The sequence below is a fragment of the Euleptes europaea genome, chromosome 9, assembly GCF_029931775.1.
Source record: "Euleptes europaea isolate rEulEur1 chromosome 9, rEulEur1.hap1, whole genome shotgun sequence".
NCBI classification, from domain to species: domain Eukaryota; kingdom Metazoa; phylum Chordata; class Lepidosauria; order Squamata; family Sphaerodactylidae; genus Euleptes; species Euleptes europaea.
In genome coordinates this window covers 24,036,275-24,180,453 of record NC_079320.1, presented here as the reverse complement: position 1 = coordinate 24,180,453, position 144,179 = coordinate 24,036,275, and the positions used below count along the sequence as shown (strand labels likewise).

General features: G+C 44.7%; 1 protein-coding gene and 1 non-coding gene across 2 annotated transcripts; one reads left to right on the top strand and one right to left on the bottom strand.

Moving 5' to 3' along the window:
- The first annotated feature begins 51,864 nt into the window (after positions 1-51,864).
- Positions 51,865-103,776, top strand: CXXC4 (CXXC finger protein 4). The gene is made up of 2 exons (XM_056855365.1): positions 51,865-53,164; positions 103,451-103,776. Exons 1-2 carry the CDS (start codon positions 52,001-52,003, stop codon positions 103,493-103,495), a joined length of 1,209 nt encoding a protein of 402 aa, XP_056711343.1. The 5' UTR covers positions 51,865-52,000; the 3' UTR covers positions 103,496-103,776.
- On the bottom strand, positions 88,030-88,104 carry TRNAG-GCC (transfer RNA glycine (anticodon GCC)). Its single transcript has one exon. It is a non-coding gene; the product is annotated as a tRNA-Gly (tRNA).
- Positions 103,777-144,179: the final 40,403 nt, after the last annotated feature.

The following is a 144,179-nucleotide window of genomic DNA, read 5'->3' as shown; positions in this document are numbered from 1 at the left end:
AATGGGCATTTGTTGCACTATAAATCAATGGTCTCAAAAAGCCCGAAGAAGGCTAAAGTCAATCTACAGATCAGGGAGATACGTGTCTCTCCAGATGGAACTTGCCAATATATATACTTACTGAGTAGCTATTGATAAAAATCTTTATAGAACTGTGGGTGCACCAGATAAGAGCAGAAAAACAGACTCCAGACTGATCTTCAAAGAAGAATATTCCTCATGGCAATTAATGCTCAGGCAGTCTAACTTCTGTCTCAGCTGAAATAAACAACCAGCAAGGGGGGGGGGAATTCTCCAAGAACAGAAGGAGTAGCAGGCCCATTAGCAAAAGCAGTATGTGGCTTACAAAGTGGATACCTTCGCAAGCACACGTGAGCAGCGGTAATGCTTTGACAAGAGTTTTGAAATTAATAAAGAAGGGAAGTCTGAGAGGTTAGGAATCTAATAATGGAGGGTTTGTTTTGGTTAAAGTGTTGCAAAGTGGCTGTCCCCTGTTGTTTGCCCCTATCATCTGGTAATGCATGCCTCTTCACGTTGGAAGTGTACATTTTCCATTCCCGACTCTTCTCTAGACAGGGCCAGCTTCAGGAGAAACAAAATACCACCTTCACAAGCTGCCCTGGCCTGTCCTCCTCCTCATTCAACCCCTCGGAAGAGGGAGATTTCACAAGGGAAGAAGAGTCTCCTGTGGTGCCCAATATACCTCAGGCTCTTTGTCTCCCAAGATATCCCAGAGAAGGCAGGCTGCCATCTTGGTCACAAGCAGTTCCCATTTAAGAGCCAGAGGTTCAGGTGGATCAAAAGCCATCTCCCAGCCAAGGTTAGAGTCGCAGGCAGATCAGGAGCCCCTGAGTTGTGCCTTCCTTTCAGGAGTGAAGGGCAGGTAAAGAGCCAGGAACGATGCATGGACCAAGTGGAGAAACACATGTCTGGCACCCCAGGGCTTTAGATGGACACAGGGGGAAGATGTCACTCCTTGAGTCTTTGCAGGATTGGGGACCCAACTCTGGCAACAGGAATAGGTGGGGTTATCATCTCCCTGTATAAGCCTTCAGTTGAGCCTTTAGTAGTTCAAGAGTTCTCCAACCTAACTCATACTAAACCCTGGACAGCTCCTTCTAGCAAGGCGCCTGCTGTCCACCTCTCAAGTTCTAGCACTCCAGCTTGGCCTTAGCCTGGCAGCTTGTCAAAGACCCTGTGCCTTGAACTCCAGTGGACCAGGCAGTGAATGGGACACAAACAAAGGAGAGGGACAGAGTGAGAAGTGCAACCTGAGGAGCTTCCCAGAGTCCTTTACCTGAAGTTATTCATGCTAAGAACTGTCTGTTAGGAAGTGGAACAGGCTTTGTTGGGAAGTGGTGGGCTATTCTTCTTTGGATGTTTTTAAGCAGAGGCCAGATGGCCATCTGACAACAATGCTGATTCTGTGAACTTAGGCAGACCATGAGAGAGAGAGGGCAGGAAGGGATGCCTTTCTTACATGCCCAGGGTAATGCCAATTGCCACTTTGGGGTCAAGAAGCAATTTTCCTCCAGATTGGCCAGGGATCCTGGAGGTTTTTTGCCATCTTCTGGGCATAGAGTAGGGGTCACTGGGGTGTACGGGGGAGGTAGTTGTGAGTTTTCTGCATTGTGCAGCAGGTTGGACAAGATGACCCTGAAGGTCCTATCCAATTCTATGTTTCTATGATTCTATGATTTACCTGGGCCTGGACTCCAGAACACCGCAAGCCACCTCAGATGATGTTCAAATGCCCAAAAAAATAGGTAATACATCCCTGCTGTCTCTTCCCTTTTTCCCCCCTCCTTAATATATTTTTTCTCTCTGCACACAATGGATAAATATTGTGTGGGTGCTAGAATTGGGGACAAAGTATCCGTGTGCTTTTAGCATTGTTGCATATTATCCAATACTTGAATATTACTCTGCATGCTTGTTTGTCCCTTGGTTCGTGTCAATAAATTTTCTCTGATGGTTATGCTAAATTCCTGTCTTTGTCTTCATTCCACCCTTGCACTTTGTCAAAAAGATCCTAAATTAGAGTGTGGTGGTCTAAGTCCAGGCATTTGGACACATTCCCTTCTAGCTAGGTGTTAGAACCAAAGCCAGCAACTTTAGCCAGCATAGGAAGTGAGTGATGGATTAGGAGAGGTTATTCTTCTACATGTGACTACTTTATGTGCATCTACCTGTACTCTGAACAAGAAGCCACAGTTAGGACAGAATATGGAGAGACAGAATGGTTTCCAACTGGCAAAGGCGATAACAAGGATGTATTTTATCTCCCTATCACTTCAATCTGTATGCAGAACATATCATTAGGAAAGCTGGATTAGATTTAGATGAAGGTGGAGTGAAAATTCGGGGGAGGAACATTAATAATTTGAGATATGCCGATGATACTACATTACTGGCAGAAAACAGCAAAGACTTGAAATGACCACTACTGAAAGTTAAAAGAGAAAGTGCCAAAGCAGGACTACAGGCTCATTCACACAAGACACATGCCTGTCACATGTACAGTTCACACATGGTAACACCACCCAACAGTAGGGTTACCAGGCCATTGCCTGGCACCTCTGGAGGCTTTGGAGGCAAAAATGATGTTGTGTGACAGGTTCACATCACATCTGAGTGGTGTCAGTTTTCACCAAGAGGTGACATTGACAAGTCCTGCAACATCATTTCCACCCCTCGCTTTTCTCCCACTGGCCTGGATTCAAGGGCAGGCAGCAGGGTTGGACCTCTGGGAGGTTGCCTGCCCAAAGTGGGGAAATGGTAAGCCCACCCAGCAGGCATATCAAGCAGAGATCACTGGATATCCCAAATCAGACTGGAAAGCAAAGTACGTACAGTACACCAGTAGTTCTGTTTTGATGCTCATTCCTAGATTCAGCTGCAATTTTATGGCACTTTACACACACATGGGTCCTCCAGGGAGGGAAGGCAGCATGGTGTAGCCTGATCTCGTCAGATCTCAGAAGCTAAGCAGGGTTGGTACTTGGAAGGGAGACCTCCAAGGAAGGCTGTGCAGAGGAAGGCAATGGCAAGCCACCCCTGCTTAATCATTTGCCATGAAACCCTCTTGCTGGGGTCGCCATAGGTTGGCTGTGACTTGATGACGCTTTACACATAAATATGGGTCTTTCATCATCCTCAAGGCCTAGCAACAGTCCACATGTTCCAGATGTCCCTATTAGTCCCTATATCCTGGTCCCTGACCCTGATAAATCACTGCCCTTACTTTGCCTCTATTTTTGCCTTTGGGGATTCCTTGTTAAAACGTTGTTCTTGTGAACTGATTGAGTTATTTTACATGGTTCTGCTTCTCAACCCCTTCCCTGAGTCTCTAGAAGTTAAGACTGTGAATGAAGAATGGATGTGTCACCTCTAGTGTCAATGGATGTGCATAACTACTAAGGCACGGTGCTCTGCTTGCCATTTAACACACTGCAAATACCAAGATATATATTGAGCTTTTGCTAACCCATTAGAGGACTGTTATGCTTTTCTAATATAATTTAAACTGAAGAAGGAACCCCCTCCTGACTTTTAAATTAGTAGGTGGTTGCAAAGTAAATTAATACGCACGTGTATGTGGATTAGACCCATAAGTAATGTGACATAGTGGGAAGTCAGGAGCTGGCCCATGATCCTTGATATGAGAACCGGAGCATTAACAACAGTATCTCTATTATCATGTTGGAGGATATGATTGTCCCAGGTATCTTCAGAGTCATCTATGCCCCCCATATTTTCACCTCTATGGTTCTTCCCTTCCTGTCATTGCAACAGGAATTTCCTAATGGTCTATTCATTCTGTATTCACTTTTGCACTCACCATTTTAGGGGGAGATATGACAACTGGTCAGTTTAGAACATAGATGTTAACAGCCCACAGAGGGCATATTTCTAGATGCTGTCAGTTGTCTAGATGCTGTCACTTTCTAGATGTTGTCAGTTTTCTTAGTAACCCAGAATCTGAACCAGCCATCCCCATTATGGTGTCTGTGGGTCCCAATGGCGCTCACTGATGTATTTCCTGGCAACTGTTTACTTCTTGAGCTCTGGGGATGAAATCTAAATGGTTTTGAATCGAACAGGGGAAACTTGGGGATCTTCTGCTATTACTGTTGATCTCCAGAAGACTAAGATCAGTTCCCCTGGAGGAAATGGCTGCTTTGGAGGGCGAACTCTATGGCATTTTACACCACTGAACTCTCCCCCCCCAAACCCTGCCCCCCAGGCTCCACCCCCAAAATCTCCAGATATTTCCCAACCCAGAACTCGCGACACTACATGGAAGCCATTTGTGGCAAAACCCACTATAGGGTTGTCAACTTCCAGAGGGAGCCTGAGGTTCTCCCAGAATTACAACTGATGTCCAGATTACACAGATCAGTTCCCATGGAGAAAATGGCAGTTTTGTAGGTGGATTCTGTGGCATCATATCTTCACTGAGACCCCCACAAATGCTTCCTCCCCCCCCCTCCCACACCAGTTCCAAATATCCAGGAATTTTCCAAGACAAAGTTACCAAGCCTAACTCCCTATGCTTTTTTAGAGTTACTAAAGCAGCTACAGCTTAAGGCTCAAAGGTTGAAGACCCCTGATCTAAACAGTACAGGCGGTGAGATAAAACATTTTGATACATCTTGCATTGGAGTGTGCTTTTTGAAAAGCAGAGGCCTACACATCCCTCTCCATAAATTTCACCCTTCTTTTTAGTCCCATGTGCTTGTCTAAGCAGGCATGCTGTAATTTTTTTTCCTGCATGAGCAATGCTAAAAGGGAATGCCTGGGAGTTTTACTTAAATACTAATGGCACTGGAGATCTGATGCCAGTTGAAATGGACAGCACTGGGCTCAGTCGACTGATGGTGGACCACTAGGGTTGCCAACCTCCAGGTGGTTAGAATTCAAAATATGGCACTTAAACAAAAATATCCAAATCAGGACAGTCACAATGCAAAACTTGCAGTTAAAGCAATGCATTAGAACATTAGAAACAAAGCCACTTCTAACACAACAAATACAGTTAGAGCAGAGTTCCAAAACAATTACTAATATAATTTCTAAGGATATGCCGGCAACGCTCGGCGAGATTCAGTTCGTAATCTGTAGTGTGCTAAACAGTCACTTCATGCAGCACCAGGAACCAAGAGTAGAGTAGCAATGGATATCCGGTAAAATTCCATTTCGTATAGACTTTCTCAAGCCTTTTGAAAGTTCCGTGCAATATTCATTCAGAATTTGAAGGAGTGTGCCTTTTCTTCTTTCTTGGGACGACAAAAGTAAGACGCGTCTTACTTTTGTCGTCCCAAGAAAGAAGAAAAGGCACACTCCTTCAAATTCTGAATGAATATTGCACGGAACTTTCAAAAGGCTTGAGAAAGTCTATACGAAATGGAATTTTACCAGATATCCATTGCTACTCTACTCTTGGTTCCTGGTGCTGCATGAAGTGACTGTTTAGCACACTACAGATTACGAACTGAATCTCGCCGAGCGTTGCCGGCATATCCTTAGAAATTATATTAGTAATTGTTTTGGAACTCTGCTCTAACTGTATTTGTTGTGTTAGAAGTGGCTTTGTTTCTAATGTTCTAATGCATTGCTTTAACTGCAAGTTTTGCATTGTGACTGTCCTGATTTGGATATTTTTGTTTAAGTGCCATATTTTGAATTCTAACCTCCTGTAAGCAGTTAATAGCTGTTTTTGAATACAACCTCCAGGTGGTGGCTGGAGATCTCCCACTGTTACAACTGATCTCCAGGTGATAGAGATCCGTTCACCTGAAGAAAATGGATGCTTTGGAAGGTGGACTCTATGGCATAATACCCTATTGAAGTCTCTCCTTCCCCAAATCCTGCCCTCCCCAGGCTCTACCCCCAAAATATCCAGGTATTTCCCAACAAGGAGCTGGCAACCCTATGGACCACAGGTCCAATCCAGCAAGGGTTTTCTTATGTTCTTTATGTCTGGCAGATAAAAGGTCTTCTGTGGCTGGGTACTAATGAAGAGGTCTTCCTGCCTTAAAAACTACACACCTTCCTCTCTAATGAGTTATTAAGCATCCTCACTAAAGCCTTCCTCGTTTTTCTTGATATTTCCTTTTACAATTCTAAAATGCAGTTAATCTGGGGCTTGCGCCCTGCTGGTGTTTAATAGTTCTAATAAATAGTTCTAATTGCTTGACCATCTGCCCTTGTGAGATCATAAACATTTCACTTTTCCCTTCCTAAATAAATTGATCCCAATTTCCAGGATGAGACCTCAAGCTTCTTTCATAAAAACTTGGGCAAGAATATTCTGTCACCTTCTACGAAATACTGGCTTCATTTGTCAATGACTTCCCACTCCTATCCCTTAATGGCCCCATAGATTCCTCATCTACTGGTGTGCTTTTAATACTTGGAAAAAAGCTTTCACTTGGCTGTCTTCATTTCCGTTCATTGTTTTTTTTTTAGAAAAGGCATTTCCTTCTTCAGCGTTTCCTGCCAATCTTTCTAAGTATTTAATTTTGAATGGAATGTCATCATTTTTCTTTGCCAACAAGTTATAGATAACTTATGGCAATGCTGTAGGGTTTTCAAGGCAAGCAACATTCAGAGGTGGTTTGCCATTGCCTGCCTCTGTGTAGCAACCCTGGACTCCTTTAGTGGTCTCCTATACAAATACGAACCAGGGCTGATCCTGCCTAGCTTCTGACATCTGACTAGATTAGGCTAGCCTGGCCTATCCAGGTCAGGGCAATTCATCATTGTGTGTGTGTGTTAAGTGCCGTCAAGTCGATTCCAACTCATCGAGAATCTGAGAATCAACATCCTCCAAAACATCCTATCTTTAACAGCCTTGCTCAGATCTTGCAAACTGAGGGCTGTGGCTTTCTTTATAGAGTCAATCCATCTCTTGTTGGGTCTTCCTCTTTTCCTGCTGCCTTCAACTTTTCCTAGCATGACTGTCTTTTCTAGTGACTCTTGTCTTCTCATAATATGACCAAAATACAACAGCCTAAGTTTAGTCATTTTAGCTTCTAGGATCAGTTCAAGTTTGATTTGATCTATAACTTACTGATTTGTTGTTGTTGTTTTTTGGCAGGCCACGGTATCCGTAACATTCTCCTTCAACACCACATTTCAAAGGAATCTACTTTCTTCCTATCAGCTTTCTTAATTGTCCAGATTTCACACCCATACATAGCAATAAGGAATTTGATGGCATGAATTAACTTGATCTTGGTTGCCAGTGACACATACTTACACTTAAGAATCTTTTCTAGCTCTTTCATGGCTTCCTTTCCCAGTCTTAATCTCCTTCTGATTTCTTGGCTGCAGTCTCCCTTTTGGTTGATGAAATTAATCATTAGACCTGTTAAACAGAATAAGGCAACAAATGGAGCTGAAATACCATATCCCAAAAAATTGTTGCAGTATGGTGGATTGTGAGAATCAGCGTGGTATAGTGGTTAAGAGCAGCGGATTCTAATCTGGAGAACTGGGTTCCATTCCCCACTCTTCCACATGAAGCCTGCTGTTTGACTTGGGCCAGTCACAGTTCTCTCAGAACTCTCTCAGCCCACACAGAGGCAGGCAATGGCAAACCACCTCCAAATGTCTCTTGCCTTGAAAATCCTATGGGGTCACCACAAGTCAGCTGTGACTTGATGGTGATTTCCACCACCATGGTGGATTGAAATGACAACAAAAATATTTTATTAACAACAAGGACATTATATTTTTAACTCTGGGGAATTTATTTCAGTGGAAGTGGATTCAGACTTCCACATAGCATGGCAATTGTAAGTATATAAGAAGAGCCACACTGGATCAGACCAAAGTCCCATCTAGTCCAGCATTCTGTTCACGCATTGGCCAATCAGCTGCCTCTAAGGAGCCCTTGAGCAGGATGACTCCTACAGCATCCTCCCTACACAGCAGCAACTGATACCAAAAGGCATACTGCATTTGGTATGGAGGGAATGGATATCTATCATGACTAGTAAATTGTCTTCAAATGTATGGCCCAGTGGAAATAGCTGTGCTTACTGCTTTTCCTTTAAGCATCAGAGATCATGAAACTCACCACAACAAAGTTGACTATCAGTGCATTAAACTCACAGATTAATAAAACAATAGGTGTGAAACAAAAAGCATACTTCTGTTGGTTTTAAATGATTCACACATATGTTGGTTTTAAACCATTCACACTTTCTTAAAGACACTTCTTGGGAGTAACTAGGGTTGTACAAAACAAATTCGGTAAATTTCGGGTTTGGGTTTACTGGGCCCGATTTTTTTCTTGTAAATCCGGAATAAGCTGAATACCCATACTGGTAACTTTGTATGTTAGCTTTATTTCCGGGTTTACTGAAAAATTTGGGCCCATTATAGTCTATGGAGATGTTTTCAAAGCTCCTGTGGGCGCATTTGGGGGTATAGTCTCCATATTTGCAGTGAGGCTGCAAGGGACGCTCCTTAGATGGACACCGAAGTTTGGTGAATGTTGGGACAGGGGGTTCAATTTTATGGGCCCACAAAGGGTTTGCCCCCACCCTCCAGGCATTTGCGAGCCAAGCTGTCCATCGGTTTTCAGGTTCAGAATGTCACTTCCCTAACATATACTGACACACATTCATATATATCATAGTTCTTACTAATATAATGCTTTTGTTTGGTTGTTAAAGGCTAGAACTGGCATAAGAACAAATCATCGTAAACGTTTACAGCGTGCCTAAAGGTTATCTTAGAATTCATACTTTATCTCTGTTCCTCAGAAAAGCTGCTTGTATCAGGACACCTGATGAGTCTGCCCAGCAAAACCAGGCCACCCAACTCAGGCTGATAAAGAGAAAATTAATATTTTTAACTAGATCTATAGGAATATTTCCATAGCTGTCTATTCAAGTAAGATAGCCGTAGCTGGTCACAAGTGATGTTCTACAGAAGGTGAGAAAGGAATGCAAAAGGACAACATAGCTTGGAAACTGTAAAACTATTAATTTATTTAATAAGGTTTATATTCAGTCCTTAGGGTTGCCAGCTCCAGGTATGGAAATACCTGGTGATTTGGGTGGTGGAGCCTGGGGAGGGTGGGGTTTGGGGAGGGGTTTCAGTGGGTTATAATGCCATAGAGACCACCTTCCAGAGCGGCCATTTTCTCCAGGAGAACTGATCTCTGTTCCCTGGAAATCAGAAGAAGAAGTAGAAGTAGAAGAAGAAGAAGAAGAAGAGTTGGTTTTTATATGCTGACTTTCTCTACCACTTAAGGGAGACTCAAACCGGCTTATAATCACCTTCCCCTCACCACAACAGACACCCTGTGAGGTAGGTGGGGCTGAGAGAATGTGACTTGCTCAAGGTCACCCATCTGGCTTTGTGTGTAGGAGTGGGGAAACAAATCCAGTTCACCAGATCAGCCTCCGCCGCTCATGTGGAGGAGTGGGGAATCAAATCCGGTTCTCCAGATCAGACTCCACCGCTCCAAACAACCGCTCTTAACAACTGCACCACGCTGGCTCACTGTAATGTAATGTAATGGTGGGACATCTGCAGCCCCCACCTGGAAGTTGGCAACCCTGATCCTTCTACTTAAAAAAACCACCCAGTGAGGTACTTTGAACTCATATTTTGCAGGCCAAGGGGGATAACTGTAGTTTTGTGTGGGTATTTTACCATCAAGGTGACCAAAATATTGCTATAGAATACCAGTCACTGTTTCAACAGGTTTTCAAATTGGCTTTAAGTGGCCTGTCCTTTATTTCTTGCTAGGCAATGTAAAATAAATACCCTATCAAAATTAACACTTGCAAAGCAATATTTTATTCTTAAATAAGGATGAGAAAATCATGTATTTGATGTCTGATGGGGATAAATATTTAATGCACAAGGTTATTCTGTTAGCCCTAGTCCAAAGAAGTCTATCCATTTGTCTCACAAAATGTGCTGAGAATCAGCTATTGTAATAGTATAATCTTTTTAGCATGGTCACTCATCACCTGAACTGAGTACAAAATTAGGATTTGCTCCTAAGTTTGTAAAGAGCTGGTGTTTTTTTTAAAGATTTACTCAACTTGAAAACACCTATAGAAGAAGAAGAGTTGGTTTTTATATGCCGACTTTCTCTACCATTTAAGGGAGGCTCAAACCGGCTTACAATCACCTTCCCTTCCCCTCCCCACAACAGACACCCTGTGAGGTAGGTGGGGCTGAGAGAGCTTTGAGAGAACTCTAAGAGAGCTGTGACTAGCCCAAGGTCACCCAGCTGGCTTTGTGTGTAGGAGGGGGAAACAAATCTAGTTTATCAGATTAGCCTCCGCCGCTCATGTGGAGGAGTGGGGAATCAAACCTGGTTCTCCACATCAGACTCCACTAGGGCTGTCAATTCGGTTCGGCCTGAACTGAAAATCAGCCGAATTTCCCCTGATTCGGTGGTTTTTAGTTCGGGAGGAACCGAACTCAAAACTGGCGGGCAACCGGGGGGGGGGGGGCGAATTCAGCGAGTTCGGGAGTTCGTGAATAAATTCGGCAAATTCGGCCGTCAGTAAGCAGCATAACCGTCAGTAAGCAGCATTCTCCTCCCCCGGCCAATCGGTGGGCAAGCTGGGTCTTCTTCTGGCCAATCAGTCAAGATTGAGTACTGGAGGAATCAGCTGATGTGCGGCCCAGCCAGGGAGAGAGAGAGAGAGAGAGCGAAATCCTCGTGTGTGTGTGTGGGGTGCTTGTGCACATTCGCTCCTTTCTGTGGCTGCAGGGGGCGTATTTTTTGGGGTACAGACACAAAACTTTCACTGGAGTTTCAGACCAGTGTTCTTAAGATACCCCCCAAGTTTTGTAAACATTGGGTCAGGGGGTCCCGAGATATGGGCTCCCCCCTTTTTTCTTTCCATGGCTGCAGGGGGCGCATTTTTGGGGGTACAGATCCCAAACTTTGAGCGGAGTTTCAGACCAGTGTTCTTAAGATACCCCCCAAGTTTTGTAAACATTGGGTCAGGGGGTCCCAAGATATGGGCTTTCCCCTTTCCCCTTTCCCCTTTTCCCTATTGGGATGAATCGATCCGATCCTGTGCATCTTCTCCAGAGCAAAACGTTCCGTGCCTAATTGGAATCATCTTGGATTATTTACAAGTCCTCTCTTCAGCCCCTCTTGATGGAACAGAAGACAGCCACAGTAAGACCCCTTTGGGGGCTTTAATCTATAATTTTTCTCCTGTGTATGTGTGTGTGTGTGTGTGGGAAAGCAGAGTCTGTGTGCGTGTGGGGAGGGAGCAGTTTCTGTGGGGGGGGGAAGCCAAAGGGGGCTTTCGTCGGTTCTGCCTGGGGTGTGTGTTCCCCCTCGAGTCTCTCGCTCCCTGGTTTGAGGGGGGAGGTTTCAGTTGTGTGTTGCAAAGGTGTTGTTTAACAAGGTTGTGTTGTTTTGCAAACTTGTCAGCTGTTGTCGGGGCTGGAGCTTTGTGCGTGGACGGCAAGCTCTGCTGAGAGATGCACATTAAGGGTGGGGGGGACCCCTTTCAGGGCCCATATCTCAGCCCCCCCTGACCCAATCTTTACAAAACTTGGGGAGTCTTTCAATAAACGTCCTTTGAAGCTCTGCCAAAAGTTTGGGACCTCTAACCCCAAAAATGCCCCCCCAGAGCCGCGGAAAGGCGCGATTGTGTTTTTAATGGCTTTATTTGGCCGAATTTTTTTCTGAACTTTGAATTCCCGCCGAATTGAACGGATCCGAAGTGGGGGAGTTCGGACTTCGGCACGTACCGAACCCACAAGGGCCAAATTCGGCCGAATCCAAACTGTACCGAATTTTTTTTTTTTTGACAGCCCTGGACTCCACTGCTCCAAACCACCACTCTTAATTACTACAGAGAAGTAATGGTCAGTAATACCCTTTTGTGGTGTAGCTGACAAACTTTTTTTGCAGGTATGGCATTGACTGCTCTGAAATAACTCCTCCTATGCTCTTTTCCCTTCCGCAAAACTGTGCTTTTCATCTCCTCCCATGGATTTTAACAGAGTTTTGTTAAATAACCAAGGAGCAAAGTTTTCAGGAGGCATGGCATTTGCAAGGTCTAAAGTCAGACACTATTATTCCAAGGCACACATTTTTCTGAAGCAGTCATAAAAATGGTTGCCTTTTTAAAGCAATACCTAAAGAAAGTGCTCAAACCTTGGTGATATAAAATACATTAAAACATTAGCCATTCACCTATGGAGAGCTGCCTCATCATCATTTTTAAATCACAGCAAGTGGTAGTTACATGCTATACAGACAATTGTCCCAACAGCACAATTTGATGTAATTTGTTATGATCGCCAGTCTCTGCATAGATGAAACTGCCTCTGAGGAAGTGGAGAGAATATTGCAGAGTTAAAAGGGATCGCCATAACTCGGCTGCAACTTCACGGCACTTTACACACACACCCAAGTGCAGCCTAATTTGAATACATGCTAAAGTTAAGGCTGTGGTTAAAAAAAAAAATGTGAATTCCATAATTCCACAAATGTCACCCAAATGAAAATAAGGCCTGTGCAGTTTTACAGGCTCCTTTCTCTAAATGCTTTTCAGTTCAAACAAGATTGCTAGCTGATAGTTTCAGAATCACAGAACCGGCAAGGAGATGCTGAATCCATATATGCTGGCAAAAGAAAATGCAAACTTGAAAGAGACTGATCATTCAGCTGCCTACAGTATACAGATGGAATGGAAAGATAGGTGTTTCTCATTTATATATTTGATCCAGGATATTTAAAGATGCAAACTGCAGTTTCTGCAACCCTCAAGTCCCAACAGATATGGCAGTAGATGTCCCTGCAAAGCCATCATTATTGAGATAAAAATACGTGAAGTGCTTTGAACACTTGAAATCAGTGGATCTAATTCTGAAATTCTGGTCCCTGAGAGGATATCAAAATCCATGCATTGAGGCCAGGTGTTGAGGGGGAAGAAGAGCTTTGCACAACTGGGGGAGGGGAAAAGGGGATGGGGAGGGAGAATGAGAAGAGGAGGAGGATCATTTAACATTCTTTGAGTCAGCCCCCTGCCTGCTTCATCGATATTAAGCATGGTTATCATCATCATTATGAAAGTTGTTTGTCTTAAAAAATGCCGCCTCCTCCACATTCTTCCCTGCCTTCTCAAATCAGAAGGATAGGGTTGCCAACCTCCAGATACTAGCTGGAGATCTCCTGCTATTACAACTGATCTCCAGCCGATAGAGATCAATTCACCTGAAGAAAATGGCTGCTTTGACAATTGGATTCTATGGCACTGAAGTCCCTCCCCTCCCCTCGCTCCACCCTAAAAACCTCCCGCTGGTGGTGAAGAGGGACCTGGCAACCCTACAGAAGGAGAGGCCTTGCTCCATATTCCCTTCTCTGAGATTATTTGGAATGTGACCTTTTCTAGTGACAACCAACCTTTGCAGCTCCTGATCAGAGAGACTGGAACACAAGAATAAAGAGAAACAAGTGGGGTGGAGATAGAGTTGCTGACCCCCAGGTGTGGCTGGAGTTCTCTCAGATTTAAAAATATTCTCTAGACTACAGAGATCAATACCCCTGGAGAAAATGGCAGCCTCAGAGGGTACATGTTGTGGTATACCATACATGCTAAATGAACCCCCCCCCCCATTTCTCCCTCCACAGGTACCACATTCAAATCTCCAGGAATTTCCCAGGCTGGAGTTGGCAATCCTAGCTGGAGACAGAATGCAAGAAAATAATGAACCAGACAGACAAGACCTAACTAGTTTACCAGTCCCCCTTGGGGGGGGGGGGGTAGGACTCCCTGCCTTGTTTTGCACTGCTGCTTGCAGCAATACTTGGAGAACTCTCTTTTTAAAATGGCCATTGGCCCAATGGCATGATGTCGCTTCTGGGAAAAACCTGGAAGGTAAAACCATAGTGTTTCCAGCAATTCCTATAGAAGTGTGACATCACTTCTGGGTTCTCCTGGAAGTGAAACCACAATGGTGCTGATGGGCAAGCCCTCATGTTCTCTTCCTGGTCATCAGCTGGTTGCAACCCTAAGCCTAACCTAGATCACTACACAGGAAAAAGATCTGGGATAATGGAAGCTTTTATATCCAGGTCAGGTCAGGGCAGAGAAGCCAATGGGCCACCTGGAGGTGGAGCCATCCTTATGACTGAAGAAAATAGTACCTGCCTTTTCCCCATTCACTTGGTGCAGCCCAGAGTGAGGGGTGATAGGACTCAGCCCAAAACCATCAAGTAGTAATTGGTCCTGATAATAACAAGTGTAAATAAAACCATTACTCCATATTTTGACTTGAGCAAAACACATCAAAAAACGGGGCACATGAACCCATGAAGCTGCCTTATACTGAATCAGACCCTTGGTCCATCAAAGTGAGTATTGTCTACTCAGACCAGCAGCGGCTCTCCAGGGTCTCAGGCAGAGGTCTTTCACATCACCTACTTGCCTAGTCCCTTTAACTGGAGGTGCCCGAGATTGAACCTGGGACCTTCTGCATGCCAAGCAGATGCTCTACCACTGAGCCACAGCCCCTTCCCACAGACCTTCAAATTATCACAAATAAGGGGAAATGCCAGGAAATTAGCTACCGCTAGGCCATCTTCACAGTTTCCTTCAGTACAAAGGATGTACATAAGACATCAGCATCCATTTCTACAATTTCCCTTTTACGGTTGTTTCCTTGAGGAACACATACTATTGGCTTGCCACATCAAAAAACAAAAAGAGACCCTTAAGTCTAAAATAAGGCGGTCGTAGATGACTGTGGGACTGGGAGTCTGTCAAAAATATGAAGCGGTAAGATAGAGAAACAGCTCTAGGGCCATACAAAACACAGTCTTTTTGTTCTCTTTTTTAAAAAGTATCTTCACAGGCTTGTGATTGAACAAAAGATGAAAAGGCGGTTGCCTTGAGATTTGTGGGGAAAGAAATGATTTACATTTCCACTCCTACCCCGGAAAGTTCTCCATCGGGTAAAATGTACCATATTGTGAACGTCCTTATCTAGTGGTGGTTCAGATTTTTTGTTGGGAAGAAAATGGATTTTTCTCCCCCAAACATTTGTAGAAAGATATTGATTGTTGCTGCAGATGGGCAGTAATACAGTCGCCCTGTGGTTCCTGTTCTGACATCTTTTGACGCTCCAATAATTTTTGACGTTGTACTTGAAGCGAATGTGTGATGGTGGCATGTAGGGGGTCTCAGAAGATGGAGCCTGTACACACACATCCCAGAGGTATTGGTGAGCTGTTCATTTCTCCAGCATTTGTATAGTATTAGAACTGACCTCTGCCTAATTAAAGTTCTGGCAGAGTCAATACAGTGCTAGCCACTTGGAAATCCTCAGCATTTTCTCACTACGCAGGTATGCCGACACTAGAGTTGCCAACCTCCAGGTACTAGCTGGAGATCTCCTGCTATTCTAACTGATCTCCAGCCAAAGAGGTTGGCAACCCTACAGAAGGAGGAGGAAGAGAGATCTTTCCTGGTGATCCTCCTCCTCATGGTGTCAATTCTTGCACGGCTTTTTGCTGGCAAGGATTCTTCATTGCCTTGCGGGGGCGGGGGCAGAAGACCAGTGGAAGACAGAGAAAACAAAGATGTACGTTCCCAACCCTTTGAATTTTTTTTTAAAAGAACAGTTAGTGCCCCTCCCCGAACAGAGCATATATTCTTATTATCTAAAGGGTTAAAATCATCTGGCGCCGTTGAAAAATGAGGATTCTTGCGGTGGAGCTGTAAATAAAGCAATTGGAAAATGTAAATGCTTGAAAAAAGCTAGCACAATTCAGCTAAGAAAGCAGGGACCAGAAATTTATATCCTCGTTACCGGTAATTACAGTCAGATTCTTTACCGCATGCTATTCCCAGCTAACGCATAAAAGTGTCCATGCACATTACCCACTTAAAAGTAAGTCACCCTCAACACATGTGCCACCAGGAGAGTGTGGCTGTATACTAGGAGACCAGGCGAGAAAGCACAGAGCTCTGCCTCCGCCGCTGTAAATGTATCTGTCTACCTTTTTAAGCAAAGTAGCTGAAAGCCCCTCAGGGTTTTCTTACGAAATGTAAATTCACTGACTTGGAGACCTCAACATAAAATCACTGCTTTTACTGGATGTCAGTTTAACACTATCCTCTCCTCAAGGAACAGAGGGGAAGAGAAACACGGCCCTCTAGCTGGTCTTGAGGAACTGCTTGCTATTTGCAAAGGGTTGTGCTTTAACAATAGATCCTTACTGTAATTAAAGGCATCCTTTCAACAATGTAATTAAAGGCATCCTTTCAACAATGCTGGTTCTGTGAACTTAAGCAGTTCGTGAGGGGAGGGCAGAATGGGTTGCATCAGTGTTTGGCTCTCGGGTCAGGAAGCAATTTTCCTCCAGACCAGATTGGCCAGGGATCCTGGGGGATTTTTTTTTAACCATCTTCTGGTCATGGAGTGAGGGTCACTGTGTGTGTGGGGGAGATAGTTGGTTATTTTCTGCATTGTGCTGGGGGTTGCACTAGATGACCCTGATGATCCAACTCTATGATTCTATGATTCTAATAGAAGCTAGTTTTGCTTTCTGTGCACAGCAAAAATGTTAGGAGAACCTGCACCCCCTGTTTGATTAGAGACAGTGGGAAGGTCATATATGTATGTGTATTCATTATTAGGGGACTGCAACATCAAGTTGTAATTTCAATACGTGAACAGGCCTCCATAGCTGTAACACTACATACAGAGGATTCATCCAACCTCAAGCACAATAGGGTGTATCCAACTATCTGTGGACTTTGTAGAGTAGGACTTTCCCACTTTCCTCTCCTGATGCAGTCCCTCCAAATTTTGTTCACTGGTGTCAGTGGGCCCTCAGGAACAGTAAAGCTGCCCTTTTCTCCAAGGGAACTGATCTCTGTAGACCGGAGATCAGTTTTAATTCTGGGAGAGCTCCAGGCCCCACCTGGAGGCTGGTGACTCTAAACTCACCTCTTTGTTCCTTGCCCACTCCAAACAGTATGGCTTTGCATTCTAAACTGTTGTTTTTCTCGATCACACTTAGCAAATGGATTCCTGATGCTCTTGGGGTCCTTTTCCCACGTACATTCTATAGATCGGTTTTCAAAGGCCATTTCTAAATATGTTGTTATCATGACAGATTTTTTTTTAAGCCGTAAGTTAGAACTGGCTGTGAGATAAAATCTAGGCTAGAAAGTTTGAATGCCATGAAATATTACTATCATATATAAAATTAATGTGGTGTCCCTTTCTTATAGGATTCCTGTTTAAAAAGTTAGAGTGAAGGACACTCAATGATTTATGCAGCAGTTCAGAGGTTTGGCTCAACACCTGTAAAAAGTGGAATTGATGTGTGCCAAAGTGAATGTGAAGAAAAGATGCTTGATCATAGCATTTTGAAACGTTGATTTGTTAAATCCCATAGTGCATAATTTCCAGATGTTTTGCTAAGTCAAATTGCTTAGATGGTCTTTGAGCCCTTTTTCTCCATCCCCTGCTGTGCAGTGGCAGCAGTAGAGGAAAAAAGTATTGGAGGGTCACACAACTGCAAAGTATATTTTGGAAAGGGGGGGCTTGTTAGGTTTCTGAAAGAGAAATGAATGTATATTCCCCTTTAGCACTCTTATCCTAAAGATATTTTCTCTGAAGGAGAACAAACAGACAAAACATGTGCACAGATGTTTAGAGGTTGAATCTGCCAATTCTTACACTGCTCTGCAAAATAGTTAACAGCCCCAGTTTAGAATTTCAGAACAGTTTCATTTTAAGACCCAAGCTTAGATAAACAAGCATCATATTTTAAAAAAGACCCCCATTCTCTTATGTGGGAAGAAGAAGAACGTGCCACTGAGTCGCAACCAACTCATGATGACCCCATCCATGGGGAGTTCTAGGCAAGAGATGAGCAGAGGTAGTTTGTAATTGCTGTCCCTGCAAAGCAACCCCAGTCTTCCTTTATGGTCTTCCATCAAGGTACTGACCATAGCCAAGCCTGCTTAGCTCTCAAACTCTGACAAACCTGGGTGAAGCATGAATTAGGGGATGGGCTGTGATTCAGTGGTAGAGTATCTGCTTGGCATGCACACTGCAGATCCTTGTGGGGTGATGGCAGCTACCATCAAAGCAACATTTTAAAAAATCTGCACAGCCAATCAAATCTCTAATAATCAGAAGCCTTGCTGGGCAAAAGCCTTATGTGAGCCCACCCACTTCCTAAAATCACTTGACAGGGGCCTTGATCAGGTCTCTGGAGAGGTAGGTATAAATTCCCTAAACAGATAGATAAGTAGGCAGGTAGAGTAACGCTGTATAGAATGACACTGTAACTATTGTTCAACAGTTCTTCTCCATGAAGATCCCAGGATAAGCTTCCACTGGTATGGTATATAGAAAGCCATTAGAATATCATAGTTGACATTATTTGCCAGGCCTTTATCATTCTATAGCATTTGTATGTTACATTTTCACCTTATAGCATTTGATAGGAAGCATGCAATTCTAACCAGTTTTTGACAGCTAACATCTTGAATTCTACTTTGACAGTTTTCATTGCAAAATGCTAACACCTATTTTTTTAAAATGCCCTTTGAATATTCATTCCACCTGTACTTGTGACTAACTTGAGCCTCATTGATTTTAGCAGGCTGAGATTTAAGCATAACTCGGGTCTGAGTTAAATGTGAAGTGGGCAGGACAGAAGAATTTACCCATGCAATGAGGGATACGTCCAGCATCTTATTTAAACCAGACCATCAGCAAGTATGTATTCAGTGTTAGCATGCCAGAAATCAGAAGCTGGGTGGATGTTATGTGGGTGTAATAGCATTGCATGTGCAGTGACATAGTATTTGGGGTGATGCAGTTACATGGGACATTGTGTATGTTCAAAGACACACAGATAAGCTCTTTTCCCCCCGCATTGGTTTTATCAGTGTGGGCACCAAAGACAGCTAGGTCATTCCAGAAATAGGAGGAATTGATCTCTATAATACCTAATGCAATGATGGTCTGATATGTGACTGTTTCCCTGGTGATGTTATATTCAATAATAACAAGAACTGACAGCAAAGTAGGACAGTTTCTGAGGCAATCCGTGCTGAATTCCTGAACAAGCAGATCAATATATGCAAGACCTAGAAATGTCATGTGGCCCTACCACACTGACTGGCCAAACACCCCGTGAGTCAGATGGGCTCAGCTACACATCGACCCCCCCTCCTCCACAGAGAAGCATTGTAAACTGCTTCTCTATGGAGAAGGGGGTGACCCCTTCAGGACCCCATAAAATTGGACCCCCTGACCCAATCGTCACCAAACTCTGCGGTTCATGCAAGGGCAGGCCCTTGAAGGTACCCTGAAAATTTGGGAACTTTACCTCCAAAAATGCCCCACCAAGAGCTCATTAAAAAAAATCCCATAGGGAAAAGCCAAAGCTGAAAAAAACCAAATACCTATTTGGCTGATTCGGTGATCGCCTATTTGGCTTCCTGGACATCCCCAGGTTTGGGTATTCAGTAAAACCAAAACCCGAATATTGCCAAAACAGCTAATTTCAGGTTTATTTTTGGTTTGGGTTTATCGATATGCACAACCCGACACTCCAGTTTAAAGGTTCAAGAGGACCTGATGCAGTTTCGCAGGGTCTGTAAGACCGAGGTGTTCTGCTATGCCTGTAGTTGATGACAGCAACAGTTTTCCATCTTGCTGGCCTCCTTTCCCCACCCTTTCCCCCCCCTACCATACCTTTTTAGGTATTATTGTTTAAATATACTTATCCCCAATCCTTATCCCTTTCTTTGGCTTTTTATGCAGGGATGTTTCCCCATGGTCACCCCCACCGACTGTTTCGGGGATTCCTTTTGATTATGCATGCCTTTTCATACCGTCAGAGGTCGCCTCACTCTCCCTGCACGTTTTGCCCACACTTTCCAGATTCTGGCTAAAACAGCATCCAGAAAACATGGGCAAAATGCGCGGGGAGAGCAAGGTGACCTCTGACAGTCAGGAAAGGCATACATAATCAAAAAGAAACCCCAAAGACCACAGGGAAATGTCCCTGCATAAAAGGCCTACAATGAGATTGTTCTCTCCTTATCCCTCACTTTGGTTATCCCCACTACTGAAATGACTGAACCTGGATGGCCCAGGCTAGCCTGATCTCATCAGATCTCAGAAGCTAAGCAGGGTCAGCCCTGGTTAGTATTTGGATGGGAGACCACCAAGGAATACCAGGATTGCTGTGCAGAGGAAGGCACTGGCAAACCACCTCTGTTAGTCTCTTGCCATGAAACCCCCCAAAAAGGGGTCACCATAAGTCGGCTGCGACTTGACGGCACTTTACACACACACACAGCACGTGGACATTTTTAATTTAGGGTTGCCAACCTCCAGGTACTAGCTGGAGATCTCCTGCTATTACAACTGATCTCCAGACGATAGGGATCAAGTTCACCTGGAGAAAATGGCCACTTTGGCAATTGGACTCTATGGCATTGAAGTCCCTCCCCTCCCCAAACCCTGCCCTCCTTAGGCTCCATCCCATAAACCTTCCGCCAGTGGTGAAGAGGAACCTGGCAACCCTATTTTTATTGGAATTGTTATGCTTTAATTGTTATAACGTGTTGTGAGCCGTCCCGAGTCGTTGGGGAGAGGCGGGATATAAAACAAACAGATGAATAAACAAACAAACAAACAAATAAATAGTAGGTGATGGGAAAGATCCCTCTACTTAACACCCTGGAGAGTTGCTGCCAGTCAGACATTGATAGACCAAGACTCAGTGTAAGGCAGCGTTATGTGTTTATTGTGCTGTGTACATGTACTTCATATTCCCCCCTGGTAATGTTAGTTCCCAGCACCAGCTATAGAAGAGAGCTATTTGGAAATTCAACAGTGCTGTCTCCCAAAATAAAGACACCCAGGAAGAACTAAGATGGTTTTAGATCACACAACAGTCACACCAAATTGTTCTCAGGAAATGGTTAATGGAATTAACCCAAGTAGAAAAGAAATGCAATGAAAGGCTGTTTGGACAGGACGGTGATCGAGTCATGGAGTTTGCAGAAGCTTCACTGGGAATAGCAGGTACACATTAAATAACTTTTGCACATAAGTTTACGAAGCTTTGTATAGTTCATCGGATTTCAGAGCAACAAATGAGAGTTTCAGCAAGAATATTAAGTGGTTGAACATCAAAGAACATTTGTGCAGTTGTCTACAAAGCAAGCTGGCTTTGAATGTCTGGTTTGGTGGATGCAGACCGTGCATGCACAAAATGTCGCAGACGTTTGTTTGACATTCCAAGAAAAAGAAAAAACTTGGGGAGAAAATGGGACTCGAGCCTCAGCGCAAGCTGCAGAGGGGTTCTGGCTCAGTGGTAGAGCATCTGCTTTGCATGCCGAAGGTGAAAGGTTCAATGCCCTGCATCACTGATTAAAAGAAATGGATAGCAGGAAATATGAAAGACATGTGCCAGAGATCCCTGGAGAGCTGCTGCCAGTCAGAGTAGACAATGCTGCTCTTGATGGACCAGCGGGCTGGCTCAGTAAAAGGCAGGCTCGTGTATTAAAATTCATAATCTAAACTAGATAATTGTGAATTTGGCAACACTGCTAATTTATGTATATTAATTCCCAGGATTTCTCCTCTCCTCTCTCCCCTTGTCCTCTGTACTGTTTAAATTAAGCTTTATACATTCCTCAGGGCACCTGTGTTTTGCTTTGGGTTTTGCTTATGTAAGTATGTAAAGTACTATATTCCTTGATCATATCATAACAATTAAAAAAAAGCAAAACAGCAGTTAGTTCCTTAATTTTGCTAGAAGGTTCCCTAGAACCATGAAGCTTGTGTGTTTTCACTGGTATAAGGTAGTTTGTTTAATGGCATTATCAGTTCTACTTTTTCTCTCTGAAATCAAAATAAAACACCATGTTATCAGAGTTTAATTTTTGGCTGAGAATCTGTATGTACAGAGCAATAGATGGAGACTGCATAAGCCATGGAAGAAGTGTCACTTAGTTTCTTGTCTTTCTTAGATTGCCAAAATGGAGACATCGGGCGAAAACGCATGGTCGCTTTAGCCTCCTTTATTCTCTGTTTCAGCTAGGATCAAACGCACGTCAAACGCACGTTGGGCGAAAACGCATACGCTCAGAAACATTTGATCCTGGCTGAAACAGGGAATAAAGGAGGCTAAAGCGACCGTGCGTTTTTGCCCATCATCTCAAGGCCTTGCAGATATCTTTGCGCAAGCCAATGCATGGCCAAAGAGCCACTACATCATAATTCCTGCCATCACAATTGCCATTGTTCCCATCATACTTGCCACGCTTTCATTGGTTGGCAGTCGGCGAGCACTACGCAACCATGTGAAGAAAGGATCAGCTACTGGGGGAAGTACATTCTGGAAAGGTAACAGGGGTAGAAATATCAGCTGATTTGTAGAAGAAGCCCTTGTTCATTGGGAGCGGGGCACACGGGTCAAATGGCAGAAGGTTACGCTTTGCTTGTGTTCATTGGGGATAATTCAGAGAACAAGATAGTGACGTTTCAGTCTTTGGAGGTGTGAATCCAGAACCAGTGAGACTCAATATGTTCAGTGCTGTTTTCTAGCACAGGGATCCCCGGCCTTTTTGAGCCTGTGGGCACCTCTGGAATTCGGACACAGGTTGGTGGGCGCAGCCACAAAACAGCTGCTGTGGGAGATGCAGCCGGCCACAAAACGTCAGGCAGTGAGGTCGTGCATAACCCTCATTTTAAGTCTTCAACATTTCAGGCAGAAGCTCTGCGTAACAGGATGCCTTTTAAAAGGAACATGTTGTTTAAAAGCATTTTCTTGCTTCCACATGGCATGTCTCCAGTCACACAGTGAAGATCCTTGTGCTGTGGTGGCAGCTGTTGTTGAAGCTGTGTTTTTCTTTTAATCTGCACAGCCAATCAGATCTCCAGTAACCATCAAAAGCTCTGCTGGGAAAAACACCTCTCCTGGCCCCACCCACTTTGGGGTGCGCTGTTGGGGACTCCTGTTCTAGCATATGAAGAAATTACATTCAGGGTAGCATCTGGATCTGGGACATCTTTGATGGGCCCAAGTTCTGCATCACCACCACCCAGATCTTTCTTCTTTCATTCCTTTATGCTCTCCTTAGACATCACCAACCCTAAACTAGGATAAACATCTTTTAAAATAAAGTTTTTTTTTTTGTTATTTCACTGTTGTAATTAGAGAAGCTATAGAATTTGTGCCTTCCTTGGAATTCTTGAAATTGTTAAATCCTGTTTCCCTTTCCCGTGTGTGTGGCTAATGGTGGTAAAAGAAATTACTCTGTTCAATCCTTGGCTCCAATCAGAGCCTTTGACTGGATGTAGGAGTAAAAAGAAGAAGTGTGGTTAACCTGGGAAATGTTTGGAAGCAATGACAGCTCCCAGCCACTGGATTCCTCTTGAAGTATCTCTATACTCTGGAGATCGGTTGTAATTCTGGGAGAATGCCAAGCCACGCCCAGAGGCTGGAAACCCTAATTAACAGTGGCAGCCAGGAATGTAGGTTCCACCCTATTTTTACAAGTTATATGACATTGGCTTGGACCTCACGCAGTTATAGAATCATAGAGTTGGAAGGGACCACTGGGGTCATCTAATCCAACCCCTGCACAATGCAGGAAATTTCAAACTCCCTCCCCCCCCACACCCCCAGTGACCCATACTCCATGCCCAGAAGATGGCCACGGTGCCCTCCCTCTCATGAGTCAAGATGTATCAATTGTTAAAGCACTAACACAACAAAAAGCAAGTTGGAATTTTGTGTGTGTGTGTAAAGTGCAGTCATGGCTTCCAAGGCAAGAGACTAACAGAGGTGGTTTGCCATTGCCTTCCTTTGCATTGCAATCCTGCTATTCCTTAATGGTCTCCCATTTAAGACCAGGGCCAACCCTGCTTAGCTTCTGAGATCTAATGAAACCAGGCTAGCCTGGGCCATCCATATCAGGGCGGTATGCACAATAGTCCGTGAAAGTCAGATAACAGTAGATGTTCAGACTTTTCTAGTAATCAGGAATGGATATCTTGAATTATATTGAACTATTCTCAGACATTTCATATAATCAGTTGCCTTGGACTACATATGCATCATTTTTAACATTTGCACACGTTTCTTAACAATTTAAATGTTCCATTAATCATTTCATGAGGCCCAGTCATCTTAAATGCTTCTAAACACGATTTGGCAATAATTTGCAAGCATATCTATGTTCTTGGCTGCCAGTGACATTACTGTACTATCTGAAGATAGCAAAAATGTGTAAATTCCAACCCTCTCCATTCATTTGCACATATGGCTTGTCTTGTTTTCAAACTTAGATTCCTGGCTCCTTCCACCTGAAGCAGATTCAGGTTTTGTACACATGCAACTGAACTACAGTGGAACATTCAGTCTCATATATGACTTAGTGGACTTACCATTCCGATTGCCATCTTAGGCGAGGTTTATTTGAAAGAAAGAAAGTGCGTTCTGTGATGGTGCGCTGACCTCTATTATGAGGCAGTCTTCGTATTATCATGAGTTTTGCATGAGATAGAAAACCAACTCCAATTTCCAGTTTTCCTTTTTCCCAGTTGACTGGGAGGTATAGTTCTGTTTGGGGGTGCACCCTTAATTTCCCCCCATGTGAACGGAACAATATACCAACGTTCAGTTTTCAGACACTTCTAATAATGGGGCTGTCTCAAGCTGTGTGAGTGTGAACCACTTTGCAGCTTTCTAGCTTGTGAGGGAACCCCCCTGGCAATTTTAATATCTTTGGAGTAAGCCCATCTCAGAGCTTCGTAGAAATAATCAATGAGATTGAAATGTTTTATTTGGGAAGAAGCTTCTGCCTTTTGCAGAAAACGAGATTTTTCCGGCCCTTTCATGGGGAGGCATTTTGATGGATGGATGCTAAAATGATGGTTGGGGGAGGGTCACTGAACATGCATATAAGGATTTCTTTTTATAAACATAGCTGTGGCTATACTTGGCTGCCAAACAAATATTTATATTGCCGTGTAACTTGGTCTCTTGCACAGGAATTCTTCCAGGTGTTTGCGAGAAATGCAGACCATCCACTTTTGTGTAGGCGGTTTGTGTCAGGTAAGTTACCATTCCGATTGCCATCTTAGGCGAGGTTTATTTGAAAGAAAGAAAAAAACACCCCCCACCCAAAAAACCCATTCTTTGTATTCTTCCTTCCTAAAGGACTCTGCGTTGTTTACCTCTGACTGTGGTCAGTGACATTCTCCTAGCCAGCACAATCATTTTCCGCTTTCCCTTTATTCTGCTTGGCTAGGTGGTTGCTTAGAAGCGGAACAGCTGTGGCTGTTAACCCAGACAACGCCAGCTCATCCTTCTGTAATGGATTACAGCGCTTGAGAGACCCAGTCAAGGCCTCTCCAGAAATCTGCATAACCTTAAGCATGCTTCAAGACACAGTCGATTCCTTTCAGTAGAAACTCTGTGGCTTAGGTAGAGCCCTGGGAATGAGGGTTGCCAACCGGCCAGGAGACAAATGCCCTGTCCCTTTAATAGAAGCTTAATGTGTAGAAATAGACAGCTTAAACCTTTCATGAAAGGGGTGTAAATAACATCACCTAGGGTTGCCAACTGTCTGGACAAAAAAAAATGTTCTGTCTCTTTAATACAAGCTTAATGAGCTGCCATTTATCAGGTGCTGTTATTTATCTCCATGTCATCAAAAGCTTCAGTTGCCCATTTCCACACATTAAGCCTCTATTAAGGGGACAGGGGATTTTTCTCCAGACCTGCTGGCAATCCTAACATCACCTCAATAACATCCTATTAAACCCTATTAAAGGGTTAGGACTTTCTTTCCAGGCAGTTGGCAACTCCACCAATAATATGAACTTTGTAGGTTTGCAGTCCTCATGATGATAGTTAGGGTTGCCAGGTCCCTTTTTGCCACCGGCAGGAAGTTTTTGGGGCCGAGCCTGAGGAAGGAGGGGTTTGCAGAGGGGAGGGACTTCAATGCCATAGAGTACAATTGCCAAAGTGGCCATTTTCTCCAGGGGAACTGATCTCTATTGGCTGCATATCAGTTGTAATAGCAAGTGAATTGCCACCACCTGGAGGTTGGCAACCCTAATGATAGTCAAAAACAGACTAAATACCCAAGTGATTGGAAGCAGCATGCATGAACCTTCTAGTAGCACAGCTGAGTTCTGTAGTCTATACATGTATTGATTTCAAATATTTAGCCTCCATCCCCCCCACCCTTGCACTGACCTGGATGGCCCAGGCTAGCCTGATTTCATCAGATCTCAGAAGCTAAGCAGGGTCAGCCCTATTTTATTCATTGGGGCTTACTCCCAGGAAAGCATTCTTAGGATTGGTGCCATAATCTCTCAGCACCTTTCAAGAACTATAGGAATGGCAAAAGCAATAAAACAACACTAACTAATCAGCTCACAGAATGGAGCCAGTGTGGTTTAGTGGTTAAGAGCGGTGGAGCGGTGGAGTCTGATCTGGAGAACCGGGTTTGATTCCCCACTCCTTCACATAAGCGGCAGAGGCTAATCTGGTGAAGTGGATTTGTTTCTCCACTCCTACACATGAAGCCAGCTACGTGACCTTGGGCTAGTCACAGCTGTGATAGAGCTCTCTCAGCCCCACCTATCTCACAGGGTGTCTGTTGTGGGGAGGGGAAGGGAAGGTGATTTTAAGCCGGGTTATTTCTGCCTTAAGTGGTAGAGAAAGTCAGCATATAAAAACCAACTCTTCTTCTTCTTCAAATAAAGTTGGCAATCAATAGAAAAGCTAGCAACCAGTCATCATCGTTTAAAAGAACGGCACTAATATTCTTGGATAAGGGTGAAACGCCTAATTAAAACTACTCTGTGAAAAAACAAATCTAGGAAAAGTTGGGGGGATCATTGTACCTTAAGCTTAGCAGGTACATCTCAATGGGTACACCCACAACAAAGGGGGGGACTTAACCCTAAACAACAGAATTAAGTACCCACAAGGTCAAGAAAAAATAAACAAACATCCAAGGCCAAAGGTTACACTATCTAAAAATTATGTCAAGTAAGCGCTCCTTCCCTGGAGGTTTTTAAGCAGAGGCTAGATAGCCATCTGTCTGCAATGCTGCTTCTATGACCTTAGGCAGATCATGAGAGGGAGGGCATCTTGGCCATCTTCTGGGCATGGAGTAGGGGTCACTGGGGGTATGGGGGGAGGTAGTTGTGAGTTTCCTGCATTGTGCAGGGGGTTGGACTCGATGACCCTGCTGGTCCCAACTCTATGATTCTATGACTCTATGAAAATATGTATATATTTATTTCAGGATAAAATCTATCTACCACATATAAAATCTAGGGCCCTGCAAAAGCCTACCAAATTGACATGCTCATATAACACAATAAGACATAAAGTCACACAATTAGACCCATACGTGTTTCGGCCATGCAGCCTTCTTCAAGGGTCTAAACAATCAACATTCCAGACTCAAAGATATACATAAATATATCAAAAATCTTGATGACTATGTGTGCGTTGTTTTCTGAAAACAACGCACACATCTCGATGGGTAGCCTGCTAGTCTGTCAATAGCAGTAGAAGAGAGCAAGAGTCCAGTAGCACCTTAAAGACCAACAAAATTTATGGCAGGGTATGAGCTTCCATGAGCCACAGCTCACTTCTTCAGGCACATCTGGCAAACTAAAGTGGTGGTGGTAGTGGGGGAATGACAGAGACAGCCCTGTTCTTTGTCCCCTCCCCCATTCAGATACAGGGGGAAACAAAGCAGGGTCTTTGTGGTCAATTTTAACTGTCAGGTGGGTTCATATGGGAAACAGTCCTTCTTTAGATATTTCTCTCTCTCATCCTTGGATGTTCCGTGATGGCAGCAGACAGCCAATGAGTCACGGTGGTGATGGAAAGTGCCGTTACGTCGCAGCTGACTTGTGGTGACCCCGTAGGATTTTCTCAAGGCAAGAGATGTTCAGAGGTGATTTGCCATTGCCTGCCTCTGCGTAGCAACTAAGTTTGCCAGGTCCCTCTTTGCCACCGACAGGAGGATTTGGGGACGGAGCCTGAGGAGGGCGGGATTTAGGGAGGGGAGGGACTTCAATGCCATAGAATCCAATTGCCAAAGCGGCCATTTTCTCCAGGTGAACTGATCTAAATCAGCTGGAGATCTCCAGCTAGTACCTGGAGGTTGGCAACCCTAGTAGCAACCCTGGGCTTGCTTGGTGACCTCTCATCCAAGTACTAACCAGGGCCAACCTTGACAAGATCCAGCTAGTTGCCTTCCATTGTTTATATACTGATTTTAAAAAATAGCCATGTAAAACCAAACAATTCAAAACAATTCAAAGCAGAGCAACCGTAAGTAGTTTAATTCTAGCTTATTCCTGAAAAACTGCAGGAATATGAAGAAATTCTTACATGTTTCTGGAAAAATGCCAAAAAACAACAACAACAAAAATGTCTCCCTGCTTTGCTAGAGAAGATTCCAGGCTGTGGAGCCAAACTTTAAAAGTCTCTGCCCTTGGTAAAAAGCACTCTCGTCCAGAAAGTGGAGCAGAGAAAACTAGTGATATCACTTCCCGTTTACTGAAAATATGAAGGTTGACAGCCAAACTGAACTGTTGCTGATTTGGGGGAGGGGGGTATGGAGCAAACAGTTTAGTTTCCACAAACCCAATTCCAAGTTGATCTAAGGGAGGTTAGTCCATCTCTACTGAAAACCCAGGTAGGCTTACATGGGAGAAGACAGTTTCCGCAATGCCCAAGGTGTTAGGATTTTCAAGGTCAGAACTAGTAGGTACACCATTTGTTGCGATTGCTTGCTTATACCTTACAAAAGCCCTGACCTGGATGGCCCAGGCTAGCCTGATCTCATCAGATCTCAGAAGCTAAGTGGGGGTCAGCCCTGGTTAGTATTTGGATGGGAGACCACCAAGGAAGTCCAGGGTCACTATGCAGAGGAAGGCACTGGCAAACCACCTCTGTTAGTCTCTTGCCATGAAAACCCCAAAAGGGGTTGCCATAAGTCGGCTGCGACTTGACGGCACTTTACACACACACCTTACAAAAACATGCACAGACACACGTGAGAAGTAATTAAACGTAGTCTAAAGCATAAAGAAGGAACGGGGGGTTACACCCTCATTTACTCAGACTACTAATACTGGATACACTGTGATGATTACAACTGATGTTTGTAACATGTGCCATATAGGCAGCTGTCAGATAGATTTTTTAATTCTACAAACATCCCCATTCGTATGTTTTTTTTTAAAGATCCAGATTTTGTAGGAACACACTCTGCTCCCCCCACCCACCAAAACAACAACCCGTGGAACTAAAATCAAGCGCAATTATCCAGAATTATCCTGATTTACATAATTTATTCAGACTGCAGAACTGGGAACTGTGTGTGCAGAATTGCAGAACGTTTTCTGGTTTGAAATAAACGCTGTGCTTCTGTTCCCCGCGATCTGCAAGACATTCATGATAAACATCGCACATGAGCATATGCTTTATAGTCAATTTCATTTTTTTCATTTATGCAGCAGAGTAGCAAAACACACGATAAGCCAAAACGCAGCTCCACTTTTGCAATTTGCACTAAAAACCAATATTTTTAAAAAGCAATTTCAAAGGCTGAAGACCCTCCAGGATGTTCAGTCAAACAATCACCAGCGTGCACAGAGTGGGACCTCGTTCTAGTGCCTCTGGGTTGGGGGGGAGTGTTTTCCTAGGATAAATGGCAGGGAAATGTCACAATGTAGCATTTATTTTACACAAACGTTTAAATTTTAGGTGGCAGACACTACCCTCAATTAGCTGAGACAACAACCTTGACGCTTCCCTCATAAATAACTATATAATGACTGTGATCTTCTGCATTCAGCCATTAAAAATCTACAATCAGAGAAAACAAACTCCTCACTTTCTTTCAAAGGCTGTTGCCTTATTATGACTTTTGCATTTTGATGGAGACAGATGCTAGCAAATATCCTTTTTGGGGGGTGGGATGGTTCTGCTCTTTAAAAATGCACAGCAAATTATTAACAGTAGCTCGGGGCAAAAAACACAGCGCAGACTGCTGTTTCTAAGCTCTTTTTTAAAAAAATTAAAAACTGTTGCCTTGCATGCCCTTATGAGTTCTAACTTTCTGCTGCTGTAAAGTCGGACCATTATTTGAAGCACAAAGAACTCAGACTTCAACCTGGGATGCTACAGCTTGTATAAATAATAAAAGACAGAGATCCCACTTGGTGCAATCCTATGTAAAATTACTCCAGTTCTAAACCCCATTGATTTAAATTGGCTTAGACTAGAGTAACTCTACATAGGATTGCATTGTTAGAGTGCATTCAGGATTTTTTTGTGTGTGGGTCCATTGCCATTTTAGTGACCCTGAAGTTTGCTATACATTGTTCCTAATTAAAACCACACCAGTACAGAGGAGTGATGCTCGCAGATAACATGCTCAAAAATCCAGTTTACCCACCATGCCCATTTTCTCTGGAGCCGGCATCCCAGCTATGCACACTTCTAAATGTGTAATTTGGAGTAGTGCTTCTTCCTCTTAATTCCTCTCCATTCTCTTCTCCTGAATCTACTTTTCTTTCAAAATAATTGCACCGAGGATCTGCTGCATACATTGCTCATTAGTTTTCCCCTACAAAAGAATACGTTGGTAGTCTTAAAATAGATGACCCCTTCATCATCATTATGCTCAGTAACAGGGCCCCTGTGGCTTGCAGAGAGGGTGGCAGAACTGCCTCTCCTACCCAGACAGTTCCTCCTATCGGAGAGGCAGTTCTGTCACCCTCTCTGCATGCCACAGGGGCGGCGGCTGCCCTCCTCGTCCCCCCCCCCCCAGCTACGACCCTGCTCTGTAGTGGCACACTCACCTGGAGATGCTGAAAAAGGACTGTTGTGTATCCACAGTACATGGAATTCCTCGCTTCCTGTGTGCCTGTGATCTCACGCCTTGGGATGAAAGCAAGGAATCAAAGCACAGGAACACGTGGAATAGCAGGTGCAATATTATTGGCCCTTTCGATCCCCTGACTCCTGCTGAACTGGTTGTTGCAATACTGCTCTCTGGCCAGCCATGGTGGTGGCACTGACCTGCAGCAGAGAGCAGGCCTGCAGCTCCTTCTTTGTATCCCAGGTGTGCACCCACCGGTGTCTTACAGGATTTGTGCATTTTGTACTGTAAAACTCAGGCTGTGAGCCTGCAAAAATCAGGGACCTGCTGTTTGCTTCCTTCACTTTCCCTTTAGTATGCAAATACAACTATTGTCTTGAGGCCCTCTAACCTACACTAAAAGGTAAAGGTAAAGGTCCCCTGTGCAAGCACCAGGTCATTCCTGACCAATGGGGTGACATCACATCCCGACGTTTACTAGGCAGACTTTATTTTTACAGGGTGGTTTGCCAGTGCCGTCCCCAGTCATATTCCCTTTACCCCAGTGAGTCAACCTTGGGCTGGATACCTGAAACCAACTTCCATTGGGATCGAAAAGTCGTGAGCAGAGCTTGGACTGCAGTACTGCCAGCTTACCACTCTGCATCACAGGTCACCCAATAATACTAACTGCTTCTTCAGCACAAGACCAGGGGAAGTGATCCTTTTTCTAACGGGATGCAAATTCACACTATTGATATCCTGCTTAGAATGAGAACCCAACTGCAGTTTGTACTACAGAAGTCTTTTAAGGATAGGACAGGGTAAGATGTGGATGAAGGATGCTCTTTGGTCTTTGTGGCTGCATTTTCATGAGTCCATCTCATTGATGGGATGATGCAAAAAAAGAAAGCGAGAGATTCCAGAAATTAGATTGAGGTAGGGCTCCCATATTCTTTAGAAAGGATCTATGCAGTAGCGTGTATACATTAGTATTTTCTTTGGTAAACAGTGCTTTGAAAAAAAGTGAAGGGGAGATGTCTTTTTCTAAAAATGCAGGGAGTGGGGAGGTTTGCTGTCAAGTCCCATCTGACTTATGGCAACTCCTCATGGGGTTTTCAAGGCAAGAGAATAACAGAGGTGGTTTGCCATTGCCTGCCTCCATGTCACAACCCTGGAATTCCTTGGAGGTCTCCCATCTATATATAGGGTTGCCAACCTCCAGGTACTGGTATACCAGTAGTTATTTCAAAAGTAATACAGAAAATGGCCACTTTGGCAATTGGACTCTATGGCATCGAAGTCCCTCCCCTCCCCAAACCCTGCCCTCCTCAGGCTCCGCCCCAAAAATCTCCTGCCGATGCCGACAAGGGACCTGGCAACCCTATCTAAATACCAGGGTCAACCTTGCTTAGCTTCTGAGGTCTGACGAGATCAGGCTAGCCTGAACTATCCAAGTCAGGGCTAAAAACGCAGTTAATGCGTTAAGAAATCTCAAGCAATTGCTGCTCCCAAACTCATGTCCACAGAGTATCCATGAATATTTCAAGACCAGATGCCACAAACCTTGTTGCAGAGACGGGTAGCAGGTGAGCACTCGGTGCCTGGACCTTTGGGTGTTCAAGCATTCGCAGTATCAGTCCTGTTTCACACAACTCAACACTGGGGATAGCTGGCTTAAATTGGCTTAAGGCTCAGCTGTGAAGAGGATTTATACAGGATTTCTCAACCCTTCTCAGGACAGGTTCCCTTTATACTGAAACTGTAGCATAAGGATTTTGTGTCTTTTCAGCAGGTGGCTAAGGTTGCATAAAGCAAAGGGTTGGGTCCCCCAGGAAATTTCCATGGATGGGTGATTGTTGTCAATTTCCCCCTCCCAGACTTTGGCTCCTCTCTCATGCTGTCCCTGGGGACTCCCCCAGGACCAGCTGCAGTGGGAAAGAGGAGGGGGGAAAGTCATGTTCCACTAATAGAAACTCCTTTCCTCTGTGGAAATCCTTCATGGGATCCATGCCTCAGAGTAGCTAGATTTAAGTCCAGTAGCACCTTAGAGACCAACAAGATTTTGGGGGTATAAGCTTTTGAGAGTCAAAGCTCCCTTCATCAGATACAAGTCAGAATGGAGATCTCGGAGTCCTTATATCCAAGTCAGAAGGTGCTAGGGGTGTAGCAAAGAAAGAACTGAGGATGTAGAGGCACAATGTGCATTGTAATCAGCTTGATTAGAGCAGAGGGGAAATGCTTGGGGACAGGAAATTAGCATCTGTAGTGAGATAAGACCCCTATGTCCCTATTCAGCCCCCCCCCGGGGGGGGGCATTGTTCTGAACTTGTGGCTGAAATCAAGTTCAGCAATCAGTCCAGTTCAGCAATACAAGACTGCAGACCAACATAGCTGCCCTCTGAAAAGATGCCACTGAGTGAAAGTTCAAACAGGAATCGCCTTTCTATGGCACATGTAGCAAGGTACAGGTGGTGGAAAGTGTTGTCAAGTCGCAGCCAACTTATGGCAACCCCATAGGGTTTACAAGACAAGAGATGAACATAGGTGGTTTGCCATTGCCTGCCTCTGGGTAGCCACCCTGGACTTCACTGGTAGTCTCCCATCCAAGTACCAACCAGGGCCAACCCTGGTTAGCTTGTAAGATCTGAAGAGATCGGGCTACCCTGGGCCATTGGCATACAAATATGGGAAAGATGTTTGAGGTCTGTGGCTCAGTTTGTAGAGCATCTGCGTGGCATGCAAAAGGTCCCAGGTTCAATCCCTGGCATGTCCAATTAAAAGGAACTAGGCAGGTAAGTGATATGAAAGACCCCTGCCTGAGACCCTGGAGAGCCGCTGCCGGTCTGAGTAGACAATCCTGACTTTGATGGACCAAGGGTCTGATTCAGTATAAGGCAGCTTCATGTGTTCATGTGTGAGGGCATACTCTGGAAAATTTACCCATCATCAGAGTGGTCAGGTGCCTGATGCCTCAAGTCCAAGTTCCTCCTCCAATCAACATTCACCTTAGTCATCCATGCAGTTATTGAAGTCCATGGAACTCTTACACATGCTTGTGTACAAAGCAGGGATCTAAACACCAAACCAGCCAGGCTGTAACTCCTGCCAGAGAAGCCTTGTCAAGCACCTGCTTTTAAGCATCTGGTTGATTGCACTTAATAAGTGTTGATGGCTGCAAACTGAGACCACCAAAAAGTTGGTCAGAGAATCGCTGCCTGAGGGCACCTCTCAGCGGTGCAGTAATGGATGCCATAAAATCTGTATTGTCATTAATAAGCATTTTCAGGGAGTGGAAGGGCAGTCACGCAGCAGGCGAAAACACTTACTGTTTAGTTGTCGGGTGAACAGTTGCTTACTTTCCTTTGGAAGCCACTGAGTTGTGTTCACTTGTAACAATCAGTCATTTGGACATGTGGGACCTGTGAAGTGAAAAGAAGGTATTTGTCTGGAGGGGGACCCTTAAAATGTGGAATTTATTTTTGAATTCCATATCCACCAAATTCAAATCAAGGTAGTTTTGCCTGTGTCTTTTCCTCAGGTTTCTTTTTCAATGCCAGACTTCAATGATGGTGTGAAATGAATGAAATAGAATGGGTGAAGGAAAAGTACTTTGGAAATTCTAAGTCCAAATTTAGGCATGTTGGAGTTCAGATTTAGCTTAGGTGAAAAAATAATTTACTTGGTATTAACCTTTCCATTGTACAACCCTCTGTTAAAATGCTGGATGCCTAGACTATGTTTGGACTATACCACTTCAGACTGTACAGGGGGCTTTCACATGAGGGAATTGTCCTCCATTTTTTTAAAGGCCCTGAATCTGAAATACTATTTATCAGAGAGAAGAATTCTAACTTGACTCTTTTCTAGATGTGTATCATGGCTTTTTTCATGGCTGATCCATCACTTGAGATGCCGGTTTTGAAGTGGTACCGTCTAGACACAGAGCAACCTGGCTTTGCCTGCTGTTAGTGAGAACTTGGCCTGTGTTGGCAGCTTTGTTCATCTGGACCAGAATGAGGCCACCACGTTATTGACAAGAGAGGGCTCTAGGGACAACATTATGCTTGGGCTCAGAGAAGTGCATCCACTCCCCAGCCCACTCCCCTTTGGGGAGGGGCCATGGCTCAGTGGTAGAGGATCTGCTTGGCATGCAGAAGGTCCCAGGTTCAATCCCCGGCATCTCCAGTTAAAGGGACTAGGCCAGTAGGTAGTGTGGAAGACCTCAGCCTGAGACCCTGGAGAGCTGCTGCCAGTCTGAGTAGACAATACTGACTTTGATAGACCAAGGGTCTGATTCAGTATAAGGCAGCTTCATGTGTTCCAAGCCGATTTCATAGTGTACATTTTTGACTGAGTGTTCAACTGTTTGGACTAAGAAGACCTAAAGGGGCGACCTGTCCTTATATATGGGAGCCTCAGAGAAGACTCTGTCGGGGCTGAAGAGGCAATGAGGAGCAGAACATGTTCTGCACTTAGAATTGCCAACCTCCAGGTACTTGCTGGAGATCTCCTGCTATTACACCTTATCTCCAGCCGATAGATATGAGTTCACCTGGAGAAAATGGCCGCTTTGGCAATTGGACTCTTATGACATTGAAGTCCCTCCCCTCCCCAAACCCCACCCTCTGGCTCTGCCACAAAAACATCCCACCAGTGGCGAAGAGGGACCTGGCAACCCTGTCTGCATTGTAGCCCTTCCTACCAAGCAGTGCTTCTCTGGCCAGCTCACTGGGTGTTTTTAGGGAAATTGTTAAAATGTTTGTTTGGGAAGGTTTTTAATCTGACTGCTGACAGCTGATATTTCATGAGTACAAGGGACTTGACTGCTGCTGACCTGTAGACATTATGAGGTTTTAAAAAATATAATGTGGGTGCTTTCCATTGTTTCAAATGTCATGATTCTGTGCTTGAGCCACCACAACATCCACGGTTTGACTGGTCACCTGTCCACATCCAGCTTGGAATAAATACATAAATGTTGCAGCAGAACATGCTTTCCGAAAAGAAATGGACTGACCAGCAAGTGTCTTTAGGATTTAGTGATGCTGGCCAAGTTTGCAGAACATGAACCCCTGGGCACCTCATCGTGCTCACCTTCAATATGAAGGTGAGCATTGCACACAATGTTCTTCTCTAGATCTTCTCCAGCTCTTCTTCAACCTCCTTCTTCTCCTTTCTCCCAGCCCCACTCAGCTGCACCAGGAAAATGGTACGCAACTGAGAGGGGTGAAGCGTCTCTCTGTATTCATTTCTACCATTCTTCTCCCTCTCTCAGCACCTTCAATACTTCCCATCAGGAAGAGCCAGAAGGCATCAAATATAATCAAACGAGATGTGCACATTTCTGCCCCTCCCAGTATTTTTCAAACTTAATTATGACACGTGTGTGTGTGTGTGGGAGGGGTCTAATTGAATCAGGCGTGTGGCAGCAGGGGAGTGGGAGTTGAAGCCTTCCTCTCCCAATGCCCTTTTCCTAACCTGAAGCAACCCCAAGGAGTTGTTATTTTCCCCAGTGGAAAAATGTATATATCCCCCATTTGATATCCTCTTCCCCAGCATTCCTAGAATTAGGACTCTGTTGTTTGAGATACATGGGAGGAAGAGAGAGCCAAGGATATATGTGGACTTATACCTTTTCCTGCCTGCCTCAGCTACTTCCGGCACCACAGTTAGGCAGCTGGGGGTTCAGGAGATGGGCCCCAATAGTATGACCAAGTTTAGAACTCTCCAAAATAAGAATCTTCCCAAAAGAACCTCGTTGTTTCTTGTAACTGATCAGCCTCTTTTTGATTCGAACCTAGGGAAGACCACCCATCAATAGCAGGATTGCTAATATTGCAATCCATAGCCTTTACAGATCCTGCATTCTTAGCATATCACTAAACAGGGTGCCCCTTGTCTGAATGTTCCTCCCTGAATGTTACCATGCATGTAGCATGTGTGAGACTTAGAAGATGACTCAAGAGTTATGTTGTTAATAATGGATACGTGGCTGTAGGGAAGAACCATTCACTGAAGTGGAAAACAGGTTGTTGTTGTTGTGCATTGATCGGCTGATAAAAGAACACACCTTGAGATGCAAAGTTGGTGTGCTCCTACTTTACCTGGAGCCTGCTCTGGAAGGAACTCATTACTGCACTGTTATGAATCTTAACAGAAGCAATTCATACTTACTAGTAGGAGCAGAGAAATCCATTTATTAACTTGCATTTAAGTAACAGCTCACTGTGCTATTGAGGAAGAAAGGCTGCCACATGGACAGTATTAAAAAGACCATCACAAGTAAGACAGATGAGATTCCACTGCAGTCAGCATTGGTTAGCTCTCCGGTACTAGTGTGTCCAATTTTCATTTCCACATGCAAACTGTGGAGGATTTGGAGGAAGGCAACAACATGTGAAAGGATTTTGATTGCAGAGAATATGGGGACAAAATGGAAAATATGCCTGTTCCACCTTTTGGTTGTAAAATAACACACAAAGGCAGTTTATGACACAATAATAACAGATAAAAATTGACACAAAATCAATTAACAAACTGAAGTGGCAAGAGAAACAGAAATATTCAGTCTGTGGCATATATAAGTATAGACAAGTCTGTGACATACTTCTACCTGGTGAAATCTAACACTTCTATGATTTTAATTTCTTGTTTTGTGTCTGTTTTTTTTTAAAGGGGAAAAACACTCAGTGGGGTTAGATCCAACAGCATTTCAGCTGGGGGAAAAGACAGCAGGGGTCCCCTCTGACCACCAAAAAGAGAAAAAACTTGCTGGGGATTATGGGACATCTACAGAGGGTCCAGGCTAGCCTGATCTCGTCAGATCTCAGAAGCTAAGCAGGGTCAGCCCCGGTTAGTGTTTGGATGGGAGACCACCAAGGAAGTCCAGGGTTGCTGGGCAGAGGAAGGCACTGGCAAACCATCTCTGTTAGTCTCTTGCCATGAAAACCCCAAAAGGGGTCACCATAATTTGGCTGTGACTTAAAGGCACTTTACACACACAGACAGACAAAAGTCTTGTGGAATGGGGGCTGTAGTAAAGAGGGGTGAATGGGGGAATGTAGTGTGAAAAAGCTGACAGGATCCAAATCTGTATCTCATAGACTCTGTCAATTGGGATGCAATCCAAAAATAATTCTGGAACAAATAGTATTGCATTTGTGTAGTTGTAGAGATTAACACCCAGGTCAGAGGCAGAGACCCGCTCAGAGCTGAGTTTGGAAGCTGAAACATCTGTTCTGAGGTCAGAGGTGAAAAAACATCCTGACGCTTGTATACCTGTGCAAATTTGGAGGCAAAGAAGCGAGTGGATCCAGATTCTGTGTTCCTGTGGATGCTCTGCTTTTCTGCATGGAAAGTAACCCCATGTCAGGCAACCTGGATGGAAGTCAAGACCCCTCTGTCCACTTGCTGGAGAATCCCATCTGAGTTTGTGTGCATAGTAAGAAATAACTGGACCTGGCTGGTTGAGTTCAATGAAAGTATGCTGGCATGGAGAAGCGGCTCTTATTGCAGCTCTCACAATTCTTACAGAGCAACTGAGGCAGGACAGCCCACATCTATTTTCACTAAGGCTATCAAACTCAGTCTGGGAGTCTTCTTTCACATGAACACATGAAGCTGCCTTATACCGAATCAGACCCTTGGTCCACCAAAGTCAGTATTATCTACTCAGACCAGCAGTGGCTCTCCAGAGTCTCAAGGCAGAGGTCTTTCACATCACCTACTTGCCTAGTCCCTTTAACTGGAGATGCCGGGGATTGAACCTGTGATCTTCTGCATGTCAAGCAGATGCTCTACCACTCAGCCATTGCCCCTCCCCTCACAAAGAATCTTCCATGTGCTTACTGACTATGGAGTGGTTACCTCTAACTAGTGTGGCATGCCTTAGATGGGTGTGCCATGAAAAATGCTGGATGTAAGTCCCCAAAGCTAGAACACAGATCACTCTTCCTACGCCAGGCCACAGCTGAAGCTGCAAAAATTCTCAGTTGTCTGTATTTATTTCAGCATGTTGCTTTTCTTAAACTAAAGGTGTTTACACCCATGAAGATAATAAAAACAATAATCCATAAATTTAACCATGCAACCTAGCTGTAAAAACTTAACAGTACAAATAAAATACATCAAAAATGAAAGGAAACGCTTCTCAGCCAGGTGCATAGTTGAAAGTTATAGCACTTCCTATGGCAGGGGTGGGGAACCTTTTTCCTGCCAAGGGCCATTTGCACATTTATAACATCATTCAGGGGCCATACCAGGTGTAGATCTCCCGGTGGGTGGGGGAAGAGGCTAGGGTTGCCAGGTCTCCAGCCACCACCTGGAGGTTGGCAACCCAGGGGAGGCCATACAGAGAAGGCCTGCAGGGTGCCCCCACTCCCCCCTCCAAGGCGGAAGGGCAGCCAGCAGTGGGCCCGAGAAAACGAGGTGCCAGGGGGGCACAGCCCACAGTCAATCGGCAAGGGAGGAAGGAAAACAGAGAAAGAGGAAAAGGGAGGGAAGGAGAAATGGAGAGAAAGGGAGAAAGAAAGAAAAGGACGGAGGGAGACAAAGAAAGAGGGAGAGAGGGGAGAAAGAGTGACAGAAAAAGAGGAAGAAAAGAGAGAAAAGCCTTCCCATACACACACACCCGCACACGCTGGCCCCGTGCGACCAGGCCCCACCCTCCCCTGCCCAAACACACCCGGCGGCGCACAGAGCCCCACGCAACCGGGCCCCAGTCTCCATGCCCTCTCCTCCCCAGAGTCCACAAAAGGGCCCCCCTGAAGCCCGATCGGCTCCTGCATGCATGCTCTGCTGCCGGGAGCTGCCAGCCTCTTTCCCCCTCCCTCTCGCTGCTCAACAGCCGACAGTCGGCGAGAGGAGGTCCAAAGGGCACCGCAGCGCTGCTGTAAGCCGTGGCGTCAAGAACACCCTCTGGGAGGGCCGCCCTGCGCCCCGCCTCTGCAGCAGGGCCCCGGAGCTCCCGAGGGCCACAAAAAATGTCCTTGGGGGCTGCATACGGCCCCCGGGCCTGAGGTTCACCACCCCTGTCCTATGGAAACTGACAAGAGAACTGACAAGAGCCAGCATGGCATAGTGGTTAAGAGCGGTGGACTCTAATCCGGAGAACCAGATTTGATTCCCCACTCCTCCACAAGAAGCCTGCTGGGTGACCTTGAGCTAGTCACAGTTCTCTCTGAACTCTCTTGGCCCCACCTACCTCACAAAATGTCAGTTGTGGGGAGGGGAAGGGAAGGTGATTGTAAACTGCTTCAGAGGCTCATTTTGGCAGAGAAAAGTGGGATATAAAAACTGACTTTTCTTCTTCTCCTCCTCTTCTAACCTACTCTGGAAAGGAATTCTTGTGGCTTGGGGGCAGTACAAAGGAAGGTCGCAGCTTAGCACACTATGACTTAACTTGGCAGAGAAATAAGACTGTCAAAAGCCCTTGTTGGCTGGGATTTGGTTGGCAGTTGGGCTCACAAGGTGGGCTCCTTCAGATATGTGACTTCCTGTATTGTGTCCCTTAAGTTTATTTTAATTCCGTTCTTACCCCAGCTCTTTCAACCTCAAGGTATTGAGTTAACCTAGCAATGGATCTTAAACACAATTAAGCCCACACAATGTTTGAATGCCAGGCTAGAGTTCAAGCCCTTCCTACTTTTCCAGGCTTGGGCCCAGCATGTCTAAGAACACCCTTTAATTCTTCATGTCCCATAGACCTGATGGAACATGAGCTTCACTATTGGACATGGTTGGGACAGTAGCCCTGGATGGAGTTCTCTCAATGGCTGTACCCCAGCTCTGTGAAACACTTTCTACATCACCAAGGCTTTACCTGTGTTGCGAGCCGGGTAACTCTTTGGGCTGGCAAATCCTAATATATTTCAGGAGTTCTCATTTGATTTCTTTTTACATTCCCATACAACAAACGAGATGGGATGGAGATACCCATGATCAGGTTTCCCATCTCTAAGGCCATTTATGCCTGGGAGGTTTTGCCTTGGATTTGCTGCTCTCTAGATACATATTTTCCCCATCCAAATTCTCAAAACACTGCATGGAGCCTTATTGTTGAATATTGAGAATTTGGATGGGGAAAATGTGCATCTAGAGACCGGCAAATCCAAAGCAAAACCTCCCAGGTATAAATGGACTAAATGTCTTTTAAAAGCAGTAATTTGGGATAGATGGATTGGATTGGAACTGTGGAACAGGGGAAGGAGGTTAACCCTTTACTGTGCAAAACTGTCCTGTTTTGAATACTCTTCCTCCCCCTCCCCCTGCTCTTATTTGTTCCATAGAAGAAAAAAGCTTAACAGAAATCTGGATGGCAAGATCAATCCAGAAAAGGAGGAGGGACCTGGCATGTAAGAAGGAAGAAGGGAGGATTGGGGAAAGAATATGCGAGTCTCTGACATTGTTCCCATGGCCTGGGACCTGAAGCATCATTCCAATATAAAGACAAATCATGGTTTCCCACTACTTTAATGAGCCTGGGAAATCCTCAGGCTGGTTGTGCCCCCCCCCCACTTGTGGGATACCCGCTAATTGGTAATAGTTATTTCTTTATTTTAAACATTTATATCTCGCACATTCCAGGAAACCATGCCTGGGGCAGCTTACGACAATTAAGAACACATAAAAACATCAAAAGGGACTCAGCAGTACAAAGGATTAACACAGACCAATCAAAAAGGAGATCCGTGCATGAAAGCAACAGATATCTAAAAATCAGATAATAAAACAGACTCTTAAAACCCCCCAAACCAAGCAGCTGACACCCAAGCATAGAACATTCTAGCATAATGGAAACATCCCGATTAGACATGGTCTGACGGGTAAGAGAAAAATTAAAAATAAATGGTGGGGAAGCTAAGTTAAGGCTTGGGGGAAATAAAAATATTTTCACCTGGAGCCAAAAAGGCAACAGATTTGCTGCCTGGTGAATCTCTCTGGTGAATGTGAGGATCTCTACACCACAACAGAGAAGACCCTGTTTCTTCTGGTGCTAACCCTCCTTGCCTCAAGCACTGGGGGCCCATTTAGCAGAGGCCCTCTGATGGAGATCTCAACCAGGGAATGAACATTCCTTCTGATACTTTGAGTTGTACCAAGGAAATGGGCAGCCATTTGAAACCACTGAGGTGCACCTTTTGCCACAGTCTGAACCAGCCTCAGCCTTCCAGTCTCCAAAAGCAGCCTCATGTGAAGTGCACCACAGTAGTCCAGCCTGGAAGCAATCAGTTTATGAATCATGGTGGCCAAATCGTGCCTTGCAAGGCTGCCATTGATGAATAAGATGTGATTGTGCTGCAGAGGAGATCTGAACTGCCATCTGGAAACCTGGACTTAATAGCATGACCTGGATGGCCCGGGCTAGCCTGATCTTGTCAGATCTCAGAAGCTAAGCAGGGTCAGCCCTGGTTAGTATTTGGATGGGAGACCGCCAAGGAATACCAGGGTTGCTGTGCAGAGGAAGGCACTGGCAAACCACCTCTGTTAGTCTCTTGCCATGAAAAAACCCCCGAAAAGGGGTCGCCATAAGTTGGCTGCGACTTGACGGCACTTTCACACACACAGCCTGCAAAGCTGCTCCTTAAAGAAGAAAACCCTGTCCAGGACTGAACACATGAAGCTGCCTTATACTGAATCAGACCCTTGGTCCATCAAAGTCAGTATTGTCTACTCAGACTGGCAGCGGCTCTCCAGGGTCTCAGGCAGGGGTCTTTCACATCACTTACCTGCCTAGTCCCTTTAACTGGAGATGCCGGGGATTGAACCTGGGACCTTCTGCATGCCAAGCAGATGCTCCACCACTGAGCCACAGCCCCTCCCCCTGTAAATAGACTGCAGGTGCTTTCACACATACTGAATAATGCGCTTGCAATCCACTTTCAATGCACTTTAACAATTGTTTGCAAGTGGATCGAGCTGCAATGTGCATTGAAAGTTCATTGTTCAGCACGTGTGAAAGTGTCCTGCCTGATTCTGTAGTCCCTGACTAGCCGTTTCATTCACAGCAAGCCATAGTCTGCACTGCAATTATAAATCAAGCCTTCAACTTTTCCCCGCAACTCAAGATTCCCAGTCAAGATCAAACTACTGTTTTGTGACTGTGCATGAGGGGATAAAAGGGAAGGGCAGAGAGCTTGCCAGCCCGAGGATCTCCAAGACCATGTAGTGGGGCATCATGGTTTACTGTTACATCAGAACCACGACTGAGTCTATTCATGTTATGGTTTTGTTCAAAAATGAACTCTGTTTCCCCTTCCATTGAGGAAGAGTCTCGTGTAAAAGATTCAATTTGTGTCAACTCATGAGTAAGACCGACAATCCCACATTTTCATGGATGAGAAATGGATTACATTCAGCCTTTGGGGAAGTGGGGGGGGGATCACAGCAAAGTATTTTTGTAAACAAATTAATTAATTGTTCAGAATGATTAAACGTAAATTTTTATATATCAAAGAAATCCTCAAGAACCTGCCTGCTGAGAAGGCTGATGGGAGTTTTTTTGTTTTAATTTGCCAGTCAAGCTGTTTCAGTAGATCACGCTAAATGGCATATATTTGTGTTCTGTCTGGGTGGGGATAATTAAAAGAAGAACTGTCAATAGAATTTGAGACTGTGTCTGTACAAAATGGATTGGTACACAGGACTCCACTGACAGAAGGTGGCTTCTACCACAACATACATCTTTGGCTTGTACCGTAGATCACACCTTCAAAGTAAAACAGATGGGGTAAAAATATTCTGAAGATTTCCCATGATCATATCCATAGAATGCGATGAAATTCATTGTCTTTGTAATCCTTAATATTGGGATGTGGAAAGGTATAGTATAGCCCGATCTCGTCAGATCTTGGAAGCTAAGCTAGAAGAAGAAGAGTTGGTTTTTATATGCTGACTTTTTCTCTACCACTTGAGGGAGAATCAAACCAGCTTACAATCGCCTTCCCTTCCCCACAACAGACACCCTGTGAGGCAGGTGGGGCTGAGAGAGCTCTAAGAGAACAGTGACTAGCCCAAGGTTGCCCAGTTGGCTTCATGTGGAGGAGTGGGGAAACCAACCCAGTTCACCAGATTAGCGTCTGCTGCTCACATGGAGGAGCGGGGAATCCAACCTGGCTCTCCAGATCAGAGTCCACCACTTCAAACCACCGCTCTCAACCACTACACCACGCTAGCTAGGTCGGTACTTGGGAGACCTCCAAGGAAGACTCTGCTGAGGAAGGCAATGTCAAACAACTTGTGCTTAATCACCTGCCTAGAAAACCCCACCAGGTCTCGCTATAAGTCAGCTGCAACTTGATGGCATTTTACACACACACACTCCTTAATGTTAGTGTTATATGTTTGATATCAGCACATGATTAAATTAATACAGTTTGTGAGATCCAGGTCATTTTCCTCTAGAAAACAAAAACATGAGGACTAGAATCCTATTCATTATACAAACCCAGCTGCTGGGATCTGTTATATGCGTGTGAGAGAAGGGAGACCACTAACAAATATTTGTATTAACCACAAGAAATTTTGAAGAATTTGCTTAAAAGCCATTTTTACTAACCACTAGCATGATTGACTGTGATGGAAACATGGAGATACCTACAAACGCAAAAGAAATTTGATTTAAGGCTCATTTAAAATTGATCCAGATAATGACTATTTCATTTTCACACTTCTCTGCCATCTATTTCCTTATGCTGAATCCATAGCCTTGAGCACTAATGCCAGCTGTCAAGAACTCCCTCCAAACTCTCAGTCTTAAACACAATTATGCCAAAGTACATTCCAAAAGAAATGAATGGAATTTATTGTCAAAAATGGGGTTAGGATCAAAAAAGCCATCTTGCAAACTTTGTTTATTTCAGGCTAAGAAATCTATCCCATGGGTGGTTTAACCAGTGAACATGATAGTGGCTTCTTTATTGTAAACTCATATAGCACACAATCCAGATAATCAGGTTGGTGCACATGGTATTCTATTTGCACATAACCCTAAACGTGCTTGCCCCAATCCATTTGGGGACCATATCTACAAGCTTCTGTGCATGCATTCTTAGCTGGAGCATTAATATGTAAATAGCTGCTGTATGTGTGATTCTTCTATCCAATCAGCTCACTGGGTCCCATTGAGGAAACACTAACAGAACTGATGAACTCTCCAGAATGTGGAATTTATTTATTTTAAACATTTGCTAGCCACCTTTCTGCCTTGTGAAACTCAAGGTGGCTTACACTATAAATAAAACATTATGCAAAACACAATAAAAACAACAATTACAAAACCCATAAAAGTCACAGGTTAAAAACTCCAATTAGGACTGCCAATAATAAAAGTGAAACCAATCAAAACGCAGTCCTAAATAAAACTGTCTTCAACTGCCTCCTGAAGATTGATAATGAGGGGGTCAGGCGCACCTCCCTGGGTCGTTCCATAATAGTGGGGTTGTCATGGAAAAGACCTCTCTCGTGTACCCAGCAAACAAGCATCTTTAATTGGTGAGACAGTCAGAAGGGCATCTCCCTGTGATCTTAATTCCCGTGCAGGAATGTACGGAAGAAGTCAGTCTTTCAGATATCCCAGTCCCAAGCCATATAGGACTTTAGAGGACCAAACCAACACCTTGAATTGGGCTTGAGAGCAGATCAGTAGACAGGGTAATAGCTGTAGTCTTGATCAGGCACTTTCACACATGTCAAATACTGCACTTTCAATCCACTTTGAAGCTGGATTTTACTGTGTGAAATGGCAAAATCCACTTGCAAACTATCATTAAAGTGCATTGAAAGTAGACTGAAAGTGCATTATTTGGCATATGTGAAAGTGCCCAATGACATAAGCTCCTGATGCAGCATTCTGCACTAGCTGCAGCTTCTGAACACTCTCCAAGGATAGCCCCGAGTACCTTGTTTAGATTGTCAAATCTTACCACATGGATATGTTATGTAGTTTCATGTATTGTATACTATGAAATAAATGGATTATAAGACCTCCCAAAAGGGGGTGGGTAGCCCCAAGTAGAGTGCATTGCAATAGTCCAGTATAGATGTAAATAAGGCATGGATCACTGTGGCTAGATCTGGCGTCTTCCATCCAAGTAACAACCCTTTTTAGCCTGTGATGAAATAAGGCTGTACCATGCCACCTTCCTTCCCCCAGGACCTAGTAGCTGTCAAAATTATGTGTCAATGACTCATAAGCCAGAAGTTCTGAGTTCTGGGGTGGGGGACTGTTTCCTTTTGTTTGTTCTGGGCCTATTGCTAATCAATTTCATTAGTGTACCTTAAAAGCCAATATTTTGGAAAGAACACTTCTCTCCCCATTCATTTTCTGTGTACAACATTCATAAAACACTACTGTGTTCCCCTTTAGTCATTATTAATGGTCTCAATTCGTTGAGCTTCTCTTCATACACAAGATGTCCCATCCCTCTCATGGGGCTGGGGTTAGGAATCTGAGATAGTGAGATCTGCCTTGACCTGGATTGCCCAGGCTTGCCCGACCCTGTCAGATCTTGGACACTAAGCAGGGTCAGTATTTGGATGGGAGACCACCAAGGAATACCACAGTCACTACGCAGAGGCAGGCCAATGGCAAAGCATCTCTGAACATCTCGCGCCTTGAAAACCTTATGTTGTCCCTGTAAGTCAGCTGCAACTTGATGGCACTTTCCACCACTACCAAGTGGGATGTGCGGTCGAGGTGAAAGATCTGAAATCTAAAGAATGGGGAACTACTATCCAAGGGAGGAAGGAGGAGAAACCAGTAGTGTTTGAGGTTAAGAGGATCCTGGTAAGAAAATGACCTCTGGGATAGGAGGGAGAGGGAAAGAAGGGTTGGGGTTTAAGATCATGTGGGAGAGAGAAGACTGTGACAGAAAGCATGGAGGGAGAAGATTCCGTTAGGATCTGTTGACTAGGCCGTGCACATATTTACTAGCCCTAGCTTGTGGTTCTGGCCCGATAGTCATCATTTTATCGGCTATAGTAGAGATTGATTAAATGAACTAGTACAAAAGTGTGGAACATCTGCATTTTAAACCCAGCTGTTATTTTTGACTCTTCCCCCACACACATATTGTTTCAGTGAAATATTTGGCTACAGAGCCAGTGTGGCGTAGTGGTTAAGAGTGGTGGTTTGGAGCAGTGGAGTCTGATCTGGAGAACCAGGTTTGATTCCCCACTCCTCACATGAGCGGCGGACGCTAACCTGGTGAACAGGGTTGGTTTCCCCACTCCTCCACATGAAGCCAGCTGGGCGACCTTGGGCTAGTCACAGCTCTGTTAGAGCTCTTTCAGCCTCACCGACCTCACAGGGTGTCTGTTGTGGGGAGGGGAAGGCGATTGTAAGCTGGCTTGATTCTTCAAGTGGTAGAGAAAAAGTCAGCATATAAAAACCAACTCTTCTTCTAAATAATGTTGGTTTAACGTGCACGTCTCCCCCTCAATATAATGTACATGCTCCGTACAAGCACTCTCCTGTTCCACTTTTGACCTTCGAGTTGCAAGGTGCGTCCTTAAAACTGAAGATCTGGGCAAAGATGCTAAAATAGGTCATAAGTGCATGTGTGTGTGTGTGTGTGTGTGTGTGTGTGTGTGTGTGTGTGGAAGAGCTCCGTGGCTGCCAGTCGGTTGCACCAGAGGCTCCATTTGCGCCAAGCACACCTGTCTGCAGTCACCTGCCCGACCGGAAGCGGCGGCTACCGCACGCCCTTTGAGGGCTTGCCCAGTCCCCTGCCTGCCATGTCAGGAGAGAGTGTGACCAAACCAGCAAAATTAATAACCTCCTTCGGGCGAAAGCGCACGGGAGGGCTTGCCTTGGATCTGCCGCTCTCTAGATGCACGTTTTCCCCATCCCAATTCTCAAAACTCAACCATCAGCCCCCCCCCCCACGCAGAATTCAGACGGGGATAATGCGCATCTGGGGAGCGGCCCACCCCGGGCAAAACCTCCCGCCCCGAGTTCGCTTTCAGGCAGCGCACTTCCATCGCCCCGTTCGTCTCGCAGGGCCCCTCGGGGAGAGCCGGGCGGCCTCGGGGCCGGGAGGCAGGACCTGCCGGCTCCTCCTCGTTAACTTCTGGGTCGGAGATCAGCGCCTTATCTCTCCCTCCCTCTCCGGCTCCCCAGCCTACAAAGCCTCTCCGGAGCAAACCAAATGGTGACGCCGGGGGGGGGGAGGCGGCGCGAGGGGGCTCTCCTGCAAAGCATCCTCCTCCCGAGCCCGGACCTTCCCCCTTCGCTCTGCGGCTGGGCCTTCCCTCGGCAGACGCGGCCTCGCCCCCTCCCCTGCCCCGGCCCCCCTCGCGCTCTCCGCACGCACGCACGCACACGCAGGCGAGTTAATGGGGAATAAAGAGGCTGGAGTCCGCGGCAAGTGCCTGCGCCTTACAAATGAGCCTCCAGGCAGCTCTCCCCCCCCCTGTGTGGGGAGGGGTGGGGAGGAAGGAGGGAGGGGCGGCCAAACGCCGAGCGCGCCGGAGGGAGGGGATTGGGGAGGCGAAGCGGAGCGGTGGCCCGCGCGCGCCTCTGGTTCCCGGCGTAATTTGCAGCCAATCGTGGGGAGGTGTCCGCAGCGGCCCCGCCGTCCTCCTCACCTCCTCGGCGCGGCCTCTCGCTCCCTCTCCCCCCACCCACCCAGCACACACACCCCGCCCGCCCCTTCGCTTCCTTCCCCTCCCCCCCACCACACACACACACACACACACACACACACACACACACACACACACACACACACGCAGGCTCACAAACAGAGCGAAGGTGGGGGGGGAGAGGGAAGAGACTCCCCCGGCGGCCTCCCTCCCTCCCCATCCCTCCCCGCACACAGCGACGGGAGAGACGGACGGAGCGCAGCGCGCGGGGAGAGGGAGACCACCGAGCACACAAGGCGAGCGCTCCCGCACATCCAGGCGCGCACACACGCACACACGCACACACACTCGCGGTGCCTGCTCTTTCTCTCTTCCCCCCCGTTCCCCTCCTCCTCCTCCTCCTTTCTCTGCAACAAGAAAAAAAAAAAGCCACTCACAGGTATTTGCTTACTGGATCGGCGTCTTTATTTCTTCCCCACCACTCCTCCCCCACCCCACCCACCCCCCGTTCGCCGCCCTTTACAGTTTGTTTACAAGTATCAAAGTTGTAATTGAGGAGCTGCCAAAGACACATCAGGATTTTTTTTTTCTCCCACCCCTTTCTTCTTTGTGTTAGGGAGTGATGTGCAACTAATTAAAGACAGACAGGCGGGTTAAGCGTCTGCAAATCCAAGCCCCCCCAAACACAGAGACTGGTAAGTGATTGTGTTTTTTTTTTCCTCCCCCAAACAGCATCTTTCCTTTTCTCTTTTCTTTCTTTCCCTTCCCCCCCCCTTCCTTTCCCTTCCTCCCCTTTCTTCGTTCTGTTTTTTTTCCGCCTCCTGGACCGCTGGGGTTGTTAAAAGTGGATGAATGCGAGGGCTTGGGCAATAAAAGGCGCTACTGTATTAATTTATTAATTAATCTGCACCAGCCCCTCCTCCTGAATGCTAAATATGACCTTTGATCTCTCTGTCTCTGGCAGAGCAGACATGCAATATTGAACATGTACAGTCACATTGGCTGAAGCAGTAAGCAAAATCAGGGAGGCTTAGCTGCTCTGCGTTGAATTTAATTTTTTTTAAAAGAAAAAATTTGGGCTGCAGTTTTAATCTTTAAAAAAAGTATAAATCAACAGAGACGCCTTCGACACCTTTTCCCCCGTGCTCCAGAGATACATCGATTAAACAATAATGACCTGGTTGGTGGGCACCATAATTTTCTCGTTTCTGGTAGCAATAAACCTTGCAGGGGAATTGAGGGGGGAGGGAGGAGGAGGAGATAGTCTGGAATGGTAGCAAAGAAAGCTTTTGTAGAGAAAAGCCACTTTAATGCTATGAAAATGGGGCACCGATGCATGTTCTATTTACAGCCCTTTTTTCCCTTAAAAAAAGACTCAAATTAGTGCGGTCTCTTCCCATTGGAGCATATTATCCCCATGGAATCAGTAAAACTAGTGATATTAAGTAGTTGTTAATAGACATGAAAGTTAGTTTCTTTCGTTTCCTTAAAAAAAGGAAAGAGAAGGCTGTTTTGTGCATAGAATCTCTTGTGGGTTTTTTTTTTTTAAGCCAGTAGGGAGAAGACCTTATTGCCACCAGATCTCTACAGGGAGGAATGGTTTCAGGGTTTTTTCCCCCGTGATGTAAAAAGGAAGAGGTAGCTCTTGTCTGATTAGGGTCCTTCAATGATTGAAGGATGAATGTTGGTTCCTACTTCAGCTGAGGTTTTGTTTTCCAGATTTGCTCTTTCCTAGTTTAGAGTCACTGATCTAAATCCCATCATTTTCTCTCTGGTGTATTTTATTGGTTGGACAAAGTTTTTGCAGCTGGTAGAGGGGTTTGTGATGGTTCATTAGTCTAATTATGACTGCAGTTAGTGTAATTGATAACTATTTTTCAACGCAAGGTGTTGAGGTATAAAGCTGTACATGGGCCCCCATTTCATGCCTGAAAAGAACCTAATCTATTTGGATTATTATTTTTTAAAAGATTGGAATCAAGCAAAACGTGACCAAGGGAGGTAAAACATTTTTTTTGCAGAAAATGCATTCTGGATTACAAAGAAATAGAATTGTATCCTGTGACTAGGCTTTATGGTCTGTTTTTCTCTTCCCAAAGGTCAGAAGAGTATGTTTCCTTGTTGAAAACTAGCCCCCACCACCGCTCACTGTTGTGAGGACGGCCTATCAGATTTGGTATTTTAAAATCCATAATTGCAACAACAATAAACCCAGAAGACTGCTGTTTGGATAGTGTATTGAGCAAGAAACCTTGCAGATCCTTCCCCCTCCACAAAATAAAAACCCTCCAAAACCCAACAACAACAGAATACATCAAGGAGACTCTCAGTCTAGCTACCTAACCTAAAGTTGTGGCAACCACCCTGGCTTTTAAGAATGAAAAGCATGCCCGGAGAGTACCACATAGTTCAGTGCCCACAGCAAATGCAGGGTCTTAGATCAAAACCGGTGGAAATGCCTTGCGATGTATCTATTATTCTATGGGGACCCCTTTATTCCTAGATTTGGTGTTTGGGGAAGGATTAGGGCCTCTCCTGGGCTGCCCCTGCACCAAGGGCACCTGGCCTGGGAGGCAAACTAATGACCCTCAGACACACAAGGGCGCCCAGGGTGGCTGCTGCTAATTCTCGGAGGAGCGGAAGAGTCCAGGGTTTCTCTCTCTCCGGCAGCGTTCAGGTTTAGGACAGTCGAATCTGTCGGGGCTGGCTTGCAGTTTGTACTTTCCAAGCCTGGTAAGACTCCCCCCCCCTCCTCCTCCTCCTCTCCGTTTGCTAATTTCCTGGCGGCTTGCCTCCTTCCAGCCCCCTTGCTGCCTCTCAGCGTCGGCTGGCCCGGGCCGCCCTTGTTCGCACGTTTCCTAGCGTCCCGATGCCCTCTGGTGAGAGGCTTCCGAGCCTTTTCCCACCCGTCATTTGCATGTGTTTAGCACTCCGCTTGCCCCCTTTCCCTTGGCATTTGTCAGCTCTCCCTCCCCCTGCCTGTTCCCAGCCATTAAAGCGTTTACTGGGGAGGGGAGGGGAGGGGAGGGGGGGAGGTTAAGGGAAGGTAGCCAGGGGGAGGGGAGGGGAGGGGGCTGCGGTGGTGGGATCATGTCTTTATCGATTGTGATGCAAAGGAGCCGGAATGACTGGGGTGCCTCCTTTCCCCTGCGTGCGCTCTGCCGCGCTGGGCTGGTGCGCGCCTGCCATCCCCTCGTCGGCGCCGACCCCGTGTGCCCCTTTTCGCCAACGACTTTCTCTCTTTCAGCGGTGCCGGTTCCCGGGGCTAAGGATGCGGCTGCCTGAGACCCCTTCGCCGTCGGCCGCGACGTCCGCCCGGGAGGATTAAAGGGCCCGCCGCCCCCGCCGCCCCCGCCGCCCGCCCGACGGCTCCAGTGGCCCTCCTCCCCGCCCTGCCCTTCCCTCCCCTGGCCTTCCCCGGCCCCCCTTTCCTCTCCCCTCCCGCCTCCCCCTTCCCCCCCACCCTGTTGCCCCAGGCCCACCCCCACCCCCCTCTGGGCACCATGAACACCAACGTGTGCGTGGAGACGGGGCCCAACCCCGAGGCGCCGGGGCTGCCCAAGGAGAACCACCTGCCCGACGGCGCCCTCAACAGCCTTGTGGATTACAACTCGGAGATGGAGAGGTACCGCTCCTTCGCCACCTTCTACAAGACCAACGGCGGCGCCTTCCCGCAGGCGGCCAAGATCGCCCGCATCACCACCCCCATCTTCCCCAGCGCCGCCGCCGCCGCCGCCGCCCGCATCGGCATGTCCCCCTGGAACTGCGACACCGCCACGGCCGCCGCCGCCACCGCCATGCTGTGGGGCAGCGGCGCGGGGGGCGGCGGCGCCGGCGTGGGGGGCCCCAACCCCGCGGCGGCCGCGGCCGGCGGCGTGGTGGCGGCCCGCAAAGCCGCCTCCTCCTCCTCCTCCTCGGCGGCGGCTGCAGCAGCAGCAGCCGCCGCGTCGGTGGCATCCTCGGCCGCCTCGCCCGCCTCTGCCCTGCACGCCGCCAGCAGGAGCGGCGGCGGCGGTTTGCACCATCGCAACGAGTCGCAGCGGCTGGGCAAGCCTGGCTGCGCGCCCGCCGAGCAGCCCGCGTTGCAAATGGCCAACAACAATTTCCTCTCCACCTTGGCCCCCGAGCACTGCAGACCTTTGGCGGGGGAATGCATGAACAAGCTCAAATGCGGCGCCGCCGAAGCGGAGATAATGAATCTCCCCGAGCGCGTGGGGACTTTTTCCGCCATCCCGGCTTTAGGGGGCATCTCATTACCTCCCGGGGTCATCGTCATGACAGCCCTGCACTCCCCGGCGGCAGCCTCGGCCGCCGTCACAGACAGCGCGTTTCAAATTGCCAATCTGGCAGACTGCCCGCAGAGCCATTCCTCCGCCTCGTCGTCCTCCTCCTCCCTGGGAGCCGCCGGAGGAGGAGGAGGAGGCGGGGGGGCGGGAGGCGGCGGCGGCGGCGCTGGTGGAGGAGGCGGGGGAGGCGGCGGCGGGGGAGGCGGCGGGGCCGGCAACCCGGCCAAGAAGAAGCGGAAACGGTGCGGGGTGTGCGTGCCCTGCAAGCGGCTGATCAACTGTGGCGTCTGCAGCAGCTGCAGGAACCGCAAAACGGGACACCAGATCTGCAAATTTAGGAAATGTGAAGAGCTAAAGAAAAAACCTGGCACTTCGCTCGAGGTCAGAGGAGATGATTTCTTTCTTCCCAGCCTCCCGCCGTCCCTCGTGAACCCCCTTCCCCCGCCTCTGCAGTGCTTCTTGTCTAGTTTCAAGATGCAGCATCCCTTTTCCGAAGCCTCCTTCAGGTTGTGAGGAGGGAGGGGGACGCACGGGGGGCACCCACCCCCCCACCCACCCACCCCCCCTTTGTGGAGAAAAAAAGTCTCTTTGAGGCCCCGCTCCCTGTTTATTGCAGTTCCCCTCCCCACAAAAACAAAGCCACTGGTTTGGGCCTGCCATGGACACAGGTCTGGACGGGAAGGGGGGCCGCAAAGCCCCTGTGAGAAAAGGAATGTGTGGGGTCTGGGAGTAAGCCTGGTTTTTTTTTTTAAAAAAAGGGGGGTCCAAAGGGGTGGAAAAAGTACGTGTTATTTGGAAATGAAAAGCCTGACAAAACCTTTAACATCAGAGAAGGATTTTTTTTTCAAAAACAACCAAAAACAAAAATGTCACGAAAATTTAAACAAAAAAAAAAAAATCACTTCTACACTATAAATTACACTATAAATTGATCTGAACAAAGTCTGTATATTTTATCTGTTATTATAAAGAGTTCTGTCTTGGTGACATGTAAACTATTTTTTACTTATGTGAAACCAATGGTGAAGGGTGAATCTTTTTTAAAAACCTGATATATTTTGAATGCACACGAGGCATTTATTTTAATTTCTAAATTGATGGTCGTCATTATGAGGGGTCTCCCTCCTTTTTTCCCCTGCTGTGTGGATTTTTGCTTTGTTTGGAGAGTAGGGCAGCATCCCCCCCCCCCCAAGTTGAACTCCTGATTTGATAATTGTCATCGGTTCAGAACAAAGTCATAGCTAGGCTAATTTTAGGGTGACTTCTTAGGGGATGATTTGGTGGTAATCTGATTCAAGGAATGGGGGGAGGGGAAGTCTCGGTGGTGGGAAATCCAGGGCTGGGGAAGGAAGCTATGAAATGCAATCCTTTTTGGCTGCATTCTTACCAAATTACCCTTTGTGGTATGTTTTACAACTGGGTTAAAAAAATACATCTATGCTTGAAATTATTATGTGTGATTGAAATGTATATACATTTATTTTTTAAATCTGTCCAGAATTGACAATGTATTCAGTATCACAGAGCTGTTAACAACAACAACAACCAAACAGGTTTTGAAGTTTGGTAGACATACAGACAACAGCCAAGAGAGGATCTTGTGGAAATTTCAGTTCATGTATTTTAGTCTAGCAGACAGCAAGGAGAAAAAAAAGAGTAAAGTGACTAATAGTATTATTTTTAGATGGAGCCAAACAAGAGGAAAGACTTGTAATCATATTTAAATCCCTGTCATTATTAAAATTATAGTGTTGCTGGTTAGATGAACTTATCAGACAAGACTGAAGGTGTATGAGGGGTACAGAGAGAGAGCGTCTTTGATACAGAAGAGTACTCTTCTGTTTAGTTGCTGGGAGATACAAAGTCACCAGAATTAGCAACATAGTGAGGAAATCCACTGTGATCAGCAGAAGTGATCTTCCAAACTGACAACCAGTTTATGGGTATCAGTGTCACCACTAAGTTTAAAGTTTTCCTCTGAGAAAAAAAGAAACACACATTTGGATGATACTAGTTTCCTTTCATCCTAGAAGGCTGAACTATCCTTTTGGAAAGTTTAATTCATAACTCATTCTTACTATATTTCCCATAGCTTCTTATTGTGCATATATGATAACATAAAAAACACATCACTGCGACAGCCTCTATGGATTATATTTCAGATGGTAGAAATCAGTTGTATATAGATTTGCCTGTTATTCTTTTTGGTTGCGAATGCACTCCTGTTTATTTCATAGAACATTTCAAAGAATGTATATTGTGATTTTTACAATAAACAGTAAATGCTGGATTTGAACACTAAACCATAACTAAAAAAGATTATTATTTCCCTCCCCCTTTCCCTTGCTGGCATTAAGTGTAGCCCCATCGCACAACATTATCATAATCTTAGACACTTTGGCCCCAAGCCAGCTAAAGTTAGTTTTTATCAAGAGTACACTATGCATACTTACTTGGGAGGAAGTCCCATAGAAAACAGTGGGACTTGCTTCTGGATAAACTTGGCTTCCATCCATCTGCGTGGCCCATTGAAATCAGTGGACAAGGTTAGTAGTGAATGACCTAAACCCTGTGGTTGTTGACTCAGAAGCACATCCTACTGTGTTCAGCGGGGCTCACTCCCAACCAAGTGTCCCTGGGATTGCAGCCGTAGGCCATGTTTAGAACATAAGAAAAGCCATGCTGGATCAGACCAAGGTCCATCAAAGTCCAGCAGTCTGTTTGTACAGTGGCCAACCAGGTGCCTCTAGGAAGCCCACAAACAAGACGACTACAGCAGCATTATCCTGCCTGTGTTCCACAGGATATAATATATTAGACATGCTCCTCTGATACTGGAGAGATCAGAGGAGATCCTGTTTGCTGAAATAGTGTGGGGAGAAAGGTGGGCAACATCTGCAGTGGGCCAAGGGAGGGGAAAAACAAACGCTTTGCATTCAGGAAGTCCCCTGTCGCCTCCAGTGGAAGATCTCAGACAACATGTTGGGAAATATCTTTTCTGGTTTAAACCCTGGATAGGTGCTACAAGTCAGAGTAGACACGACTGAGTTAGAAGGACCATTGGTCTGACTGTACTAGAGCAGCTTCGTATAGAGGGAATTTCAGTGTGTGTGTGTGTGTGGGGGGGTGTCTTTTAAGTATAACCTTCCATCCACCAGTTGTCCCCACCCACATCATTTCTGAGCATGGTGTGAACAAAGCATTGGCTTCAGACCTCACGTTTCTTTCTTAACATCTAACTCTTCCCATGATGACAGCTACCTTTGGATTAGAGACAAAGTTCTTTCCCATCAGGTTAACAATCTTTTATAAAACAATTTTCTTAACAAACTTTTTCTAAAGTTTGTAGCCCCATGCTGAACATGTTAACCGAGAAGGAAGTGCCACTGAATTCTATTGAACTTGCTTCCTAGAGCCAGCGTGGTGTGGTTAAGAGTGGTGGACTCTGATCTGGAGAACCGGGTTTGATAACCCACTCCTCACATGAGCGGTGTACTCCAATCTGGTGAACTGGATTTGTTTCCCCACTCCTCCACATGAAACCAGCTGGGTGACCTTGGGCTAGTCACACTGTCTCAGCCCCACCTACCTCACAGGATGTCTGTTGTGGGGAGGGGAAGGGAAGGTGATTGTAAGCCGGTTTGATTCTTTCTTAAGTGGTAGAGAAAGTCAACATATAAAAACCAACTCTTGTCAATACGCTTGGGACTGTAGCCTTAAAGTATTCCCATAAAGTAGCTTCTGGGTAGTTGACATGATGGTCTGGTTACCAATCTGTCTGATCAGCAAGTTAGTTATATGGGGGTGGGGGTGGGGGTAACAGATTTTTTTTAAAAAAAATGAAGGGCTGGTGGATGTTTATAGGCACATTGGGTGAATTTCTTTTTGCCTGACGGTGACTAACTTTAAAAATTGTCCAGGCTTGTCACAAGAGAAAGCTGCATATTAAAACTGCTTAATGGCTGCTACTAGTAAAAGTGCATGGTTTTTATTAGTACTTTCAGAACCTCCTCTCTTTTTAGTTGCTTGTCTTCTCTGTCTCATATGCACAGAGAGACACAGAGTGTTACGCCAGGATTAGCAGGATTCCCTTTTTTTAGCTTGTAGAGCCATTGGGAGACATTTCACAGCTGTGGGTCACAGCCAGTCAGAAACTGTGTCATGGCGTAATATTCCTTACAGGCACATTGCTGGCCAGTCAGAAGCACGTTCAAAACTGAATCACTTTCTATTTTAGTTAGGGATTCCCCCTCTTATTCATTTCCCTCCTCCTCTTCTTCTTTTTTTTAATTGAATAATAAATAGTGACAGCGTGAACGCCTGAAGCACATGTGAGCCAACCCAGGTCTGGTTGTAAGGCAACCAGCTGGAAGCATGTCAGAGACTGACGGGGCCTACATGACTGAACTGAAGCCTCTGCCGTGGTTGCAGACGGGTGAGAAGAGTCTCCCTGATGAACCAGCTTCTCAGTTTTAGATTGGCTTGCAGTCTCTTTCAGTCAGTAACAAGCCCAGCAGTGATTCACTGCAGACGAGATGGGCTCCTGATGGAGCAAATACCAGGCTTACCTGTTGTGTTCCATATTTCTATAAGTTGTGAGAGGCGTTTTCCAGTTTAGCAATAAATGCTGCAGGCTTTGTCTGGGGGAAATGGAAACTAGACACAGCGTTCCTTAACCCGTCTTCTTCTAATTTGCATTAGCGGAACTTTAATAATGTTATGCGTTCCGCAACAGGCCCAGTCCAGAAATTCCATTGTACAAGTAAAGGCACAGGGAACTGCAGGTATTTTGCTCACATAATCCTGTTGCGTGCATGAGATGTTCCCTGGCACTGAAGGACATATCCCCCGGATCCTGTGGAGATTTTGTTGGGCATTGGATTGTTGTAATGGAGTTCAAGGCTGGTTCCTGTTTATGCCAACATGGTTGCCTGAGATGTTGGGACAGTGTCATGATTGTGATGCTGTCCTTCGGTACACCCTTGCTAAACATTTATGTGCAGGTGATGCTAGGCTTAAGCATTTAGCCAGTGGGGGGGATCAAATTACTGTCAAGTATTTTTAAAGCATTAACTTTATTACAACAGCAAAACAAAAGAGGATACTTTAATCATCAGCAGATTTGGTGCTAGTGTTCACTACAAAACCAAATCAGTGAACTGTGAAATAATGCAGCGTGCTTTTAAAATAGTACGGGAGTGTGACCTTCGCCACTGATCACTGCTTGTATTTCTATGTGGAAGTGACTGCTGTTGGAAGAGGCAGCCAGTAGGAGATGCTGTGCTATGTTGCTTGGTCTGCCTCTGACTGCTGTGGGGTTAGCAGGAAGCAGGCCCAGTTTCCACTTTTGCTATCAAATGACACCGAAATGTTATAAGAAAGGTAAGCTGCCACTTAGTAGCCAAAATAGTCCAGCTTAGCCTAAGCTTGCCAGAGCTGGCCATGGTTAGTACTTGGATGGGAGACCACCAAGGAAGATTGGGGGGGGGAGAGTTCTATCCAGAGGAGGGCAATGGCGAACCACTTCTGTATGTCTCTTGGTTTGTGGTTGGGATCACAATGAGTCAGTTGCTGCCTGATGGCCCATTATTCATTCAAGCTGGCAATTAAAAGAGTGGCATTCTTGGCCTTGTTAAATATCTGACCATGGTCAAGTCACAGGTGGCCAGTTGACTAGTCATGGACAGTTGTGCCAATTCTAGATGCAGCAAGCTAGCAAATAAGTTCAGAAAAGTTAGTGGTCCGCAACGTTTTAGAATTTAATTTGCCTTCCTGCTTACACATACCAGTGGCATGTAGATAGCCATCCTCAAACTTTGGGGCTTTCCTGCTTGCACTCTTGTAGTTTACTGAGCCTCTCCCCACCCCCCACCCCCGGGCCAATTTTGCTTCTGGAAGTTATTGGACTTTCAGGAATAGCATATGGGTAAGATGGGGGTCTCCAGAGGTAGAGGGGAATTGGTGGAGATCACAGCCCCCTCATCCACAAATGGAGATGCTGGCCTGTCAGAGGAACTGTGTGATTCAGTGCGTGCCAGCATAGGTCATTTGTGATAAATCCATAGCGTCAAGGTTAAAAAAAAAAAGTTTACAAAAACTAATGTTCTTTGTGCCAGAGATGATTCTTGCTGGCCACAAGTAAAATAGGGAAATTGATTATTTTATTCTTGACTTCTATACTTTTGAATAAAGTCTTGCTTTCCATATTCTTAAAAGAAAATAAAAGAATTGGTTTCATCTTTCCTATATAAATCCACTCTAGTTATTGAATGATTAGGGAAAAAACCAACACATAATAATATGAAAACTTGACACATGCAATTAATAGTGGTAAATACATAAAATAAGATTGATATCACGTAGAGCCCCTGCATATTCACACCCATCCGTAGCGTTCATTTAGATTTACGGTACGTTTAAAAAGGCATAATCATTATTTATCCAGAGAGACTACTTATTTGCTTCCCATTAGTGCACATTAAAATAATTCCTACTGTAAATTACAAGCTAAGGGGCATGGCTAACATAGCTTATCTCACACAAGGGGAAAAAATGGGGTGGTCCAGGTTGGTTTTGCATGCTGTTATTTTACATTTTGTCCAAAGGCATTGATTTTGATGACTTTACATCCACATCTACACTCTTGATTCTGACATCAGATGCAATGGAGCTGTCTCTTGAGTTAGAGGATCTAGACCAGGCCACAATATTGCCAAACCGGTCATGCTAAGTGTCATGTTAGTTTTTCCTCTGTTGAGGCATTTGTGGGTTGTCCAGCTTTTCAGTATGACAAAAACACATTTCAAACGTTAGGACAATTTAAGGTCGGATCATCCTCAGAAGAATGTTCCCTGATAAATTGCAGAGGCATTCAACTGAAATCAAGGGACTTAACTTTCAAGGCAGAATATGAGCTTGGGATTTTATGAGCATAATATCGTTTTTAGAATCAGGGTGTAAATCTCTTATTGAAGCCAACAGGGATTTGAGAATGAGCTGGAAGAGAGCCACAATCTGGCCTCCTCTCCATCGCAATGGAAGCAGCAGGGTCTGGCCCTTAAATTGTAGCAACATCTGGTCTCACCACTGGGGAGACAAAGGTCTTATGGTCAGTGATACAACTTTTGCTCTTTTGCTTTTCTGGCAAAAGGGGACAGCGTAACAGTACTGAGTTATATGGCTAGGGGGTCAGTTAGGAACAGCCTCAGAGGAGAGATTCCTCCTCCTCTTCCCTTCCTAGCTGTGTGTTGCATTCTGTGATGACAATCAGCTGCGTAGGGAGATTACGGGAGACTAAAATGGAACAGGCAGCTAACATGATTAGGGTAACTAACTGGAAAGTCAGCAGAAAAAAAGACGGTCTGTTTTCTGGCTTCTAGAGTGTGCTGCAGGGAGAAAAATATCCAGCCAACTCCCCCCCCCCCATCCTTTTTGGCATTCTGGCTCCGAAATGCACTAGTTGCTTACTGTGAAAGGTAATGATTGGGCTCATATTCTAGTTCTTCCAACCTGTTCCCGCCAGTGAAATTTGCACCATAGCAGAATTCTCTTATACTGTTTTTTGGAATCTGTCCTTTTAAGGATGAAGCGTGAGTGTTAGGGGGCATAGCCCTTTTAAAATGTGCTCACCTTGCCTGTTGTAAAAGTTAGCTCTGGTTTCTTTTGCAAAGGAAATAAAGACTTGGGTTCTCCACTTGGTATTTTATTCAGCACAGATTTTTCTCTATGAGAAAAGAGGAGGTGTGTTTGTTTTGGGAGTATATAGGCTGGGTCTAACCAGCTTCTTTGCTGGTGAAAAAGGGAAGATAAGTTCCTCTTTGACCACCGAAATAGGCCATGTGCAGATCATGGGACCTACATGGACAAAAGCCATGTGGAACAGGAGTTGTAATAAGGAGGGGACTTGGCTGTGATTGAGCAAAAAAGCTGGCTGGATCCAACCTATTTTTTATTTTATCATTTAGTATTCTTCATCAGTATGTACAATAATGTATGGATTGTAAATTAAAAAGCAGGTTATAGTCATTTGAGGTCTCACTGAAGCTGCCTGTTTGTAATTGATGTGATTTCCTCCTCTGACATTAATGGGAACTGGAGTCATCCTAAACTTTGATAGTCACATAGCTTTAATCTGGTTTGGTTTAAAAAACGTTTTAAAGGAACCACTGGATTTTCCTCCACAAACCTGGATGTTTTTGAGGGGGACAGACAAGAGATTTAAAATATTTCTGCAAGAGGCACTGTGCACCTGGCAATGTCAGAACCAATGGATTAAGCAGCAGATCTGTGAAGTCTCCTTGCTGATCATCTGTTCTAATGGCCCCTTGATCTTTAAAATCCTTAGAGGACCTGATATCCTCTTAAAGAGAGCTGAAATTTAATCCCCTTCATTCACTTTCCAGCTATTCTCATCAATTCCTATGCATGACATTTTCAAACAAATAAAAGCAAAATTTCCCATTCCACTGAATGTGCAATACTGATATAGATACAGCATATCTACAGATACAGATATGTCAGTGTAGAGAGTATTTGTGTGCATATGCAAAGTGCACAACCAACGCTTTTTTCTCCACTTGCCCTGGGCCTGTTATCTAAGGGTAGTCTTCTTTCCTATCTGGATTATCTGGTTAGTCCAAAGTTATGTAGAATCTTTATGCATTCAAGATTTAATTGCCCTTTTTCAATGGTTTTGCTGGGCCATATGCTAAAGATCCCTTTTTCAGACCGGCTGTGTCCCTGCCCTCTTCAGTCAGTCTTCAGACTCCTTGGTACATATCATTTTGCATTGTCCTTACATATACCAATTTAGGCTAAAATGCATTATACCATGTTTTAACAAATGGTCCACATCTTCTCGAGCAACTTTGGAGCAAAAGGTTCAATTCCTCTTAGAGGACTCTAACCCCCAGTGTACTTATTTTGTTGCTCCTTTTTTAGAGGCTGCAGAGAAGAGATGAAGGGAGGTTGTTTTTAGAGATGGGTCTTATTTAAGTTATGGTTTTATTGTTCAAGACCTCGGTCTAAGAACGGGGGAAAGAAAGAAAGCATGACATTTTCAAACAAATAAAAGCAAAATTTCCCATTCCACTGAATGTGCAATACTGATGTAGATACACTGTATATGTCAGTGTAGACAGTATTTGTGTGCATATACAAAGTGCACAGCCAATAAGAAACTTATCCCAAATAAGCCTCACAGAAATGAAAATGAATTTATAAGTTTTGCTTTGTTGCACTGTTCCCATCATGTCAATGGAATTCTGGGTGGAATGTGGTCATCAAATGCCAGACTCTTCCATGTTTTAAAGGGATGTATGAACTGCCATTAAGTCCAACACATAAGAGCCATGGCAACCCTTCCAGGATGCTGTGACATCAGAGCAGATCAACTAATGGCATTGAGAGAAGGGCAAGACAAAAAGACATAATCAGAGAAGAAGAAAAAGCAAAAGTAGGGAAGTGAAGAGAATATGTGAAGTCTGAGGGTGCACTGAAAGAATGAGAGGTCTGAGAATGAAAAGAGGAGTGCGGGACCATCAGAAAAGAGGTTCAGCAACACTCATGCTTTATCATATTGGTTGGCTCTTAGTGTAAAATAGCAACAACGCTGGTTGCTGAGATGGACAGTTTAATGAGTCAAATGGATAAATACTATAATAAACATCTATTAAACACAATCTGTTCTTGCAGTTGCCATGTGATAATGTATTGGTACATGTCCTGACTTCCTCACGGTGGCAATTCTGCTCTCCCTGTCGCACTCCACATTTCCAGTATAATTTTAAAAACAATTTAGATTTAAGAAGCTCTCAGTGCAAGACTAGCTTGAAATGAATCCTGGCTGGCTAAATGTATAACATGTTTGTGTTTCAATTTTGCGGAACATTTTGCTGGACAGAAGTTTTAAAAGAGTAAAAGTTTAATATCTGTTTCAGGGAACTGGTGAAAAGGCCTGCTCTGTATGGCATCTTTTGCCCCACACCTGACATGCATTATGCTCTTTCAAATGTGTTCGTATTTTCTGTGCTCTACTAGGGCTATCCAATTAAAAAATGGACATTATGTCTGCCAGGCCTGGCTGTGACTAGGGTCATAACACACAAAAAGGTATGCATGGCTATATTCAGTTGCAACGAATGGGATTTAGGCATGGATTGTGTTCAACTAATTTGATCCAAAGAACCATAAGTGGAAGGCCATTTGCAGAACAAATCTTTCCTCTCATCCCATCTTCTGTAGCTCTCCCCCCTCCCCACCAATACTACCCCAGATCCTGCTCCTAAGGGTCTGGGAATCTTCAGGACCAGTGTGGTATGCAGCAAGGGGGACTGTAGTTCAAATGGGAAATCTGTAAAAATTGTGGATCCAACTTACATATGCTGAAGTGCTTTTAGCATGGTCAAGGGGCCCTTTGGATTCCACCCACGCTCTGTCACTTATGCATTCTGATCCTGTGCATGTTTGCTTCAAAGTAGGCCTCTTAAGAGTAAAAGGGCCAAGTAATTTTAAGTAATTCACAAAGTTACAGCCTAACGGTGCAATCCTAAATAGAGTTACTCCAGTCTAAGCCCATTGAAATAAATGCACTTAGACTGGAGTAATGCTTCTTAGGATTGCACTGTTTGTTTAAATAAAACGGGTTTGCCTCTGTATGTCCTTTACGAGTTGGGATGCCAGCCTCCAGGTAGGACCTGGGGATCCCCTGGAATTACAGCTCATTTCCAGACTAAAGAAATCGGTTCCCCTGATGAAAATAGATGCTTTGAAGGGTAGACTCTTTGGCATTGTACCCCACTGAAGTCCCTGTCCTCCCCATGCACCATCCCCAAATCTCCAGCAGTTTCCCGACCTGAATCTGAAAACACTACTCTCCCATCCCCTACTGGTGGCCAGGAGGGACCTGGCAACCCAATTTATTAGGCCTTGACAAATTTTCTTCAGCTTTACGAGCACCTCAAAATTTTAGGAGCCAGACTTATTTTTTGGCCTTCAGGGTTTATATTTTAAGGACCGTGCTTTCTAATTATTGCTGCCACAAAACATAATCCTAAACTTTACAGTTTCTGATCATTTTTCTAAAGCTATAACAAAAGTGTGGAAACACATAAATATGGGATAATCCTGGTTGTTATCACAACAGAAAGTTAACCTTTATCCTTCAACTAAATAAGGTTTGTACTTCCACTGAGATTCCCCAAGCGGCCTTTACAATAAAGTTCTGCTGAAAGTCCTAGATGCCACAATGAAATTTCTAGGCACCATGGTACCCCAGCACCTGGGATTTGTCAAGCCCTGTCTTGTATAATGTATTAATACACAATTTGTTTTCTTTGCTAAATACTTTCATTGGAATTTGCATTGTAGGCATGCACATGACAGTTGTTATAATCAGTGTTTGTTGTGCAACTTCCTTTACATAAATTCCTGGAGGGTTGCTGAGCCCCCCAACCATACAGCTGGATGAACAGGATTGTTCTTTCCACAGACAAACACTTTCATAAGATTATTTGGGTCAACACAATAAATACCAGAAAGTTGCAGAATATGCTGCACTGGTTTGTTATATGCAACAATCTAAATTTAGGCACTGTTCCCTTTTACAGAAATTTAAATCTTCCCTGTGTTTGGAATATTCATTTCAGTTGTTCGTTTTCGTTTTAAACTGTGCTTAAATTTCAGGATTGTACTGTTATTAGATGATAACAGAACAAAATGGCTAATTCAGCACAAGTTTCAATAGGTGAAATTCCACTGAAGTCAGTATTTTCTAGTTTGATGCAGGAAGTGGATTGTTGAATCCCCCTTCTCCCAGAGCAAGTAAAAAAACCCAAAACATGCTATCTTTATGCAGTACTTTTGCCAAACAAGCCAGCATGTGTATTTTGGGGTAAAGCAATTTGATATTCTTCCATTAATTGTTTTAAGAAAATCAAGATACTTATTTGCATTAACCCAGCTTTCTTAATTTAGATGAAAACTACATAAACAAGCCCTAAGATTTTTTCCCCCTTTGGTACCAATTTTGTTTCATTAGAATGTGCCTGAATTTGTCAACTCTGTGATATTCATTAAGGTTCCTAAGCTGCACACAGATATGTATGTACAACTTGGAATGACATCAGTGGATATGTATATGTAGCTGGATGCAAAATGGTGTTTTACTAGGGTCAGACAGACTAGGAACCAAACTAGATGGGACATTTGACTCTGCTCAATGTCACAGCCAACAGTTATGTTGGGGGCAGGTCTTGAGCTCAATTTGGCTCAGGACCATGGGCAGGAGAAAAGGGGCTTCAGCTATTCTTTGCCCTTCTGTGGGGTGTCATTTGCCTTGCTGTGGGGCTACGCATAAAGTATCCAGAGCATGTGCATCCTCACAACAGGCTCAAGGGCTATTTCAACCTCCTCCCTCTGCTGTTGTCCATAGTTGAATTGGATCCTGACACACTTGGGAACTTTGTTTCCTCAACATAACATTTGGCTGCGATGGATACAAGTTGAGTTGAGAGAACCCAGACCCAACTCATGCCAAACATTGCATCTAGTTTGGCCCTAGGGAGTGGGGAGATCTGGGTTAAAATCCCCAGTTTGTCTTGAGGTTTACTGGGATATTCTGGGGCAGTCACTAATTCTGAAGTTGAGTTAAGTCACAGGGTTGTTGTAAGGATTATAATTGGGAGGGACCATGAACCTTGGTTTGTTGGAAGAAGAATAGGATAAAAATGAAATAAGTGATTAGGGCTATTGATCATATTTAAAATCCCACTCATCTTAATTAGACTTTCACAAGAGGAGTCAGTTGATTCAGTAATATCCAAAGTGTACTGAGTTTTGCTTAAATAAGCAGTGAATGAGGGCTTAATCAGTTGTTCTATTGTAGACTGAAAGCCTTGCCTATTCCTAAGCAATAGATTTGGCGTGAGCCAATCCTTGTTTACTCAGAAATTATTCCCAGTGAATTCAGTGAGACTGACTTCCAAGTAAGGATGCATAAAATGGCAGTGAGAAGGTATTCTTAAGAGTGTCCCAAAGTTGCCTTTGAAGTTGTTGACCTCTAAGGTATGTGGACAGATTTTATAGCAAGTAGTAATACAAGGGAACTCTGCAGGAGTAGCGCTGGTCATGTTCACCATGAATTTGTGCCAGTCAGGTCCAAACTAGATGTTACATCTGCACAAGTAGAGCTGAAGCTCCCTGACTTGTCCCTGACATTCGCACAGCCAACAATGACCTCTGGGAACTAAAGTTCCCAAGCGCACTGAGGCCTGATTTGTCTTGGGTCCATGGCATGGGATGAGGAGGAGCTACAGCCTGCCCTCCCACTCCATTTTGCCTCAAAGAGGCCCTATTTGCCCTGCTGTAAGGCTTTATGTGCAGTATCCATCGTACATGGAGTTCTGCCTTGGTACAAATAGCCCCCCTCCCATCTAATTTGGTTTGGGAAAATGGCACATTTGGTTTGGGAAAATGGCACCTGTGCCATGGTCTCAAGCCAAATCAGACTCTAGAGCAGGGGTGGGGAACCTCAGGCCCGGGGGCCATATGCGGCCCCCGAGGACATTGTTTGTGGCCCTCGGGAGCTCCGGGGCCCTGCTGCAGAGGCGGGGCGCAGGGCGGCCCTCCCAGAGGGTGCTTACAGTGGTGCTGCGGCGCCCTTTGGACCTCTTCTCACCGACTGTTGGCTGTTGAGCAGCGAGAGGGAGGGGGAAAGAGGCTGGCGGCTCCCGGCGGCAGAGCATGCATGCAGGAGCCAATTGGGCTTCGGGGGGGGGGGGCTTTTGTGGACTCTGGGGAGGAAAGGGCATGGAGACTGGGGCCCAGTCGCACGGGGCTCTGTGCGCCGCCGGGTGTGTGTGTGGGCAGGGGAGGCTGGTGCCCGATCGCGTGAGGCCAGCGGGTGTGTGTGTGGGGGAGGGGAAGGCTTTTCTCTCTTTTCTTCCTCTTTTTCTTTCACTCTTTCTCCTTTCTCTCCCTCTTTTTCTGTCTCATTCTTTGTCTCCCTCCGTCCTTTTCTTTGTCTCTCTTCATCCTTTTCTTTCTTTCTCCCTCTCTCTCCATTTCTTTCTCCCTTTCTCTCCCTTCCTCCCTTTTCCTCTTTCTCTGTTTTCCTTCCTCCCTTGCTGATTGACTGTGGGCTGTGCCCCCATGGCACCTCGTTTGCTTGGGTGCACTGCTGGCTGCCCTTCCGCCTGGGAGGGGGGAGTGAGGGCACCCTGCAGGCCTTCTCTGTGTGGCCTCCCCTGGGGTTGCCAACCTCCAGGTGGTGGCTGGAGACCTGGCAACCCTAGCCTCTTCCCCCCACCACCAGGAGATCTACACCTGGTATGGCCCCTGAATGATGTCATAAATGTGCAAATGGCCCTTGGCAGGAAAAAGGTTCCCCACCCCTGCTCTAGAGTTAGGGGAAACAGGTCTTCTGGTATAGTGGGAGACCTTCTGCCCCAGCCACCTGCTGTTATAGGGAGCAAAATGGGAGGGGGGATCCATCGCAGTGATGCTGCAAGGTCACTTCCCCTCACATAACTGGAAATGATGTCATACATTGCTGAGATTTTTTTTTTTTTTTAGCAGTCCCACAAATCTCAGTGGGGCAACCATAGAGGTTTGGAAGATTGCTAGAGCATTGCAGCAACTCTGTGATGTCACTTCTGGTTACACGGCCAGAAGTGACATCATGGCATGGGGAATTCCTAGCCCTACCCCTCAAACCTCCATGGGTTGCCAGCTCAGGGTTGGCAACACTACTTGGAGTGCCTGGGAACTTTGTTTCTCCAACGTCATGTTTGGCTGTGCAAAGATCTGACTTGTGCCAGATGTAACGTCTAATTTGGACCTCAGTCATCATCTCAATATATCTGCTGCACAGAAGCACCACAAAAGTAGCCACAGCGGGCTCATATTCTGATCCATGGCTGATTCACAATAGGTGTCAAATTACCTTTGTGCAGCTGAATAGGCGTAATGGGAAGAGGTAACTTGAAGGGATCTAAAAATGTAAATCAGTTTGAAAGCAGTTCAGTACTCATGGTTTCCCTTAAAGAGCCCCAGGAACTACAGCTTCACGAGTCTGTTGGGTATTCTTTATTAATGATCACTAGTCCTTACTTATAATGAAGTTTCCTTTCATACTTATTTATACTGGTCTGGCTGCTTTTTCTGCAGCAGTCCAAGTATGTGCAAGATCTTTCTCACACATGGTTTGTCTTGACACATTTGTTTACGTAACAGGCAAACAGGACTTGGACCCTTGAAAGGTGTTCTGTGTCCGTGTTATGTAAACAAACCACAGGGATGAACTGTATAGAGAGAACTTTTTATACATCCCTGGACCAACCTGGGAGTCACTACAGAAATGGAATTTATTTGGAATTTATAGTGTATATATACTATAAGCTGGGGTTTGCCAGCTTTTTCTTTGATGAAAGCTACTTCTGAGTGATGAAAAATTTCCCCAAAATAATCTCTTCTCTCTGTCATCTTGAAAAGCTTTGTTCCATCCTGGAAACATGGAATAGTAACAGCACCAGAAGCAGAACAAGGAAAAATCCTATGAAATTAATTTTAAGCCTTTTTTTGTGTGCCATCATGTCACAGCTGACTTGTGATGACTCTTAGGGTTTTCAAGGCAAAAGACATTCAGAGGTGGTTTGCCATTGCCTGCCTCTACATCACAGCCCTGGTATTCCTTGGAGGTCTCCCATCCAAATACTAGCCAGGGTCAAGGTTGAGAGTGTGAGGCTGGCCCAAGGTCATCCAGCAAGCTTCCACGGCAAGAGTGGGGATTTTAACCTGGGTTTTCTAAATCTTAGAGTCTTAGACCAACACCTTAACAACTACACCACGCTGGCTCTGTCCTTTATGCCTAAGCAGATCTTTTCATGATCTTTTCTTGAGTCTTCTAGGGTCTGCATGAGTTACTGGTAGTTCTTAAGCTATATAAGCTTTACTGTGTCTTTTCTGGTTTGATCTATAACGAAAGAAGGGTTGGCAGATTCGAGCTAGCCAGAGGGCATTGCCTGGGTTTTGGCTTTACGGCTATGGACTGATCAGTCAGTTCAGCATACCTTATGATTTGTTAGCTTCACCACACTTCCTGCAGAATTCTGGGGTCTTCCTTCTACCTCTTTCTCATCAGGATAGTTAAGTGGTGATGGGCTTAATTGCTAATTTCTATTTTCTTTTCTCATTTAAGAGCAAGATGATTTGGACATATACGATTTGGAGGTATACTTTCTTCCTGTAGCCCCATATTGCTTTTGGCCCTTTGTTCAGGGAATGGGTGATGGAGCTGTGTCCCTTTCCTTGTTCAATTCAACTTCATTCTTCATGGTAATCTCAGTCTGGCAACTGACATAGAGGTTTCAGTAGCTCTGTTCCTAGATTGTACCACCTAGCTTCCCTGACATGTGCTTGTTCTCTGTGTTTTTATTTCGTTTTCATGGAGAAGCCTTCCACCGTGCAAACGCCACCCAGAGTCTGCAGTGGTACATTCCAGGAGAAGTTTTACTACCCGAAGAGTTTGTCTAGGGAAACCTCTCACTTGTAACACAGAGTCCATTGTCATATCTGAGCACTTGGAGCACGTAGAAAGTGTGCTCTATAAACAGCAATTCTGATTGAAGTCAATGGCAAAAACTCCCTTTGCTTTGAAAGATCTGGGGTTCTGGGACTTGTGCTCTTTTCTAGCAGTGGTAGCAGCCATGTTTTAAAGAAGTCACATTGCTTCCTTGCTTTTTCTAAAGTGGATGTAGGCAGGATCAGGTTGGAATGCAGTACTGTTTTCTTTCCATTTTGTAAGAATCTTTCACACTCCTTGCACAGAGCGGCACTTGTATCAGGCATATTGATGCAAATTATAAGCAGTAGCCACAGCCATTGCCAAATACGGCATATCATCTTTTGTCTAGATAAGCAGCTGTACTTTATCAGCTGAGTCTGTATGTTATAAATGGAGTGTATGTTTTTTGAGACAGTAAAGCTGGAGGTCTCTGCTTTGCACGCAAGCACCTAAAAGTGCTTTCAAAAACTTTTTTTTCATGTCTATAATGTGCATTTGGAAGACTCCACATTCAATCCAAAAGTGTCTCTTTTATGTTTTCTGTTCCTTCGGTAGTAACATTTGCATGCTATCTATTTGTCACACTTCTGTCCCATCCCCCCACTCTTTTTTGCTCAGGGGAATTTGCATACAATTTCCCCCTGTTCATCTTTGCAGTAATCCTGTGGTGTAGGTTAAGCTGAGTGATGCTTGCCAGCCCAAGGTCATCCAGTGAGATTGAGGGTGAGCAGGGATGTGAACTGCAGGCTTCTCTAGTTGTTGTTTCTCTTCCTAGGAATTTTTGAGGTTGAATTTTTAAGGTATCCTGAAGTGTACACTTTCACTGTTAATTATTAAATTAGGTTTGGTTTCTGGTGAAGCAACACTGGAGTATATTTTGAATGATTATAAAAGGATTAGATTTTATCCTGCATTAGATGAATGAATGGATCAGATTATGTGCACATATAATAAAGTGCAAGAGTGTCTGCCCATGTGCATCTATAATATCTGGGGAAGGAACGAGTAAGGAAGCCATTGGGTTGAAAGGGATAATGTGTGTCTGGCTGTGGGAGGCACAGTTCCGGTCATCTGCACACTCACTGGGTTGTTTTGGTGGAGACACTGTTTCTCAGTGTAATCCGATTCACAGTCGCTGTGTGAATATATGTAATCAGAATAACAATACAGCAAAAATGGCTTTTTAGAGGCCCTTTCTACAAAGACCATTTGGGCACAGCACTTTAGGTTAAAAAGAAAACTCTATTTTTTCCTTCAAGAGAATCAAATGTGATTTATCACACATGAGCCTGCCTTATACTGAATCAGACCCTTGATCCATCAAAGTCAGTATTGTCTATTTAGACCGGCAGCAGCTCTCCAGGGTCTCAGGCTGAGGTCTTTCTCATTACCTACTTGCCTAGTACCTTTAAGCGGAGATGCCGGGGATTGAACCTGAGACCTTCTGCATGCCAAGGAAATGCTCTACCACTGAACCACAGCCTCTTTCCATAAGATATCTTGAAGAGGTGTAGTTGAGAGCTGGTGTAGTGCAGTGGAAAGTGGGTCAGACTAGGAACTGGGAGATCTGGGTTCATATCCCTCCTCTGCCATGCAGTTTACTGGGTGACCTTGGGCCTGCCATTCTCCCTTAGCTAAGCTATTATAAGACTGGCAACAAGGAGATGAGGAGAGCTGTGGAAGCCACCTTGAGCTCCTGGTGGAAGGACTGGAGAAAAATGTGACTCATAAGCTGTATGAGCTCTGTCATCAGACATTTTCAAGATGTAAAAAAATGCTCATGCTTGCTCATTCGATTCAACTCAGGGTATTTTCTGAGAAGGTTATTTGTGCTATGGGCAGGGCCGGTGCTACCATTAGGCAAACTGGGCGGTTGCCTAGGGCGCAGACCTCAGAGGGGCGTAGAACTGGCCTGAGGGGCACAGTTTTAAAAATATTAGTTCCTTGAAAAAAATGCAACTGACAATTTATATTTTTTATTTTAAGATAAGTAGCACAACAGTGCTATGGAATATAATTAATTACAACGTCTTATAAAAAGTTTTGTGCTTTTATTTTTTTTCTACAAGACATCTGTTTTTGAAAATTGGTTCGCAATTGGGATGGCACAAGTAGTTAGCCTTGCCTAGAGTGCAAAAATGACTGGCACCAGCCCTGGCTATGGGCACAACAGCAAACATTAAACACTTTTGAACCCCAGTCAGAATTCAAGTGAAGGCATGTTTCTATTGTCTGGCTGTTCTTTAGTCTTTTGTTTCCTTTTCAAAAAACATTCTTTCACTGTCTTTCTTTGTTTTGTGTCATAGGATGTCATTATATTCCCTTGCTGGGTGTGTTTGCACAAGGGCTGCTACCAAGTGTCTCACTGTGATCTGTGATGGCACTGCTTCAGATATTGGCTGACAAATCTTCATCAGGTTAATGGCTCAGAATGGTTGGCTAATGTTTTGTTCATTCAGAAGTACCGTATATACTCGGGTATAAGCCGACCCAAGTATAAGCCGAGGTGCCTAATTTCACCCCCAAAATGGGGAAAAATTAGGCACCCACGTATAAGCCGAGGTGGAAATGCACCCCCTCCCCCCCCCCCGCAGGCTTACCTGACCAGGCTCCAGGCGCTCAGGCAGGCGGTGGCGGCGGCGGCCCCCTCCCTGTGCTCAGGAGGCCCCACAGGGTCAGTTGGCAAGCGGGAAGACCGGTCCGGGTGAGGTGGAGGGTGGGGGTTGAAGAAACCGCCACCGCCACGCAGAAGGCGCGATCGGGTGTGGGGGGGAAGAAGCTGCCACCGCCACCGCGCAGAAGGTGCGATCGGGTGGGGTGGGGGGAGAAGGCGGGACAGCCCGCCCATCAGCTGGCCGGCGGGAGTGCGCTGGGAGAGGGCCCGGCAGGTTAATTACCATATTGACCCGAGTATAAGCTGAGGTGAGTTTTTTAAGCCAAAAATCATGGCTAAAAAACTCGGCTTATACTCGAGTATATACGGTAACCCACCACTATGTTTTTGTTGAGTATCCATAAGAGCTTTTAGGAGGTGCAGCCTCCCAGCTGAAGGAAGGGGGAAAGAATGTGTCTAAAGAAAGAGCAACAGTTGTAACTGCTGGTTGAAAAAAGGTTTATCAGGCCATGTTGATCAGTTTAAAAGTATTGGTGCCTGAAAAGAAATGGGTTGGTTTCTTTGAAAGAGAGGAGAATGGCACAGGAACATTCATTTTGGGTGGGGAGGAGAGAGTCAGTATGCAATAAATATCCTCTGCCACATAGAGTGGAAGAGGAAGGTTGCTTTACAGTCCCATTGTTCAACAAAAAAGAGATTAACATCAATATATCTGATTCTCAACAAGGCCAAATTTGTAGATACTGAAATCCAAAGACTGGAACCATGATTTTTCTGCAAACCTGAAAAAACCCTCAGGTTTGCAGAAATCTTAGAAATCTAAAAATAAAAAATACCTTAGGAGGTTAAAAACCTCCAAAATTACAGAAGCGGTGTCTGAAGCTTTAAGAAATGAATGCTCTCGGTGGCTATTGCTAGGCAACCACAATGGTATTGTCAGCCCTTAAGCCTTGGTTTCTGTCAGTAAAAGGCAAGGGGAGGGGCAAGGCCTGCCAGCAAGCACTGGGCAACTTGATTTCCATGACACACTCAGGTCTTGCTGCTTGCTACCCCATGAAAGCCAGTGTTGTGTAGTGGTTAGAGTTTCACAGTAGGATCTGGGAAGCCCAGATTCATATTCCCATTCTGCTATGGAAGCTTGCTGGGTAACTTTGAGCCAGTCACATGTCCTTAACCTAACCTACCTCACAAAGTTGTTGTGAGGATAAAATGGAGGAGAGGAGACTTATATAAGCTGCTTTGGGTCCCCATTGTGGAGAACGGCAGGTTATAAGTGCAGTAAATCTCAGTATAGCCAAAGATTGGAGGGCAGCCAAAATTAGGTTGGTTGGTGGGTAGGAAGGAGAGAAAGAAGCAGGGAAAGGTGATAATGTGGGGGATGGCAGGGGGAGAGAAAGAGAAAATGGGGAAGGTGATACAGTGGACAATACAGTTGGTCCTGGAGACAACACTACACAACTTGGCCATAGTTTTCCCGGATAGAGGTTGCCAGAGTGAGGGATGGAGGGAAAGCTGAAGATAGGGGTGGGACAGATAAAGGTAGGTTGGATCATGGGTGGGAAGGAGAGAATGAAAGATTTAAAAAAGAGAGGCTATAGCGGCTGCCAGGGAAGAGAAAGAGTGAAGGATAATGAGATGCCCAGTTCAAGTCCTTGTGGGCCCATGCTTGTTCCTTCTAATGCTTTTGCATGAGGAAGGAAACCAAAAGGATACAGGATCATGCCAGCCTGTTCATACATCTCGGAAGCAAAAATAAGTTTTTAGTCCTTGAAATAATAGAACACATTTAAATAAATGAAACATTTTTTTTGAATCTGTTAAAAATGGATATTGAAAAAAGCAAATTCCAAACATACTAGCATAAAAGAATCATCTGAATTTGGGTTTTTGGGGAAAGAACTTAGTGAGGGATGAAGCATGACTCTTTGAATATTAGAGAACCTCCAAAGAACTGAACATTTACAGGTTTCTGCATATTTTGGTTTTTTAAACAATAAAAGTAGCTGGGAGAGCGAGCAATTTCAACCAGAAATTGTACTATGGGGGAATGAAGGATTTAAACTTTTTCTCTCTCCATTGTCTCCTTTCCTCTGCATTCAGTGCTAGGAGGCAACTTAGAGGAAGGCTTTTGCCTTTATACCCAGATTGTTGGCCTTCCAGAACAACTGGTTGTGCTCTGTGCAAAACAGAATGATGGACTACATGGACCACTGGCCTGATCCCCTCTCCACCTTCTGCATGTACTATATGAGAAACATGCATTCACCATACAGCTAGTGTTTGTTTCTTTCTGAAGGGAAATATTGGAGCTATGAGGAAGGCAAACGAAAAAAGCATTAAGCCTTACCATAGCCCCAATGTTCACTCCCCTTGATGCATCTGCTTTTAAATGGTAAAAAAATTGCAGGAACTCTGTTCATGCATCTCCCGCTGTTTTGTCTAGTTGTTTCTCTGGTTGGAAAAAAAAAAGTCATATGGGAATTTTAAATGGGAAAGCTAAGTTAGCATAGAGAAATGCCGAATCTTTTAACTTTAATTAAAATACAAGACCTTGTTAATTTTTTGATCATAGTTTCAAAGAGCCACAACTGCATCCTCTGCTCTGGTGAAAGGCTCTAAGACTAAACTGATTTGGACCAGGAAGGCATCATCTGAAAAGCCTTTGGCTTAAAGAAATGCCAGTGCTGTTTAATTTTCCCCGAAGTTGACAGCGGACTTTGGAATTCAGAATCTAAAGCTTCCTTGTTGCTTGAGCCGTGGGCTGTCTTGCTTGAGGTATCGGGCCCCGCTTGGTGACATCTGAACAACTTTGCTAATGGCAGCTGGAGGGAGCAGGGGACTCCCCGGCCCTTTCATGCCTCACAGGCCTAGAGCCAAGCAGTTGAATCACTTGCAAGGCTAACTGGCAGCCTTGTGAGAGGAAAACAGATCAGCCAGTGACAGGAGATGAGACATAGTGGGGGAGGAGGGGAAGAAGCAAATATGAGGAGGGGATCTCAACGGATACCCATGGCCAGCCATATTGTCCAGCCCTTAACTAGGATAGGGAGCACTGGGGGGGGGGGTTATTTGCGGAAGCTTCTTTGCCCCAAGAAAGCATTTTCTCTCTTCCTATTATGCTTAGAGTTGTGCATGCGATGAGCTGATGCAGATATACACATTCTCTACAGAGGTGAACATTGGCTTGTTTTGGAACACGCATGTGGCTGTGTGCATGTGGCTGCCTTCACACAGCATGTGACTGTGTGCACGTGGCTGCCTTCCTTTCAGTTGCTTTTATCTGTGGAGCTTTCAGGTTGCTGAATCTTGTTCCCTCACATGCAAACACCTGTCTTCCAATTGAATTATTCTGCAGGGTAATCTAAAGCCTCCCCTACTCGGCATCATATGTTTTCTCTTGTTTATTGAGTTATGTTGCACCATACTTCAGATATGACAGCCATTTAATAATCTTGAAGCCTTAGCTCTGCAGGGGCTAAAAAGATCTCAGCAGGCTTGTTAACTTCTGCTCTGAAACATTATGGGAAATATTTTCTCCTCCTTGGAATCCATAGGCTTCCGATTAATTTAAGACTATAAAAATCAATAGCCAGGTATGTGGTAAGCCTATTGAGTTTCCTACCTTTTTTTAATTTTCTGTTTTCAGATTTTAACTAGCCAACTTCATTCTGCATGCCGTGTTGTGAAAGAAACACAGAAACGTGATTTTATTTCTTAATTGTGTGGTTTATTCCCTTCTTCAGACAGTCCTCATTAGTGATTTAAACTATTTACCAAAGTTTTAGAAATCTCCTTCACTGTCTCAGGAAAGGAAGAGATTCAGTACTCCAGCACCAAATTACAATTTAAAATATTGGAAAAAATAGCATTTTAATACTATAATGAAACATTTTACTAAGAAGGTTTACTGAGAGGTTTTCACTGGATAAAACTATTCAGAGTATGGCTTGAAAGAACTTTCCTGATGAAATGGATAGATAGTTCTTATCCCAAGGTTAGGATAGAAACCTAACCTTCGCATAAGAACTGATTCTAATTTAATAGTGGCAACATTATTGGTGAAAATAGTGTATGGGTTGGATCCAGGCTAAATCTAGTAAGTGCCTGACCAGTGGTTCCGGTTGATATTTAGAATCTGTGGACCTGTTGATTAATAAGGTTTTAGAATGGACCTGGTAGTTGACATGTTGTACCAAAAAAACAAACATTCTTTGCGGAGCAACCTCAGCCTCTTTTTTTTAAAAAAATGTGCGTAATATAAATTAACTCACCTTTTTCAGTTTTCTTCTTCATTCAGAATCTGAGGATTAGATTGAACAATATGGACCTGGTCACTCCCCTCCATGTGGTGGGGGAATAGGAGTGTGGGGTACCTTGTCCCTCCCTGCTCACCAAGTACACCATCCCTCCCTCTGGACCAAATGGCTGCTCACACGGGGCTGTAGCATTTTCACCCTGTCTAAGCACATGTAACGGAATGTCCTGAACCCCATTCCATGTAATAGCATCCCCAGATACAGGACTGAATACAGGCGAAATTGTCAGTTTCTGCCGATCCCCCCTTCCCACTGGAGGTCCCCCTCGTGTCATTCCTTAAGGTCCCCTGCTCCCAGGAGCAGCGTTTTGTGGAGATCACTGGCCTGCAGTGGGAAGAGGGAAGAAATGAAGTTCCATTCTGTCTTTGGAAAATTTAGCCTGGATCCAACCCATAATTTGCAAACCAACAGCGTAAATGTATGAAAGGGTGTATCTCTGCTTAGGACAGCTTTGTAGAAACCGTTTGGAAAAAAAATGCCTGAACGCTTGCAGTGACACAGGCTAATAATTTGCTTTAAACATGCAGGTTTTGAGGCAGGGGAGTTGTGCCAGTTTACCAGATTCTTAGCAGAATTCCATGTGTGCACTGAAGCTACTCCAGGCATGAACTTTCTGCTCAGAGAAAAACAGATGGATAGATTTAGGTAACAGAAGAGTAAATCTGAGGGTGCCGAGACCACTGCTCAGTACAGGGAGTTTAGGAGGAGGTTCCCTGTGTGTGGAATTACCTCCCGGGAGAGATTTGCCTGACAAGCTCAACTGGTGTTCTTCCAAGGGCAACGAGGATAGTTTTTTTCCCAGTGAAGTCTTGGAGGGATGGCTGCTGAAAGCTCACAATTAAAGGTAGATGGACAGATGTTGCCTCTTTTATGGAGAAGATTGCATTGTTCGGTTCTGTTTTGAATGGTTTGCATTTGGATGTTAGTCCACTTCTTTGCATAATCTTGTTTAGAGATCCCTGTCTGGTGGGAAAGTAGGACGGACATTTTAATAAGAAATAAAACACAGAAAAGGGCATGAATTGGCAAAGGGAGCAATGATAGCATGGGTTTCAGCAGAAGCTGCTTCAAGAATTCTGGAGTGAGTGCGGAAAAACTGAGAGATAATCAAAATCCAGAGGGGAAAAAATGCTTGGGGCACAACTTTACTGCCAGAGACTTTGATCTTTGGAGCAAATTTGAAGCTTCAGCTGCAGAGGATAACTGTGGAATCAGAAACATGAGCCTGGGATTTATCCAGGAAATAGACTTCTGCCATAGATAGATGTCTATAGTAGGATGTTACAGCATTGCCAGGAGCTGCAGTAGGCAGGACAAAATGAGAAACAATGGGGAAAAGCACACCCCAACAGTAAAGAAAAATACAGGCCATGGAAGGAGAGTGCTTAGCCAGTTTCTGCCTTTGGTGTTAAGAAATGTGGTATAACAGTTGACATTGGAAGAGATATTCAGAGCAAAGGGAAGAAAATAGGTTATTTGCATAGAGGCTGTGCCGTCAACTACCTGGAGAAAGTCATCTTAAGAAACAAAGAAGTTGAAAAATTGGACTTAAAAGAGTAATTAAAAATAATACATTAGTAAAATAATTATGAGAGATCTTTAAATGCTAGGCAGTTAATATTTTCATAGAGTAAAGAGAGGCAAGTGGAATAAATAAGAGAACCTGATATTTCACTATATTACATGATAGTGACAGCAGTCTTCTGGATGGTTGTATCTGTGTCTTTCTAGTGTTTTGTGATAAGAAGTAATGAAGAGTAGTGAGTATTAGTTGATTAGAAAGGCCCATGGAAATTAACTGGGACCCAATTGCTGCTTGTATTCACACAAGGAATCTATGGGTGAAAACGCATGGACGCTTTAGCCTCCTTTATTCCCTGTTTTTTTTTTTGGGGGGAGGGGGTGTCTGTGAACTGTGGTTTGGTTCAGGCTGAAGGCAATGAAGAGATTCTTGGTTCATGTTTGGCGCTCAAAACAAACAAATGTTGGGATGAGTTTGTGAGCTGGGGTTGAAGTTTTCCATGATTACCCTGCTCTGGCTTTCCAAACTGGATTGGAAAAACCAGCCGATTTCAAAAGCAGTTTATCACATGGCATAAAAGGGGTAGGCAGCTGCAGTTCAACAAGGACAGATCTAGATCCTGCCTTTCCCCCAGCTTCATGAAAGATGATTTTTTCAGGAGACTGAAGAAGGCATACCAGCTATGAAAGTGCCACAGAAAGAGGGGATGGGGGACCACGCTTCCCTCCTCCCACCTGCTCACAAGCTTCTCTGACATCAGAAGGTACCCAACATAACCAAATGAAGAAAAACTTCTTTTTTATTTTTGATATACAGACCTACAGGTATTATGCCACTCAGATAAAGGGACAGCCACATCCAGGAGCAACAGCAGGAAAACAGAAATTGGGAATGGATTTTGCCGGCAACCTGTTCATAATGAAAACATGCATAAGAGGGGAAAAATGGGTGGGAGGATCTTGAATCATTAACATATCAGTATTTCAAGGACAAGGAAGAAAATAATGTAAACAAAATAAGAATCTGTTCCCTGTTCGGTCATCACATGTTCAGTCTCACAAAAGATAATGGAGATTAGTGTGTGTGTGTGTGTATAGTGCCATCAAGTTGCAGCCGGCTTATGGCATCCCCTTTTGGGGGTTTTCATGGCAAGAGACTAACAGGTGGTTTGCCAGTGCCTTCCTCTGCACAGCAACCCTGGTATTCCTTGGTGGTCTCCAATCCAAATACTAACCAGGGCCAACCCTGCTTAGCTTCTGAGATCTGACGAGATCAGGCTAGCCTGGGATGGAGATTGGTACGTTAGTATAAAATTAATTAGAAGCATCAGCACTATTAAGTAAACCCCTCCTGTATTATTACCACCAGAAGTGCTAAGCATTGACTGGGCTAAGAAGATGGTTCAGCTGTTCCCTAGAACTGAGTGGAAGATTCTGCTCTATATCCTGTCCTCATCTTCACCTCCCTGACCACATACAATCCTTCACCAGGCTTCTGGGCAAGTCAATCTGTCCCCTCTTCCTCCTGTCATGTAAAAAACATCTCTGGCTTTAGCTTTAAAGAAGTTGTTACTAGCTGTTGCAAAATTTGACCAGAATGATCTGAAAGTGCTAATTCCTATATCGTCTAAGCATATTAAAATGTTTCTGTGGTGTTAAGTAAGGGTTGAACCATGAAGCTGCCTTACATAGAGTCAGACCCTTGGTCTATCAAGGTCAATATAATCAACTCTGATTGCCAGTGGCTCTCCAAAGTCTCGGACAGAGGTCTTCGGTTTACATATTACCTGATCCTGTAAACTGGAAAAGGGGGATTGAACCTTTAGCATGCAAAGCAGAGGCTGGGCCACACTGCTATGGCCCTACACAAAGAGGGTTCATGCCAACTTTATGGGAGGGGGTTCCTACAAGTCTTTTTGTACTTGGGCATGGATATCAGAGTACAAAATTGACTAGCCGCATATCAAATGTAAATCACAGCTCTGTGCATCTTCTCTGTGCATCCTTAAAAGATTCATGCTCGGATTCACAATTGCCCTGTGAGTGTGTATTTAGGAAGGGATAATAATGCTTCTGCCCTGATCTGGTTGGCCCAGGCTAGCCTGATCTCATTAGATCTCAGAAACTAAGCAGAGTCAGCCCTGGTTAGTATTTGGATGGGAGACCATCAAGGAAGTCCAGGGTTGCTGTGCAGAGGAAGGCACTGGCAAACCACCTCTGTTAGTCTCTTGCCATAAAAACCCCAAAAGGGGTCGCCATAAGTCGCCTGCGACTTGAAGGCACTTTACACACACACACAAGAATGCTTCTAGGTGCCATTCATACTTGATGCTTTGTTTCCGTATTTGTACTTGGGTACTCATGGCTGAGTAAAAAAATATCTCATAGGAATTAACCCTAAGAAGTAGTCAAAATCTCAGGGCATGCTCAGGTGTCTTAAATATAGGCATTGGGTATGCCACTGCTTTATCAATCTGCTCCATCACCCTAGTTTAGGACTCAGTGTGGTTACAAATTATACATACCTTGGTTTCTGCAGTGAGTGCAGGGTTATCTGATACAGGGAGGGACTGCTGTAGAGGCAGGACCTCCCAGATGAATAGACGATAATAATAATTATTATTAATAAATAATAATGCCACAACTCCTGGACCTGAAAGTGAGATGTTTGAGTTATTATAACAGTGTTGATATTGTTTATTATTACATGGTTATATGTAATCTGCTGTGTGATAGCTGTCACAGGCAATTTTATCAGCTTTGCTGTCTGAGGGGATGAAATCAGCTGGAATTAAAATAGTGTCATTGGAAGGATAGCAGATAATCTACTCAGCAATGATAACTAGATGAAGAAAAATAAATCTAGACTTTATACATCAACGATGATTTTGAAGAGCAAGATTCAAGACTGGTAGCGCCTTGGAGACCTGAAAGATTTCTGGGGTATAAGCTTTTGAGAGAAAGCTCCCTTCATCAGATATAAGCTTTGACTCTCTAAAGCTTATACCTTGAAAATCTTGTTGGTCTCAAAGATGCTACTGGACTCAAATCTAGTGCTTCTATTGCAGATCAACATAGCTACCCTCCTGAAACAATGTTTTAAAAGTTCTAATTTCTGGTGATTGGTTTTCCTGTGGGACAACATCTGTTAAACAGTGTACTTTCTGTGCAAGGGAAAAGCATAGCAGCAAGTAAAAGCATTAGGGCCCGCCTCTTCCTCACATCAGTTTTACCTAGCCTTAATGGTCTTAGTGATTCTAGGGCCCTGGGCTCCAAGTAAGGGCTGACTGTCTTCCCAATGTTAGGCAAGTGGGAGCTGCTGCCACCTTCAGAAGTTTGTTACCCGTGCTGCACATGGAACATGCGCATGAGGCTGCTGAGTCCAAGCCAGCTGTGTCCCTCTGCCAGGTAGCAGACTGAGTGGTCAGGCCCCCTCTCTAGCTTGGGGCAGCTATCCCTGTTGCCCATTGGTTAAGACCACCCCTGGGGGTCAAAGGTATAAAGAGTACACATAGCATAGAGCTAAAGTGGTGTAGTTGTTAGGAGTGGTGGTTTGGAGCAGTGGACTCTGAGCTGGAGAACCAGGTTTCATTCCCCACTCCTCCACATGAGCAGCGGAGGCTAGTCTGGTGAACTGGATTTGTCTCCCCACTCCTACACATGAAGCCTGCTGAGCTAGTCACACTCTCTCAGCCTCACCCACCTCACAGGGTGTCTGTCGTGGGGAGGGGAAGGGAAGGTGATTGTAAGCCGATTTGATTCTTAAGTGGTAGAGAAAGTCAGCATATAAAAACTAACTCTTCTTCTTCATCTTCATTGGCTTACCAGGTCTCCCACAATGGCAGGAGACCTCCTGCTGTCCACCTGCTCTCCGTGCTGCCACTTGGCAGTGTGGTGGCAGAAAAGGGGGGAAGAGTTAATTGCATCAATGGTGTGATGTCACTTCCAGTGCAGACCCCGAAGTGAAGTCACCATGTAAGCATGACATTCTAGGAACTCCCCAAACTAGAGTTTTGGGGGTATCCTAGAGCATCACTCCAACACAGTGATGTCACTTCTGGTCTTGTTCTGAAAGTGGTGTTATGCCATTGGAGTGATGTCATTCCCCCACCCCCACTTCCCTCTCCCACCACTTGCCAGCCAGTGGTTCACAAGCTGATGTGATTCTCAGAAGCTGGTGGATAGTTTGGTAGCTGACTTCTGATTCTCAGCAAAAGGGACAAAGGCTGGTGACAGGGCTCAATATTTCTGGGTACCTACAGAGGCCTACAAATCCAACTGCTAAGTGCTACAGCCCTGGGGGGTGGGGAGGGGGTCCTGCTACTGCAGCTCTTTGCTATCATAACCAACTTGCACATTTTCTCCGAGTGAGTGATACCATCTTCTGAGAAGGAGAAAAAGGCAGCAACTCCCACTACCTGCTCACTCTCCCTTTCCCTCTATGTGGCAGTGGGGATTGGGCCCACAGGAAAAAGGCGAGGCAGTGGGTTTGGATGGTGAGAAAGAGATCGGGCCCCCTGTGTGTGTGTTTCGTTATAAGTCCAGTGCCAGTGTTAAATAGGACCAGTGCCCCTCCTAACCGATAATTTTCTCTTGACCAAGACGGTGGAAGAAGGTGAACAAAATAAATTGTGATTTCTGTTTATCCCACTGTTTGTGAAATTCCTCTTTGTGCTATTTGTATCTGGAGTCAAATGGTTCACAGTCACATATCCATATCACTTGGTTTCTTATTACCTCACTTAAAAACGTACAATGACTCACTGTTGAATGTGAGTCCTCTGAAAAGCCTTGTGTTTGAGGTAATGTGAGGCAGTGCAACAATCCTGTTTGTGTCATTTAGTGCGTAGTAGCTTGGTCATGCATGCAAGTCATCGCTGAATGCTCTCGTCATGAAGCGATGAACGGGCACGTGAGAACCAGTTCTTCTTAACTGTGATTCAGTCCCATTGAACCCAATGGGGCTTAGCTGTTAACGGTGCATGCCAATAAGACTTACTGAAGGCAAACACTTACTGTGCCCTCTGCATTTCAGTGGCAACTCTGAATTGAAATGTTATTGAAAAATCACAGCTCAGGGGGAACAACTGGCCTGACTTCCACTTGAACATGAGAAACCATGCCTAAAGAAGAAACAGTTAAGTAGGGCATTGTGGTTTGGCATACCAGAAGCAATCCTCCCCTGTGTGTTGTTGACACCATAGTTTGCACCCAGTGTACAGATCCTTGTATTTGTAATATGGACAGGTGGAGGGTTATTGTATACTATGCTGTAGGGCTCAGCAACTTGAGCAGGTCAGGTGCACTGCTTGTGTTTTCCCAAAATCCATTAGAAAGCCCTAAGAGGTCTGCTGCTGCTGAAGAATGCATGGATTGGTGTCCTGCTTCAGGCCGACTGGAATGGACCAATAAGGCACTCACAGTTGTTCTACTAGAAGTTCATTGATCAGACAGACTGTTCACTGCAGGCTGGATAGAGGCTGATGAATAAGTAACAAGTAAACAAGGTGGCAAGTAAGGAACTTGAGTTGTTGCAAGGGACTGAACCTGAATGACGTCTTAAGTATTTCAACTGGAAGTCTGTGTATCTCCAGACTCCACCTCCCTGGAGAGAACAGCTAAGAGAACAGGCCATGCTTGATTGTGTGCTTTGGCATGGCTGGGTTCTTCCTGTTGTCTTGAGACCCAATTGAGAAGTGGGGGAACATTTTCCTGGGCTGCTGATGGTTCTGAGGATGCTTGAATCAGGGACAGTCTTCTGAGGCCATTTGCTTGTCTGAGATGTGTGTCATTATGCATGGCTGCCTCCTATGGATGTTCTTGGTCTAAGGTTTTGGACTCTTCCTCTGAAACGGCAGGGTCAGAGCCCCAGAGTGTGATGGGTTTGCAGTCCTAGATGAACCAGGATTTCCTGGTTATTTTCTTCATAAAGATTAAGCATTAAAAAAGATGTGATGCTGCTGCTTTGTCGATTTAAATTAATCCCATGAATTGAAACGTTAAAAAAAAGTTTAAGTGAAAGAAAATGAAGATGTAGGATTATACAACGCATGGTGTACATAAAAGAAAAGATAGGTTTGTCAAGTTGCTATAAATGAATTAAATAAATAATGGGATTAGTGGTGCTGGAATTTGACATTGGTAATTTTAAAGAGTTTTGTGGTGGTCTGATTACAGCAGACCAGATTGCAACAATTTTTGCTTTGTTTCTAAGGGCCAAACTACACAGTAAAGTTCCTTCACTATCCCTGAAGCCACACAGCAGCCAAGGGGAATATTTTTAAAGCCAGGGGAACGGGGTTCTGATTTGGCTCAGGACCATGGTGTGGGGGGAGGAGGGGCTGCTGTTTCTCTGGGACATTTTCTTGAGTTGAGATGGGCCCCTGCAGACTTTAAAAACAATGTTATCCACAGTTTCTGTCTGTTTTGCAAGGAAGAATGAATCCAGATCCAGTTCCTTAAAACAATATTGTGTAGGCTATAAATTGGGCGGTGCTGATAATGTAGGCACAATGTGGAGTTTTTGGAGTACCTGAAATATTTCCAGGAAAAAGTTTTTTAGTGGAGAGAATGGTTACCTTAAAAAAATTATAATTACCACTCCTGCTTCTGTGCAGCTGTCCCCCACCCCACCCCCCACCCCCCAGTTAGGGCTTCTTTTGCCTCTTAGGCTGGTTCCTACCAATGTGAGCAAACCAATGTAACATCACAACACAGTGTATCCAATCAGATTTTTCAAACAGAAGCATACCAGTACTCCTGAGGGTGATTCTAGTCAATCCATTTTTATATATGAAGTAAGGTAAAATCACAGTGCTACATAGCCAGTCAGATTTGGTTATGTTCTGATGCCTGTAATCCTAAAATCATTTTCCAGGGAGTAAGCCCCTTTGAATAAAATGGGACTTACTTCTGAGTTGACCTGCTTAGAACTCCTTCATCACTAGGGTTGCCAACCTCCAGGTACTAGCTGGAGATCTCCTGCTATTACAACTGATCTCCAGCTGATAGAGATCAGCTCACCTGGAGAAAATGGTCGCTTTGCCAATTGGACTCTATGGCATTGAAGTCCCTCCCCAAACCCTGCCCTCCACAGGCTCTGCCCCAAAAACCTCCTGCTGGTGGTGAACAGGGGCCTGGCAACCCTATTCATCACTGAGGGCAGACAAAACTAATTCAAAGAGATGGCTATGCTTATTTGATAGGTGAAATATATTCCCTTTGAAGCAATTGCTGAGAAATTGCCAGTAGACAAAATGTCTAAAATCCTCACCTTTTTGTGTGTGGCTCAGATCTAATCCTGAATGCATTTGTATGGAAGAAAGTTTCACTGGACTAACGGAAGTCCAAGTAAATGTGTTTAGGATTTGGTAGGGGAAAGTATCTTATTTCTCACATCATCACACTGCGATTCCAGAGATTATATGTACAAGAACAGGCTGAGACCCTAAAAGTCAAATCCATTGTTGCTTTTATGCAGAAGTAAAAGTTATATTTTCTGCATGTGTGTGAACTCAACGCAGCTGAAATTCAGATACGTTTCCAGATCTGGTTTCTGTCAAATAAAATATAGACGATATGTAACAGAAGAAGGAAAATAGCTGCCAAGGCATGGATTCATGGCCTTTCAATGCAAACAAAAACTCACTTTTAAAAGTCAATGGCAAATCTCAAGTAAGGAAGAGGGGACTGAGCAGGGCTGGGTACCTTGTAGAACTGTTTTCATACAGGTAATGAAAAGATAGCCAGCTCATTGGGAGAATGCTTTCACATTTCCCCTCTTGCAACACGTGTGCAATGGTTTGCTCTGCAATCCAACAGCAAAACACTGAGAAAGCTGTTCATATATGTAGCTTTCTCTACTGAAGTGCTCTGCTAATTTTAGTGACCATTCAAACATGCTTTCAGTCTGCACTGAAGAAAATACAACATGGCTAGTGCCTAAGGGCTACTTTTCACCTTTTGCATGCAGGTATCATGAATATCCAATTAGAAAATACATGCATGATGTATTGGTCATGCAATGGGTATGCATGTGCTTGTTTCTTTGCATGTGCCCCATTTAAGGTATATCCAAGTGGCAAATGGAAGAGGATTGGTTCTGCTCAGAGCCATGCACAACAACATTACCCACAAGAGTACTTCATGCCTGACACATTGAGTGTTTATTTTGTACTCTGGTAATTTGGGTTGCCAGCCTCCAGGTGGGGTCTGGAGATCTGGAGTTACACCTGATCTCTCGACGACAGAGATTAGTTCCCCTGGAAGAAATGGCAGTCCTGGAGGGTGGACTGTATGGCATTATACCCTACTGAAGTTCTGCCATTCCCCAAACCCCTCTCTTCTTCCACTCCCCAAATATCCAGGAATTTCCTAACCCGGAATTGGCAACCCTATCTGGAATGTGTATATGCCATTTTTAAAAGTAAAAGGAGAATAGGTCCCAAGTCAGAAGTGGGTCAACAGTTTGAAGTATATGTATATATTGAAGTATATGGAACAACCTGTAAATAGTATTTTTAAACAACAGCATACCAAGCAATATTGCAATTAGTGCATGCATTTGTATGTGAATTCCCCACATTTCTAATTTCATTCTACTTAAACTGAATCCATATTAAGACAGATCATTGAATATATATAATCCCACAGTTATTAAGGAAAAAGGATTGGCTTCTGCTTGTTTTAGGATTGCTTCATGAATTCCTGAAGCAGTTGAACCTTTGGCCTTGCTCTAAATTAAATTAGTTGCACTGAAGCTCCATATAAATATTGGGGGTTAAATTAGATTTGCCGAGCAATCCTAAACAGAGTTGCACCTTTATAAATCCATTGAAGTCAGGAGGGTTTTAGGAGGGTGTTCCTCTGTTTATGACTGCACTGTTAGACATTTAAAATTAAAGGGGATTAAAATAGATTGAGGTTATGTTAAGATTTGCTGATCCCACTGACTGCAGTGAGATGTGAGCCTGATTTGTTTTTTATTGATTTGGTCCATTAGATTGTCTGTAGTTCTCCACGGCATTCTTTACACTGAATGGGATTTGTTGACACATGATCTAGTGATGGGCCCTGGCTTAGATCTTATTTTGTTAAAAAAAAAAAATTAAATGGCAGATCTACCTATCAAGATACATTAGGTTTAGGGGTTCTACTTCTGATTATCAGGGACTCTGGGCAATGAGTGCCCCTGGCAAACTTTAGTATGACTTAACTGTGATCTGAATGATAAGTTTATAGACAGGGTAAGAGAGAGAGAGAGAGATCTTTTAGTTTCTGTATATATGCCAACATAGAAAAAGAAGTATCCTGTCAATGCACTGAGGGGGTTGATTAATATGTAACCCAGGAAGGAGATCTGTGCCCCAGAATAGAATAAAAAGGTATCGTTTCAATCAAATTGGCCTTTGTTTCAGACTATCGTACACCACCAATGATTAAGAATGCTGCTTATTTCATAGTGTCACAGCTCCAGAGCTTTATGTAGAAGGCACTTACAATTTGCAGTCTCTTCTTCTGTCTTTTTAAACATTGGTCTGATTTGCCATCCTACAAGCTAAGCATTGTCCCATTGGAGTGGAGCTGTGGTCAGGAGGGAAAGTGCAAAGGAAGTACATTTGGACGTTCCATAGGGCCTTCTCCTGCAGAACTGTGTTAGACTCCAAGTGTGAATGGAGCGCAGTCCACTCTAGAAAGGCAGTGGTAAGTCATAGATATACATTCTGATTGTGTTAAGAAGTAGTAAGACTTTCCTCTGATACATTTGACAATGTTTTGGCCTGAATCTGCCTGGTCTTCATTCAGTGAGAAAAGGCTGTTCAGAGGTGACCCTTAATTTATAGAGCATCCTTTTTTTTTAAGCCCCAAGTTGTAGAGAACCAGAAAATTACAGAACAGCAGTTTTCTTAACTGACTTACCTCTGTCTACTTCCTTCTCTCTTAATCTGGGCCTCCTCCAAAAATTGTCTTTCATCCCCTCATGAAACTGATAGCAGCAAAATGCCCCATCCACATTGCTTCCTGAATCCATCTGTAGATGCCTGTCAAGTGTCTTGTACTGTGAAGAACACTTTATATCTGGCATGGCAAATATTGAAAACATATGAAGCTGCCTTATACTGAATCAGACCCTTGGTCCATCAAAGTCAGTATTGTCTACTCAGACCAGCAGTGGCTCTCCAGAGTCTCACAGGCAGAGGTCTTTCACGTCACCTACTTGCCTTCTCCCTTTAACTGGAGATGCCAGGGATTGAACCTGGGACCTTCTGCATGGCAAGCAGATGCTCTACCACTGAGCCACAGCCTCTCCCTTGCCCTACTTGATGTCCAGAAGACTGGCTTGGAAGTTTTCCACAGACCTTAGTCAATTTAAATAATCTGTTCCACATATCTCTTCTTGGTGGCTCTGCATGATAACCTTCAATCTCTCCTGCCTCTGCCTGGCATCATCCACAGGGACACTCCAAAGGAATTGGAAAAAGCATCAAGGTACAACAGTATGGAAGGTGCTGAGTTGAATGACCGATTTCCCTACATCCATGTATCTCCTTACAAAAAGTTCATTTGGAAATCGTAGGGCTCTCATGCCAAAACTTTCCTTCTTGTATACTCCCAGAGGCTTGCTATTTACCGTCTATTTGTCTTGAATCTGTGGAATGCCCCACATTCCTCCTTTGCTGAAAAAGTTTACAAAAGAGGGAACAATTCTTGATACACAGTTTCTTTTCCCCCTTCTTGATTCATGTAAATTAAGCCATAATAAACACCCAGATGTAGGAGGAGTGCACAAGTAGACTGTTTTCACTGGAGATCTTAGAAGTCAATAAAAGATGGCTGAACAAGTGAAAACTGGAAGCCAGGTACCCCCTAGGCTCAGGTCATTTGTTTCAGAGTAATCCATCTGTGTGCAGACACAAGATGCAGTCCCAAGCAAAGGGTAATAAGTCAGACATTTTTTTATCAGCTCTGAATCGAATACAAGGTAGCAACATTGCACTAAGTAGAGGTGTATTCCTCTGAAATGTACACGTTTCCCAGAGATTGAGATACTGAGGATTCTAAATTGTCAGCCCACAGGACATCAGAATGCCCATTACTTAGAGCGGGGGTCCCCAGTGTGGTGGCCATGGCATGACACCCACCGGCACCTTTTCTAGCACCTGCCAAGTGTTTTTAGGAAGTGGGTGTGGCCAGGTAGGGCTTTTGCCCAACAAAGCTTCTGAATAACAAGTGACCGGCTGTGTAAAGTTGTTTAAATGTTGATTTGACAGCAGCTGCCACCACAGCACAAGGATCTCCACTGTGTTATTGAAGTTAAGCTGTGGTAATCATTTTGTGGCTGTCTCCGCCCCCTGGGGCAGCCATTTTGTTGCTGCGCCCACCGTGCTGCGTCAGAATTCCAAATGTGCCCACAGGCTCAAAAAGGTTGAGGACCCCTTATCTAGAGCCATTTTAGAAGTTTTTTTTAAAAAAAAGAAAGAATAGGAATGCTTTTCAAACTGGAGCACACATGAGATGTTTTCTAAAGGGAGTATTTGAATTATATATCCAAGCAAAGAACATTTTGTACCAAGAAAAATGGATTTTGTGACCTGCATGCATTATGCTAATTTGCTTGTGCATGGTTGTTTCGCGTAAATTAATCTTCTGCTAGTGATGGGGAGGAGCAAGAATCTCTACATGGCACTGAGGCCAGAATACTAGAAAGCTTTAGGAATTCCCTTGGGAGGCTAACTTCATGAGGCTACACATGGTAGCTTTCCAGGGTCTCAATCAGAGGTCTTTCACATCCCCTACTACCTGGTCCTTTTTAACTGGAGATAATGAAGATTGAACCTGAGTCCTTCTGCATGCAAAGCAGATGCTCTAGCAGTGAGCCACAGCCACTCTGTAAGGCATTTGCCCACACTTTGAAACTGGTCTTGGTAACTAAAAAGGCTAGAGCAAGGGTGTCAGACATAAGGCCTGGCTGCCCAATCTGGCCCCTTGAATGCTCTTATCCAACCCGCGAGCCAGCCAAGGCAGCCAGGCCCCCCCCCCTTGATCTGGGCTGGCGAGGCATGGCCCAGCCCAACCAAGTGGCATTTATGTCATATCCGACTCTCGTAACAATTGACTTCGATACCCCTGGGCTAGAGACTTGTTTTTTTAAAAAAGAAGTTCTCAGGATGTTGGACCGATAACTGATACATCTTCCTTTTATTTAGAGACCTACAGGAGACCATACAGTACATTAATTAACCCAGAAGAAACAGTGTTCCTTTTTCTGCCCTTGCCATAAGTCAGATTTGCCTGTTAGTCATAGATCTGAATCACTCATGATTTATAGGGTTGCCAACCTCCAGGTACTAGCTGGCTGTCTCCTGCTATTACAACTGATCTCCAGCCGATAGAGATCAACTCACCTGGAGAAAATGGCCACTTTGGCAATTGGACTCTATGGCATTGAAGTCCCTCCCCTCCCCAAACCCAGCCTTCCTCAGGCTCCACCCCAAAAACCTCCCACTGGTGGCGAAGAGGGACCTGGCAACACTAATGATTTAGGATTCAGTCTCTGGGTCATATACCAAAGACAAATGGCTCCTTAACATGCTTCTGCTTTCACAAGCCCAAGAACTGGTAGCATCTTGTAACCATTTGTGGAGTTTCTGTGCACAGAGCTCTCTCCACAGTAAGTACCCAAAAGTCAGGTGGTTGGTAGAGAATATCCCTACGTCCAGATTTTGCACTGTGTGAGCAAACGCTGGTCAGATTATCCACACTTCAAACTCTGGTAGTACTGATCCTCTCCCAGCCGCTCTTGCCCAACACTGAGCACCCTCCCCCCTCCCCCCCAGTGTTCATGTGATCAACACACTGACCATCTGTTCCACGGAAGCAAGAGGAGCCCTGGGCACTCGACAGCAAAAAGCTTTCAGCTATGCTTGTGTGTGTGTGTGTGTTTGTGTGTGTTTTTGTGCATTGAGGCAACGGACTTTCCTCCCACACATATTTATAGATGCATAATCCTTTGTTAATCTTTCTTTTCATTTCAGACTAGGAGTGTCTTTTCAGTCACGAATGTAGATTCAGATTGCCACCCCAGCATTTAAACGCCCTTTGGAAACATGGGAACAGTTCATCAAGTTATTGCTTTGCATAACTCAAATTGTATGAATCTAAGGATGCTAAGGTTTAATGTCAGCAAGAATAAATAAGAACATTCAGTGTTCCTGCTGAATCAGATCAGTGGTCCATAAGGCTGCCAGATCTGGGTTGGGAAATTCGTGGAGATATGGTGGTGCCTAGGGATGGCCAGGTTTGGAGAGGGGAGGGACCTCAGTGGGGTATAATTCCATAAAGTCTACCCCCCCCCAGCAACCATTTTCTCCAAGGAAACCAATCTGTCATTTGGAGACCTAGAGATCTCCAGTTCCCACCTGGAGGCTGGCATCCCTAGTGGTCCATCTAGTGCCACATTCTGTTTCGCACAGTGGCCAACTAATTTGCCACAGGGCATAGAGGCCAAAGCCCTCCCCTGTTGCTGCCTCCCAGTACTGCTATTTGGAAGTTTGCCACCTTAAATAGATGGACCCTCCCTTCAGTCACCATGGCTAATAGTCATTGATGGATCTCTCCTCCATTAATCTGCCTAACCACCTTTTAAAGCTATCTGCGCTTGTGGCAATCATCAGGACCGGATCTAAATTTTTGAGGGAGGGACAAAAGTACAAATCAATGCCCCTAACTGATCCCCCTGGGGATCAAATTGATCCCCCCTGGGGAAGACAATGGCAAACCACCCTGTAAACATGTCTGCCTAGTAAATGTCAGGATGTGACATCACCCTATGGGTCAGCAATGACCTGGTGCTTGCACAGGGGACTACCTTTACCTTTTAATATATTATATACATATTTCTTCTTTATATAATCTGCTGCTGCCCCCTCTGCGTGCTGCCGAGGAAGGCTCCCCCTTGCCCCCACCAATCCAACCCTGGCCATCACTACCTCCCCTGGCAGTGAATCCCACAATTTAATTACTTGTTGAGTAAAGAAGTATTTCTTTTTGTCGCTTCTGAACCTGTTTCCAAACAATTTCATTGGGTGCATCTGAATTCTAGTGTTATGGGAGAGGGAGAAATCCACTATCCACTTTTCGCACCCATGCATAATTTTATAAACCTCTATCATATCCCCACCTTAGTCATTGTTTTTCTAGACTGAAAGGGCCCAGACTCTCTAGCCTTTCCTTGTAGGTGGTGTTCAGCCTTCTCTTTGAATTTCTTGGCCCAGCAATCCTGCCCTACAATGCCAGATTCTCGTGGTCTTAATTAAGTACAGGACTTTCCCTTGATATTCCAAAATACATAATTTAAGTCACGTATAATGCAAACCTATGTGAGGTTACCCTAGTCTAAGCCCGTTGCAATCAGTGGGCTTAGACTAGAGTAACTCTTCATAGGATTGTACCAATAGAGTGCCATTCTGAGCTGAATTACATCAGAAGGCCTTAGGATGTCACAAAGGATGACTCTGCTTAGGATGTTATTGATAGGGTATAAGTCTGTGCAAAATTGCAAATATGCCCATCCCCATTACAAGGGGAAGAGTTTGCATGTAACTTTTGGTTTTTTTTCCTGGTTGACAGTAAGGAAAAATAATAATTATAAATAATCATCATATACCCATAGTATTAAGGACTATCCACAGATTTGGAAACAGAGATAAAAACACTGAAAACATTGACTACCTCAACAATACACTATCTTCACAGATGCTGTAGTATGTCATAGCCTAGAAAACATGCTGTTTGTATCTGTAGTATACACAGAAGTTATCATTATCTGATGCTGTAGATAGTACTACCTAGAATTCTTCATATTACAGTTCTTAGAAAGCATTTTGGATAACTGGCAGTGCAATCCTATGTGGATAACTTTTGGATAGCTGGCAGTGCAATCCTACTCCAACCTCATTCAGATTAGTGGGCTCAGACTGGAGTAGCTCCTCATAGGATAAACACTGTAAAAACCTGTCTTAAAAAGCACTGAACTCATTCCAGAAGAGAAGCTATTTCATTTGACCCCGCCCCCCCCCAGTGTTCATCCACATGTCCACTTTGTTCATTGGAATAATCGGAGGGAGGTGTCAATGTCTCCACTTTTTAACCCATGGGACTTCACATCTCTGTGACCAATATGCAGCCGTATGCTTTTCGGACATGGAAGAAGTCTTTAGAATGTGTGATGGATGAAAAACATTACCTGGATATTTGGTTAAAAACAAGATATATTCCTCTCAGCAAAAACTTTTTGGAAAAGATTCTAGTATTATTTTATATGAGTTGTAGAAATGAACCCTTGAAGTACAACAAAGCACAAGCTTTACAGGAGAGAGGTGTCTACTAGCAATATAGGGTCCCCCCCTCAATTGGGTGTATAGATCTCGTGTGTTGGTATAATCTCTTTGAAATATGGAACTTTTTAACCATGGTGCTATGGATAATTATTTCTTTAAGAAGGCAATTAGCAGTTGCCACAGGCTCCGATAGCTTTCGAGCTGCTCACAGTACAAAATAAGCACTTTAAAAATCCTGCTTTCTCACAGCAAAGCTATTGTGTGGTTGAAGCAACGTCTGTGAGGAGGAATAACAATAACGACAGATCATTTGGTCTGATGTATGAGGTAGGGGTGCATGAGAGAGAGACTGTTATGGGACCGGCCTGACTCTTGGGCATATTATTTATGACGCAGAAGAGAAATGGCTTTGGAACAGACTTTGGATCTGACCGTATAATTCTAAAACAGCTGTGATTGGCAGGCGTACCACCATTTTCTCTGAGTCAGTAGAGTAACGTATTTCAACTAGTTTTTTTGAACATATTCCCCAACAGAGCAGGCATTTATAGATTATTTCTGGGCACAAATAGATGGTAGATGTGTCCTTCTTTTGGGAATGGCCTGTAGAAATAGAAGCCTTATTTTTAAAAAAAACAACAACAACTATTTATATCATTAAAAAACATTCCATTGTGTTCCCTGTAGTCTGAAAATGTTGAAACCATATGTAATTCTATAGACTGTTGGAATGTTTAAGCTACTGGTGTCCCGCATTTTCAGAAAGGGAGCCAAGGGAGCAACATGTGACCCACTAACTACAAGCATATGACAGGAAATAACGTGGGATCATAGTCACATGACAAAGTCATATGACAGGAAGCAGAGTCTTGCCTGTGTTAAAAAAAAAGAATCCTTTCCGCCAGTGAGTGACCTCTTCTTGTAGCCCTGCTGCTTCTCTCCACGTGTGTGCAAACACAGGAAAGTAGTATTGCAGTAGTATTCCAGAAATATTGGTGACTCTATAAGGATACACAGCTCAGCAGGTGGAAGTGTGCAACCCCATCAGAGAGTCTCAGCCCATGGCTAGAAGATCACTGGGTTAAGTGATATGAAAACAACCTATCCAGTTGCTATCACCCTAATTACATTCCAATTTTTCTGCACCCTTCTTTCAAAGAACAGATAGGGTCCTATGTTTTACATCATTCCCACAATAACTCTGAGCAAGAGTCTCCAGTCAGATACAGTGGCAGAGCATGGGTTGGGGCTGCCTGAATGAAGCTGGGGCTCACGTGATCTATCTTTCTCTGCTCTTCACACACTGCGCTTTCTTCCCTTCCTTTCTGGAAACAAACCGCAGTTTGCCAGGATGTCCAAACTAGCAACTGTGGTTTGTGTTTGCCATCCAAAGCAGAATTGCAAACCACAGTTTGAGGATAGCGTGAGGTGTTAGCACAAGGCAGAGTCTGCCAATTCAGCAAGCTGTCGTTTGCCTCTAAACAGGAAGGGAGCCTGGTGGGAATTGCTGGAGAGGAAAAGGCAGGAGGGAGTATTCAAGGCAAGAGACAGACAGAAGTGGCTTGCCATGGCCTGCCTCTGCGTAGCCGCCCTGGACTTCCTTGGTGGTCTCCCATCCAAGTACTAACAAGGCTGACCCTTCATAGCTTCTGGTATCTGATGAGATCCAGCTAGCCTGGGCCATCCAGGCCAGGTTGAGGCTCATTTTGGACTCTCTTTAAAACCAAGTATTGTTCTGTCTAAAGCATAAGCACCGTGACTGGCTCAAAGTCACCCAGTGAGCTCTGCAAACCATATAAGTAGAATGATCGAATTGTATGTGTTCATACTCTCCCCACCCTCTTTCATTTTAGTCGGAAAAAATGCCTTCCATTAAAACTGACCAAAAAGGGGGAGGAGGATCCCGGGAATTGAAGGCTTGAAGGTTATCAGGCTTCTGTTGTGGTAAATTCTCTCGAATGCCAGCGCTTTACAGCATTACCTTTTAGCAGAAGCCAGAACAGCAGGATTTTTGCATTTCCTCTGGGGAACGAGGCTGCTGTTTGTCAGTATTTGCACCTGCATGAGCAGCGAAGGCTGCCTTAAACAATGCTGATCAATTCCAATTTTATTCCTGACTTCCCCTCCCCCTCACTTCCAGAGGAATCTGTCTTCCCTGTCACTCAGGATAATGATCCTCCTGCAAGCGAAGACGAGAATCCAGAAATGCACTGTAATCTCATCAAGACTTTGATTCCCCAGCAGGGACGGTTGAATTTGTACAACCGGGAGGTTGGGGCACGTAAGCTTCCCACGTTGGTTGGCGTGCTCATCCGCACTCAAATATGCGGGGTTTCTTCTGCCTCTTCCTTTTCCAGTTGATCGTGGCAGAACCAAAGGATTTTATTTCCTGAAATGAGATGAAATGACCTTAGTCTGTCCTTTCAATTCCAAATCTTTTTGGTTATTATTTTTAAATGCACTCCCTACATACGCTAAAAGCAGCAGCAGTTCTCAGTTTCACAAACAGGAGGCCATTATAATAATAATAATTTCTATAGCATCTTTAGACTCAGTAAATCTCATTACAAATTATTTGTGTGTGGCGGGGTGGGGGGATCAACTTGAAACCAATGGGACATGTGCGTGGAAATGGCTGCAGGATTTCAGCTTGAAAAGTGTATTCGCTGACCATGTTTTCTTCAAAGCAAGTCTCCCATCTTTGGATCAACCTTATTGCCATGTAGATGTCATTCGGAGCGCTGCTAACAGCAACCCTGTGAGGAAGATCACAGTGACTGCCATTTTGAAAACAGGGCCAGTGCAGAAAGAGGACAAGACTGAAATTCCACACACATTGCAGAGTGCAGGAAGGTTGAAATGAGATTGTAAATCAGCCTTCTCCAATGACCACCAGCCAGTTAAAATGCCTTCCTGTTTTTCACTGTCTGAAACCTGATACACATTTTTGGAACTGCTTGTCTGTTTTTCACATACATCCCAGCAGAAGGATAGGGGCTGAAAAGCGCTTTTAAGCAGAATGTATGACTTCAGCTTCGGGCTGGTGTACACGTTACAGTTGCCACAAGGAAATCGCTCTACATAGCTGCTGTAATCACAGGGAAAAGTTGCTCCCTCGTCATGTGGTGCCATGCCATAAGTCTGCACACAGCTTTTTATCTTTGACAGCTCTATTGATGTGGAGAAAATTGTCCCAGCTATGTCCAAACTGCCTGTGGAGCAAATTAGCAATTGCGGCGTACGAACTGGCCCCAGTTTGCCAAAGGCTAGCTACTGAATCCATGATTGAATCTCAGCGGGAGGTACTATCTTGTTACCGTACGTAGGATCCACTAATGGCGGTACCTTCCACGAGCATCAGAAGAAGGCGCCCCTGTTAGCAGAACAGAATCTGTGGGATCCAACCCGTACTTTTGTAATGTAGAGGTTTCTAATTTTCGCTTTGTTTTGTAAGGTTCTTTATTTAGAGCAGACTGCCTCAGAGCTGAGACAGAGGCGGCATATATGAGAAGTTTAATTGATCTTTGCTGTGATGCACACAGGCATGTTTTCCAGCTGTCCATCATGATCTCCCAAGTCGTGTATGACTGGGGCTTGGGGAAAAGGCAAAAAAGCTGAAGTGCAAGTTTCAACTAAGGACGTCAGCATCACTCAGTGGCCCCACTAGTCATCCTGTCTAGGGTCATTTATGCATGGTGGCTTTAACCTCCTTTATTCCCCGTTTCGGCCAGAATCAAAGTAACCCGGGTTGGAGGAAACTGTATGCATTGGTTGGAATGATCAGGGACGAAACTGAGTGCTAATGGAGGCATGAATACAGAAAAGCAGTCTCCCAATTCAAATCAAGTCCCACCCCTTTAAATGTAATTGGCTCTGTAATTGGCTTACCTCGCAAGAGAAGATTTCCTTCCCCCCCAATCCCAACTGCCGCATAAAAAAGAATTTTAAGAACAAAAAAACAAAAAAAGAGAAGGAGCAATCTAAAAGAAGGGGGGGCGGGGAGAGAAATCCAAGCCTCTTTTTAAAAAAGTCTTTCTTTTGCTCAGAAAGAGCTCAGAGGTAGCAGGAAGCACTTGAATCCCTGCCTCTTTACACACTGCTTCGTGATTGGCTGTGAGAGAAGCCAATCTTCTGTGCTTCCATTGTTTGGCTATCTGTATATGCTGCCTTGAAGAGGGGTTTGGAAGAGAAAGTTGTATGCTCGCTCAGTGATTCTGGAATGAGCCAGGGTGAATGGTTTAATTTGGGCCAGAATAGGAACGGGAAAAGCCGGGTTCATTTTGCATTAAAACAAGGTTGAGCCGACAAGGAATGAGGTATTGTGCATACTGACAAATTTGATCCTGGCTGAAACGGAATAAAGGAGGTTAAAGCGACCATGCATAAATGACCTAGGTGGAGGAAGGAAAAGGAGGAATAGAGCTGGGATATTTTTTCATCAGCATATTTCCCTTCCAGCTCCTGTCATTTCCTCATGGGCAAGGGAGACAAACTGGAAAGAGTTCAGAAGTAGTTGTGCTCCAGTTTGCCTCTAAACATTCTGCACTTAGCTCTAAAATCGACAAATAATGGCTTTGTCATTCCAAATAACATGATAAATATTCAGCACATCGTCTGATTGGCATTTCAATTATCTGTCACATTTTTTATCCCAGGCTTCTAAGTAGTTCAGTGTAGCAAACATGGTTCCTTCTTTCTCATTTTGTCCTTACAGTGACAACCCTATAAAGTAGATTAGGCAAAGTGAAAGTGACTGGCCCAAGGTCACCCAAAGAGTTTCATGGCAGAGTGTGAATCTGAGCCTGGGTCTTCCGGATCCTAGTCTAGGACTGTACCCACTACCCGACAATGTCAATGGCTTACCCGCCTCCCACCCACTGATTTCTCATGGACAAGTAAATTTTCTGGGGCAAGGGAAAAAATACACAATAGCACAAAGGTGCTATTGACATGTGTCCTTTTAAATGGTCCTTTGAATCTGATTTGAACACACAAGCTGATTGGCGTCATTCTAAACTCAGATTCCTTCTATATTCCTTTATATAGTATACATCCATGTGCCTTGGGTCAGTAGCCATATTAAAGCCACTGCAGTGTTGTGTGAGAAGTCTGGCAGCTGTATGTGCTGTCCTCTTGGTAGCTTTGACAAATAATTTTTACTTGGCTTTACTACAATCAGTAACTACCTTGCAACGTGCGTACATGTATCCACATAGAACAGGGATAGTGAGAGAAGCTAAAATCTCACCTTTGGACACACCAGCATACAAGCCCTGAAGAGGGTCCTGAAGTTGCAAAGATCACTTGCAGTCTTTGACTTGGTGTCACATTTGGAGAAGGAAACATTTTCTCAGGTCTGCATGTGCCTGCAATCATTTTCCCAGCATGGAACTCATAGCTAATCCCATATATCCAAGTTATCAGTTGGTTAGAATTAGAGGTGAGTTTAGGCAACTAGCACTGAACCCACATTGTTTTCTAGATTCATGATGAATTTAGAATTGAATGAAAATTATTTAGGGGCTTGAAAGTCAACTAAAGTTCAAAAACTATAAGATCATCATTAGAGGCATTTTATTTATAAAAGATGTATCTGAGATTTTAGTCAAACTTTTAGATGATATTTGTTGCCTACTTTTGCTATCAAAGTCACATAATATTCCATTCTGTTCAGTAATCACCTTACATCCATTGGCCAAATTTTAATCCAATATCCATCTCTAGAAAGCCCCCCAAAACTAGAGTTAATGGTATCAGATGTGATGTGAGCCAGCAGGAGATGGAGGAGGCAGGGGCTTATACTGGGGGTGGCACAATTGGCATTCCTAGCATGATTACTCTATGGTTTAACCATAGAGTATTGGGTGAATACTCAAACATGACCTGACATGATGACATCACTTCCATGTCATGCTGGAAGTTGCATCATCATGCTAGGGGTTCCAATTGTGACCCCCATTTCATTTGCCATTTTCCTCCTGCCACCCAGCTGAGTGGTAGTGGGAGGTGGGAGATCTGCCGCCAGCAGGGATGTAGCAACTCTAGGCCTGCATGTGCCTTGAAATAAGTTTCCAGCACAGAACTCACAATGCATGTTTTACTGCATGAACCTGAAGAAAACAAAACATGAAATCAGGCTATTCAGATGGGAAAAACAGTACGGGGAAGAGGCTAAAACCATCCCTCCCCTTGCACACGGGCCCTTTGCATGTTTTTTTTTTTAAATGCTGACAGTCCTCTTAACTGAGCTCCTAGCAGTTCGTCTGGTTTGGCCCTCATAGTCGAATATGCAATAATTTGCCCACTACAGCAGTCATTCTCGGTGCCAACTCTTTCGGAGAGAGCAGCATGGTAGCAGTTAAAGCAGCACCCAGTGCGTTTGATGAGTCTCATGCAACAGCGTGAGCAAGAGAGTGTGAGACAGCTGGAGAGGGGTTTCTCGGCTCTACCGCAGCTTTGCTGTGCAAACTAGAATTTCAGCTGGATATCCACTTCCCACTACAACGCCAGCAGATTGGGTGGGGGAGGGGTTCAACACATGGAACATGAAGCTCCCTTTATACTAAATCAGACCCTTGGTCCATCAAGGTAGTGTCTACTCAAACTGGCAGGGACTGTCTAGGCAGAGATCTTTCACATCATCTGCTACTTGGTCCTTTCAACTGGAGATGCCTGGGATTGAACTAGGACCTGCGTGCCAAGCAGACGTTCTGCCAGTGAGCCACGGCCCCTCCCCTTCTTTTCTTCTCAGTTTCTGTATTCAACCCATGGATGGAGGCTTTCTAATGGTTGCAGAGGTTTACCCTCTGGGTTGCGAGTCCCTATAGAGCTGCTATTTTGTTGAGGCTATTTGGAAAGACTTGCTGCTAATGGTGCACAGAGAACCAAGGAGCCATGCCTCCTTGCTGCCTTCATTCATGCTGGCAGATGCAGCAGGAAGGCAAAGTAAAGTCACTCAACAGTGGAGAAGATTCTTTTTTAGCCCAGGCAGGCTCAGAAACTCTGGCTCCCCTTCTTCCTGCCATGTCACTGTGCTTGGTAACCAATAGGAGAAGGATGGTGGTGGGCATGGGGGGAATGCACAATGTCACTTCTGGAATACATATAGGATTCCCACTTGTCGGCATGACACCCCAGGACCCTAACACAACTGTGGTTTTACTATAGAGGTTTGGGTGAATCCTAGAGCATTGCACTGATATAGAATAATAGAATCAGAATTGGAAGGGACCACCAGGGTCATCTAGTTCAACCCCCTGCACAATGCAGGAAATTCCAAACTACCCACCACATTCCCAGTGACCCATACTCCATGCCCAGAAGATGGCCGTGCCCTCCCTCTCATGATATGCCTAAGGTAATAGAATCAGCATTGCTGACAGATGGCCATCTAACTTCTTCTTAAAACCCTCCAGGGAAGGAGAGCTTAACCACCTCCCGAGGAAGCCTGGTCCACTGAGGAACCGCTCTGTTAGAAAATTCTTCCTAATATCTAGACAGAAACTCTTTTGATTTAATTTCAACCCGTTGGTTCTGGTCCGACCTTCTGGAGCAACAGAAAACAACTCGGCACCATCCTCTATATGACAGCTCTTCAAGTACTTGAAGATGGTTATCATATCCCCACTCAGTCTTCTCTTCAGGCTAAGCATACCCAGCTCGTTCAACCTTTCCTCTCCAGACCCCTCACCATCTTTGTTGCTGGCACTTATGAGTTTGCGCAAAAATTATTCATGATTACAATTTTCAAACCCATTTTTCACCCACTTCCCTGCCAAACACTGATGAGCACAGCAGGTGGATAGCAAGACTTCTCCCACCACTGTTGCAAACCTGTTAAGCCTGCCATGACTTCCCATCTCGTGCTGATCCCTGAGTGTCAAAGTTGGGTCCCATGTCTGGAAAGGTTGAGGACCACTGTTCTAGGTAAACTACAGATTGCTTGCCAGCGGGGTAGAAAGGCTGAGGTTTTTGCAACAGATGAAAGAAGTGGGAATCCTATACGTATTCCAACTAGATTAATTATAGGCCTGAAATTGTTACTGTTTGAGATGAGAAGGGGGAATTGTTATGGAACATTGTTATCTTCCAAAGCACTTACCTGAATTGGTTTCTAAGACAGGAAGGATGAACAGGAAACTAAAGCTGATGTTTGCCACCCTCCTTCTGAATGAGTTCTAAGAAAACTTTAAGGCTCTGGAATGAAAATTCCAAACAGATAATCTGGCAATATTGCTGGCTGGAATATATCAATACTTATTTCTTTTTAATTTTATGTATTTAATTTAATGTATTTTCAACTATGAAAACTAATAAAGCAACAAACCAAATGCCATTGACCAGTGCTTCCCTTTGGGAGGGTAGGTAGCACATATTAAAGCTTAAAGCTCTCACTGTTTGGTTTCTGCTCAGAAAGAGTCAAGCACGAGCACAGATATTTCCAGCCAGTTTTCCTCCTATTTTCATGCCCTGTTAATGTTTGTGTAGAAGAGGATGTTATGCCATTGTGATAAAGATGTTTGAAAAAGTTGTACCTGCTGAAATCCCCTCCTCTGTTAAACTTTTAAACATTCTTCTTTTGCGGGATGCTTGGAGGATGGGCAGTTGCTTTGTTTCAAGAATACCGGGATCATCCTAAAGGCTTTTGATAACATGCTGTGCTGACTTTTAACCTGAATAGACCACCACAACTGTATTATTTCCGTGTCCTGAAGTCCTCCACATAATTAAACTACTTACACCCTGATTGAATTAATGGATTTAAGCAGTCTAACTGTGAGCAGGATTAAGTCTAAAGCAACAGTTTATATATCTAGAAATAGTGAAAATATTATCCTTTTGATCTTGCAACTTCTTTGATGGTCTTTGATAGTGGTGAGTCGAGGCCATCTTAATGGAGACTGGCATCATTTCCAGATATCTGCCGTATGTTGGGATGTGCTGAAATTTGAAATATTAAGATGTCAGCGGGTGGTATCTTACCTTAGGCTGGAAGAAATTCTTCCATTGGAGGAAGAACCACTTAAGCTGGTGGAAGGTTCCTTAAGCTAGAGGATGACTTTAGACTTTGCTTTGTGGAGTGATAGGATACAAACCAAATTTTTAATGATGCTGGCATTAATTTTGTTTTTTTGCTGAAGTAGTGAAGCCTTATTGCTTGCCTGATATTTGTGGTTGAGGACAGGATGTAGGGAAGTCCTACCACATCTGAACCCAGATAGGACTAAAGAACTAATCCAGTGATCTGGACCTAGGAAGTAAGGAAGTTCAGCAACTTCTCCTGTGTGATGTTGCTGGATGATATGTCTCTCAGATAGCAGCAGTTTATATAACTTTAAGAAATGCATAGGAATTTCAGCAGCTACAGCTAGTCTGTACCCCCACAACACTAAAACAGTGTTCACTGCCTTGAAGACCGTGATTGGGTGGAAAGGAGGTATAAAAATGTTTTAAATAAATATATAAAACAGAAGAAGACCCTTGTCTACACAAGTATCAACAGTACGGGAGCACCAATCTGTTTTACATCAAATCACTCCAGGTGTACGCACACAGCTGTTGCTTCCAATGAAGTGAATGGAATAATTTGCACATTTGAAAGTTCTAAGTACAACATACATAGGGATCTGGGTCAGTCTGACACAGTGGAACTGATCAGTGGTGAACATTTTGGCCTCGCTTCTAAAGACGTTGAAAAAGACAGCAGTCTGTCAGTTGGGTCAGGGTAACATTCAATTTCGTCGGTTTGTAAAAGTTTCGAATTAGCTTTAAGAGGCAGTAAGGAAGAGACGTTCAGCCACAATTTACTTGGTAGAAGAGCTGCTGTAACAGTCTGTAATAGTGAAAACAACAACAATTTCTGTGACTCCTCAAAGACTAACATATATATTACAGCATGAACTTTTTCTCGTGCATCAATGAAGTATGCTCTGGAAGCTCATGCTGTAATAATTTTGCCCTATGTGCTTTGTCTCTAAGTTCCCAAGGAATTCTTGATTGACTTTATACTGTGATCTTTAAACAACCTTTAAAATAGCTTTTTCATTTTAAAAGCATATTACCGTATTTGTTCTTCCTGGCTAAAAATTGCAACTCAACCACATGGATTCACCAACTGGGTACCATTTTGATTCTGTTGGTGGAACTCGCAGTAATTGGCAGAGGTTCACTTAATAGTTGTTTTGACAAACAAGGAAGTAATACATTTTAAAAAACAAAATATAAGTGAAATGTAAGGGGAAAATAAAACAAAAAAAGAACAAATCTTAAAATGCAATGGAAAGAAAGCTTAACTTGTTTTCTTGCTTTTTTTTATAGAGAACACCTGTTCCCAGCGCCGAAGCATTCCGATGGTTCTTTTAAGCAGTAGTATATCTTATTTTCAAGGCAGCCTGAAGTGAATGGCAAGCTAAAGTGTTGTTTTAAGAAACTGCTTAGTCCACCACTGAAGAATATATTCAGATACTATTTTCATTTATGTATAGGGGTTTCCTCAAAAAACAAATTCTCAAGTAGAGTGGTCTCCAGATAAGAGGGGGAATCAAAGCAGCTCTGTAGAACACATCTGGGATGAAACCGAATTTCCCCGGCTGAAAGGCCTGAACATAAGATAATGCTGTTTCAGCACCTATCCCGTCATGTTCACAGTCTAACCTGAATAACGTACACTCCCCAAGTATTACAGCCCTGCGTTTTCATGCTGTTCAGACAAGCCCCTTACTGTCATTCAGTCTTTTACCCTCTCCCCAAAAGACCACAGTTGCATTATTTGCAGCTGGCTTCCATTCTGACTCACCATCATTTGCTTTCCTCTCTAAAGGCCTGCTGAATAAGAGAACACGACACATTAGAGAACACTCACCTGCTTCAGGAGGGCCACTCTCTTATCAGGAGACCACCATATCTGGGGCCCTGGGGAATTGGCCAGTTTACTCACATTCAGTACACCAATTCTTTCTTTGATGTAATTTAGCTATACTAGTGAAGTTGTTGTCTATTTTTAAAGTGGATGTAAAAAAAAAAAGTTTGGGTAAACCCCTGTTATAAAAAATAATGTATCTTTACAAAGTACCATATCTATACTTCATTTTTTCCCAATATATGTGTTTCAGTACTGTAAACTGTACAGATAGCAGCCTGTATTTTGTGTGTTTAGACACAAGAAGACAATCACGTCTGAGCATCTACAGAGATTAACTGTTTGTACACAACAGTGTGGTTCTGCAGATTAAACCCGGAGCAATAAATTCGAGCTTTAATTTATTATTTTTGGACAGTTGAACAGTAGCAGCAGCAGCAGCAGCAGAGGCCCTACTGTTTTTGCCATGAATCCTTCCATGGTAACTCAGTGCAAATGTTTTGTGAGAGAGCAAAGATTGAGATGCATCTACCAGGTACCTTCAGACCATACTGTTGTACGAAACAAAGACATAAAGCATAAAAGTTAATCTTTGTGAGCACGATACTTAGAGTAGCGATTACGCACTTGCGTTGCTTCAGAAAGAGCTTTACCTAACGAGATCCCTCCAAAGCATGTATCGTTTGTTGACTGACTTTATACTGTATCATGAAGTAGAGTTTATAGCAGAGGTGGGCATACAGAATCAATTTTACAGAGAGTTGTTTTAAATTACAAAATGAAAAGAGTATCGTATCATTTGGGAGGGGGGGAAATCTACGACTCAATATATTACCTTCCCATTGAAAGTGGCTTTATAGACCTTTCAATAGGAAATTAAAAAAAATGATAAAGTATGAAATTATTTTCGCCCCGTGTACGGCATTTAGTTCTTAGACTAGTTTGTAAATTTAGATGGAGTTGGATCTTTTCTGCAGTGGGGCCTGAATGTCTTTAAAGTGTACCATTTTCCTTTGATCACACTAAAGTTGAAAAGAGTGATCACTTTTCCCTGACCCACTTTTCCCGTACTGGCCCCCTCTGGCAATCACTTGCAGCCTTCAACACAGAATTGCAGCTGTACATTCAAAAAAAGGACTTTGTTGATGAGGCTATGGTTAAATCGTTCATAAATAAAACAAAAGGTATGTAGGATGGGATTTTTTTATCTCACGCAGGTCCTTTTATCCTTTTTGCCATCTCACCAAAAGCAAAGTGCTGCTACATGCTACATTATGTCAGGGATTAAAATAACCTGCAAGGGTATTCTGTGCAAGTAGGTAGATAGAAAAGGTAAAGCTATGGAGGGGTAAGTGTGTTCAAGAATGCTTCTGGACTCAGTTTTGTTAAGTATGGCTTGAATGTAGAGTGTGAGAACTTTCACAGAATCCTGAAAAATCTCAGGCAAATCTTTATGCTTCATTTTTTAAGAGTAAGTTCATAGTCCTTGTGATTGGCAGGGGACCCCCCCCCCCAAAAAAAAAAACCCCAACAACAACCCATGCTCATCATTTGCTAAAGATCACTGGTGGTTTGTATGGGGTTTCCTGTACCTGTAGTAGTGATGCATGTTGCAACGTCTATATTCTGAATAGTTTACACTTCCTTTACACCCTCCCCTCCCCGCGGATACATATTTAAGACTGCTTAGCATTACTGAGTTTTTAAGTACCCTTGTTTTACTTAAATTCATCCCATTGTGCTCAAAGGACTGGATTGTGCTCCCTTTTGGTACATTCTTGAGGATATAGATTCCAATCCACGTTTTGATAGTGAGTACCAAAACAAACAGTGGGAAATGTTCCTGGCCAACTGATTTTGAGCAACAAGGTATAATCTTGTGTATGCAGCTGTATATATATTTCTCTTAGTGGTCCTGTTCCTTACCAGACCAGTCCCCAGACCACAGCAAGAGGGGGGGAAAATCCCAACATTTTGCATCAGGAAAAAGGATGTAAATATCTGCAAAGTTGGTCAACTTACATAATATATTCCTATTTGGGAATGCAGCCTGCCTTGCCACAAAATGTGGGATTTTTGACACAGAACCCTGATATACACACAGACACTGTCTAAAGACAGCACAGCTACAAAGCATTTTCTTTCCAAATGTTATCTCAGCAGTTTGTTTGTTTTCCTGCTTTTCATTTTGTCCCAGGCCAGGGCTTGAAGACCATTGTGGGTTTTGGACAGCCACAAAGCTTTATGATTTAAGATGAGCACAGAAGGCCATCACTATGAAACAGTTCAGCTGCCTTCAAAACCAAGAATTTGTAATTAGGGTGTTGTTTTTTTACTATTGGGTTTTGTTGTTGTTGTTGTTGTTGTTTTGACAGTCTAACCCCCTGAAAGTGGTAGATGTAAGGGAACATCAGTAAAGGAAATCAGTCCTCTTTCACCACACAGACAGCCAGAACACTGTGTATCATCCAAAGAAAGTTAGACCTGCTTAAACGCCATTGAAATTTAGGCTGAACTGAAACAGCCTGGTTTTTGACAGTTCTTCAGGGAGATTCTGCTAAGAGGAGTGAAGTGTTCATCCAGCTTACTGGTAGTGCTGACTACTCTCTTGGTGCTGCTTCCCTTCGGCAGTACACCGCTTCTGCAGAATGAACGCAAGTCATCATTGCCCTCAATCTGACTTTGCTTCATAGCAAAACCACGTAGCCAATCAGATTTGGTGATATGATAATATCCCAAGCCAAATCAGAGCAAGGGTGGTTATTCTTGGCTTTGTTCTGGATTGGTCAAGGGGCAGGGGGATGGTGCCAAGCAGCACTGGAGAACATGGTTGCTCCTGTGACTGCAAACTAAGAGCAAGAAAGAGGCAAACAGTGTGAGGTTCTTTTGAGAAACCATCTGTCCCCAAGGCCACCCTCGGAACTAAAAATGTTCATTCTAGACCATTTGGCTCAAGTTTAATTGAAATCAATGGGGATTAAGTGCTAAAAGGTTTAAAAACAAACAAACATGTCAATGTTTATGATCTATATGGCCTTAACTTTTCGTGTGATTTTTTGTGTGTGTTGGAGCTCAAGATTCTTTGTACATCTGTTAAGCCATTTGCTGTATGGTTTTCTATTGGAAAGCCATCTCATGAGGAATTGCAAAGGATTTAATCCTAATGTAGGAAAAGTGGTCCCCGTGTCCCTCCCTCAGCTCTCAAAAGGGCTGCATCTTGCTCATTTTTCATGTATATGCCCCAATATGTAAAGAATTGTAGGAATAATCGAGGCAGAGAACAAGTAGGCAGGAAGGGAGTCACAGCTTATGTTTGTGTGCTTGGGGCTGAAAGATGAGGATGAGCTGAAACGGGACCAGATACAATACAGAAAGGCCATTCTGTTGCACAAAGTTTCAGCTGGTATATAGCCCTTAGCTGCAGACAATGAGGTGTCACATCCATAACTGCAGAAAATAAACAACTCTCCATGTTCAATAAGGTAATTCGTAAAATAAATATATTTACCATAAATACCCTTATTTATATGTTTTTAAGTTGGACATTGTGTGTCGGGTATTATTTTTTAGACCTTCCGGTCAAGGGCATTTCCAGACAGCAGCCAGTGGGGAGACCAGACCTATTTTAACTCGCCTGACTTGAGGGGTATTTTGGCCTGTGCCGACTTCTGCCAGGAGCGTTCCAAGATTTTGCTGCTCCAGCCTGCTCCAAGAGGTGTGCCCCGGATTTTCTGTGACATCACAAGACATCCTAGATTTCCTCTCTTGGACTGCATGCGGCATCTGATGACATCCGGAACTTTTTAGGCTGCCTTTTAGCCCCCGGACTGGCAGTGAACCACATTGGTGAGTGCCGTCCACAAAACGTGCCACCCTAATACTTTACTACCCCAAATGTCTGATTGGAATGCTTGCATAGTGGGGCTAGCCGTGGGGCCAGCTGGTGTGTGTGGCTGACTGTAAAGGGCTGAGTCAGGCTTTGCAGTATTATAGGACTGGCTTCTCCTGGTGCTCATGAGAATGTCCCAAAGGAAAAGGTACTTGTGCTTCTCTGGGGACATTTCTGGTACTCCTGGTCATGTGCTGTCTGGACAACCCCTTTAGCATTTCTCTACCTTAACAGAGGAGCAGTGGGAATTGTATGGCCTTTTTTCTTTGGCAGAGGAAAATAATGGGAAAAACCAAATGGATCATTATCAGTAGAGTAATTGTTTGAAGCCTTATTTGCCCTTCTGGCTGCTGAGTTTTCCTTGGTCAGAAGAAAGTTAGTGATCACGGTTTAACAAAACTCGGGACAGACTTCGGTCCAGGCTACATTAGGTGTACGATGATTCATAACAATGTACTTACTGTCTAATACCCTGATGTTGCATGTCTGAATGTGGTTTCATTTCTGAGGGTGGGGGGTTTCGGTTTGATTTTGAAGAACTGATGAATTTGTATATTGTAAATTGTGATGTTTTACATGTCAAATCTGAATTGTTAAAAAAATACCAAACCTGTTAATTAATAAAAAGGAAAAAAGACACAGATATCTTTACTTTGATTCCCAGAATGTTTTTTTAAAAAAGCTTCGAGTATAGTTCCATGACATTGCAAAGATCCCCCCCCCCCTTTACCAACACAATATTTGTACGATGTATTTTAGCGTATTTTGGTTATTGGTGTTGAAGAAGGAAATCTCTTTTCTGGCCTCTTATCCTCTTTTCTCCTGTATTGGGCATCAGATTATTTGTAACATAGATTATTGTCAGGGTCTAATCTCATTTGTGTTGCTCAAAACCTCCTTAAGTAACCTAGAAATTCGAATGTGAAATGCTAATCCTTTATTTGCATTGTTAAGAGCAAATATACAATCTCCCGATTTAGCCATTCCTTGCATGGGCTCTTTTGCCCCTTCAGCCAAAGGGGTAACTGTATGGGCCAAAGGACACATGCTAAGGATTTCCTCTTCCACAGAAGCAAAGCACGCCTCATGCAGCAGCTCTGAGTGAGATTTTAGAATGCATGTTGAGCTCACAGCTGGGACAAGAGCGTGTAACTCGGATGTCTCGCTGAACTGAGCACTAAGTACGCCAAACCGAATATGATATTTTTTACTATGCCCCAGATAAACCTGTTCAATTATAAGGCTGCAAGGAAAGCACACATAGGCATTATGGGAATTAATAATAGACAACTCTGCAAGAGAAAGGGAAGATTCCCTTTTTGATCAGAACCCCTGGTATGTAAGTCATACAATTAACACTAAAGAATACAAAGTCTTTAAACCGGGCTATGTCTGTAATCAAATAATGAAAAAAAAAAGAGAAAGTAATTAAATGAACATACTATCCAGGGCCGAATACATCCCGCAAAAAAACAGCGGTGGGTCTTTGATCATGGTCGGATGCATAGTGCTATCAAACAGTTGGTTCTCATGTAACCGCTAAATGTTTCAGATTTTGTTTTTATTAAATTTGGCAGTTTCACACTGAGATCTGCTGATTCCTAGCGAACAAGAGACAGCTCGAATGCAAGGAAATATTCCATTTTCACAATTGCAGGGAGCTAGGATTACTTTTTTTCCCCCTCAGACACATGGGCCACAAAAATGTACTCCTTTCACACTGTTCTCCTATTTCTGAACTGTGCAGTTATCTATTAAATTTTCTAATAGATCTTTGTGTCAGGTGTATGTATGCTTGTGCAGTTATGGGAAAAAACAGTTTTGGAAAATGGTGTATTTATTTCAAATCACTTATGGGGCATGTACAAAACTGTATAAAAACCATTTGATTTGCCCAGTAAAACTGTTCTTTTGTGATATTTCTGTGTTGTTGAATAAAGGAATTTAGTACTCTACAGATCTCTCCTTTTCCATGAACAAATTTTGTTTGAGGGATCTTAAAAAAAAAAAAAAGGCTGTCCTTGATAATCCTGGGAAACTAACCGAAAAGGTTGATTCTTAATAAAAATCGTAATAATTCCAATAAATGCAACAAGGCTTTGGTACACATATGCATAATGTTTCTGTTCTTTATTAGCATTTGACAGCGGTGTCTTGAATTGTGTGTGTCAGCTGCATTATAAATTCATCTTTAAAAAAAATAAAGATATTATATAAATCCTTTAATAATAAGGAGTTACTGATCCAGAAGTATATATCAAAGGGAAATAAAGAATTTCATGCAATTAATTCCACAGTACTGCCAGTTGGGATGATGGAGAACTGATAGTCATTGGAGAAATCCACCCAGGAAAATGTACAGCAAAGTGATATTTCAGTCCAGCATCAAATGTTATTGTACTGCAAATTAAATTATCCAGTTGTTATTTTCTAAAAATATTTTCGGATTACAAAGCTGTTTCTTCACTAGCGGTAACACTTTACCTCTGTTTTACCGCTTCTCAGTTCAAAGTCCAATTCGCTAGATGCCTTGTAAACTCCCAGGAGGCAGGAGAAACAGGTTTTCCTACACCTTGTAAAATCCTTGTTGTGGTTACCAACACCTGGAAGAACTTCAAACAGCTTAGAAGTCTTTGGCCACCATCCAACATGACATCGAGTTCACTTGAGCCCACTGATTTCAACAAACCGGAGCGTGCTTAAGTTTCTACTGGATTTTGTGGCCTTGACTGCAGAATCCAGTGGCCGCATATGGACAAGTTGTTTTTAAAATGAAGTTGGGAAAACCTATTCTGATAACATCCTGGGAAACTAAAATAATGAGACTGCGTGAAATGCAAAATGTTAAAGGCTCTGGAAGAAGAATCATGCAGTTTGTCTGGCAATGGTTCTTGCATACCCAAGAAATACCGGATGTGGGCACACCCTATAAAGCTGCAGGTACTAGAAGGGGGACTTCGAGAAGACAGATTTTTTCATTCAGGTTTTTAAAGTGATTCTAGGGCTCTGGTGAGATTTGTAAGTCTAAACAGCACACAGGGCCGATCTTTTATAAAATATCAAGACAATAAAAGGACAGCAGATTGTTTAGAATAACTAGCAGTCCCAGCAGGTTAATGCCACAGGACTATTTAAGGCAGTCTCTCATTTTATGGGATGGAACGAGAAAGCTTTTAAATTCCTCCTGCTTTCTGTTTTTAAGAAAATGTAAATATGCCAAAAATGAGCCTCCATCAGAGTCTCATGGTGGGGGTGGGGCAAGAACAAAGAGGCAAACTAATGCTAACCACAGTTACATCTTTCTAAATACATCAAACTCAATGGGCTTAGAAAGGTGTAACTCTGTTTAGGATTGCACTGCAAATCCAAGAACTTTTATTTAAAGGAGAGCTGTTCTCCTTTAAATTACAGTTCTTTAAAAGCATGCCCATTGAACTACTGTGCTAGCATCTAAATATTTGGGATGGGGCCCACCAACTGCTGCTCTAGCACAGTATCATCAGTGGTAGGGTTGCACTGCCGGCATTTGCCAGTACCAGAAGTTGTACCACCAGAGTATAGGGCCTGGTGTCACTAGCCTGACAGCTGCTGTTGTTGCCAAACACAGTCTAGCAAGATCCATTGAAAATGTCTTTGTCTTGTGCCAGAACTGAAGTGGGACAGGGTGATCCAATGGGATCACAGTTACCATCCCAGGGCTAATGTCACCATCAGGTAGTCCCATTCCAATACTCAACCAGCAGCAGAAACCACACCAGAACATTAGCTGGAGAAACGAAAGCCAATGTAGAAGCACAGCGAGACCAACCGATGGCATTCTTGATAACTCTGCTGCTCTCTGTTGGCCATGAGATAGCTCACTGGCAATGCCTTCACATTATTGGTGCCTGGAATGCCCATGCACAAAGATGATCCAAAACTGAAACAGGAAGCTCACAGGAGCTACCTGGAAAACAACCCTTTAGTAGGAAAAAGGAAATAGGAATGACCATCACAGGGCTCAGCTTGCTTTTTCAATGTTCAGTTAGCAGGAGTGGTTTTAGATGGAGGGGAGATCAAGTGGACTAGAACTCGACCTTTTCCCTCCACGCCACAACTCCCTTAGAACAAAGGAACAAATTGAAACCACTAATAATTTGGTCCTTATGTTCTCTCAGGGGGCCAGTCTGTGACATACCGCCCTTTTCAATAAAAGAAACACCGTCATATGCACAGCACGGTGGAATAGTCCAGGCCAAGTGCCCAAGAGATCTGAGGTTCAGTCCCTATCCACATGAAAGGAACTTGAATGTCTTACTGGTACTGTGTTGCTTGGCAGGCTCAAAGTGGAAGATGGGAAGAAGCAGTTTGGCCGCTTCTTACTGGTACTCCACACTGACCAATACTGGCTTAGTTTAACCCCTGAGTGTGGTTTAATTGTTTTATTCAAATAACTTATCTCGGCTTTCATTCATCTGACCTGTTTCCTTAACAGCGTGGGGTAGTGGTTAAGAATGGTGGTGTGGAGCGATGGACTCTGATCTGGAGAACCGGGTTTGATTCCCCACTCCTCCACATGAGAGGCAGAGGCTAATCTGGTGAACTGGATTTGTTTCCCCACTCCTACACATGAAGCCAGCTGGGTGACCTTGGGATAGTCACATTCTCTCAGTCCCACCTACCTCACAGGGTGTCTGTTGTAGGGAGGGGAAGGTGACATTCTTCTTCTTCAATTTCAACCCTGCTTGCTGTCTTCTGTCTTGACTCTCCCTAGTTGCATTTGGAGAGGGCTATCTTTAGAAAGCACCGTCTCACCCCTGATATCGGGATGGGCTAGAGCTCTATGGAAATAGCTGAGTCTATGATTATGGCTGGGAAGGGGAGGTGAAGGGGACAAGAGAAATTGCTGGGAAAGGTGTCCCCCCCCCCCAAAGCAAACACTTGATTTCATTGTCTGGCAGCTTTCAGCAGCTGCTGTTGCCCCTTTCTCCACTCCTCCCTGGCCATAAGCAGAAAGGGACTCAGCTACATAGAGCTCTGCTGTATCCTGATATCAAGGCAGTGCTTTCCAAAGACAGCCGAGTCCTTTTCTGATTGTAGCCAGGGAGAGGGGAGGAAAAAGAGCAAGCAGGCCCAAGATGGAAGCCTGGCTATCTTTGGAAAGCTCCTCCTCCTCCTGCTCTTTAGGGATGTGGCAGCAGAATCGCTTCCATTTGCAGCCAGAAGACCTGGTGACTCCCAGGCTCTACCCTGACACCACTCTGTACCACACTGGGTCCCATGGAAGCAGACCTGTAGTGGATCTGGGGAGACAATCTGAACATACACATGAACACATGAAGCTGTCTTGTATTGAATCAGACCCTTCGTCCATCAAAGTCAGTATTGTCTACTCAGACCGGCAGCGGCTCTCCAGGGTCTTAGGCAGAGGTCTTTCACGTGACCTACTTACCTAGTCCCTTTAACTGGAGATGCCGGGGATTGAACCTGGGACCTTCTGCATGTCAAGCTGCTGCTCTACCACTGAGCCACAGCCCCTCTGCACTGGTGCAATGCAATTGTTGTGCCATGGTTGGCTGCAGAACCAGCTGGATTCCTTCACTGCAAATAGGGGGGTGGGGTGGGGAGAAGGAGATAAGAGGCAAATGTCTGGGGCTGCCCATTGACTCCAATGGTGGTGTTTTAACTTATGCAACATCTTTTTTTTTTTTTGCCACCGAGTTGCTCTCATCCAAATACTAAGGCCGACCCTGCTTGCCTTCTGAGATCTGATGAGTTGAGGCTAGCTCAGGCTATCCAGTCAGGGCATGCAACATTTTTCCCCCCTTGCCATCAAGTCACAGCTGACTTATGGCAACCCCGTAGGGTTTTCAAGACAAGAGAAGTTCGAAGGTGGCTAGCCATTGCGTGCCTCCACATCATGACCCTGGTATTCCTTGGAGGTCTCCCATTCAAATACTTGCCACGGTCAGGGCTGAGATTGGCCCAAGGTCACCCAGCAAGCTTCCATGGCACAAGTGGGGATTCGAACCTGGGTTTCCCTGGTTTTAGTCTGACACGTTAACCATTACATCACGCTGGCTCTCACTGCAACATCTTACGTAAGTAGAATATCACTCCATTGCAGGGGCAGGAACAAGTCCCGAGAGGACATAAAATCCCTGGCTCTTCCCGTATGGTAACACTGCTCTGTCCACAAATGGCACTCTGCACTGGTAGCGTTCTGCAGGCAGGGGCCCCCTCCTAGTGCTAGCGGACTGCAATGCCAGCAGCAATGCTTTCCTGCCAGTATAGCACAGTTCTTGGGGGGGGGGGACTCAGGAATAATCCTACCCCAGCCAGCCAGCAGCACACAGGAACAGGACTGCTCTGTTAGTTATCTGTGTGAGGACATGGGGGGCTGGGATCCAAAGAACTGCTTTAGGCATGACTCAAGGGCTTGAGCCAGCCTATTAGGGCTTCTTCTTTTTTTCTTTCTTTGAATGGCATCACCACATCACAAGCCGCTTTGATAAGTCCCCCTCGGTTTCAAAAGCCGTTTACCATAATGCTTGGAGAGAGCCTGTTCTGGGAAGCCCGAAGCCCCCAAAGCCTTCCCCGGTGCACAGAACGAGCCACGCGGATCTCAGTACCCAGTCCATCATGCCGAGGATTGTAGCTACAGCCTTCCGAGTCAGCCGCAATCTTTCTGTTTTGCGTCCGCAATAACTCTGTGCGGTAGATCCCTATTATTCCCATTTGACAGAAAGGGAATTGGGACTGCCAGGCGGTGAATTGCCCAAGGCCACCCAGTTAGCTGCTGGCTTTGCTGCGATTTGAAATAATGCTTCCCGAGTCCAACGTGCTATTCATCGGACCAGACCAGCTCTCAGTTTAATCTCATTTCCTCACAAAGAAAATATTATTCTTCAGAGCCACACATAATAATAATAAAAAAAACTCAACGGATTCACAGACTCAGCATGGCTACATAGATATTCGTATAATAAGAACGGAGCTGTTGTTTTAACCGGGAGCTGGTTCCCTCATCTAAGGCATTTCTCCAAGGAACTGCTCCGCAATTATTAATGGCGCGATCCTGGGAGGTTCCACATGCCTGCACAGAGATAGTGATCATCATTAAATTCTCACTTGCAAACTAATCAGGTTCTAATTATATGCATAACTCTTCCTTAAAAGACAATTATTAGTATCATTATTTGGATAAGGAGGAAGGAAGAGCCTAATCGAACCCAACAAAGATCTGGCCCTTTGGAGGTCATCCATGCTCGGGAAACCTCATGATCCAAAGAGACAAGATAAGCAAAGCTGGGGAGAGGGTGGGGGGAGAGATGGCAATGAAATCACCAGCCAGCATGTGGTCAGGCAGCTGCAGTGGCAGAAAAGAGATCTTTGGGTCTTTTCCCGAGACAATTATTATGACCAAGCCAAACAGTTTCTAAGGGTCGTATGTGATCCTGCAGTTCTGTGATTGGAACTCCAGATATGTTGTCTGGCCCTAAAAACAGCTGAGGAGGGACTGAGGAGGGCCAGGACTGCCGTATTATGGAACAGAAGAAGGAGAGTTGGTTTTTTATATGCCAACTTTCTCTACCACTTAAGGAAGAATCAAACCAGTTTACAATTGCCTTGCCTTCCCCTCCCCTGTGAGGTAGGTGAGGCTGAGAGAGCTCTAAGAGAACTGTGACTAGCCCAAAGTCACCCAGCAGGCTTCGTGTGGAGGAGTGGGGAAAACAGCCTGGTTCACCAGATTAGATCTGCCGCTCATGTGGAGGAGAGGGGACTCGAACCCGGTTCTCCAGATTAGAGTCCACCACTCCAAACCACCGCTCTTAACCACTACACCATGCTGGCCACAGGTAGGGTTGTCAACCTCCAGGTGGGATCTGGAGATCTCCCACTTTTACAACTGATCTCCAGGCTACAGAGATCAGTTCCCCTGGAGAAAATGACTGCTTTGGAGGTAGACTGTATGGCCTGATACCCTGCTGAGGTCCCTCCCCTCTCCAAACCCTGTCATCGCTGGGCTCCACTCCCAAAATCTCCAGATATTTTGCAACCTGCAGCTGGCAACCTAGGAACAGGCCATTTAAAAATAAAAAATGCCCCACCCATTACTGCTTTAAGCTCCAGAAAGGGGAAAAGATGAATACTCATATTGTTCCTCCCTCTTTAACTCACTATTGGGGCTGAAAGCAACTAGGGATATATGAGCATGCAGACTTTTTCACTGGGTCAACTGTGCAAGAGAGAAGCATTAATCCCACTTCTCCTAACACTGATCCCATTCTAGGGATTTCTTTACTCTTCCCCCACAGCTGCCTTTTAGGGCCAAATTACCTGACTGGAATTTTGGCCCATAGGGTTGCCAACTTCCAGACAGGGCCTAGAGATTTCCCAGAATTACTGGACTACAGACTACAGAGATCAATCCCCCTGGAGAAAATGGTTGCTTTGGAGGGTGGACATTATGGCATTATACCCCACTGAGGTCCCTCCCTTCTGCATACCCTGCCCTCCCCAGGCTTCACTCCCAAATCTCCTAGAATTTCCCAGCCTGGAGCTCTAGCATCACATGTCATTTTTACTTAAATGGCCTCGCTTTCTGGCATCTTAGTTTCAAATGACAGCTCAGCATTGTTACTTAGGAGCAAAAGAACTCCTATTCTTGATGCTATACGTAAGGACAGTGCAAAAGGATATGTACCAAGGAGTCCACTATACATAGGTCTGTATGGTCACTCCCTATTACTGCATACAGGAGTGTCTAGGGTTTCCACATGAAAAACTCCAAAATATGGAATTTGTGCAGGAAAATGAGGGGGTTGAATGTTGAGATGATGAAATGGATTGTACCTCTTCAGACTGCAGCTGAGGGGTTCCTGTTTGGAATATACCTTTGCCTAAAAAGCTTCCTGCCTACAGAAGAATGGTGTGAAAGGATTCAACTTGGATTTCAATTTGGATTTCAGTTACAATTTGGATTTCTAAGCTCTTTTATGCAGGGACATTTCTCCCCAGGTTAACCCAGCCAACTGCTTTGGGACTTCCTTTTGACTATGCATGCCTTTCCCAGCAGTCAGAGGTCACCTCGCTCTCCCCGTGCCTTTTGCCCGTGTTTTCCAGATGCTGTTTTAGCCAGCATCTGGAAAATGCGGGCAAAATGTGTGGGGAGAGCGAGGCAACCTCTGACAGTAGGGGAAAGCATGCATAATCAAAAGGAAGCCCTGAAGCAGCCGGCAAGGGTGATTGCGAGGAAACGTCCTTGCATAAAAGGCCAAAAATGCTGGCAAGATCTGATCATTGATCTCTGACCATCTCCTCCGATTTTAACCTTCAATGAGGTTTGATTTGACCTTAGGCTCTGCAAACCAATACTCTTGCTACGGCACCATCGTGGCTCAGTTCTTTTCCTAGAGTCGGGCTTGCATGACAGGCTTGACAACGGGCAGTCAGGTAAGCACTGAAGATACACATATTGAGATTTCCAGCTAACTAGATCTTTCTGAAAAAGTAGCATTATCAGCGTCAGACGTTGGCAACATGAGAAACTGTCTTGAAAGCATGGAATGGCAACAGCATTAACATTCCTAGAATAGCTTAGCCATTTCAAAAGGAAACTTTGGTATTAGCCTTTCAGAAGTTTTAAACAACAATTAGGCAAAAAGTGTGTGTGTGTGTTCTAAAGAATGGCTGTGTTAGCAGCATTCTTACCCAGCATTCCCCTCCCCTCAAATGCTGGTCATGCACTTCCTGAACAAGCACTCCTAAGTGTTCTTTTTTCCAGTCAAGGGTAAGAGAAACTCAAGAGCCAGACTTGCTCTGCCTCTCCAAAGTCAAGGATCTTTGCTACAATAGAATTCCAAACAATTCCCACTGTAAAATTGTGCAGATGTTGTGATGTTAAACAAAGTCACAATCAATTATTCTGTATTGGCCTGCCTAGTTCAGTATGTGAAGTAGGAACATTCCAAAGTAGAAGAGAGGTTTAACCTCTACACCTTTTTTTGTTTTTTTACCCTTCCCCTCCCCTTTTTAAAATCTGTTTCAGGTTTTTGTACTCAATGACTCCTCTGCCAGAGTGAACAATTGAAGGGAACAGAACTGGTTTCTAATAGGAGAAACAGTATACACTGAATCAAGGCACAAATATTTTCACCGTAACTCAGAGGGTTCTGTTCTTTATCCAAATCACCCAATTCTTATTAATGTTCCAGTTCAACCATCAGATGCACCATGTAAGGGGCTAAAACTCATATAGAAGGGGCAGCAGCCAGCTAGAATTTTTCCTGCATAGAAAACACTCCCATGCTAGAAAAAAGCAGCCAAAAACACAAACAGGCAGTTCTATCTGCATGTACACATATGACATGATGACAATTTAGAATAGTTTATAAACAGTTTGCCAAATGAAAAACAGCACAGCAGGCAAAGAGTTGGGACAGGACATTTCTTCCTGAGTTGCTTGTAGTCTAATGGCAGGGAGGAGAACCTTCAAAAGCAAATGCCCCTACCTGCAGACTGAAATGGTTCAGTCAGTTCTGCCATCTCAGCATCACAATGGCTAATACTTACCTCATTCTCCTGCATGTATACTGCAGCAAAGGGGCCATTTCTAAACTACCCCCATCTTGCTTTTGCTCAACTCTCCTGTTTATGCTTCAGGAAATGTGGTGTTGGAGGAGAGTGTTATGGATACTGTGGACGGCCAAAAAAAACCAAATCAGTGGGGTTATAGATAAAATCAAGCCTGAACTGACCCTAGAAGCTAAAATGACTAAACTGAGGCTATCGTATTTTGGTCAAATTATGAGAAGACAAGAGTCACTGGAGAAGACAGTCATGCTAGGAAAAGTTGAGGGCAGCAGGAAAAGAGGAAGACCCAAGAAGAGATGGATGGACTCAATAAAGGAAGTCACAGCCCTCAATTTGCAAGACCTGAGCAAGGCTGTCAAAGATAGGACATTTTGGAGGACATTGATTCATAGGGTCGCCATGAGTCGGAAGTGACTTGAGGGCACTTAACACACACACAAGATGGTAAACAGCCATTTTTGTTTGCTGCAGTAGTCCCTGATTTATTTTACAAAAGAAAGCTTCCTTCCTTTCCTTTGAATTCTCACACACACCCTTTCCTAAATACTTTTTAAAATCCAAGTACATTTTTTTTCTTTAGTTAACCTCTGTGCTCATATGTAGAGAGATTGGGGGAAGGGACGTATGGTATAAAAATCATTGATCCACATTACTGCATTGAAGGACAACTTGTCAACACGTCCATAAAGTCTTAGCGAGAAACAAGTGATGGAGGTCATACTGAGGAGACCATTTAATGAACAAAGGATATACCTGAAAACAGCAACAACAGCAATAACAACATGCACAATCAGATGCCCTGGATCTATAACATGTCAAACTTGTTCCATTGATGGGTGTATTTACAGGCTATGTTCCTGGAGTCAATGCTCCTCAGGGCTCAATTTTTATACAAAGAAATCTAGAATCATAGAGTTGGAAGGGACTATCAGGGTCATCTAGTCCAACCCTCTGCACAATGCAGGAAATTCACATCTACCTCTCCCCCCTACACACACACCCCGTGACCCCTACTTCATGCCCAGAAGATGGCCAAGATGCCCTCCCTCTCATGAGCTGCTTAAGGTAATAGAATCAGCATTGCTGGCAGATGACCATCTAGCCTCTGCTTAAAAGCCTCCAGGGAAGGAGAGCGTACCACCTCCCGAGGAAGCCTGTTCCACTGAGGAACCGCTCTGTTAGAAAATCCTTCCTAATGTCTAGATGGAAAATCTTTTGATTTAATTTCAACCCGTTGGTTCTGGTCCGAACTTCTGGGGCAACAGAAAACAACTCGGCACCATCCTCTATATATGACAGCCCTTCAAGTACTTGAAGATGGTTATCATATTCCCTCTCAGTCTTCTCCTCTTCAGGCTAAACATACCCAGCTCCTTCAGTGCTAAGAACCAAAATGCTCCAGAAACACCACTCTCTCATCAGCTGATCCTTGATGTGTTTTTCTATGCTGTCATGATGGACATGCACTCACAACTGCTTATGGCCAAGTTCATGTGTTCCTACCTCACATGGTCCAAGGTTTTAGTTGTGATAAACTACTTCTCTGTGTGTGTACATAATACAGTCAAGATGATTGAGAGGCTGAAGTAACTTTCCTCCAAGGAGGGGCTTTCCTGTTTAGAAAAAAAGACAAGAAGGTTTTTTAAAATTAGATTTAAAAAGAGATTTTTAAAATTATGCATGGGGTGGAGAAAGAGCACAGGAAGAACCGCCCCCACCCATAATGCTAGCACTTGTGAACAGCTAATGAAGCGGATAGGCAATAAATTGAGAATGGAGAAAAGGAAGCACTTCTTCATTCAACAACCAATTAAATTGGAGAATTCACTGCCAGTGGATGTAGAAGAAGAGTTGGTTTTTATACCCTGCTTTTCTCTATCCTTAAGGAGTCTCAAAGCGACTTACAGACACCTTCCCCTCCCCTCCCCTCCCCACAACAGACGCCCTGTGAGGTAGGTGGGGCTGAGAGAGTTCAGAGAGAACTGTGACTAGCCCAAGGTCAATGAGCAGGCTGCATGCGGAAGTGTGGGGAAACCAACCCAGTTCTCCAAATTAGAGTCCGCTGCTGGAGTGGAGAATCAAACTCAGTTTTCCAGATTAGAGTCCACCACTCAACTGCTATGCCATGCTGTGATAGCTATTATCATAAATGTCTTTAAAATGGAATTAAACAGATTCATGGAAGAAAGGTCCATCAGTGGCTACTATCTGAGAAGACTTCATATTTATTTATTTAGGAGTTTTCTAGTGCCACTTCTTTAGAGGCCTGCTCAAGGCAGTTTACAATTAAAACAATAAATTATCAGTATAAAAACCTAGGTAGCAATAAAACAAGCCCAGGAGAATAAACAGATGCAAGACCAAAGTTGTGTGTGTGTGTGTGTGTGTGTGTGTGGCCTCTATCCAACTGGTTGGCCACCATGTAAAACAAGACGCTGGACAAGATGCTGGACCATTGGTCTGATCCAGCAGGACATCTCTTATTTTCTTAAAGCCCTGAAATGATTTATTTTCTGTATGGCTAACTGTCCTTGTTCCTTTCCTTTGAATACCCTTCTTTTTTTTTCCTTTTCCAAGATTCTTTTGAAAAATTCAGACACAATTTTGCTTTTATTTCAGTGCTCTGTGTGTGCATGTCCCTCGCAGCTAGTAAACAGAAGGAAAAAAGTCCTTAAAAACATGACATTGTGCAGGGATGTCACTGACCTGTATGAGGGAGCCAAGAGATGAAGGCAGGCAGGGAGGGAGGCAAAGATGCCACCAAACAACTGCCTTCTTGAATCAGTTCCAACATGCCCCTTCTGCTGCAACCGGTTCCATCCCCTACATACTGAGGAACTAAACATTCATTATGTCTGGGAGACTGGATTGTCTGCTTGTCCCTGGATTTGGGTTGGTTTTGAGTTCAGGTGGGAGTGAGCCATTCAGTGTGGTGACCTAGTGTGGCATGCACTGGTTAATGATTCTCATAAATAGTCTTTCAGAGGTATTTAGACACTACGGGGCAGGCAGAGGTCTGCAGTTTAAAAAGGCTCTTGTATAATCTCATTTAGGAGACCAGTGGAAAAAGTGACAGCTTTGAGAGTTCAGAGTAGTCCTGCAGTTACTGGCACTCTCCCCCCCCCCCATATTTCTTCATATCTCTCAATAGCTTATATTTTGTATAAAGTTGGTTATGAACATCCCCAGTTTACTTTCCCCTCACTATAAAATAAACTCTGTAGTCTGGAGACCAGTTGTAATTCTGGGAGAACGCCAAGCCTCAGCAGGAAGTTGGCAATCCTAGTCACAGTGTGACAATTCTCTGTGGTTTTCTTGTTTTCACAGTCCATGGCTGCCAATTAAGTGTGGTGTCATCAGTTTTTACATAGCGGGTTTCCCCAGCCTGGCAAGCTGGCAGCCCCACCTTTTAAAAACTGGTAATTGATATATCATGATATTGGTTTAATACTATAGGGGTTGCCAATTAAGACCCACTGACAAAAAAAAAATCCATCTGGTGGAGTACAAGAAGGGTTGCCAGGTCCCTCTTTGCCACCGGTGGGAGGTTTTTGGGGTGGAGGCTGAGGAGGGTGGGATTTGGGGAGGGGAGGAACTTCAATGCCATAGAGTCCAATTGTCAAAGCGGACATTTTCTTCAGGGGAACCGATCTCTATCGGCTGGAGATCAGTTGTCATAGCAGGAGATCTCCAGCTAGTATCTGGAGGTTGACAACCCTAAGTACAAGTGTAGAGGAGTAACAGGTGCAGGGAACTAGGGAGGGAGGGCAAATGGTCCAGATGAGGGCAGGACCAGGAAAGGTGTGGACTTTTTCATCTGCATGGCATCCACCTAGGCTTTGCTGTGGTCCTTCCAAAAACATCATAGTAAGGCAGGTTTGGGAAAGATTATGGAAAAGCTGAAGGGGGTGGGAGGTGGAAGGTACACAGATGTAGCACAGGAGGAGGCTGCTTCACATTAGCGCCCAAGCGGGACTAAAAACACCAGTGTGGAAATGACCTCAGTCCCAAAGCCCCTTCTCGCCACCTCATAGATCAGGCATTTTAAAATTCAAAAGATGGTTCCCGAGGTGTCGCCTCTAAAAATATTCCACCCCGACAAACGCTTGCAATGTTCTACATGATCAGGCTGCGTGGTCACCCTGCTTGGCAATTACTTCAGGTTTAATTAATTAAATGCATGAGCGGCAACTTGGCAACCAGAGGCCTCCACAGAAATAATACCAGAAAGACAGAGCTTGTTTGCAAGGGTTCCTTGTGTGTCCATCGATGATGCTTACGCTCTCACATACCAAAACAGCAGTAGCCTTTTTGACATAGTATCCAGGTGACAGCTAAAGAAAGAAAGGGAGAGCTGACTTTCCTGCTCCTATGGATACTGAAACCCTTGCAGCCCCCCCATCAATAGGGTTGCCAGGTCCCTCTTCGCCACAGGCGGGAGGTTTTTGGGGTGGAGCCTGAGGAGGGCGGGGTTTGAGAAGGGGAGGGACTTCAATGCCATAGAGTCCAAGCGGCCATTTTCTCCAGGGGAACTGATCTCTATCAGCTGGAGATCAGTTGTAATAGCCGGAGATCTCCAGCTAGTACCTGGAGGTTGGCAACCCTACCCATCAAACTTGCAAAACGGACTGATCCAAAGAAAGTGGAGTAGAGAATATTCTGAAGTAAGCATTTCAGCTAGATAGTGAATGGAATAACAGCTAGATGATGCTATACTGTACCTTGTTTAGTCTTGGATGCTGATTTTCTTTTTGCTCTCACCTGAAGGTTTCCTTCATGAGTATCCGGTGAGTTGATAAGTTTTGCTAAGCTGTGAAACTCGAACTTCTGGCTAACTTTTTGTATTTTTGTACCCCACCCCAGAACTGTTATCCATGCAGCACGATTAGTCTGTAAATGCAGTTTTACAGCTTAATAAACATGGACTCAAGCAGGACTCTGCTCTGCTTTGTAGCTACAGAAGGGCCGTCGGAGACCTCTCCTTTTGAGAGGCCTCCGACGGCCCTTCTGTAGCTAAAAAGCAGAGCTGAGTACAAGATAAATAAACCCGGAACCAACGTCAACTGGATGGGACCTGATCTCACTATCTGTGCCTACAGCAGCTTCCACTAGCAAACTCTGCAATGCCCCTTGACAGAACTCAAAACCCAGATTTTCACATTGGTTTCACATTTTGTCCAGGGCGTGTGAGAGATTTTAAACCTTTTGTAAACTTTCAGATAAGGTAACCATGGAGATAAATTGTCTTTTCTTTCATGGGTTATTTTCGGTAACCAGCAATATAACAAGAGCAACTTCAATACTGGATGTGTCTAGCGCGCGTATCTTTCTCCTCACCTAGCGCAGCTAGATTACAAGATGGCTGTTTACGGTGAGGTAGGGTACAGGCCGCATGTACCCAAGAAAAAGAAGAGCCACATTGTTACAAAGCAAAACAGTGGACAATCTCCAGGCATCCACTTGGAAAACTGACGTCAATGGAGTTTTTGCCTTGTGCTGCAACATCTGCATAGAACGGGAATATTATGCAGGGACAGTATAAGAGAGGCAGACAGCTCGCATGATAATACTGCTCTTGCTTGCTTCTTGCTTCCCTGAGCCATTTCAGGAGCAACACCACCAACCACATTTCCTTCAGAGGAGAACAATTTCAGAGGGGTAGCCAGCGTGGTGAAGTGGTTAAGAGCGGTGGATTCTAATCTGGAGAACTGGGTTTGATTCCCCACTCCTCCACATGAGCGGTGGACTCTAATCTGGTGACTCAGGTTGGCTTCCCCACTCCTACACATGAAGCCAGCTAGGAGACCTTGGGCCAGTCACAGTTCTCTCAGAAGAACTCTCTCAGCCTCACCTACCTCACAAGGTGTCTGTTGTGGGGAGGGGAAGGCGATTGTAAGCCGCTTTGAGACTCCTTAATGGTAGAGAAAAGCAGGGTATAAAAACCAACTCTTCTTTTTCTTCATCTTAATATTTTGTGGCAAACTAAGCAGCAGTAGTAGTGGCACCTTAAGGCCTAACAACATTCATTTCAGCATAACCTTTCACGAGAGGCATGGAGCAGACACCCACAGGGAGTATATTTATACTGGTTTATACTCTCAGTGGTATGAGAGCCAGTGTGGTGTAGTGGTTAAGAATGTCAGATTACTATCTAGAATATCCAGGTTTGAATTTCCACTCTGCCAGGGAAGTTTGCCCGTTGGCCATGGGCCAGTCACACCCTCTCAGCCTATTTTTGTGAGTCTAAAAAGGAGAGGAGAACAACGTAAGCAGCTTTGGGTACCCATTGGGGAGAAAGGCAGGGTATAAATGAATTAAAGAAATAAATACTTAAAAGTTACAAGCAACCAATTAGAGGGAGATGGTCTTACAAGGCAGAAGAGACATTGCCCCAGAGAGATCCTTCACTTCAGCTACATTTGCATCCCCATCCTTCTTCCAAGGAGTTCAATACATGGTCCTCCTTTCCCCCCATATTATCCTCACAAGACCCCTGTGAGGGAGGGTTAGGTTCACTGTCACAACATCCTCCTGTGACCTTCCTCACTGGATGGATGGAAGAAGAAGAAGAAGAGTTGGTTTTTAATATGCCGACTTTCTCTACCACTTAAGGGAGACTCAAACCGGCTTACAATCACCTTTCCTTCCTCTCCCCACAACAGATACCCTGTGAGGTAGGTGGGGCTGAGAGAGCTCTAACAGAACTGTAACTTGCCCAAGGTCACCTAGCTGGCTTCATGTGGAGGAGTGGGAAACCAACCCGGTTCACCAGATTAGCCTCTGCTGCTCATGTGGAGGAGTGGGGAATCAAACCCGGACTGCACTGCTCCAAACCACCGCTCTTAACCTCTATACCACGTTGGCCCTGCCGAGTGTCTCACCTTCAGCCAGCTCACAGAATTCTCCATCCTCCTCTCTCTGTCTGTTCCAACTATAAAAAATTATCACACACAACCTGACAGACATTCATTCCGGACCCCCCAACCTCTGCAAGTAGAAGCTCCTAGTCAGGAAACATCCACAGCTATACAAGAACATTATCGCTCTTTTGTGTCTAAGCCGTGATTGCCATCTGGAGTTACTTTAGGCAAAACCATTGTGATAGATCCATTCATCACAATAATCAGACTGCAAACTCACAGTGATATATCTCATGCCTCCTCAGGTCTGATGCGCCATCCCTCCCCCTCATTATAGGTATATTAGATTTCTAACCCAGGAAATCAAGGCACGTATCACACCCAGAACAGAAAGCCATCTGCATTCATCAGCCCTCCATAGTTATTTCTATTAAACATTTATATCCCCTGCCTCTCCATCAGCATTGGTATCCACGGTGGTTTACAGTTAAATGAGGAACTTTAAAATGAAAATAAAGCATAACAATATATCTAAAAGAAGAGAACAGCATCCAAAAGCAAATCCTAAATTATTATTTTTAAATGGCTGCTAATGGCCAAGTTCAATAATAAGGTATTAAACGGTTACCTAAAATCAATTATGTAGGTACCTGACAGATTCACCTAAGGAGGACATTCCATAAACTGGATGACACATAAGAAAGGCCATGCTGGATCAGACCATGGCCCATCAAGTCCAGCAGTCTGTTCACTGTGGCCAACTAGAGGCCTCTAGGAAGCCCACAAACAAGACGACTGCAGCAGCATCCTGCCTGTGTTCCACAGCACCTAATATAATAGGCATGCTCTTCTGATACTGGAAAGAATAGGTATGCATCATGACTAGTAGCCATTTTGATCAGGAGCCATGGATAGCTCTATCCTCCATGAACAAGGCCTCTCCCTTCTTAAAGCCTTCCAAGTTGGTAGCCACCACCACATCCTGGGGCAGGGGGTTTCACAATTTAACTATGCATTGTATGAAGAAATACTTCCTTTTGTCTGTTTCAACCCCTCTAAGAAGACCTTGTAGTCACCCAGTACAATTCTGCCGTTGATCCTTTTCGATCTGGTGTCAGGCTGGCTTTGGAACAGAAATGGCCTTGGTAGATCTGGGTGATGATCTATGTTTGCAGATGGATCTATGGATGCAGATGGGAGCACCTCTTTGTTGGTGCTGCCTGGTCTTTCTTTGGCCCAGTTTATCAGTCGATACTGATGAAGCACCTTGACAGAGGAGTAGGGTTTAAAGGAATTATTTTGAAGTAGTTTGAATCTTCCCTCTCCAAACAGATCCAGTGGGTTATGACTGGAGATGCTGAGTCTGCAGTATGGGAACCATCTTGGGGCCTCCATAGGGTTCTGAATTATCTCCAAAGTTTTAAAATGTTTATGTCAAGGCCTTAGGCAGAATGGTCCATAACTGTGGAGCTGGAAGTCGTTGGTATGCTGCTGACACCCAGCTATACATCTCTGAATAAGCTAATACTGTCCTAAGCCACTCTCTGGAAGGTACAGTCAGGTAAACGGCTGAGAGAAGAAGCTGAGACCAGAAAGAAGAGATGCTGGTTAGAAAAGCTGAAATCCTTGATGATATGTACTTCCTACTATTGATTGGATGTGTGTGACTCTTGGGAGTCTTCTTAGATATAACCCTCTTGTCTGAAAAACAGGTTATTACAATGGCTAGAAATGCATTTTACCCCAGCAGGCTGAATTTTCTTTTTACTACCCAGGGTTAAAATCAGCATGGGGGAAAGAGGGGCATGTGTATTTCCCACTCCTCCTTCTCCAGCTTTCAAGTGAAATGAAAATTAAGGGCTATTTTGTAAAGTACTGTTTGGAAAAATTGGATTTCACTAGGCATCATAAACTCATGGCTTTTGTAGCATAACACAACACTTTGCACATTTTCATATTTGGCATCAAGGTAAATCTAACTGGGTTCAATGAGTCTCACTTTCAAATAAACGTACATACATACGCTCAGTCTCAGGCAGGATTGCCAACAACCTGGAGAAAAAAACTGTACTATCCTTTTCAGAGACTTAACGTGTGGAAATGGGTCGTGGAAGCTTTTCATGGCATGGAGGAAAATAGCATTGCCTGGTGAATATCTCATTAAACCTGCATTAAAGAGAGAGGACATATATTTCTCCAGATTTTTGGTAACCCTAGTCCCAGGTCTGGAATAGTTTTAAAGTAACGAGAACAGAACCAGGGTAATCAGATCTCATCCTGACATCCAATTCTGGATTCTACTGCCTCAAATGTAGCTTTCTTAGACTGGGTCAGTATTGTCTACTCTGACCAGCAACTGCTTTCCAGGCTCTCAGTTAGAGGTCTTTCACTTCACCTACTGTCTGATCCTTTTAACTGGAGATGCTGGGGATCGTTCCTAGGACCTTCTGCATGCCATGCCGATGCTTATCAACTTCCTTTCATCCTCAGTTTGTAAGTATATCACGCAAACAGGAATATTTTCAGTTGGCAAGAAATCTACACACAGACCTGCTTATTTAACAGTCTTTCCGAATTCCCGCTACTCTTTTAAGACTATTGTGTTGTAAGACTACTGTGAAAAGCAAGCGATGGAAGCTTATGATGGCTTACCAAAGCTGAATACCCCAAGGTAAAACTCAGAAGAGTGAATGCAAAGAGGGGGGCATTCTCCCAAGACATAAAAGTAGGCGTTTAAGAAAATCAACACAAACTAGTATGCTAGTAATAATTGCCCAAATTCAAATGTCAAAAGACTGCAGAAGGTATAGGTTTAAAAAAAGGAAGGAGGAAAGAGACGTTTAGACCAGCTAAGCTTCTGGGAATTGCAAGCATTTGATTAAAACTGTTTTTGGTATGGATACTACCAAAATAGCTACTGAGAAAGCTGGCAGCCAGTTCTCTTCTTTTGTGATAAGCAGGACAGCCTTTTATAAATGTTTACATTTTTCTATAAGCAGGGAATAGTTTCATCCATTCTGCATTAAACAGGACCAACTTAAAATAATAATGGGTGCAGTATGGATTGTTTCAAACCTATGGACCCTTAGACATTACCTTCAAGCAGGTCATGATTACACTCATACATTTACTTGGACATGATCCCCACTGATTTCAGTGGAATTTCTGGATAAGTTCATTTAGGATTGCAGTCTTCCAATGTGAAAGTAACACTAGCAGCAGCCTTGCATCAGTACAAATCTAAAGGCCCCTGCCGAACACAAGTGCACCCAAACTTCTCTGTAGATATTTCATTTACTCAAAGGCATCTGCTGCAGTCAGATTTTGAAAGTTTTAATGAGTTAGTAAAGTTGTTCTTGTTAATTGCTACATTATGGTACTTGTTTTTCATATACAGAGAAACAGCAAATTCACATCTCTCAGAGTCTGATCCACTTTTCTGCGATAGTGGGGGATATAAAAGGAGGGGTTTAGTCTTCTCTGTCCACTATTAGTTTAGCTGCTGTGATGTCACAGAAGGGCAGGGCAGCTTTATATTAAGGGCAGTCTGGATCAGAAGCCAAATTCTAAGGTTCAAGGCTGTTTTTTGTTAATTAAGTATTGTTGGTTCAGCTCCACAGAGCAGGTTTAGAGCAAAACAGCTTTTGACAAAAACAGACAGCTGATGCTTGCTTTTTGCTTATAATTAATATGGTAGAGAAATTAATAGGAAGAAATAAAAGGGACGGGAGAGTCACTAGGAGAAAAAAAACAAGGCCAAGACCAATGGTGCAAAATAAGGTAAAATATTTATTTTTTATTATTCAGTAAAAATTCCCAAAATGATATAGAACAGGGGTCTGTAATCATTTACAATCAAAGAGCCAAACTATATCAACATTCAGACCAAGTGATCAAAAAACAGCCAGTATAAGAGAGTCCATTTGCATAACTGAAAACATACAATGTACCATTACTGGTAATTGACATGTTGATTAATAATCCATAAAGTTTCCACAGTCCTAACACTAGTAGTTATGAGTCCTAAGTGGCACACATGAGATCTCACAATAAGCAGGAAATATGCACAGGAGCACCACTGCACAATCACTTTAGGGCACGCGCATAAATCTGTGCATGGTTTGCACTTTCGTTATTGGCAGCTGTTCATCTCTATCATTTATCTTTCTGTAAAGCATCTCTAAGAAACCCTTTAAAGGTAAAAGTAGTCCCCTGTGCAAGCGCTGGGTCATTCCTGACCCATGGGGTGACATCACATTACGACGTTTACTAGGCAGACTTTGTTTATGGGGTGGTTTGCCATTGCCTTTACCCTTTAATCCAATGAAAATCTTTGCTTGCCATTCCCTTTGTATACTGATTATTCTAGCATCCCACTTGTGCCTGGAATATACCTTAATTTAAAGATTTAATTTACTTTTTAAAACAGCCATGTGTGGTTCCATACTGAGCCACATTTGTCTCTGGAGCCATGGGTTTCTGACCCCTGCTATAGATGGTCATGTTTCACATGATGCATGGAATATACTTTCCTTCGCACTCAGTAACCACAGATCTTTGCATCTAGGATTAAGGGACAGGGTTCCAAGGTAGCTGCTTCCAAGCTTGTAGTCCAATCTCAATCTTGGGCTAAACAGCTGAGAAAAAATATTCTTATTTTTAAAGGTTAGGATTCTTGCACATGTCACTCCTGAGTCTATAAGCCTCTTAAAATGTGAGATAGATAATGCTAACACTGTGCAAGACACAGATGTTGTTGAGCACCTTCCAGAAGCTCAGTGTACTACATAAAAGGTTTTAGACATGAGGGTGTCCTATAAAAACACCCCCATGTTCCCAAAGAGAAAAATAAAAAAGAAGCACTAAGAATTCAAGCACCCTCATCTGGATAGTGCAGGCTAGCCCAATCTCGTCAGATCTTGGAAGCTAAGCAGGGTTGGCCCTGGTCAGTATTTGGATGGGAGACCACCAAGGAATACCAGCGTTGGTACATAGAGCAAGGTAATGGCAAACCACCTCTGAACGTCTCTTGCCTTGAAAACCCCACAGGGTTGCTATAAGTCGGTTGCGACTTGATGGCAAAAACAAAACAAAACATCTGAGCAGTGCATTCTATGGAAAACCCTAGAGATGTGGTGGCTTCAATATATTTTCACACGATCAATCACTGAAAAGACAAAATATTGAACTTTGCATTTTATTGTGTTTCCTGTCACTTAACATTCTGCTTCCAGACTGTTTCATGTGGAAGTTAGTCCCTTGTTCAAGAGGCACTATCTCCTAAATAAATCCACAAAGTTTAAAACTTCCCTGTCTGGTCTCCTGTAAACCATCAGGGTTTATTTTTATTTTTTTTTACCAGATGGTTGTTGTTTCATTGTAAGGCATTTGAATGTTAGTTTTGGGTTTTGTTGTTTTTTAAGGCTGGGTATAAATTTGCTAAATAAAGAAATTCCTGTTTAGGCACACCTCTACACGAGCAAGATCATCAGAAATAGTTTAGAGAAAGAATTCTTTCTGTGGTATACCTTAAGTCATGGCTATAAAGCAGCCATGTTCTAATGATCAGGCCACATTACAGTCATACAGTTCATGCCTGCTGTGTGAACTGGAGGAATTCATGTGTTTTCAGCATCCATGTAGCTAGCACATCAGATGGTCTCTGTCACGGTGAGGCTAAGACCTTGAGTGGCCTTATCCAGAAAGAGTATTGTCTTCCTCAGCAGTACTTCTTTGGTGTGCCAAATACAAGCCTCTGAACCCACAGTGTAACTCACCCTGCCTTTATGAGGGCGCCCAATACCTCTCTGTTTGCTGGACTGTAATGCTGCTTGTCTTCTGGGGATACCAAATGTCTGCCTCTGTGTGCTCTGCAAGGAAGGATTGTAATTATTTATAAAACCAGAACCTTCTTTTCCCCATCTATCTGCCCAAACTTTGGCAGAGATAATGGTAAGGTAACCCCACTGAAAGGAAAGCAAAGAAATTACAGCTAGAAAATGTGTTTTGCCTTTAAAAGGTAAAGGTCCTCTATGCAAGCACGGGGTCATTCCTGACCTATGGGGAGAGTTCACATCCCGACGTTTACTAGACAGACTTTGTTTATGGAGTGGTTTGCCAGTGCCTTCCCCAGTCATCTTCCCTTTACCCCCAGCAAACTGGGTACTCATTTTACCGACCTTGGAAGGATGGAAGGCTGAGTCAACCTTGAGCCGGCTCCCTGAAACCGACTTCCGTTGGGATCGAACTCAGGTCGTGAGCAGAGCTTGGACTGCAGTACTGCAGCTTACCACTCTGCGCCACGAGACTCTGCCTTTACTTGGCTATTAAACTGAACCCATGTGTGAAGTACACTCCTCTAACTTGCTGAGGCTTTCTCGCAGATCTGTATATCTCTTTTCTAATGTTCTGATGTCCAGTCCACAGCTTTTTCTGTCATTTGGCCAGTAATGTAGGGTAGTTTGGAGAAGAACACCAGACAGCAAAATGGAAGGCATGCAAAGTCTTTTTATTCCAGAAAGCCTTTAATTGAGGATGTTCCATGAGTTTGTGTGGCCACTGCTATAGTTGAAAAATGTTGTACATTCATTCCAAAGATAACCCATAAGATCTTTCCCCTATTTCACTTAATATGCATTCACCTGTTCCGCTTTAGTTTTAAATCTCACCATACACCTTCTAGCTTTTGAAGAATAAGAAGACACTTCCCTGGAGGTTTTTAAGAAGAGGTTAGATGGCCATCTGTCAGCAATGCTGATTCTATTACCTTAAGCAGATGATGAGAGGGAGGACATTTTGGCCATCTTCTGGGCATGGAGTAGGGGTCACTGGGGGTGTGGGGGGAGGTAGTTGTGAATTTCCTGCATTGTACTGGGAGTTGGACTACATGACCCTCGTGGTCCCTTCCAACTCTATGATTCTATGATTCTGTTCTATTATTCTAACTATGCCCCATCCAGATTGGCTGCAGGCAAAGGTTGCACAGGGCTCTGCCTGCAGCTCATGGAAGGGAAAAAAGTTTTGGAGGGAAGAAAGTTTTTCTTTGTTCCAGCTTAAAAGCAAAAGTCCCGGGAGCCCAGGAAACGCCTTGGAAAAAGCAGTATCATGTGGAAGCTCCCAAAAAAAGCATGAGCATGCCGTGCACCAACTGGGGGGAAATCCTCATGGGGAAACAGCCCATTGTGTGATTGGAGACAGTCTGATAGTGCATGGGCCCCATTGTTAATTAGGTTTCTAGTACACATTCTGATAGGCAGGGAAGGCGGCATGGCATAGTCCGATCTCATAAGATCTTGAAAGCTAAGTAGGGTCAGTATTTGAAAGGGAGACCACCAAGGAAGGCTCTGCATAGGAAGGCAATGGCAAACCACCTCTGCTTAATGATTTGCCTTGAAAGCTCCTTGCTGGGGTTGCCATAAATTGGCTGCAACCTGATGGCACTTTACACATACGGATGTTCTAATGCCATTTCCATCATGCCCCCACACTTCTCGTCTCTACTAAAACTGACAAATATGCCACACCATCTCTCATCTCTAGCGTGGTATAGTGGTTAAGAGCAGTGGTTTGGAGCAGTGGACTCTACTCTGACGAACTGGGTTTGATTCCCCACTCCTCCACATGAGCGGCGGACTCTAATCTAGTGAACCGGATTATTTTCCTCACTCCTACACATGAAGCTGGGTGATGCTGGGCTAGTCACACTCTCTTAATCCCACCTACCTTACAAGGTGCTTGTTGTGGGGAGGGGAAGGGAAGGTGGTTGTAAGCCGGTTTGATTCTTCCTTAAGTGGTAGAGAAAGTCGGCATGTAAAAACCAACTCTTCTTCTTCTCTAGTAAGACTGATGAGAAAGGGGGAAAGCCTTGCTTTCCCCCCTTACCCCCTCCCCTATACATACATCACTTGTTGGTGAGTATATATACCCAATTTCACAGGCAAAATGTTTCTTTTTGCCTGTGAAACATTTTGCTTGTGAAACTGACAGGGTACCCCTCCCTCCCATATTGTCAGTTCTGCCAGAAAAGGGAAGGAAAAGATGTCAATTTCAGTGAAAGGAGATAGTGAATGAAATGGCCAGGTTACTGTGGCTCACAGGTTAGGAAAAAGTAACTCCAAGGTGCCTGTTCATGTTGACCAAAGGGACAGGTTCCTGAGGGGATGAGAAGTTAAATGTGGGGGTGGGGGGAAAGCAATTCTCAGATGTGCGGAACTTAATGAGGGGGAAATGGCTAGCGCAGGCCTAGGAGCAGACAGAACGTTTACGACTGACACACACACAAAACGCAGAGGGCTGAAATGCAATCGTAAACCTACCTTCCTTCATCTCCATCAACTGATTGATATACATACATATCTGAAACTGCTCTTTCAGCAGTTCAGTCCCCCCCCCCACCGAAAAGCTCTTCCCTTAGGTATCCCCTCCCCCATTTGAGACAACAGACTGGAATCAGGGGAGAAATCAGCTTTAGAGGTAATTAGTATTACTTGAAAGGAAGCTCCACGGAAAGAGATCGGAATTTCCAAGTAAAGCTATTCAGGACCCAGGGCTTGAAAGGACAGCTCAGCCAATGTCTGGCTTCAATCTCAGGTGATGGGACTAAAATCCCAACGACCAAAACATCCTTCTTCCAAAACTCCGAAATGCTGGATTTCTTCCCTGAGTTTTAACCATCCCTCTTCCCAAGCCCTTTTGTCCTGAGTCCACCCACATCCTCCATAATATCCTCCCAACACACACACACAGAGATAAGGCCAGACAACCAGTCAAGGGGATTTTGCAGAGTTGTCAGGTGGACTGTGATGTGCTAAGTGAAGTGTGCAAAGAGAAGAAGGGGGGTTGGCGGCGGCGGGTGGAACGGAGTGGGCCGTGTGCCAGATCAACCTCTGCTCCGGTGACAACCTCACAAGGGCACCAAAGCCAAATGTGGCTGCAAACACATCCTGGAGGGGGGAAGAGGGGTTGAGGGCCTTCTCTACATGTCATCTCTAGCAGGGATTGGAAGTGTGCCTTGCAAAATGCCAGACACACACACACAGAAAGAGAGAGAGAGATGGGAGGTTTGCCTTGGATTTGCTGCTCTCTAGATGCACATTTTCCCCATCTGAATTCTCAAAACTCTGCATGGGGGGCTTATTTTTGAGTTTTGAGAATTTGGCTGGGGGAAATGTGCATATATATATCGGTGGTTGCCTAGGGCGCAGACCTCAGAGGGGCGCAGAACTGGCCTGAGGGGCACTGTTTTTAAACAAATTAGCTTCTTGAAAAAACACAACCTACAATTTATATTTTTTATTTTAAGATAAGTACCACAACAGTGCTATGGAACAGGATTAATTATAACCTCTTATAAAACGTTTGGTGCTTTTATTTTTTTCAACATCTGTTTTTTTTCTTTCAAAATTGGTTAGCAATGGGGGGGGCACAAGTAGGGCTGCCAACCTCCAGGTACTACAAAACCAAGGGGCTGCAGGGGCAATGAGGAGCAGAAGAGGTTCTGCACTTAGAGTTGCCAACCTCCAGGTACTAACTGGAGATCTGCTATTCCAACTGCTCTCCGGCCGATAGAGATCAGTTCCCCTGAAGAAAATGGCAGCTTTGGCAATTGGACTCTATGGCATTGGAGTCCCACTCCTCCTCAAACTGCGCCTCCCTCAAGCTCCGCCCCTAAAACCTCCCACCGGTTGCCAAGAGGGACCTGGCAAGTAGTTAGCCTTGCCTAGGGCGCAAAAAAGGCTGGCCCTGTGTGTGTGTGTATTAATGATTACCTCCCTGTATCCTCTAAAACAGGGGTGGGGAACCTTTTTTCTGCCAAGGGCCATTTGGATATTTATGACATCATTTGCGGGCCATACAAAATTATCAGCTTAAAAATTAGCCTGCTATATTTGGTCAAACATTTAGCCATGAGGCATGACGGGAGATGGCTCGAATTGTCTACCACGTAGAGCAGGGGTGGGGAACCTCAGGCCCGGGGGCCGTATGCGGCCCCCGAGGACATTTTTGTGGCCCTCGGGAGCTCTGGGGCCCTGCTGCAGAGGCGGGGCGCAGGGTGGCCCTCCCAGAGAGTGTTCCTGGCGCCATGGCTTACAGCGGTGCTGCGGCACCCTTTTTTTTTTTTGGACCTCCTCTCGCCGACTGTTGAGCAGCGAGAGGAGGGGGAAAGAGGCTGGTGGATCCCGGCGGCAGAGCATGCATGCAGGAGCCAAATGGGCTTCAGAGGAGCCCTTTTGTGGACTCTGGGGAGGAGAGGGCATGGAGACTGGGCCCGGTCACGCGGGGCTCTGTGCGCCGCTGTGTGTGTGTGGGGGGCAGGGGAGGCTGGGGCCCGGTCGCGCGGGGCCAGCGGGTGTGTGTGTGTGGGGGGGGAAGGCTTTTCTCTCTTTTCTTCCTCTTTTTCTGTCACTCTCCTTTCTCTCCCTCTCTTTCTCCCTCTTTTTCTGTCTCTTTCTTTGTCTCCCTCTGTTCTTTTCTTTGTCTCCCTTCGTCCTTTTCTTTCTTTCTCCCTCTCTCTCCATTTCTTTCTCCCTTTCTCCCTCCCTCCTCCTCTTTCTCTGTTTTCATTCTTCCCTTGCAGATCGACTGTGGGCTGTGCCCCCCTGGCACCTCGTTTACTTGGGCCCACTGCTGAATGCCCTCCTGTCTGGGAGGGGGAGCGGGGGTGCCCTGCAGGCCTTCTGTGTGGCCTCCCCTGTGGTTGCCAACCTCCAGGTGGTGGCTGGAGACCTGGCAACCCTAGCCTCTCCCTCCCACCGGGTGATCTACACCTGGTATGGCCCCTGAATGATGTCATAAATGTGCAAATGGCCCTTGGCAGGAAAAAGGTTCCCCACCCCTGACGTAGAGCGACTTGCTTTTGAGCTCTGCCGTCCCCAGCTGGGCCCAAGAGATTCAGGCAGGGAAGCATCCTTCTGAGCTAGAGATAAGCCAGGACCTATGGAGGGCCAGACCAAATGATTTTGCGGGCCTTATACGGCCCCCGGGCCTGACGTTCCCCACCCCTGCCCTAAAAGGTCCTGACCTGGATGGCCCAGGCCAGCCTGATCTCGTCAGATCTCAGAAGCTAAGCAGGGTCAGCCCTGGTTAGTATTTGGAGGGGAGACCACCAAGGAAGACCAGGGTTGCTGTGCAGAGGAAGGCACTGGCAAACCGCCTCTGTGAGTCTCTTGCCATGAAAACCCCCCAAAAAGGGTCGCCATAAGTCGGCTGCGACTTGACGGCACTTTACAGGCGCACACATCCCCTAAAAGGGAAGAGGAGAGAGAAAACTCTCTCTCTCTCTCTCTCTCTCTCTTGCAAGTTATTGCTTTTACATGCGGCACCTCTGTGCATTGAACTGAAACCGCTTCCTCTGCGCATTGAGCCGAAAACAAAGAGCGGGGAGAAGCCAGCCAGACAACCAGCCAGCCAGCGCATAAAAGAGCCCGGAGCCGCGTTTCCCCCGCGCCCAGCCTCGCAGACCCGGGCGCGATGTGCTGAATGGCGCTTTCAAACCGGAGAGGGAGAGGAGAGGGAGAGGCAGGAGCGCTCATGACCCCGCGCCCCTGCCCGCTCGCACCCTCCTCGCTGGGGGAAGCCTGGCGCGCGTGGAGGGGGGGGGGCATGACATCATTGTCTCCTAATGACTTTTTTTTTAAAAGTGGGGGGGGGAGTCATAATTTGTGGGTGGCGATGGAGCCCTCCTCCCACGCCGCCGGAGAGAGAGAAATTGGCCGTGCGATCATTTTTAATGTGCATAAATTAAACTCAACCCAACCAAGAAGAAGACAGGCAGGCAGGCACACCCGCTAAACCGCAGTTTCCGCTCCCGCAGGTAAAATGGATGCATTCCCCAGGCGAGCTGCCATTCATGCCTGGGAGGGCTGGCCTTGGATTTGCCGCTCTCTGGATGCGCGTTGCCCCCATCTGAATGCTCAACACTCCGCATGGCGGGGGGGGGGGCTTCTTTCTGAGTTCTGAGCATTTGGCGGGGGGGGGATGTGCATTTCGAGAGCGGCAAACCCAAGGCAAGCCCTCCCGTGCGTTTTCGCCCCATTCCCCGGATTTGGGACAGCCCCCCCTTCCCTTCCCTTCCCTTCCCTTCCCCGCACGCTTTGACACGAGAGTTTGACATTTCCCTTCGCTATCTGTCTCCATCATTAAAAAAAAAAAAAAAAAACTCCCTTCCCCCAACTTGAGAACGAAAGGACCCCCCCCCCCCGGCCCCTTCCCCCAGCAACCCCAACCAGACAATGCGCCTTTAAGGCGTTAATCCCCGGCCTGGCGTGCGTGGCTCCCCCGCAGCCCCCTAATCAGGGCTTCGCACGAAGTGATCCATCCAGCGCCGGCTGATTTCTATAATTGCTCCGTGGTGTGCGGGGCTGGGGGGGGGGAGAGGGGGGTTCTAATTGAAACGGCAACATTTAGGTTCCACCTTAACAGCGCACCTTAAAAGATTATCTCGGTTATTTCACAGGCACCGAGCCGGCACTAATAGTCCAAGGCAGATATTGAAAAGCAGCGCAGGGCCAGGCAGATCTATTAGAAATTCCCATCCACGCGCCTCATACATATTGATTTCTGACACCAAGCAGCAGTGAAAGCCCCCGTGGGAATAATATATTTAGCAGGGTTCGCTGCGAGGAGGTCACAGAGTGCATACAGATTAGCTGCAGAGGACCAAGGCTCTAGTGTCGGAGCCAAATGCGAGATTTTATATCATTTTAATCTAAACTTTTATAATCCTTTTAGCTCTTCTTTCTCTGGGTGGCGGACGGAAGGCTTCTCTCTGCACGTCTCATGCATGCCCCCCCCCCTCAATTCCAACGATAAATGTGCAAATGCTTTTATAATGGGGAGGAAAAGTACCTTTACCGTAAAGCCACAGAAGTCACCAACAGATTTGCTTTAAAAAAAGAAAAAAAGAAAAAAAGGGAGGGGGGGTCACCTGAAATGAAGATATCTTTATCTAAAGATTTCCTTGCAGTGGGGGATTAGGTGGTGGGTGGAAGAGGTGGGCATGCCGGAAAAAAATTCTAATGTTCCATTCTAATGTTCAGGAATCAAAAACTCCCATTTATTTTTCTCTCCTACCCCCCCACTCCCCCCCTTCAATATCCATGAGCTTTAATTCTGCAGAAGTTGCATGGACAATGTTGAGCCTAGAAAAGCAACAGATTCACCCCACCCATTTCTAAACATTTTTAATTATTTCACTGGGTGTGTTTGTGTGTTGTCCTGTTTATTATGCAAAGAGCTGTTGTGATTGTGGCAGATGAAAAGTGTCAAACGGATTTTTACAGGCTGGGGAGATGTCAACAGTGGAAATATAGTGAAATATCATGAAATATATTCCCACAACAAAGGAAGGTAAAGGGGTTCAACTACTACAGGCACACGGAGGCTTTCTGTGATTTTTTAGCATGCGTATTTATGTATGTATGCATGCATGCATGTATGCATGCATTTGGGAAATCCCTTCCAGAGGGCAGAACTCTGATTCAGTGGATTAAGCAATTAACCAAGGCAGCACAGTCAGGTGAATTCCCAGAAAACGGTTCTGTAGGTTAATCCATAACAGAGAAGCCACTTTTAAGGACATTTACCAGGTACAGACCATTTTGTCAGGAGTCCTTGTCTTGTGATCAGCGCAGGACAATTAAAAGGTCCAATTAGGACCTGGAGAGTTTTGCTTCTCTGCATATTTTACGGAGGGATGTCATGACAGACATTCAGGTTATTCTCCGAGGTCTCTTCCCTTCAGCCCCCTTGCATCTCAGCATGTGAATATTGCTAGTTTTTCAGAAGCCTGTAAAGTTGCGCAGGTGAAGGGAGTGAGAAAATAGTTTATTTCCAGTGGATTCTTAATATACTCACTTTGAAATTAAGTGTCTGGGGGGGAGGGGGCTCGTTCAGTAATACTTTCTCATAACCGTGCCAGCTATGAGAGAACACACCAGCTATGAGAGAAGCAGGCAGAAAGATGCGTATAGATTTTTTTTATTTCTGATTGTTTGCTTCTTTGCAAAAAAGAGAAGAGGCAAAGTGCCTCAAATGATGGAATAGCTGATGAGATCGGTTCTTAGCAAGAAACACATAGAGAAAGGAGGAGGAAGAAGCCAGCAATCCAGAGGGTAGGATAATGTATATGTATTTCTATCCGTGTATAGGAAATTGCTATTTAAATCCCATAGAAACAGCCGCATTTAGAAAATAAGTTAGACAAATTCAGCATGGAAGGGATGGAGGTTGCAAGCATCCCCGCCCACCCCCTTTATAACTGCATTGACATTCACAGTGAGAAATATCAGGGAGAAATTATCCTCTCCTGCCAATATAGGAGAAGTTACTTATCAACAGAAGACAATCAAAGGCTCTGCCCCCCACTTTTTAAAATGTTAAATGCCAAGAAAAAAATTATTTCCCAATAACATTAAGACTCTGCTACCTCATTTCATGGAAGGTTCAGGGGAAACCCCCCCCCCCCCCACACACACACACACAAACTTCCATGCTAGACTAGGGACTGCAGAGATGCTCATTTTTTAAAAAGAAGAAATTGACATAAAGGTGAGATTAGAGGTGAGGCAATAAACAAGGAGGGGAATAAGACATCATTAGTTCGATCTGGATAACCATCTTGAGATAAGTGCTATGCCATTTTTCTCACTAGACCTCCTTTCCTGTTCTTGCTTGCACGGGGAAAGTCAGAACAATCCCATGCTCACCTTCATATTCTGCCAAGGGGTTTGCTTTTCTTTTTAGAGAAAGGGACCATGGGGATTGGTAGCTTTGGGGAAAAGGGAAAGAACTGATTTAAAAAAAAAAAGATGAAGGGGGAGTGTGGAAGTAAGGGGTATGAATAAAGAACCTTGCTTGATAATACACTCTCAAACCCTGACACCAGTAAGCATTTCCCCGGATGTTATTTGTATGAGTGCCGTCAAGTCACAGCTGACTTATGGCAACCCCTTATGGGGTTTTCAAGGCAAGAGACTTCAGAGGTGGTTTGCCATTGCCTGCCTCCGCCTGAGCTGAAAGAACTGTGACTGGCCCAAGGTCACCCAGCAGGCTTCATGTGGAGGAGTGGGGAATTGAGCTCTGCTCTCCAGATTAGAGCCCGCCGCTCTTAAACAGTACACCATGCTGGCCCTGGATGTCAGGGCTTAGTAATGTTTGTAATAAATATTGAAGCTTGCCTCATACTGAGTCATCTGTCCATGTTAGTACTGTGTACTCTGACTGGCAGTGGCTCTCTGGGGTCTCAGGTGGAGGTCTTTCACATCACCTACTACCCGACCTTTTCAGCAGCAGATGCTGGGGACTGATCCCAGGACACTGCCCATGCTAAGCAGATGTTCTACCACTGAGCGACACCACCACCAGGTCCCTCTTTGACACCGGTGGGAGGTTTTTGGGGCGGAGCCTGAGGAGGGCGGGATTTGGGGAAGGGAGGGACTTCAATGCCATAGAGTCCAAATGCCAACGCTGCCATTTTCTCCAGGTGAACTGATCTCTATCAGCTTGAGATCAGTTGTAATAGCAGGAGACCTCCAGCTAGTACCTGGAGGTTGGCAACCCTAACACCATCCCAAATACTACTTAACCTCTCAAGCTGCTCCTGTTGAAGGCAACGTCTCAAGCTGCACCTGTTGAAGTTTTTTCTATTCACATCTTCCTTCCTCTCAATGTCCTTTTAAGAGATATGAACATAGGAAACTGCACTACACCGAATTAGGCAATTGGGCAATCACACACTGACTTCTGTTTAGGGTTGCTCTCAAAGTTTCCAACCCTGAGTGGGGAGAAACAGAAGAAAACAGCAAAAATGTTCATCTTTCGCTTCATTTTTCATGGGTACTAAGGTAGAGTGCTGTACTAATAAGAACCTTAAATATCCTTTTGAATAAAATAAAGAGGCCTTTTCAGTTTAATGATGAGTCACATAAAATCTCCATCTCTGGGCTTTAAAAAAAAGTCCATTACAGCCATTTAATACTTCATCGCTAGGCAGCCGAGCAGATAAATAAGAGTTTAATTTCCATGGGTGGTGTTGCCATCCTCACCATCCTCACTATCATTATTATTATCATTATTATTATTAACTTGGGCTGAACTCCTTCCTTCCTGGATTATGTATACATTTTATCTGCATGAGATGCTTTAAAAATAACGAGCTCCTGTGTGGGGGGGAATAAAAATGCAAAAATGGTATAAACCGCTCTGTGCATGTGTGTGGTCTGCCATTCCACATTCTGAGAGTCTCCACGTTGTCAAATGACCAGAGAATATAGAAGTGCCTTTGTAAGGAGGGGAAAAAAAAAAACAAGAGAGGGGCGTTTGAGCAGATGGGGAGTCCTTTTTGTTGGGGGCAAAAAAACAACAACACAAAAACCCATGCATTTACTTGCAAGCGAAGCAGACACACTTAAATCCCTGCTGTGCAGGAGGAAGGGGCCGGATGAATGCCTAAAAAGACATCCGCCGCCCTTCTCCTATTGTTTAAAAAAATATATCACTCGAAATCACTGGCCTGCATCGTGCATTGCAACGCAATGGCTTCTGCTGGGCTGGGTTACTGAGAAAAGGCTTGATGCGTTCTCATTAGGGAAGGAGGTGGGGGAGGAGTGGAGCTCAGCCTTTCCGGAAAGGACAACAATTTTGCTCCTTCCCTTAGTCCAAGTCCCTCAGTCCCTTGGCTTTACATGGCTATCTTTGCAGGCAGCCTGGCAAAATACCTCCCTGGTCTCGTGTAAAGAGAGGAGGGCCCAGCAGCGAGCCGGTACAGCGTTAGCAGCGTGTTTTGCCTGGGCCTTTGCAAGAATCCCCTTCCTTTCCCCTCTTGGTGCGTCCTTTAAAAGGGCTCTGCATTCATTCATTCATTCATTCATACGTGCTTATCAAGCTGACTGGCTGGAAAGGGGAGGGTTCGGTCGGAGGGGGGATGGAAAGAGTTGGGAACAAATAAATGCCACTAAATCCTTCTGACATGTGGAAGAGAAGGCAGAATGGAATCAATCTACAAGTCATCAGGCGCGACGGGACTGATCTCAGGCCTGCAGAGAATCTGGGCCTGCTTTGCAGAGAACTCCCTTGCCCTGGACAATAACAGCCTGCTGACTGATTTGTTTTCAGGACGTTGTGTTTGCCAGAGGGAGGGAGACGAGGAGGCGGTGGCTCTATCATGGTGGGGCTGCGTGGTGGCGGGCATGATTGGTGGCCGGCATGATAGATGGCCATAGAGGGAATGGGATGAGAAAGCGTTTGCTGGAGAGACAAAGCACAATTAGGATGTGGTGGGGGGGGGCGGGGAGAAGAGGAGGAGGGTAAACAGATACCTGACTCAACCTGCAGCCAGCTCAGCGATAATATCTAGCAAACACTATCCAGGGGATTGCTTATCACATCACAGCCCTTCTTTGCCGGCTCACCCACCCACCTTCTCAGAGGAGAAATTCCAGAGAAGAAGAATCGTATTTTCCTTTTCATTGGGAAAGAACCGATGAGCCCAACTGCCCACATGCTAGGTTCTGAAAGACTAAAAAATTCACATCACTTTCTTGGTAGGAAGTGTGGTGTAGTGTACACCAGTGTGTGTATACCAGTGTGGTGTAGTGGTTAAGAACGGTAGAGTCTGATCTGGAGAACTGGGTTCGATTCCCCACTCCTCCACATGAGCGGCGGAGGCTAATCTGGTGAACTGGATTTGTCTCCCCACTCCTACACTTGAAGCCAGCTGGGTGACCTTCGGCAAATTACAGCTCTCTCAGCCTCACCTATCTCACAGGGTGTCTGTTGTGGGGAGGGGAAGAGAAGGTTATTGTAAGCCAGTTTGATTCTTCCTTAAGTGGTAGAGAAAGTCAGCATATAAAAACCAACTCTTCTTCATGTGGGCAATAAGGGCAGAATGAAAGGAGGGATCTTCACTGTTACAGCTACTGGCTCTACTGTAGGGCTGCCAAGCCCCTGGGTGGAGGCCCCAGGTCCTATAGCCCACTGCCACTTGGAGGTACCCTTTGTCACTTCTGGGCTAGCTCTAGGAATCACCTGAAGCTTTATGGAGCTTTATGAGAGAGTTTTTGGTGATTCCTAGAGTTACCCTTTGTCACATCTAGTAAGAACTTCCAGTAAGTACACGAGATTGCATTAAAAAAAAAAAAAAAAAACAAATTCTCCCATCACACTGCGCACTCTCCAAACCCTCCTGCCAGTTGCCAGGTACTGCCTGGCAACCCTAGCCCATTGATATCTGCCTTATATTTTTTGGGAGAAAGACAGACTAACTAACTTTAACTATTAGGGTTGCCAACCTCCAGGTACTAGCTGGAGATCTCCTGCTATTACAACTGATCTCCAGTCAATAGAGAGCAGTTCACCTGGAGAAAATGGCCGCTTTGGCAACTGGACTGTATGGCATTGAAGTCCCTCCCCTCCCCAAACCCCGCCCTCCTCAGGCTCCACCCCAAAAACCTCCCACCAATAGCGAAGAGGGACCTGGCAATCCTATTAACTATGTCTAATTAAATAGCTAAATAACTATAAACTAAAATGAACATGTATACTGGGGTAGTAACTCTGATGTAACTCAGGTCAACTTCACATTGTCTTTACACATTCTTATTGTGACCCCATTGGTAGGGGAATTGGAAAAGAGTCAACACCCTTAGGCAAGTTCATAGGGTCTTCCAAACAACGGCAGGGGCATTTGTCTAGGTGGGTTGCAGTTCTACTGAGATACAAGGTGACTTTTGCTTTGAACCAAAACAGTCAACATGAGTATATGTGTTTGGCTGAAATACTCTGAAATCCCTTATCTGGCTCAACTAGTGTTGATACTAAAGATAACAACCCTGATAAACCAAACTTTGGATCTTTATTGTGGAAATA

Coding starts and splice junctions, on each gene's coding strand:
- CXXC4 (XM_056855365.1), top strand. CDS start 52,001: ATGAACACCAACGTGTGCGTGGAGACGGGGCCCAACCCCGAGGCGCCG. Junction 53,165..103,450: donor AACCTGGCACTTCGCTCGAG/GTCAGAGGAGAT, acceptor TTTTTTTTATAG/AGAACACCTGTTCCCAGCGC.